We start from the raw sequence: 109,282 nt of genomic DNA, 5'->3' as shown, positions 1-109,282 counted from the left end.
TTGAGAGAGAGGAGGGCAGGGGGAGGCAAAAGGAAGAAGACTGTTCTGAAAGAAAGAGCGTTTCACACCAAGTTGGAAAGAAAGCTGGTGCCTGGAAAAACAGTATATGGGGGGAGGGGGGGGAGATCTGCAAATTTTGTGTGTGGAGGGGTTGGAAAGTCAGAGAATCAGAGTTGGAAGGGATCTCCAGGGTCATCTAGTCCAACCCTCTGCACAATGCAGGAATTCACAACTATCTGCCTATGGTGATCCCAACTTCATGCTCAAATGATCCCCACCGCCACCAGAAATCTCCAGAACCCAGCCTGGCCTGGAGAAAATTCACCTACCTTCCCACAGTGGCAATTAGGAATTCCCTGGGTATGCAAGGAAGGACCACAAGAGATGAACACTGGCACATCCCTTCCTGCCCACCCGCTCACAATCTGCCTAAGGTTATAAAATCAGCATTTCTGTCAGATGACCATCTTGCCTCTGGTTAAAAACTTCCAAAGGAGGAGAACCCACCACCTCCCGAGGAAGCCTGTTCCACTGAGGAACCACTCTAATTGTCAGGAACTTCTTCCGGATGTTGAGCCGAAAATTCTTTTGAATTAATTTCATCCCATTGGTTCTGGTCTGACCTTCTGGGGCAACAGAAAACAGCTCTGTTCCATCCTCTATATAAGAGCCCTTCAAGGACTTGAATACGATTATCATATAATCTCTGGGTCATCTAAGAGTCCAGTCACAGGTGACTTGTGGCCACCCCATTGTGATTTCAAAGCAAGATATGTTCAGATAGTCAGAGGGTCTTTGCTCTGGCCTACCCCTGTGTAGCAACCCAAGACTTCCCCAGTTTCTGAGATTTCCAGACCAGAGATTATCAGAGGCCTGCCTCTGTATCATGACCCTGGACTCTCTTGGCGGTCTCCCATCCAAACTCTAACCGGGGCTGACCCTGCTTAGCTTCTGAGACCTGACACGATCAGTCTACTTGGGCCATCAGGTCAGGGGTGTTCACACTTTTCCCATTGACGGTACACCAGCCCATCAGTAGCAAAGGTGAGAAATGCTGCCAAGTCTTCGCTTAATTGAGGCAGCCCCCCCCCCTAAAAAAAAAGGATTTTCAAGGTGACATTCAGAGGTGGTTTTGCAGCCCTGGATTTTCGGGGTGGTCTTCCATTCAAGAACCAGGTTGGCCCTGCTAACAGCCTGAGATCTGATTAGCCTGGACTGTCCTGTAAACCAGCGGTCCCCAACCTTCTTGTAGTCGGGGACCGCCTCCGAGGGTGGGAGAGAGCCAGCGGCCCGGCCACAGCAGCTGCACATAAACGCGCACGTGCAGTTACCGCACATGCACATTTTTGCCATTAGGTGGCGCTAACGCGCAAGCGCAGAACAGCCGCGCGTGCGCGTTTTCGCCAGCAGGGGGCGCAAACACGCATGTGTGCGGCTCCGCGCGTACGCGTTTGCGTCGCTGGTGTGCCAGCCGCCGCGCCTGCCTCTTCCCCCCCTCTCCCTGCGGGGGGAGGGAAAGGCAGGCGCGGCCGCTGGCGGCCCGCTACCATGGCCTCAACGGCCCGGTACTGGGCTGCGGACCAGGGGTTGGAGACCTCTGCTGTAAACGTTACGGTATCTCGAAGAGTAAAATAACCATGTTCCTAGTCCTCATGACAAGAGAGAAATTCTTTTTAGGAGCACAGCTCTTGTTTGGCTACTCCCTTCTCTACGGGAAAGGGGGAAGGGGTCCGCAGGGCCTTTCCCAGTGTTGTATTTTACCAATATTTGAGCATCGCGAAGCCTTGGTAGGAAGCATCGAGATGCGGCTGAATTCAAGCCCCACTCTCTGCCACACGCACATCAGCAGCCCTCAGGGCAGGAGCAGCAAAGGTCCTCCAGAGCGAAGCCTCATCATGAGACTCCAAGCCAGACTTGAGACCTTCGCGTTCTCCGGAGGGCGAGGGAGCCGTGGGCCAGGTCTCGTTTGAGCCAGAATAAAACACAAACATTAAAACGAGCGATGCAAATCGACTAATTGCGGGGTCATCGGGGAATAACTCAGGAATTCATGAGCACGCAGATGTGGCGAAGGCATTAATGTCAGGCATTAAAGGAAGCTGGAGCAGACTCTGGGAGGGGGAGTTTTAATGAGAACTTCGTTTTCTTTAAGAACAGCGCCGAGGGGGGGGGGGTTTAACCCGCTCTTGCCAACCCTAATTTCCAAAAAACGAATCCTCGCGCCACTGTATCATGCTTAGACACAACCAGGGCCGTTAACTGAAACCTTGTAACTGATCTCAGCTTCTCATATCCTGACCAACCATAGTTAGATTAATATCCCATGTTTGGAGTATTTTACTCGACCTGCTTAAGAGCAGCAGATCCCAATCTGGAAACTGCGTTCGATTCCCTGCTCCTTCATGCGCAGCCAGCTGGATGGCCTTGGGCCGGTCACAGTTCTGTTAGGGCTGCTCTTGCAGAGCATTTCTTTCAGAGCTCTCAGACTCACCGGGTGTCTATTGTGAGAAGTTTTTAAACCACTTAGGGACTCCTTTGTGTAATGAAAAGCAGGGGATAGAAAAAACCAGCTCCTCCTCTTCTCTTAAATTAGAATGGAGTAGTGCTTATAGGGGGTAGTCAAACTGCGGCCCTCCAGATGTCCATGGACTACAGTTCCCATGAGCCCCTGGCAGCATTTGCTCTGAAGCAGACAGAGCTCTGAAGCATTTGCTGGCAGGAGCTCATGGGGATTGTAGTCCATGGACATCTGGAGGGCCGCAGTTTAACTACCCCTATATGAAGGCAGCCTCATTTAGCCCTTTTTCTTCAGATTCCAGAAGTTAAGTAGGGTCTATATTTGGGAGAGAGACCACCAAGCCAGGCCCTGCAGAGTAAGATGATGACACACCACCTCTGCTTCTCCCTGGCCTGGGAGTCACTATTGTAAGTTGGTTGTGATTTTATGTCACACAGGTCTGTAGTGGTTCGAGTATCAATCAGCTCTAGAAGGCCCAGGTTCGAGTCCTGCTCTCCAGGGGCTCATGGGAATTGTAGTCCATGGACATCTGGAGAGCCACAGTTTGGCCACCCCTGCCATAAGTCAAGGCTACATTGATCTCCTAGTCATCGGCTACATATTAGGTATACCATTTTTTGATAGATATAGCAGTTACCGAAGCAGGTTCTGTTTAAATGACACCACAAGATGTCATAGTCCCATTGTATACAGCACTGGTCAGACCACACCTGGAATACTGTGTGCAGTTCTGGAGGCCTCACTTCAAGAAGGACGTAGATAAAATTGAAAGGGTACAAAGGAGAGCGACGAAGATGATCAGGGGCCAAGGGACCAAGCCCTATGAAGATAGGCTGAGGGGCTTGGGAATGTTCAGCCTGGAGAAAAGGAGGTTGAGAGGGGACATGATAGCCCTCTTTAAGTATTTGAAAGGTTGTCACTTGGAGGAGGGCAGGATGCTGTTCCCATTGGCTGCAGAGGAGAGGACACGCAGTAATGGGTTTAAACTACAACGATATAGGCTAGATATCAGGAAAAAAAATGTTCACAGTCAGAGTAGTTCAGCAGTGGAATAGGCTGCCTAAGGAGGTGGTGAGCTCCCCCTCACTGGCAGTCTTCCAGCAAAGGTTGGATACACACTTTTCTTGGATGCTTTAGGATGCTTTGGGCTGATCCTGCGTTGAGCAGGGGGTTGGACTAGATGGCCTGTATGGCCCCTTCCAACTCTAGGATTCTATGATTCTAAATGTCCACGACACAAAGATGCCAGAGATGAGTGGATTGAGCCACTTACGAACCAGTGAAATGGGCTTCCTTAGGTATTTCAATTTTTACCTTTGTAATTGATGAGCGGCCCACAAACATTCTTTTCTTTGCTCAACTCATGTTGAGTGTCCGGGAAGCTCGAGACAAGCCATTTTGTCTAACTTGGCATAGTCTGCCGCCTTTGGCTTTGAATTCTTCCTAGCAGGGATCGATGCAACTCAAGGCCTGCGGCTCAGAGGAGTAGCAAATGCCAAGTCCCAGGCTGAGACTTAAGGCACTTTATTGTAGAGATTTCTAAAAACAGGATCCTTGTCTTAAGAACATCACACCCTGGTCCATCTCCTCCAGCAAAGAGAAAGCAGCAGATGGTGCAAAAAGATCTTTAGTGGTTGAATGAGATACTCAATAAGTCTGTGGGTTCCCCCAGCACAGACCCAGAAGTTCTTCGAAAACACAGCTCTTGGATTCAATCCAACCCCAGCAAACAATGAACAAATAACTGGGAGAAACCGGGACTTACATAGAGTTTCAGGAGACCACCAAGAGCCCTGATGAGTCCAGAAAGTCCAGAACAATTGGCTCTTTGCATTAGCCTTCATTTCCATGTTGGTGAAGGCTGACACCGTGTTCACATACATGGCAATACTTCTCCAATTCCTTTCCAGCCTGGCATGGCAAGGAATTGCAATGGGATCTAAAAGTGAACTCCATCCCTGACAAAGCTGGATGCAAAATGCATAGGGCTCATTCTACCATTCTAGAGCCTTTTCATTTTGTGCCATTCATTTTCGGCTTCTGGAATCCAGCATCACATCTCCCACAATAGCTAAACGGCAACTGGGCCTTAAAAAGCTGAGGCCTTCCCCTGATGCTACCTCCTGGCACTGGGATGCATAGGTGGAGTGCCCCTGAACATGGGCGATTTCCCTTGAGCTTCTCAGCAAGAGGTGAAAGGCAGGCCAAGGCCAGCCAGCAGCACAGGCAGGAATACCCGATCTTTGTGCAAAGCCCAGCCAGCATGGTGCCATGTAACTGTACTCCAAGGACATCTGGGGAGCTGCAGCTTGGCCACTGGCTCCTCTTTGCTGGATTTCTGCCCTTTCCGACACTAAAAACCTTTTGATAAATTGCCTTCTTTCAACTGAAGAAGGGCTGGCTTTTGTACCCCGCTTTTCACTGCCCAAAGGAGTCTCAAAGCAGATTACAATTGCCTTCCCTTCCTCCCCATAATAGACACCCCATGAGGTAGGGGAGGCTGAGAAAGCTCTAATAGGACTGCTTTGTGAAAACAGCACTATCAGGACTTTGACTAGCCCAAGGTCGCCCAGCTGGCTGCATGTGGAAGAGCAGGGAGTCAACCCCAGATCACCAGATTAGAAGCCACTGCTCTTAACCACTACACCAAGTGGGTTCCCACAACGTGGTGGTAACACTGACCCTTATAGATTCGCTCTCTCGGTATCAGCGTTGGGGCCAATTCTAAAACAGGGCTGGGAAGGCGCTCTGTGCATGCCCAGATGCCCTCCAGTTTCACATCCTTCTATCACTCCTGGCCACAAACTTTCCAGACCTGGTTATCCAGGTAGTTTGAAGTTACACTAAATTAAGCCCTCAATCTGCCTGCTTGATCTGCCATCACAAATCCACATGCTCCACCCATCCCCTTCACAGTGACCACTTACAATAGTGGTTCTCAGCCTGGGGGGGCGGGACCCCTTTGGGAGTCGAACGACCCTTTCACAGGGCAAGCAGCTTGGCCAGGGGGGCATCTACACGACAGCCTTGCAGGGTAGATCGAGACAGAGCGTTCGTCTGTCTGGAGCAGCGGAAAAGAGCGAGATCGGCATGGTGGGACAAGAGGCAGAACTGAACTGAGAAACCCCAGGAAAAACCCAATTTATCTACCATCATGAACAACGGATCTTCACGCCATTGGTCAGTTTCGGTTTAATTTCTGTGAAAGAACCCTTGCCTAATTTTATGATTGGGGGTCACCACCACATGAGGAACTGGATTCAAGGGTCACGGCATTAGGAAGGTTGACAACCGCTGACTTCCAACATCTCCCTCACTCTGCCTGCTTATCTTAAAAACCTCTCCATTACGGAAACTTGATGGCAGATGAGCGTAAATTAAAGCCAGCGGCACAATCGTGAGATGCTGTGATTAGCGCTAACGGTTACATTGGCAGGGCTTTCTGGGCTCCGTTCATTCCCCAAGCATCTTGCCAAAAACATGAGCAGAATACCAAAAAGCCCAGCATGTGCGAGTGCGTTCCTGATGCGCAAACCCCTGGGGAATGCGAGCAGTTCTCTCTGCCCACCCAAGCTGCTGGTTTGTACCCAAATCAACTCCTTGCTACCCTACAAAACACGGGTTTTATTTTTATTCTTTAAACTTCGGAAACAGCCCTACGGATAGGACAAGCACGCAACCAGATTCGTGACCAGATAAGAGGTCTTGGAACGCTGATCGTGCAGTCATAACCCTGCCAATCGAGATAGGCCCGAAGGCACGAAGCAATTTTGGGATACGGATTTCTCAATCGTGCCCTCAGCTCTGTCGGGCTGGGTGGTTTTTAAACAGGAGGAGCTTATTGTCTCCGGAGAACTGAGTGGGCAGAACAAGAGGAGCGATTAACATGACAAAGATGTCTGGAGGAAACAACCAGGCTGGGCTCATTTTACTTGGAGAGGGTGCGGAGTCTTCCAAGAAAGAGGGTGAAGGATCTTTACTGCTCTACACTGGAAAAGAACTGCCTCAGCCTAGAATACTTTGGACCCACCTGTAGGCCCCAGGCTAGAGCTGGTACTTGGAAACTACCAAGAGTTGGTTGTTAAACCCCACTTTTCACTGCCTGAAGGAGTCTCAAAGCACCTTCTTTTCTCTCCTTCCTTTCCTCTCCTTTCCCCACAACAGACAGCCTTGTGAGGGAGGTGGGGCTGAGAGAGCTTCTGACAGGACTGCTCTGTGAGAACAGAACTATCAGGACTGGGATGAGCCCAAGGTCACCCAGCTGGATACATGTGGAAGAGAGGGGAATCAAACCACCACTCCACCCTGGAAGGCCAGAGCCGCTATACAGAGGCAGGCAACGGCGAACCACCTGCTTGACTCTGCCCTGACCTTGATGGCCAAGGCTAAACACACCTTCCCAGATTCTGGAACCTGAGCAGAGTCGGACTTGGTTAGTACCTGGATGGGAGGCAGCCAAGGTAGATGAGCACATGACAGAGGGGAAGGTGATAGCAGAGCCCTTGTTCATCTCTTGTCTGGAAAACTCCATGGCAAAGGAAGCCAAACTGTGGCTTTCCAGATGGCATACTGCTGGCAGGGGCTCATGGGAAATGTAGTCCATGGCCACCTGGAGAGCCAGTTTGGCCACCCCCACCCTATGGGGTGGATGTAATCCAGCTATTGTCGGCTGAAGGTGGCTTTGGGGGAATCACCCACTGAGAAGGCCTCCAATGCAAGCACTCTTGAAGTGACAGGACATTGTGTGGTGATCCTGACAGAAGAATTGGTTCATATATGCTGCTTTCTCTCAAAGCAGTTTACAGTCGCCTTCCCCTTCCTCTCCCCTCAACAGGTACCCTGTGAAGGTGGGTGAGGCCGAGAGAGCCCTGATATTCCTACTCGGTCAGAACAGCTTTCTCAGTGCTGTGGTGAGCCCAAGGTCACCTAGCTGGCTGCATGTGAGGGAGAAGCGGGGAATCCAACCAGTTTGCCAGATGAGCGGTGCTCCTAACCACTACACCAAGCTGGCTCTCGGCCTGGCAGAACGTACCCCACTGCACTTCATTCACTGGCCTACTTACCCCAAAGTTCTCCACTGTTCCTTCATACCACCCCTGGGAGGTAGACTGGAGCATGACTGGCCCAAGGTCGCCCAAGCACACTTCTTCAGCGGGAGGGGAGGGGACGGGACGGATTTGACCCCGATCTCCACCCACTACCCCTCGCTGGCTGATTGCCCCCAATCCATGATGAGCAGGACGCCGAAGAACGGTCGAGCATTTTATTAATTGTAGAGAGGGAAACAAAATCGGGGGTATATACACGCACACGCACAAAAAAAAAAAAAAAATCCAACATATGTAAAAGGACGTGCCACTAATGGAGGTCAGAAGGGGGTGGTGTGTGTTAGGAGGTGCGTGGTTAGGACACACCCTCTTGCCCCAGTGCAAGTAGCACAAAGGTGGGAGCAGCAAACTGAAACTGAGACCGGGGGGGGGGGTAGGAGAGGACTCATCAAATCTATTCTGTACGGTCACATGATAGAAACGGGGCGTTCTCACTGGCTCACGACCACCCGCAGGATCTGAGCACCCAGTCTGAATCCCCCTCATATTCCCAGTGACTGAAGACACCCTCCTAAAAAAGAATCATCCCTGTTAGAGGGAGGGTGAAGCTGGAGCCCTCGGCTAAACCGAAGACAATCACCTACCTGCTTCTCCCAAAAAATGGTTTGTGTCCGAAAACCTGAGGCCTGAGTGTGGGGCTTGGGCCCACTACCCGAACCTGGATTCTCTTACAGGAGTCAGAATTCATGGCAGAGCCTCTTTGGCAGGAGGGGGAGCGGAAGAGGCTTTGCGTTGGGAGATTCATGAATGGTGCGGCGGCTGTGATGCCAGAGAGTTTAGTCGGCAGGAGACAGAATTAACTCTGGGGAGTGGGGCCTGCTGGGTTAGAGTTCAGCCAGCCAACGCAGCTCCATGCGCCTTTTCTGCACTCTCTCCAATCGACTGGGGTTCAGACCCTGAATGGAGAAACAGGCGGGGGTGTATGTCTGTCTTTGTGTGTGTGAGGGGGTCCTTACTGAACTGAAGGCAAGAGAGGGAGGTGCAGAAGCGTGCCTATTTCCAGCACTGCGCTGAAGTCTCATGCAACCTGTGGCCGGGACGCCAGAGGCCTGCGGAATGGGCGGAGGAGCAAACGTTCAATCCCGAGCGTGGCTTTTCTGGGTCGCTCTGCCTCTCTTGAGCGCCCCGATCGGGGGAGTAGAAAAGGGGGTCATTTGCAGTTATCCTGGTGAACAAACCAACCAAAAATCCCAAACCTGTCTAGATGGGAAAACCTGAATCTGCCTAGATGGGGAACAGGGAGGGACGGAGATTATATCAGCTGCCCAGGAAGGCCAGAGACGAGGGAACTAAGAGCAAAAGAGAGAGGGAGGCGGCGGCTGGATGATACCACCATGCAGATCGGGGTGGGGGGTGGGGGAAAGTCAGTCATAAACATGCGAGGAAGACTGAAGGGGGGGGGTATTCGGTCCAACGGCATCCAAGTTGAGGAGACGGCAGCGCCAGTTCCCAGAGCTCAAGCCAATGACAGCACTGTAGAGGGAGAGAATGAGACGAGGCGGTCAAAGAAAAAGCCAGATTTCACAAGCTATGAATCCGATGGTCCGCTGCCTCCTCGAACCGTCTTTTCGGGAGGCCTGCATTTCCCCTCGCACACAAAAGAATCCCCATACAGATGGCTCCTCAAGCGTAATCTCAGCGTTCAAAGACGCCCAATGTTGTATCAGAGGAAGCCAACCAGGAAAAAATGCTTCCGTAGGGCTGCTGGACATCAAAAGGTACCAAGCAGACCTTTTAAAGACCCCCCCTCCTCCCCCAGTGGAAAGAGCCAGGCCTGGAGTTCCGACAGTCATGAGAACCAAGGGCTGGCTTGCCTCTTGCGTGCTCATCACGGGAGGTGGCTCGCGTGAACGGATGAGTCACGGCAAGACCCAGCAGCGAGAACTCCCCGCCTGGCTCAAACAGAATCTATTTCAGCGGACCGTGTACTGGTGCGGCGAGATTATCATGTTATGTACGAGCATCTACAAACCGGGCTTGTCAAGTGACCGTGAACTCTAGAGCAGGGGTAGTCAACCTGTGGTCCTCCAGATGTCCATGGACTACAATTCCCAGGAGCCCCTGCCAGCAAATGCTGGCAGGGGCTCATGGGAATTGTAGTCCATGGACATCTGGAGGACCACAGGTTGACTACCCCTGCTTTAGAGCACCAGGGGAGAGGGGGAGCAGGGAACCGTTCCCAAATTAAGTGTCAAACGCTGTCAAAACTCAGTGAGAGATCGACAAAGAAGCTGGTACGGAAAGGTCCGCGTGCGTAACTGAAAAAAATATACTCATTCAACAGTGCCGATAATGGACAAATGGATTAATAGGTCGAGTTTCTGTGGCCCAAACACCAATTACGGTGAGAGAGTTATTAGGAAGTGGCGCACAGGAATATATAAAAGAGGACCCAGAACCATTTTTTGAAATGCTGGACTCAGTCTGCACATGGGCTCACCGTACGGATTGGCGGCACCTCTTCCCTTCCATTGTTCTCCTCCCTAAAAGCAACTCCTGGGAATATTTCACTCCCATGAAAATGTGCTGCTGCCGTTCTTCAGAGACCAGGGTCCTCGAGTGTCCTGCCCATCCCTCTAATATTCCAAAAGATGACTCTTTCATTTCCATTTTTCAAAGGCCTACAAGGTTGCTGACCCTCAGGGCAACCAAAGAGCCGACTGACCAGGGTAGGAATCTGCCACACACACCCCCAACCCCCCATGCCAGAGCTTCTAGGTCCGGAGACAACCCTCCCTGCCTGCATCCATGTCTTTACATTCAGCCACTCCGGCACTAACACTGATGGGCATGGCTTCCCCGTTCACCGAACACTCTAGGGAAGCCTTTGGGGTCGGCTCCTCTACTCTCGCGGCTTTCCCCTCCCCACAGATGAACTGGGGCAGCCAAAGCCTGGTAAAGAGAGCAGGAGGGACAGACTGGGCTTGGAAGAGTCACCCCCCCCCCTCCCAAATAGCTGCCTTCTAGGTTGACTGCAAGGAGGGAAGCCGTACCCAACTCACCGGACAGTGCCTCCTGGGCAAAATACTTGACATCCACATCAGGGTCCTGTGTTAGCTTCTCCAGCACTGGCTTCACTTCGTTCTGAAGGGTGCTGTGGGGGGGATAAGGGATGAGCAGAAGGCATGGCCCGATTTCTACAGTTCTCTCCCAAAGGCTTCAAATGCTGCCCCCTCCCTTCCCCTCTTGGCAACTGCATCCCATCACCAAAACAAAACAAAACAAGATGCAGGGCTGCTGCCCACGCAGGCCAGCCTGGCCAAATCCAGCCGATCCCGGCAATACCTGTTGTCCAAGATTGGTCCTATTTTTTGCAGTGATTTGGCCACGTTGAAGCGGACGTTGGCCACGGCGTCGCCTGCCATCCGCAGCACGGTGGGAAGCATGTGCTTGGTGGTGATCTCCTGCCCGCACACCTCTGACAGCACCTGGCGGGGAAAGGGAAGGGGCTCTTAAAAGCTGCCTCCGGCCGATTTATCCCACTGCCTTTGTTACGGAGGGCCTGGGTGAGAGTTGGCCGGGGAGCCATCAGAAAAGCCCCGGGGGTTAGTTATCCAGCAAGATGCCTCCGGGATTCCTCAATGGGAGGGTACAGCCAAACCTTCTCAGAAGACTTAGGGGAAAACCATTCAGGAACAGGAGCCAGAGTGGCAATAGGTGAATTTGCTGCCAACAGATGCTTCCCTTGAGAGGTCTCAGGAAGGCCAATGGGGAGGGGCCATCCAGGAAAGGTGAAATCTGCACCCTGAACAGGATTTGCCAGCAGGGAGGAGGGCCAGTTTGGACGATGGGACTGCTCAGTGCAGGAGGCTTGGCCTGTACTCAGCATGGCTGGATGCCTCTCCAAACATTACCTTCCTCTCCTGGTGCCCCATTTCTCAACCAGGCTAGATCAAGAAGGGAAGCCACGTTAAACCTGTCCTTAACACTAGAAAAGAGCAAGAATTCAGGAGTGCCTGAAAGTCTAACACAATTTGAGGCAGGGTGAGAAGTTTGGGGGAATCGCTGGTCACAGGTATCTGGAAAAGTCAGAAGGATCTGAAGAAGCAAGCAGTGGCTGGTGGAACACACCTGGCCACGAATTTGGTTAGTCTTTTGAGGTGGGTCTGGACTCTAGTTCTTTTCTACGCAGTCAATGAGTGATTTTATTTCATGAGAGGTCACCAGTGGCCAATCAGGTACCTCCATCTGAGTTGAACCTGGACGCTCAGAGAAGTTAGCCCCATCCTCACAGAATAAATTTCAGAAGCACTCATGCCAAAAGTCTGATGGAATTGTGTTCAAAGTTGCTTTGCCATAAAGTATCCAGAAATGAGTGCCCAGAATTATTTAGAATTATTAGCAACTGGAGCCTTTCTTTAAAATTGGCAGACAAAAACTCTCTCTAGTAATTGAAATGGTTGAAAGTTTCTACAGCTGGCTATGAGGTCTCGCAATTGTGGAACAATTAACGCTTCATGATGCATCTTTTCTGCTTTCTTTTCTTCAAATGGCAATAGAGGTCTTCTGATTTATTTACTCAGCTGGTCTAACCAGAGAAATTTCTTTCCCAATAACTGGGAGGCGCCACAGCTTAAGTTAAGGCAGACGTCCAAAATTTGACACCTAATGTTCCCTAGAAGCTGCAGAAAGAAGCAATATGACACATAACCAACTGTCTCTTATTCCTTTCCATGGCATGAGGCTGCCTGCCCTTCCAGGATGCAGAATGGTGCATTCTTAGGCACGGTGTCGGATGCCACCCACCCCTCCCCTCCCACCAACTCACATTGATGCAGAAAAGGGTGGTCATGCGGTGCAGGTAGTTGGGGTCATTGGACATGGCCAGCACTTTGGGGATGATGGTGGCGTGGGCCCAATCCTTGCCAAACTTCTCCACGAGCTTCTTGAGGTTGCTGGTCGCTGCCTCTCGGATGGCATAGACTGGGGGGGGGGGGGGAAGAGACACACACATAAGCAATTAGCTGGCTGCACAAGTTAAAGTCGAGAATGTAAGTCTGTGCCCAATGGGAACTCCTAAGGAATTTCTGCTTCTTCTGCCCCTTTAACAAGTCAAACGAAATTCACGGCAGGGTAAGAACTTCTGTGAGTCACTGCTTCACTTCTTTAGATACGGCTAGAATGCCAGAAATTAGCAGCAACACTCAAAAGATCCAACCCTGCCACAAATTTTGTTAGTCTTTAAGGCAGGGGTAGCAAATGCTGGCAGGGGCTCATGGGAATTGTAGTCCATGGACATCTGGAGGGCCGCAGTTTGACTACCCCTGCTTTAAGGTATAACGGCATTCTTCCGGAGAGTGCCTTAGGAAAGCAAGGACTGCCGTTTATGGTGCGTTATCTTGGTTCCCACCCTCTTGTTTCCAGTTTCTTGCAATTCAACTTTTGCATCATCCATGTCACGGCTTTCGCTGCTTATCGCAAAGTTTCTGAACCCCAATGGCTTAGAGCCTCAGCAAGAAAGCTGGACCATAAATGGATACAATCTGACATGGGGCAACTCCATTTGATCCAACCCTAAGAAACGCTTTGGGACTGCGGCAACCTTTAACCTTCACCAGCCCCCCCCCCCCCCGCAGAACTCCCAAGAAGGCAACAAGGAAAAAAAAGAATCTGTCCAATGGCTTAATCAAAATTTAAGCCATTGTACAGATTCTTTTTTTCCTTGTTGTGTTTTTGGGATCACCCACTTTCTTCTTTCCAGAACGCCAAGAAGGCAGCAGACTCCTGTTGGAAACCTGCCTATGGAACTCTTAGGGCAGTTCAGAATGGCTTTGTAACCGATTAGAACAGGGGTAGTCAAACTGCGGCCCTCCATATATCCATGGACTACAATCCCCATGAGCCCCTGCCAGCAAATGCTGGCAGGGGTTCATGAGAATTGTAGTCCATGGACATCTGGAGGACCGCAGTTTGACTACCCTTGGATTAGAAGGTTGTATGGCTCTATAAATCCTGCCTTTGTTATAAGGCTGGGGTTTGACCTTTAGCTGTCCTGTGCTGTGTGAGGGACTCCTAAGAATGTCACAGAATACTCTTCTCTCTCTGGCTTGTTAGCAGCCTTTGTATAAGACACCTGATTAGTTTCTTCTCATCACTAGACGTCAGGTTCAAGATGACCTGGCTCATCCTAGGGCTTGGGGTAGCTTGACTAATGACTTTCTGACTCACAGCCAGCAATTAGGGTATAAGATGCTTAGTTTTAGCTTTGCATCTCGTTTCAAGGCCTGACTAAGGTTCACTGTCTTCAGTGGTTCTCAACCTGGGGGTCGGGACAAGCAGCTTGGCAAAGGGGGGTGCCGTCCACACAACAGCCTTGCGAGGTAGATTGAGATAGAGCAGAAAAGAGCGAGATCGGCATGGTGGGACAAGAGGCAGAACTGAACTGAGAAACTCCGGAAAAAAACCAATTGATACAATTATGAACAATGGATCTTCATGCCACTGGACAGTTTCGGTTTAATTTCTGTGAAAGAGCCCTTGCATCATTTTATGGTTGGGGGGGGGCAACCACAACAGGAGGAACAGTATTAAAAGGGCACGGCATTAGGAAGGTTGAGAACCACTGACTGTTCAAGGCCCAGCGAATGGGAGCTCAGCCTGCTATTTTGGCAAACTCGATCACTGCTTCTTGAAATCTTCCTGAGAGCAAACCTCAATCTTGCAGGTTGTTTCTTTGTGATTTCTGCACACCTTGGGGCTCCTGGCCAGAGCCCCAAGCAGAGGTCTATAACATAAATATCTGGCACTGTCAAAACTGCATGGTTTGCCAAGGGAGAAGGCTTCTGTCAATTCAATCAGTATGCCAGCTGACACTTTCCTCCCTAGAACAGAAGTAAGAGGCAGGTTCCAGTTACCGACAGCTTCCGACTCTCCTCCTTCCGACTGTCTTTGGATTATTTCAGTCAGCCAGGCGTGTGAGTTTTTAAATTTAGGAGAAAAAGAAGAGTTGGTTCTTATATGGTGCTTTTCCCTACCCAAAGGAGACTCAAAGCGGCTTACAGTCGCCTTCCCATTCCTCTCCCCGCAACAGACACCCGGTGGGGTGGGGTGAGGCTGAGAGCCCTGATATCACTGCTCGGTCAGAACAGTTTTATCAGTGCCGTGGCAAGCCCAAGGTCACCCAGCTGGTTGCATGTGGGGGAGCGCAGAATCGAACCTGGCATGCCAGATTAGAAGTCCGCACTCCTAACCATTACACCAAACTGGCTCGCAAAAAAAAAAAAAACTTTAAAAACTGGCCTTAGAATATGACTTGAACCTTACAGTAAGAGTGCTGCTGGATCTGACAGTATTTCGGTGCCACTTGGACCACTAATTTGTAATCTGCTTTCCCCTGTGTACTATATTTATACTTAGGTGTTGGTCTGGAGCAACAGAGCCAAGTTTGATTCCAGGGGCACCTTTGAGATCAAAGTTTTATTCCGGATATAAGCTTTTGTGTGCATGCACACGACATCAGATACATCAGGTAGCTGAAGAAGTGTGTGAGTACATGAAAACTTATACCAGCCTTTTCCCCAAACCTTTGACCATGGAGGCAACCCTGAGAAAATTTTCAGGCTTTGAGGCATGTTGGAAGAGATGTCACCTGACCATGCCACCTGGAAGGGCTACAACTCCTTGCCAGGCCCCTCAACCACACCCCCGAACCCTGGAGTTCATCAAGGGCCAGAGCTTGCAAGATGACCAGTCAGGTAGAGAGTGAGTCATTTGCATGCAATTTGAGCTGATTTGCTGAGTCCTCTGTCTCTATTGGTGGCACGCTCCCAGAGAGAGCGGATCAGGTAGCGAGTGACCTGTCCTTTTGGAATGTATATGGCTTACTGATGCAGCATTTCAATTTGTTCCCAGCCATCTAGAGAGGAAGTTGTTTATTTGGGGAGAATTTTTCAAGTCTTTCGGCTATGCCAAAGCTGAACAACACAATCAGTCCGCTAACCCCAAACAACTGAAGGACGCCTTTGATCAGCGGACATCGCTTTGCTGAAAAGGCACGTGGACTTAATGCTCTCAACAGCCATGGAAACAAACTAGCCTCCTCGTCACATCGTTCTAAAACACTGCCATTAACCCAGGCTTAATTGCCCCAGAGGCTGGAAAAAAGCATATCTTCTTTTACAGCACAAAAGTGCAGTCTTTTTTTTTTTTACTCCTGCGCTAAAAGCATTGAATGAGTCAATGCTCTCTGCTGGAAAAAAAGTTTGCAACAAAACCACCTGACAAAAGAAGCTTTTAAAACACACGTTCAAGCTGTGGCTTTGCTGATTAAGCCTAAAAAAACAGTGGATATCTTCAGGACTTGGGTCCGGAGCCCAGGAACTACTTTAATGTACCCACAACCACTGACGTCTGGCCTCTCCTACAGGTAATTGTGCCAAATTTGCAAAAGCCAAAGCATTAGCCTTGCTCTTGCCAGCTGTTACCAGCCCAGATCTTGGGACCCCCTCCCCCCATGTTCCCCTGCCGGTGAGTTACCTATCTGGAAACAGAACCCTGCAAGTACAGCAACTGCGAATGGACCAGGGGGCAGTGGAGGGGGGACACACACAGCAGCAGAGGAAGCCAATGTCGATTTGAACCGACGCTTTACTGAGATCCTTACCGTGATCCACCAGCCACGCCATGCAGAGGGAGTTCAGCTTTTCGTCAAAGAATTCCACACCCTGGAGAGGGGAAAATGGCGAGGACTTCAGCGTGAACATCCAAGAGTGCCCAATGCAGGCACTCCCAATTAACTCCGGCTCAAATGGGGCAGCTTAAGGAAAAACCAGTGCTGCCGACACCCCTGGGAGACTGATGGAGTGCCCAGCACTCCAGGATACAAATGAGGCTGCCTTATGACAGGTAAATCCGCTGGTCGATTGCGGCCAGTCTTGTCTGTTCAGACCAGAAGTACCTCTCCAGGGTCTCAAGTAATGGCCATGCGCTGCATATGTTGACTTTTTTGTTTTGAAGAGACTAAACCTGGGACTTTCTGCATGTAAAGTAGAGGTAAACAGAGAGCTGGAAGGGAGACCCTCCAAGGGTTACCTAGTCCAACTCCTTGCACAAGGCAGGAAATTCACAACTACTCCCTTCCCAAAGTTCCACAACAACTTCAGGATCCCCGAGCCAATCTGCCTTAGAGGAAAACCCCTTCCTGACCCTGAAGTGGCGATCGATATTGCCACGGGCATGTTAATAAAGGGCCACGAGAGCCAAGCACCAGCGCATCCCTCCCTCTCCCCATCTACCTAAACGGTCCGCCACATAGCCGCAGCCTTAGTAATATATTCGCCAGAAGCAGCACAAGCTGGCCAGTTGTCATGAACCTGGATTCGTGCCGGTTTTGTTTCTCACAGCCTGGCAAAGCCAGACATTGTAAAACTGTAAATCTGTCTGCTGGCTCCATGACTCCCCTGCTTTCCTAGCGGGGCATTGTTATCTGCTTCCCTTATTGACTGCTCCTATGACCTTGTGTAGACGGTGCAGTCTCAACAGAAATGTAACTGCTGGGATCAAAGCTGAGCCATCTGGCCCACCTGGGAATTCTTGCACCTTTGGTGCCCTGTGCTCTCCCGCCGATTTGCCTATGCCCCCCCTCCCCTATTGACTGTGTACTATAATAAGCCTGAGATGTTTACTGTATCTTCGTAACTGCCAAGATCTTTGATCCGGAGATCTTGGCTTTCCAGCAACTCTGCACTTTCCATTCAATAAAGCTCTCCTTTGGATTTTCAACTGCCTGTTGGGTCTGGGATGTCTCTTTACCTCGGACTCTGCTTGCTGGGCTCAGCTTGATTCCTGACATCAGTCCTGTCTGTGCTTAAAAAGGATGTTCAGTCGCTTTGGCCTTGGAGCTCTCTCCGGCCACTTGGGACTCCGGCTTCTCAAGCCTGGTTTTGGCCACAGCCTGAAGAGTGCTTACCAGCTGCCCAGCCAGCAAGGGCATGTACTCGATGATGGCCAGGCGCACCCGCCATTTGGCATCTTCTGCCAGCTCCACAATGGCCGGCAGCAGGGACTGGGAAAGTTGCCGGATGCCGATCACTTCGTTCACGCAGTCCAGGTTGGAGATGATGTTGAGCCGGACTTCGGGGCACTGTGGGAGACAGGGGAGGTGGCTGAAATGGGTCTTGCTCTGCTGCGACGTCACACCTCGCCCCTCCACTTTTATTGATTCAGCATAAAAACAAAGAACTTGGGATCTTTCTCCCATCTAACCTGCCCTCTCTTCACGTCAAGGCCCAATCAAGTTAATGCTGACTAGATTAAAAGCCCAAGAGCCCTGCTGGATCAGATCAAGATCTAGTCTACCATCCTGTCTCACTCAGTGACAGGGCAAAGAGGCCAAGGCCTTCATAAGAACCTCAGAAGAGCCCTGCTGGGTCAGACCAGGAAGGGTCCAGGCTAGTCCAGCATCCTATCTCACACAGAGGCCAACCAGTTCCTCTGAAGGGCCAACAACAGGGCACAGAGGCTGAGGCTTTCATAAGAACCCAAGAAGAGTACTGGATCAGACCAGGGGTTCAAGTAGTCCAGCATCCTGTCTCAAACATAGGCCAACCAGTTCCTTTGGAGCTCTCATGGCAGGACATAGAGGCTGAGGCCTTCCCTTGGTGTTGTCTCCTGGCACTGAAATTCAGAGGGTAGCTGCCTCTGGACACGGAGGTTCCCACATTCATGAACTCAAGCAAGTCGGCATGGACAGAATTTAATTAACGAGGCTGATGGGATCTTGAAAAATCTTGGGGCCACCTCTGTACTGCTGGAACCAAACAACCCTGCCAAACTGAACAGGGATGACTCTACAAACGAAGCTACCCTGTACATAATCAGATCACTGGATAGCCTTGATCCCATCAGATCTCAGAAGCTAAGCAGGGCCGATTCTGGCTCATATCTGGATGGGAGGTTTCCAAGGTTCTGGGTGCTAATTTCTCCAAAGAACACAAGAGTCATGACGTAAAGGCAGGGAAGGCCAAGCCACCTCTGAACATCCATGGCCTGGCTGCCAGACAATCCTCGGATCTTTTAACGATACTACAGATGGCCTATGAGAAATCACTGGGCAAGAACAAGGCTACAAGGAAGGTATCCAAATGCTGCAAAGGAACCATGGCCCCCAAGAATGGAAGAGTGGTGGTGGTGGGAGGAGAGAAAGGACTCACCTCATCTTTGAGCTGAGCTAGGAAGAGCGGCAGGAGGTGCTCAATCGTGTTGTCCTTGCCCAAAATGGGTGACAGCCCCATGATCACAGATGCCAGAGCGGACTTGACGTGCTGGTTGGCATCCGACACCAGTTCCTAGAGGACACAAAGGAAGTGTTTTCAAAGAAGCCACAGGAGCTGGCTGTTTAGCACCTCCCCAGCTGCACTTAGCATGCCCAGCCAGTTTCTTGGCCCTCCACACAGCAAGCAAGAGAGGAGGAAGGAAGCACACACAATGGCTTTTGTGCCCTGCCACAGAAAGTTACAGAAAACCGTGAATCACTTACTCCTTCACTCATATTCAACACATGAAGACAATTCATATTCTGCAAATAAACACCAAGATCCATTTCCAGAATGCCTTTCAGTCACTAAACTAGGATTGGCTTTTTGAAGCCCTTTAAGAGTGGAATGGAAATTAAGAAGGCAAGAGAAGCCATGTTGCATCAGGCCAATGGCCAATCCAGTCCGACACTGTGTGTGTCAAACAGTAGCCAAAGCCCAGGTGCCATAGGGAGATCCCACAGAAGGGCCAGATCCCCAGACACCGTCCCCCAAACCCCAGGAATATAGAACATCACGTCCCAGACAGAGCATTCCATCTATACCTTGGGGCTAAGATCTACTGACGGACGTCTTAACTCCATGTGTTCATTCAATACTCTCCGGAAGCTATCTATGCTTGAAGACACTACAATCACTTCCTGCAGCGGTGAATTCCATGTGTTAACTATTCTTTGGATGAAGAAGCGATTCTTTTTACCTTGTCAAGGCTGGAGGATACAGGAGTTTACATATATGCAAAGAAAGACTGGTGGAGTGCCAGGAAGTCAGCTAAGTTTTCTGAAAGCTTTTGCAGCCCTTGATGTGACCAGAAGCTGGACTAGAACGTTTTCCTTCCCCTACCTCCTTTCTTCTCTGCTTGTTATGAAAAGTTCCCAGATTCAGTGGTGTTGTAAGCCATTAACACCTTTGCAAGACTGTGATGCAGAGGGTGAGCCAGAGGCGATAGGGACAGGTAAATGAGCTCACAAAGAAAGCTGCTGGATTGACACACACCTTGATGCAGGGCAGGATCTGGGTCATGATGACATTCTCACGGCAGTCCGGAGACAAGTTCTCGCAGAATTCTAAAAAGGAGAGGAGGGGAATGAGTCATCATGCTGGCAGTGCACAGCTAGCTGAAAAGAACGCAGTGGTGGACAACCAGGATCGACTCCAGATTGGTGCAGTCATTCAAATCCATGACTGGGCTCGTTAACCCACAATATACAGAACACACATGAAGCCCCCTCAACCCGAGTCAGACCTCTAGGCCTATTATGCATGTATCAGTTATCAATGCAGTCAGTTAGCCAACCCTTTTAAATTGTCCTTTTAAAAAACATTCCCATTTATGTATGTGCTGTGATACTGTGTTGGTTTTTCTCCAGTGATTATGCACCTTAAAAAGTTCCTATGGTAACTCTGGGATGGGGGGAGAATGAGAGTTCGAGGAGGGAATTCCATTGCTAGGCAATGTCATTCAAATTCCAACTAGCTTTGTCTGCAATCAGCATTTGAATTGTAACCAGTATCTTTAAGACAGAGAGTCTTGGTCTCCGGAAATCAAGCTACAAAGGTCTGATTTCTTGGGGAAATTGCTCTAAATTGGCTGCCAGAAAGCAATCCAGAATTAAGGCAAAGCCCCTTCTTTCCTAAGAAAAAGCCGCGCAGAACATCCAGGCTGTCCTCGGGCTATTACGGGCAATGGGAGACTGTTCATGTGATCGCTAACACTGAGGAAGCAGAAATCAGCAGCAGGCGCCTCGAGCCCCCCTCCCACCCACCCCCCATGGTCACTGATCAGAGGTAGAATTTTGTAGACTCAGGAGCATTCACAGAAGGAGAAAATGCTATAATATCACAGGGTAATTTCTACTAATTTACATAGCAATACAGTTGGCTTATGAGCCTCTTGTGGTGCAGGATGGTAAGGCAGCCAAACATGCTGTCTGAAGTTCTGACCATGAGGCTGGGAGTTCGATCCCAGCAGCCAGGTTAAGGTTGACTCAGCCTTCCATCCTTCTGAGGTCAGTAAAATAAGTACCCAGCTTGCTGGGGGGTAAAACGGTAATGACTGGGGAAGGCAAACCCCCCCCTTATTGAGTCTGCCATGAAAACGCTAGAGGGCGTCACCCCAAGGGTCAGACATGACTCAGTGCTTGCACAGGGGATACCTTTACCTTTACAGTTGGCTCAGTTGCCAGGGCAAATGGCATGTTCACATGATCACTGGCAGAACATCAGTGTGTTTGTTGTGGGGAGAGGAAAGGAAAGGTGTTTGTAAGCCATTTTGGGACCCCTTCGGGTAGTGAAAAGCAGGGTATAAAAAACCCAGCTCTTCTACTTCTTTCATGTTATCTTAGCAGTTCTATTTCAGGTGCCTGCATGCTCTACTCAAGCATACAGGCACCTGACTTTATTATCTGACTTCATACCCAGGGCAAAGTGTTCGTATTTGCACCAAACACAAGCAACTGTCTCTGGGGCTCCAGGTTATGCCATGCACAAGGCCTGACCATGAGAGTCTATGAGACCTCTGGAAGACCCTTTTCTTCCAGTCACCTTAGCATGCGTAGCCCACTGCCATAACTACTTATCTCCCCCCCACACCCTTCAACTCAAAGTTCCACTCCTGTCTTATGTTCTTCCTAACATGGAGAACCTGCAGGGTCAACAGGGACAGACTCTGAGCCACAGCTGAGACAGACCTTTGACCTTATGGGAGGCTGCAGCGCGCACTTCAGCTTCACAGTCTTTCATGAGGTTCTGGAAGGCTGGCACTAAGTCGGTCTTGGTGATTTCTGGTCCGACTGCTTTCTGAAGCTGTGGGAAAAGGAAAGGGAAGCTGCTTGGGGACTGTGAAAAGAAACTCGGTGCTGACTGACGCGGAGGCAAACACCATCTCACCCTCTGGAGGGAGGCCAAGCCGTCTATGCAGCTGTCCTCAAGCGTTGCCAGGTTACCAAAGACAGCCAACGCTTACCTCTGTGAACTTGTCAGCCACCATGTAACGGACCCTCCATGACTTGTCTTCTGCCGCTTGCCGTAGCGTCGGCATCACCAAGGACTCCAGGTCCTCCTGGGGCAGGAGTTGCGCGATGTTAACGCAGGCCTCCACGGCCAACAAGCGAACGGAGTCCTAACGCCGGGGACAAGACAGGAAATTAGGATGTTTTAAGTCACATAAAGCAGGAAATGCGCCCCCGGCCCCTCTTATTCTATCTCAGCCCTCTCGATGCCTGCCACCAGGCCTAGCTGTGACACGGACCTGCTCATCGGAGGCCAAGTTAGAAAACATGGGGATGATCTCGCTCTTGACGTGTTCCAGCTCCAAGACCTTTGCAAATTCGCCCAGCTTGGAGGCTGCGGCTCGCCTCACCATGGGGGTGTCATCCGAGCACAAATTCCGGAAATACCTGTGGAAAGAGCAACAGTTGGGAAACGCAAGCCCATCCGAGCACTGTTTCTGGCCTGCAGTCCTCCAAGACGGGACCTCCCCTCCACCCCTCGTCTTAAGACCCCTCACGTACTGCCGGAGCTCAGCTTTGACGGAACTGGAGACCCGAGGGTAGCAGACGCTGAAGAGGCCGCAGGCCGAGGTGCGGGAGGTGAACCAGTCACCGCCAGCCAGGCGCTTCACCAAGGGCACAAAGTGGGCCTCGAGGTCCGATGGAGAGTGTTCGTGGGAGGTGGCCCGCAGGGACTCCACGGCCTTGTCCCGCACCACCGTCTCCTCAACCGTGGCGAGGCTCTCGAGGGGAGGCTGCGGGAGAAAAGACAGATTGAGCAGGCCAAGAATGGGCAGGCACACGTTCTGCTGCTTGCCATGCCAAATGCCGACATCTGGCAAGTGGTTAACAGACCTCCTTGTGACAATTTGGGGATGACACCAAATTGGGAGTAGTGAATGCAGGGAAGGGCGGTGGCCAGGGGAGGCTTCCGTGAGGCCCTTGGGGCAGGCCCACCCGGAAGCCGGGGAATCGCCGAGGAGGGGGGAGGCCAGCGGGTGCCCTGGCCCCTTCAAAGCCCATCATTATGGACGGGCTTTGAAGCCTAGTGTCTATAATAAATAACAACATAACTATTCTTATATGCCACCTTCTGCTTGGCCCAGGCTGGCTCACAACAATATTTAATACAATCCTATCCTATTTCTTTATGATTTGCACATACAACCTTCCCTAGGCCGAGACCTCTTGTTGTAGTTTGGTTACCTGTGTGAGTTCAGTGTTTTGGGAGGGGCTGTGTCTCTGTGGGAACCAGCATGAAGAAGGTCCCAAGTTCAATCCCCAGCAATGACAGCCAAAGATCTCAGCTGGCCAACGCTGGGAATGAGCCATCATCGCACCCGACCTGAGAGCTTCTGCCACTCATGTTAGACACTGCTAAGCGACATGGATCATTGGTCCAAGCTGGTTATGGCAGCCACCCTGGCGCTGGTTATGGTTGCCACCCTGGCGCACAAACAGAAGGGTCTCTTCTTATCAGAGGCCGATGGCTTACCAGCAAGCAGTGGACATATTCAGGGCCCCCGACCAGAGCAGTGAAGGTTCCCAGCTGTTCGGCCAAAGCGAGGAGCACTTCGTCTTCATCGTAGATGGTGTCTGCAGGGACACAAGAGAGATGGGGATTGAAGACGTTCGTGACCAGGAAGAACAGCGTCTGAGTTCACAGGAATCTCTGGGCCATGTAGCTTATGCCATGTCATGCCCTAGCTGGGGGGGGGGGTTGGAATGGAGTGAATGTTGAGTGACAGGAGACTTCTAAGTGGGGTGCAGGCAGAAGAATTGGGGGTGGAGAGGAGAGAGAAGACAGAGAAATAGAAACAAGCGAGAAGATGGCATCAGAGCACAACAATGGTTTCGAGAGGGAAAGTGCCTGTTTATCATGTTTTTACAGTATTAAGACTACATTAAACTATAAAGAGTATAACAGTTTCTTTATTCCCTGAAGGAGTCACAAAGCAGCTTACAAACACCTTTCCTTTCCTCTCCTAACAGACACCCTATGGCAGGGGTAGTCAAACTGCGGCCCTCCAGATGTCCATGGACTACAATTCCCAGGAGCCACCTGCCAGCGAACGCTGGCAGGGGGCTCCTGGGAATTGTAGTCCATGGACATCTGGAGGGCCGCAGTTTGACTATCCCTACCCTATGGGGTAGGGTGGGACTGAGAGAGCCCCAAGAGAACTGCTCTGCAGAACAGCTCTCTATGAGAATTGCTCTGTGAGTAAGTCCCCCAGCTGGCTGTACGGGGAGGAGTGGGGAATCAAACCCGGTTCTCCAGATCAGAGTCTGCCACTCTTTAACCGCTACACCGTGCTGGCTGCCAGTTGAGTAGGAAGTCTGATTTGCAGGCCATATTTGAGCTGCTAATCAAACATTATTTCCAGGTACTGGGAATGCTCATAAATAACCAGCACGTCTTCGTAGCATTTAGTACAAAGTGTTTTTTCCCCAAAAGTCTCGATGTCATCATCGTTAAACCAAAGACAGTAGCCCAACGGCGAGGTCCTTAGGGCCCAGGGTTCCAGCAAAAGTCCTGGAGGCGTTCCATAAATCTATCTAAGGGACCGCCTGTTTGAATACGTCCCCTGCAGGACGCTACAGCCAATCAACTGGTTATCCCCAGCCCCAAAGAGGTTTGGCTGGCCTCAACCAGGGTCAGGGCCTTTTCGTCCCTGGCCCCTGCATGTTGGAATGAGCTCCCAGAGAACATCAGGGCTCTGACGGAGCTAACACAGTTCCGCAGGGCCTGCAAGACAGCTCTTCTGCTAGGCTTATGGTTGAGGCTGGTCTGCCTGAGAGAGCAGAGCATCTCATGAGCCTCCCTGACCAGACAAGATTTCCTTCTGTATCTTGCCATTACGGCAAAGTCTCTGCAATTGTCTAATGCTAGCTTTAGTCATTCGGTAATGTTGAACTATTTATGTGTTTTATAGTTTTAGCAGGATAATATGATAATGTGCATTTTCCACAATGTTATATACCACCCCGAGGTGACAGGCTCACGAGGGGCAGCTTATACATTTAAGTAATAAATAAATCAGGTTGCCCTAAGCAAAAAGTTTTCTGTGTTGCTCTGCCCCCTGCCTGCAACCAGTCACATGCTTTGTCCCGTTCCCGCCTGCCCCAGGCCGTGGATGGATCTCTGGGCGGCACGCAAATGTGTTTCGCCTCTTCATAGATAGCTCAGGCTGTTTATTTTATGTTATTTTCAGTCTTTTCCAAGGAGAAACAATCGTTTCTCAGCGGCCCGGCGAGGGAAAGTCAGTTTGAGGCAGTGCAAATGGCACGGCACACCATGCGCCGCACCCTGCTGGCCCCAGCAAACGGGCTGAATATCAAAATGCCAGATTCCTCAGCTGGAGCACAAATTCTACGGATGACGGTTGTGCCATTAATTGGAGAAGCTGGCACACACGATTTGGGGTGGCTAATTGAACCGTGGGGATGCGGTGGGAATAACCAGGGCACGTACTGAACGTACGAAAGATCCACTAGCTTATCGGAGTCTGTCTCTCTTTGTTTATGTAATGGGAAAAGCCTATACTGGTAGCTGGGAGTTTGAGACCACGCCATCTTTTAAAGTGACAAATCTAGAGAGGTTTATTAGAGGCTCTCACTGCTGTTGGGGGTGTGAGTTACGAAAGGAATGATCATGGCACCTCCGGCAACTGGACTTCCTGCTGCTAGCTTATAGGGCAAATATGCCCTGTGTTTCTTTCTGTGCACCAGTCTCCTGCAGCGCACCTAGTAAATCCTTTACTGAAGCGGATGCTGAATAATTCCTATGTTTGTCTCTTTATTTCATCGATAACCCGCCCTTCTTCCCGTTGGGGGTCCAAAGTGGCTTCTGACGCTCTTGCCCCACTCCATTTTGTCTCGACAACAGCACTGTGTGAGGCAGGTTAGGCTCCGAGGTAGTGACTGGGCCAAGGTCACCCGGCAAGCCTCCGCGACATAGTCGGAATTCGAGCCTGGGTCTCCCAGGTTTTTGCCTGATGTTCTGACCACTACACCGACCTGCCTCTCTGATGTTGCCATGAGATCAAGAGAGAACTTCCTCCTGCAATCCTTTGGGGATTGTACACCTTCATTGCTAAACCGAAAAGGGAACGAAAACCCAACCTTAAACAAAGTCAGTGGTCAATAATATTAAATAATGCACTCTTATCTTAAACCAATTATGAAGTATAGCTGGGTGGCCAAGGGAAATCTGTTTGGTTGGGGGAGCTTGATCTGTTTAGCCTGGAGAGGAGACGACTGAGAGGGGTTCTGATAGCCATCTTCAAGTATTTAAAAGGCTTCCATGTAGAGGATGGAGCAGAGTTGTTCTCTCTTGCCCCAGAAAGACGGACTAGAACCAATGGATGAAATTAATTCAAAAGAAATTCCGTCTAAACATCCGGAAGAAGTTCCTGACAATTAGAGCGGTTTCTCAGTGGAACAGGCTTCCTCGGGAGGTGGTGGGCTCTCCGTCTTTGCCAATTTTAAAACAGAGGCTGGATAACCATCTGATGGAGGATGATTCTGTGAAGGCTCAAGGGGGTGGCAGGTTACAGTGGGTGAACAATAGGGTGGGGAGTGTCCTGCATAGTGGACTAGATGACCCATGAGGTCCCTTCCAACTCTATTATTCTCTGATTCTATGGTGTAGCCCGAACAAATACTGCCATAGTGTCTCTCTTTGGAGCCCTATCTTCTAAGAGATGTAATATCTAGGAACATGACTCTCAGCTATTGTTTCCCTCTGCATAGAGAGTGTATCTCATGTGTGTCAGAAAAAAGCTACACCAAACAGATTTCCCAAGAAAGACCCGGTTGGGTTGAAATGCGTTTGTGATCTGATCATGTGCAGTTAGATCTGTATTGTACCCATTCATAGCAAGGCTATGCTTATTTACACTCAGCACACACAACCTGTCAATCTGGACATCGCACCTGGACCCTTTACTATGATTTCATTTAATGTCGGAAGTGAGGATTCGGCACAGAGATTTAGGGTAAGGTACTGATGGCAAAACAAATTCAAATGGAGATTTTAGGATGAGAGACTTAATGTAAAACAGAAGAGTTGCAGACCCTAGACCAGCCTTTCTCAACTTTTTTACCACTGAAAACCCCCTGAAACACTGTTCAGGCTTCGAGAAAGTGCTGCAATCATGCAGAATACATTTTTGAAGCAAAGCTGTGAACACACCCAACTGGGGCCCCTCCCCTTCCCACCCCCTCCAGACCCATTACTGGCCATTTTGAGGGGAGTGGGTGGGTTTACATGCCCATATATAGTCGTATCACCTGGTAAATGGTTAACAAGTTTTTAAAATATATAAAACTAGCTGCAAAGCCCATTCCTAAGAACAGGCCTTCAAAGGGCCCCCTCACCTGGCCCCTAGCCAGGCAGCTTAAGGTGGCTTTGGACTGCAGTTCCAAGCCAGGGACAGGCAGGGGCTGGGAGGCCCTCGTTAGCACGCCTTCCACCACAACCTTTTGCCCAGGGCCCTCTCCTCTTACTTGCTGCTGGCTCCAGGCACTGAGGTGTCTGAGAGCAAAGAGGCTAGAGTCCAGGGACGGAGGGCGGGAGCTGCAGGGGCAGGGCCAATCAGGGCAAAGCTGGCTGCATCCTTATTGGCCCTATTCCAACTTGGACAGCTAGACATGTCCCACCCCCTAGGCTGTTTCATAAATATATAGAGGAATAACCATGGATAAGGATTAATCAACTCCCACTTGTTCAGGAAACCCTTCCAGGGCTGCCAAGAAACCCCAGGGTTTCAGCAAACTCTGGTTGACAAAGCCTGGCCTAGCCTCTACTCCTGCAGCACACAACAGTTCTAGATACTTTAAGTTACCTGTGAGGAAAGGTAAGAGCTCGCTGCGCGTTCGCTCCACCCCCAGGGCCAGTGCGATAGTGGAGAGTTTCTTGATGCTGTTTAGACGAAGCTGCGTAAAAGAAGAGACAATTTAAAAGATTTAGAAAGGGAGAGGAAGGGAAAGTGAACTTGCTTGCCTTGAGTCTAAAAGATGGAGCTTAACACATCAGATCACAAATCCCAGGTTTCTGAGCTCGACAGATTCGTTTTAGGTCCTCTCATGGACACTCTTAGCATCCCATCAGCCTTCATTCTCACGCTTAGGTATACAAGCTATGTCAAATGTGGCAGCCGTCTCCCCCTTTATGAAAACGACTTGCTACGAGAACCGCGGCTGGTTTATGCTGCCAGATTTATCTACACAACAACAGAGAGAAATTAAGTGATAGCATACGGACCGACTGCAGACAAGGTTGTATATATGAAATGCTGACAGCCACATCTGTCGCTGGAGATACTAAAAGGTGAAGCGTCACCCTTGGAAGTTATCTGCATACACAACAGCGTATCCAGCATTCACCAACTTCCACTGGAAAAGACCTGTCAGGAATGCAGCCTGCACCCTCCAGAAAATCAGACTTTATCTAAAGCTCCCCCGGTGACCTGCTCCGTTATTGCAAGAAGAGCACGTGCAGGAATGGCAGGATCTCAAATTACAGTATTTGCTGACATATAAGACTACTTTTCACCCCTGAAAAACATGCCTCCAAGTGGGGGGGGGGTCGTCCTATATGCCGGGTGCACTTCAGTTGGGATAGACATAGCTGCCCATAGTACTGTAATGTAATGTAACAAACTCTATATTCTGAGTGGAAATGTGGGGGGTCGTCTTATACGCCCAGTTGTCTTATACGCCGGCAAATACGGTAACTCTGGGGCATAACGAACAACCTGGACCAAAAACAGATAATGGCAAAGGCATTTCAGTCAGACATCAGTCCAAGCAGCAGGTTGTACAGGTGACAACCAAATCTGCGTGTTCCAGAACCAAATCTGTGTGTTCCAGAACCACTGCTGCAGCAGTGCAGATCCTTTACACTGATCTGGGCTATGGCTTCTAATAATCAAGGAGGCATTAGTTCTCCATTCAACAAACAACAGGCACAATCCATTCTGGTACCTTCAGCTACAATCCAATGGGGGCACTTACTTGGGAATAAACCCAGCTGAACACAGTGGGACACAAACACATAGAGAGATGGAGAGAGAGAGAGAAAGAGAAGGAAAGAGAGAAAGAGGAGAGAGACTCAGGAGAGAAAGAGAGAGGGAAAGAAAGAGAGAAGGAAAGAGAGAGATAAAATGAAAGAGAAAGAAAGAGATTAGGAGGGGGGAGAGAGAGAGGGAGGGAGAGAGAGAGAGAGAGAGAGAGAGAGAGAGAGAGGGAGGAGAGAGAAAGAGAGGAGAAAAAAAAGGAAAGCCAAACAGAAAGGGAGGTGTACAGTGTAAATATGTCAGACACAAAAGCAAAATGCAACACTGTTGTCAGGGAAAATCCAGATTCATTTTGTTGGGGAGCTATTAACATAAACATGCATTTTGAACAAGCTGAAATATAAAGTAACTGATGATGAAGATATCAGCTGTTATTTTATATTTATTTAAAACATAAGAATGGCTCATGATGCTTTGGAGATTCATCAGCTGATGTAGAAATTCAAAGCCTGAACCCCCACAAAGATAAAAGGATTTTGTTAGTACACTGCCAATCGTTCACAGCTTTGTGCCTCTGTTATTGGTGTCAATTTTATATTTCTTGCTGAAGCTGACGCTTGTTACTTAATGATAACAATGCTTGAAATGCTTCGTTTGAAGAAGAAAACTGGCAATTGGAACTTTTATGTTTGGGATGCCATTCTTTATGGACAATTTCAGCGCCCAAGTGTTACGTGATAGACACACTGCGGAGAAATGAAAATCATTATATGCATTATATTTCCAAATGAAATCATTATATGCAGTATGGGGAATGTTTTAACATCTCTACTCAATATATACCGAGCCTCTTGTGGCACAGAGCGGTAATGCAGCAGACATACAGTCTGAAGCTCTGCCCATGAGGCTGAGAGTTCGATCCCAGCAGCCGGCTCAAAGTTGACTCAGCCTTCCATCCTTCCGAGGTCGGTAAAATGAGTACTCAGTTTGCTGGGGGGTCAACGGTAATGACTGGGGAAGGCTGACTCCAGGCACTGGAGAACTAATGCTTCCTTGATTATTAGAAGCCATAGCCCAGATCAGTGTAAAGGATCTGCACCCCGTATTGAGTCTGCCATGAAAACACTAAAGCAGTGGTCCCCAACCTTTTTATCACCGGGGACCACTCAACGTCTTTTACTGAGGCCCGGTGGGGAGGCGTAGTTTACTCCTCTACTCTCAACCACTGCCCTAACGCTCTCTGATCGCTATGGTAATGCTTAAATGTCCCTTCAAAATAAGATACAGACACGCCACAACAATGAAGTGTGTTGTAAATGGCTGGGGGGGATGAAGTAAAGGGCCAGGGGGCGGGGGGGGGAGAGGGCGTCCTTCGGGGCCCACCTCCAATTAGTCGAAGGACCACATGTGGTCCACGGCCAACAGGTTGGGGATCGCTAAGCTAGAGGGCATCACCCCAAGGGTCAGACATGACTCGGTGCTTGCACAGGGGATACCTTTACCTTTACCTTACTCAATATATAATAGTGTGGCTGTCAGGTTCATTCTCTAGCTCCTAATGAGAGGAATTTGGATTTTGCCTAACACGGTGTTGCATTTTGCTTTTGTGTCTAATGCAGGTGGCCTAAGCATCAGAGGTGTCCCACAAATGTTTTGATGTCCAAGTGGGAGATTTTGCATCACCCAAATCACGGTACTAACAAGATTTACCAAGAAGACGGATCAAGAAGGAGAGCTGCGGCAGTTCTGCCTCCAGGAATACCTTAAAGACTATTGTTTGCAGCAGGGGAAGAGGGCAGCAACTCACAAGACCTCCTATTTTGCCACAAATTTTGTCAGCCTAAGGTGCTACCGAACGCTTGCTCTTTCCTAAGTCTCCCCAAAACACACTGGAACTAAATCTTCATTCAGCTGGGGCTCAAGACATGTGGCTTTAGAAGATAAATTCGCATAAGCCCATGGTTCTCTTAATGCACTTCTATGCCGAGGCAGCCAAATTGTGACTTTCCAGATTTCTATGGACTACATTTCCCATGTGCTTGCAGGGACTCGTGGGAATTGTAGTCCAGGGATATCCAGAGAACCACAGTTTGGCCACCCCTGATATATGCCCACATACTGCTAAAAAAATTATTGCTTTTGGCCCACGGAGAGTATTGTCTGTGGGCATTTGGCCACTGATGCAAATGAGGGCTTCCGCCAGCCAAGGAACTAACCAATCAAAGGAACATGTTAAGGTCCAACCAGATTGCTCTGCTTAGAGCCAATCCGATTGCTCTGCTTAGAGCCAATCAGAGGCAGCTGCGGGCTGCCTGAAAGGTATAAAAGTGCATGAGTTTGCCTGTATTTCTCTGTTCAGTGTTTGGAGTTTGTTGCTGGAGTTCCTAAATAAAAAGAGCTGTTCTGAAGAATTGGACTCTGTGTTCAATGAACCCGCAGACTTAATAGAGAGAATGAGAGACAAGAACATGTTAAAAGCTTTCTTCGGTGGGTTGCCCAAAGATGACTTGTGATTCGCCAAAGGTGTGCATGTACACAACCTTTTTAAAAATCAAGGTTTAAGCTTGATGCACCCGTCTCTTTTTCTCTCTCTTGCTCTCACAAGGTGACTAACCACCTTAAAACTCTTCAAACCAGGAATGCAACACACTGCGATGGGAGCAGCTATACAGGTGTATTCCAAGCTCAGACACACCAAGTCCCACCCTGTCCCGCTCCCCTTGCTGTGCCACTGGGCCGACCAGCCGAGCAAGTTCCAGTTTTACCCTGATTTGCCCTTATAGTGACAGGCTTGTGAACAGACCCCTAGGGCAGGGTTAGCGAAGCAGGGAATCAACAGGGGCTAACAAATAAGGTCCGGCAGATAGTTTGGCTTATTTCTGTAGAACAGTGGTTCTCAACCTGGGGGTCGGGACCCCTTTGGGGGTTGAACAACCTTTTCACAGGTGTTGCGGCAGGGCAAGCAGTTTGGCCGGGGAAGGGAGGCGCCATCCACACAACAGCCTTGTGGGGTAGATCGAGATAGAGCGTTCGTCTGTCTGGAGCAGTGGAAAAGAGTGAGATCGGCATGGTGGGACAAGAGGCAGAACTGAACTGAGAAACCCTGGGGGAAAAAACAATTTATCTACAATCACGCACAATGGATCTTCATGCCATTGATCAGTTTTGGTGTAACTTCTGTGAAAGAACGCTTCCATCATGTTATGGTTGGGGCTCACCACAACATGAGGAACTGGATTAAAGGGTCGCGGCATTAGGAAGGTTGAGAACCACTGCTGTAGAAGATCAGCTCGGCCCGGCATACTAATGCACAAGACTTGCTGCCTAAATCGCTTAAGGCGGCCACCCCCATGCTGTGAGAGGTTTAGCAGTGCTGAGATTCACATGCTATGAAATACTCTTCTGATAATCTCTTAGAAGCCTTTTTTAATATTACTTGTACAGTATGCGTAACGGACACAGGCGCCACTTCACAGGGCCTTCATCAAGAAAGGGAGAGGACTCTGCCTCCCAGGCACATGCAATTTAAATGCCACAACAGGGAAAAGACAGGACGGAAAAGCAAGGGGCAGACGTGACCAAATGCAGTGCTGCTGGGTTACAATCCAGACAAAGCCAGAAACGCATCACATTTTTAATTCAGAATTCTCAAGCGCCAAAACAGAGACCAAACACATTTGTGCATAAGCCTCATGGTCATCTGACAGAAATGCTGATTTTATGGACTTAGGCAGATTGGGAGTGGGTGGGCAGGAAGGGATGGGCCAGTGTTTGTCTCTTGTGGCCCTTCCTTGCAAACCCAGGGTAGCCAGTGCAGCTGTTGGAGTGTGGGTCCGCACTAGTTGAAGTTTCTGGATCAGGGATAAGGGTAGGCCCATGGAGAGCGAGTGGCAGAAATTAAGCCTAGAGGTGACTGTTGCCAGGATCACTGTGGATAGGTGTTTTGGGTCCAAAAAAGGCACCAGTGGCTAAGCTTGACAGAGGTGGAAGAACACTGGCCGAGCAATGCACGCCATCCAGGTAGGGCAGTCTAGAGCTCCTGTGGCAGCAAAAGTCAACACAAAATTTCCCACCAAGTCCTGAAGTGGGCTCTGTCTAGCAAAACCTTCCATTAGAATTAATTTGGCAGTTCTTTAAGGCAAACCTGGAGAAATGTTCTCTGGCTCTAGAGTTAGCCCTTAGATTTAGAAGCCATACTCATTGTTTAGCCTTCAGTTCCTGTGAATGATCAACTGTTTCTCATATTTGCATTAAAGCCATGACAGGGTTATTGTAGCATATTGATAAACACCAGGGGTTATCAAGGCGGCCATCACCACTGCAAAGCCAAGCCTAACTTCTTCCCAATTTCTCATAATTTCATTATTCCTTTTAAGAGTTCCATTTATTGCCATATTAAAAGGCAGTACAAGAAGCAACTGATCCCTCCATCCCTACTGAGTGGCATAAAAGTAGTGAGAAAAAACCTCTTGCACCTTTTTTATGCCACATACAACAGGAAATAATAAACTTGTTTCCACTACGGTGGATCAGTAAGAGACAAAGCACCAAAATCCCTGTAGTTTCCTGGTGCCACCATGACATTTCTAGGTGACCTGGGTCTTGTCTAGCTTTGCCTTGAGGCGTTCCTGGTCTATTCTGGGCTTACTATCAGTCAGGTTTCATTAAATCATGCTGCTGGATGCCATCCAGCCCCAAGCACAATCCCCTTGCAGGACTGATTCCACAATGCTATTTGCCACAAATTAGGAACACTAATATCAGGGCTCTCTCAGACTCACCCCCCCTCAACAGGGTGTCTGTTGCGGGGAGAGGAAAGGGAAGGCGAATGTAAGCCGCTTTGAAAATCCTTTGGGTAGAGATAAGCGGCATATAAGTACTCTTTTTCTTCTAAATCGTTTCACAATTTTAGACTACAGTAGAGGCAAAAACTAACACTGAGAAGATGCTGGCTTCCCTGTTCGATTGTCCACTAGCAACATCATATGACCCCTCCTTAGGCAGAAATCCATCTTAATAAGAGGTGCAAACATAAGGTTTTTGCAATTGGCCTAGTGGAATTTTAAAAATAAATTATCTTTAATTACTTCATATTTTAACCTTTGTTGTCAGCTGCCCTGAGCCCTGTTGGGAAATGGCAGTGTAAAAGGCTAAAAGTAAGCAATCCTCCATAGGGCAGGACATCTCGGAGGGTCATATCACCTGGCTCAGGGGTAGTCAAACTGCAGTCCTCCAGATGCCCATAGACTACAATTCCCATGAGCGAACGCTGGCAGGGGCTCATGGGAATTGTAGTCCATGGACATCTGGAGGACCGCAGTTTGACTACCCCTTGCAAGCATCACGAAGCCAAGCCCTGTGGAGCTCCCAACTGGCTCCGAAGCAGGACCATTATCCCTTCCGCCATGTAAACCCAAACGAACGGGGACTCGGCCCAAAGCATCCTAGCCAAGAAAGAACAAGAGGGGCCAGGACCCCCCCCCCGCCCACAAAAGGCTTTCCTTTGATTGGTCAGCTCGCTTCTGTGTAACAAATGGACTCGGCCCCGCCCAATCGGAAGCACCCTTTCACGAATGGGACAAAAGAGAAGAACGCGGCGACCACTCTAAGGTTCTGCAGGACCGAGGAAATAGGCCGCCCGGCCAATCACACGGCGTCTCTCTTAGCAAGAACGAGGTCAAAAAATACAGAGCCTTCCATTAGCCAACACCCTACTCCTCGTTTCCTCCGAATGAAAACCACTGCAACCAATCAAGTGCGGCCTCTCAGGGCTCAAGGGGGAACTGGCGCATGAGAGACCATCGCTGATTGGCCGCTATGCCGGGCAGCCGTATTTCGGGCCTTTACGACCCGCTTCGCCCACAGCCGCTATCCTTCAGTAGGCAGTGAAGGGCCCGCGGTCAGCGCCGGTACCTGAACGTCCTCGTTCCGCAGCTCGTCGATTAGCACAGCAATAGGGTACAGCGAGTCATCTCCGTCGGCGGCCGCCATTTTAGCTCCCGGCTCCGATTCTGAAGGGTGCGCGGGGTTCACGCTGAAGCCTTCCAGGGGCGGTCCGGATGCCATTGGATGACCGGAATGTGACTCCAGGCCGCTTGTGTAATTCATTGGTCCGTTTTGGGGTTTCTTACTAATCCCGCCTCTCTCGTACGCCTATTTGAGAACAAGTTCTATCAATGGACTCTTCGCCTGGTGATTGGAGGATCTTTTAAGTATGCGCTCTGACAGAAAAAAAATTGCGGAACGGAGAACCAAACTCCCGCCCCCTTTCTCTACCTCAATTGGCTGAATCCCCGGCCTTCGACGCCGCGATTGGCCACGTTCAATGCCTGCGAGCCTATCAAGTCCGCCAGACGGCTCTCAAAACTCCGCCTGAACGCCCCGCCCCGCTACTGAAGTGCGATTGGATACACCTTAATCCCGCCTCCTCCGTTCGAAAATGGATCAGAACGGTGAGAGACAAGTTCGCTTTCGAATCACAGGGCGGAAAAGGCTTCGTGGCATCCGGGGAGGCAGGGGAGAAAGAAGAGCGACGGGGAAGTGTTGCCGTAGCAACCGTACGTTACCCTCGCAACTATGGTAACGGATTTCTAATGACGTCACCGCGTGGTCGTGTCCTTGTAGGTTGGATGAGGAAAGCCGGTAGAGGAGATGACGAAAGGAGTTTTGTTGCTGCAAATGCATAAATAAAAGGTTGCTTTTCAGAAGCCTAATTTTATTCATATATTCTTGTGTGTGTGTGTGTGTATATATATATATATATATATATATATATATATATATACACACACACACACACACACACAAAAGAATATAAGAATAAAATTAGGCTTATACAAGGTTTAAATTATATATAATCTTGAAAAAATACATATTCATATATGTTATACAATGATTTTGCTTTCATTATTGGGTATATACAATTTATATACAATTATGTTATTAATAATACTTTTATTCTTACATTTTGCCCTTCCTTTGTTAGCTCAGGGAAGGAAAGATTAAATTAAAAATAGTTACACTAAATGTTGCAATATTCAATAAATGGCAATCCAATACAGTTAATTTAGGTATTAAAATTAAGTTAAACACTGCCTCTGCATTGTAATTAGATTCTTACTGAGGTGGGGGGAATTTTTTTTGCAGATAAATTGTTATATTTATTTTATTTATATTTGTATTTACTTTGAGTTTTATTTTTCCGTAAACAGTTTTACCTTTCAACAACTCTGAGTCCTAGATGCCTGGGGAAAAGGCACACTTTTACATACTTTAAATAACTAAGATTGTTTAATATTCACTAAATAGTATTTCTGCAACTTGCGCCTATGAATTCAGCAATCGGTCTCACCGAAGTCAATGGGACTTACTCCCAAGTAAGAGCCTGTACATTTACTAGCCATGGTTAGTTAAATTTAGAGGAAAATACCATTTGGTCCAGTGAGAGTGTGAGGCCATAGCATCAATCATTCCTATTAGGGGAGCAACCTTTTCACTAATTTTGCAGGGCCTGCAAAATGGAGCTCTTCCACTAGGCATTTGGTTGAGGCCAGTTGATTTGACAACAACTACTGGGCCCTCAAAGAGCCTCCCCAGATATGCCCACCAAGGCTGTCTAGCCACTGTTTAAAATTTTCCAAAGATGGAGAATCCACCACCTCCCAAGGAAGCCTGTTCCACTGAGAAACCACTCTAACTGTCAGGAACTTCTTCCTGAGGTTTAGACGGAATTTCTTTTGAATTAATTTGGTTAATTCATTGGTTACGGTCTGTCCCTCTGGGGCAAGAGAGAACAATTCTGCTCCATATGGCACCCTTTTAATAACCAAATGTTCTTGATCCAAATGACCAAATGTTCTTGATCCAAACCGTATTGCCCTATTTACTGGATGAGCCATCATGTTGATTTCATTTGACTTATGCTATGTAATCTGCTTTTCAGTCAGAAAGGTGGATGTAAATAAGGTCATCAATAAATAAAGCATTAACATGATCTATCAGGATTTACAACAGCCTTTCCCAAAGCTTTGCAACAAAGCAAGTGTGGGAAAGATAATAGAAAAGCCGCAGGGACCCTGATAGGTGTGTGAATGCACCACAGTGGCAAGAAAAAGACCCACTTCCCAAAAGCATAGCACCCTGGGGCAGGTAAATTGTGTCTCTATACCTTTTTGTCATGGAAGATCAACTCAAGAGAGCTTCTACTTAAATTAGCCATAGAAGAGCCAAAGCAAACATGATTGTGTCCTCGTGTACAACTCAAGGATGATGATGGCATTTTACAGACATTTTAAAATGCTGTGATTCAAATCAGCCACGTAGCAATTATAGCCTGTGTGCATTTTGAAGTCTGATCAACTCTACTAGCAGTTCAGAAGAATGAGCAATTTCTGATGGATGACATAAACCCCATGCCAGGTTTAACCTTAACAGTATACTTATATAGACGCAGGGATGCTGGCCTCCAGGTGGGGCTTGAGGATTCCTTGGAATTATAGCTCATCTCCAGATTAAAGAGATCAGTTACCTTGGAGAAAATGGCTGCTTTGCAGGGTAGACTCTATAGCATTATAGTCCTCTGAGGTCTCTCCCCTCCCAAAATCCTGGCCACTTTCAGCTCGATCCTCAAAGTCTCCAGCTATTTCCCAATTTAGAGCTGGCAACCCTACCTGGATGTACCCTAAGACGAAAGATGGTCACCCTCCTACATTCAACCAGTTTCTAAACAGATGTGAGATTGAACTGGGACTTCTTCACTTATTTTCTCCACTATAGTGTTTCTGCCCAAGAAAGAAACTTCTTGTGGTTTCAAGAAGATGCTTGGGAGCAGGAGAAGCCAGCTGCTCATAGATCCCCCCTGGAAGATACAGAATTCAGCCTCTTCCTCAGCAGCTCTGACAGTCTTGATCTTTGCCTGTCTTTTCAAAGGTAGGTGTGAGGTGCAGAGATGAGAAAATTCTGGGGGGAAATTATATAAAAACAGCAAGTTGTGGAGAGGGACATGATAGAGGTTTCTAAAATTGCACATGGTGCATAGAACACTTGTTCTCCTGTGATGTGAGAAATCAGAGGAACCCAATGAGGTATGTGGGTGATAAATTCAGGATAGACAAAAGGAAGTGCTTTTTCGTTTAGTGAATAATTCATTGGTGACATTCACTGTCAGTAGAGGTAGATGGGGTTTAAAAGGAGGCCCTCCATAATCAGAGACAGTAAAACCCTGAAAGCCAGTGCTTGAGACTAATGTCAGGGAAGGCCTTGGGCTCTGTATCTTGTTGGTTGATCAAGGAGTTTGAACCTGAACCCCTATGGGTTCTCAGAACCAGTACACACAAGAAAACAATCCTTGTAAAAATATATGAAGATTTTTGAATAATTTTCAGAAATAGATTTATTTCTAGGCGGCACACAACTCTAAAATCATACAGCAAAAGAAAAAAAAACCCTAGCTTAACTATCTAACACATTTGAAACCTGCATTAGATGGTGCACTATAAAGTCCCAAAGTCAAAGTCCGTAGCTTGCATCCTCTACGTTGCTGTCTGTTTCAATATAAGCATATCCAGGCTTTTAGTTCATGAGAATCCAATATGGCTTTTTTTCCCCCTCCAGGTCCTTAGTCCAATTATAGTTTTTTGGCCAGCTGGTATCAGGTGATGATGACAATCCAATCAGGACATGTTCTTACTGGAACCTTCTAGGAAGTTACCTCTCCTGATTCCCCACTCCCATCCCATGGACTGCAGTTTCTTATAAATACCGTATTTGCCGGCATATAAGACGACTGGGCGTATAAGACGATCCCCCAACATTTCCACTCAAAATATAGAGTTTGTTACATTACATTACAGTACTATGGGCCATTATGGGCAGCTAAGTCTATCCCAACTGAAGTGCACCCGGCATATAGGACGACCCCCCCATTTGGAGGCATGTTTTTCAGGGGAGAAAAGTAGTCTTATACGCCAGCAAATACTGTAAATGTTTATTTTTGTAGCCTGCCCTTACTAAAAAGCTCCTACTAGATGGGCTAAATGATAAATCCGACCAGGAAAAACTTGTGTTTTTGTTAAACGTAAAAGGTAAAGGTATCCCCTGTGCAAGCACCGAGTCATGTCTGACCCTTGGGGTGACGCCCTCCAGCGTTTTCATGGCAGACTCAATACGGGGTGGTTTGCCAGTGCCTTCCCCAGTCATTACCGTTTACCCCCCAGCAAGCTGGGTACTCATTTTACCGACCTCAGAAGGATGGAAGGCTGAGTCAACCTTGAGCCGGCTGCTGGGATCGAACTCCCAGCCTCATGGGCAGAGCTTTCAGACGGCTGCCTTACCACTCTGCACCACAAGAGGCTGTGTTTTTGTTAGCAGATACTAATTCATTTGTTTCTAACAAAATGTCATTATTTGCCCTTGCAGCAAAGAAGGGCCAGAGTGGTGCTGTAGAGAGCAAGTACCCAGAGGAGCTATAGGATAGGTGGACATATGTAGTCTGGAAATGTTTTTATGATGTTAAGTGATTGCTGTCTGAGATTGCACATTCTTTTTATTACTGATTTGAAATGTTTTAAATCCTTTTATATTTTCCTTTTGTATTGCAATGGCCTATGGCTACATGCAATAAAATCTGACTTGACTACTAAAAAGCTCCAGGCAGCTAACAGCACAAAATAGACAATCTATCAGTATAAAATGGTACAATAAAATCACAAACATACCTATAATATTATATAACAGCTGCAGTAAACTAATTTAAGCTGGGCAGAGGGCAGATCTTCACTCTAGCACAGCAGTGAGGTCAATATTCCTTGATCAGGGCCTCGACTATAGGTCTGGTGGGACAGCTGCATCTTGCAGGCCTGGTTAAACTGGTTAAGGTCTAATCAACTCTTGTGATTCTTCCAGAAGAAGAACTAGCAATATCAAAAGGACTCAACTAGCTATGCCTCAAACTCTGGAGAGGAGACTACTGAGAGGGGATCTGATAACCATCTTCAAGTATTTAAAAGGCTGCCATGTAGAGGATGGAGCAGAGTTGTTCTCTCTTGCCCCGGAGGGATGGAATACGCTGGCAGGCAAACGCTGGCAGGGGCTCATGGGACGTAGTCCATGAACATATGGAGGACCACTGGTTGACTACCTCTGCTCTAAAGTACAGTTCTACCTGTAGAAGGGCCAAAGCAAAACAGAGCTTCACCACCCCTCTGCCTCATGCCAGCTAACGCCTGTCTTCTCTCTCCGACAGGTTTGCTCAGCCAGGAGTCGGAATACAAACTGAAGGTTCCTTCCTCTGTCTCCGTTCAGCGTGGCCTCTGCGTTCACATTCCCTGCAGTTTCACTTCCAGCATGAAGGACTCCGAGGTACCCTACGGTTACTGGTTCAAGAAAAATGACAGATACCTTCAGTATTTTGTCACCCGCAAGACCTACTTCACCGTTCCGGGTTATCTTGTGACCACCAACGACAAGCGGGCAGTCATGCAGAAGTCCGTGAAGGGCCGTTTTCGATTAATGGGCGAGCTGAAAAAGGGCAATTGCTCCTTCAGCATCCTCGATGCCAAACCGGAGGACGAAGGAGAGTACTACTTTCGGTTTGAGACCAACGAGAGGATGTATGGCTACAATATGGAGAACAGCAGAACTAGGTGGCCCCTTAAAGTTCTTGTGAAAGGCAAGGCTTTTGCTGTTTATTTATTTCCTGAATATTTAGTGGTCTCTTGTGCTGATGAGATGGAAACCTTAGATTGGAACAGGAAGCTCAAGTGCTTCGTACTTCTTGTCCCTCCCACATCCTGGTCGTGTTTGAAATACCCGTTTCTCATCTCCTAATGCAGGAACAAAGCCTCCCTACTCAAGAACGTGTATCTTTTGGGAGGCTTTCAGAAACCAGATAGGCAAAGCACTTGTACTTCTTCTTCCCGCTGCATCATTCTTTGAGTGGGGGAAACGGGGCTCAGCCCATGGGGATTTGGCCAGAAATAGAAAGGGGCAGGTGCTGCATTTGAGCTCCATGATCATAGAAGATGTGTCTCTGAACAGAAAAAGAGCTAGTCAGGGCCCTCAGCTAAACAATGTCAAAGGGGATTCAGGGGTATTAGCCGTGTTTGCCTGAAGCAGCAGGACAAACCTTGAGCCCAGTGGCCCCTTTAAGAACAACGAAGTTTTATTCAAGGGATAAGCTTTTGTGTGCATGCATACTCCGTCAGATACAGATGGTGTGTATCTGAGGAGGTGTGCTTGCACGTGAAAGCTTTGGGAACAAACCAATGTGCAAACATATTTAAGCTGATCCTGCATGAAGCAATGGATTGGACTAGATGGCCTATAGCAGTGGTCCCCAACCTCTTTATCACCGGGGACCATTCACCGGGGACCACTCAACACATTTTACTGAGGCCCGGTGGGGGGGGGGGTAGTTTACTCCTCTACTCTCAACCACTGCCCTAACGCTCTCTGATCGCTATGGTAATGTTTAAACATCCCTTCAAAATAAGATACAGACACGCGACAACAATGAACATAAGGAACATTTTATTTTCCTGGAAATTTTAACTCATGACAATGACAAATCAATGGGAACCCTGAGCTTGTTTCTCTGCAACGAGATAGTCCCATCTGGGAGTGATGGGAGGCAATGACACCCGAAGTGTGTTTTAAAGGGCCAGGGGGGATGAAGTAAAGGGCCGGGGGGAGAAGACGTCCTTCGGGCAATTAGTCGAAGGACCACATGTGGTCCGCAGCCCACAGGTTGGGGTTCGCTAGCCTATAGGGCCCCTCTCAACTCTGTGATCAGGCATTCTAGAATCATAGAACCATAGAGTTGGAAGGGGCCAGATAGGCCATCTTGTCCAACCCCTTGCCCAATGCAGGATCAGCCTAAAGCATCCAGGACAAGGGTTTATCTGGCCACTGCTTGAAGACCGCCAGGGAGGGGGAGCTACCCACCTCCTTAGGCAACCCATTCCACTGTTGAACTAGATTCATAGACTGGTGACCTTGGAGTTCTTGGCTTCTTGTGGGTTGATCACATTCTCTGAGCCTGACCTACTTTAACAAAGATTCAAGTGGGTAGCCTTATTGGTCTGAATCAGCAGAACACATTTAGAGTCCAGGGACACCTTTAGAAGAAGATAATTGGTTCTTATGTGCCGCTTTTCTCTACCCAAAGGATTCTCAAAGCGGCTTACAGTTGCCTTCCCTTTCCTCTCCCCACAACAGACACCCTATGAAGTCGGTGAGGTTGAGAGAGCCCTGATATTCCTGAAGAAGAGTTGGTTCTTATATGTACCTTCCCTCTCCTCTTCCCACAAAAGACACCCGTGAGAGAGGTGGGGCTGAGATAGTCCTGATATTACTATTCGATCAGAACAGCTTTATCAGTGCTGTGGCAAGCCCCAGGTCACCCAGCTGGCTGCATATGGAGGAGTGGGGAATCAAACCCGACTCGCCAGAATAGAGTCTGCACTCTTAACCACTACACCAAGACCAACAAAGTTTTATTCAATGTCTGAGCTTCCATCACACACACTTCCTCAGAGACAATGTCATGGATTGGAAGTAATCAGTTCATACTTATAGGCAGAGTGTGAGGGTAAATTAATATACAGCACAATGAAAATGGTTGACAGATTCCAGAGATAAATAGGAAAAAACCCAGCAATGTGTTTGTATTCCCTTTGGATGTGTTTGTATTCCCTTGAGATTGAATGGCATGGGAAACATCTCGGGTTCAATAAATATGTCCATACTAGTAATCAAGCCCGCTGTACTTACAATACAGCGGGCGCTAGATCGTGGTCTCGCAGCCGGTGAGTCTGCAGGCCACCGGCACGCGGGACATGGCGGCCTGACGCGGCGAGAGGCCCTTACAGCTTTATTTAGTCCGCGGGGCCGCGGGCGGGGTTAGGATTAAGAGACTAATGGGCGAACTAGAGAATCCATGGCTGACAGCAGTAAGTGAGACCTTGTCCTCCTGCCCCCTTCTTGTCCCCTCAAGCATCTGGGGGCAAAGTAGAGCGTTGGGCTGTTGGTCTTAAAGGTGCCACTGGACTCTAAATTTGTTCTACTTTAATGAAGTTGTGGTTGTTAAGATAAAGTGGGAGAGAGGAGAACAGTGTTGTAATCCATGCTGGGTCTGTATTGAGGAGTAAAGTGGGGTTGAAACTCAAATAGAAAAGACTGACTGACTGACTGACTGACTGACTGACTGACTGACTGACTGACTGATTGTTGGACTTATTGCCCACCACTCCTAGCAAACCGGCTTGTGGCAGGTTACAAAACAGATTCCAATAAAAAAAATCAATAAAAGCCCCATTAAAACCCAATTGAAATACACAACATAATAGCAACATGGCGATAAAATAACTGAGAGCCAGTTTGGTGTCATGTTTAGGAGTGTGGACTTCTAATCTGGCGAGCCGGGTTTGATTCTGCGCTCCCCCACATGCAACCAGCTAGGTGACCTTGGGCTCGTCACAACACTGATAAAGCTCTTCTGACCAAGCAGGAATATCAGGGCTCTCTCAACTTCACCCAACTCACAGGGTGCCTGTTGCGGGGAGAGAAAAGGGAAGGAGATTGTAAGCCGTTTTTTGGGTAGAGAGAAGCGGCATATAAGAACCAACTCTTCTGCTGCTGCTGCTGCTGCTTCTTCTTCTGCATCTTCTTCTGCTTCTTCTTCTTCTGCTGCTGCTGCTTGTTCTTCTTCTTCTTACCTCATCCTATGGTGGTACTCCCATCTAGAGGGCATCAGTAATGCAATAACTGATCACCACATGTGATGTCACAGAATTGGTAATGAGTGTCTTCTGTGGGGTGGCCCACCAGATCTGTGCCCTAAACTAGCCTCATCCATAGATATATCACCCATAATACTTATCATATCCTGCTCCCAGTCAGTCCCCAGTGTACTTTCCTTTAATTCCCGTCTGGGGATTTTTTTTTCTTCTTTCCACTTTGCTCAGAATTGACGGAAAAACCACAGATTCGGAATAACTCTGCAGTGCTTCATGGGAAGGAAGTTGTTTTTACCTGCTTGGCACCAGGGCCCTGCTTTAAGATGAAGATGAAAATTTTGTGGACCACTGTTCTGTTGGACTATAGAACATTTCCGTGGAGTCAGCAGCACAGCAATGGGAGCTGGACCTATGGCTCCGACTTAGTCTTCACGCCGTCCACGGAAGACCAGGGCAAATGGCTCACCTGCCGGGTCTGGTACCCGAATATAAGAAAACGAGTTTCGAACACCATCTTTCTGGACGTTTCTGGTGAGTAGCTTCCTTCATTTTGTTGGGTGTCTTTTGTGTAAAAGTGCCAGAGTTAATGTAGAAACGATGAGAACAGACAAGGCAGTATTGAAGTATATAAAAATACTATTTTACTGGAATTATCATGGTAGGGAATGCTGGAAGGTAAAACAAGAAAAATACAGCTTGGTGTAGTGCAGGGGTAGTCAAACTGCGGCCCTCCAGATGTCCATGGATTACAATTCCCAGGAGCCCCTGCCAGCATTTGCTGGCAGGGGCTCCTGGGAATTGTAGTCCATGGACATCTGGAGGGCCGCAGTTTGACTACCCCTGGTGTAGTGGTTAGGAGTGTGGACTTCTAGTCTGGCAAGCCGGGTTCGATTCCCCACTCCTCCCCCACATGCAGCCAGCTGGGTGACCTTGGGCTGTCCACAGCACTGATAAAGCTGTTCTGACCGAGCAGTGATATCAGGGCTCTCCCAGCTCCACCTCCCTCATAGGGTGTCTGATGTGGGGAGAGGAAAGGGAAGGCAAACGTAAGCCGCTTTGAGACTCCTTCGGGTAGAGAAAAGCAGCATATCAGGACCAATTCTCTTCTTCTTTAGTAATATCAGGGCTCTCTCAGCCCCATCTCCCTCACAGGAGGTCTGTTGTGGGGAGAGGAAAGGGAAGGCAAATGTAAGCCGCTTTGAGACTCCTTCGGGTAGAGAAAAACGGCATGTAAGAACCAATCCTCTTCTTCAGTAACCCTCAGCGACCCTTAGGTAGGTCAGATTCAGTCGTGTAAGGAGGGTGTGTGTGGGGGGGGGGGCAGTGGATGTTGTTAGGTTGGTTAGCCTCAAGCAAATGCCTGCTGGAGGAGCTCTTGCTAAAAGACAGAAAGTCTGACATGTTTTATATTGCCTTTCGTATACATGTATCTGCTTATTGGATGTGGAGGTAGCCCAGGCTAGGCTGATGCACTCAGAGTTCGCATGATTTGTATTTGGATGGGAAACCTGCAAGGAATCCCAAGGGCGTGACACAGAAACACGCAGTGGCAAACCATCTCTGAACTTCTCTTACCTTGAAAATCCTGAGGTCACTCTCAATCACCAATGACTTAGCTGCATTTTCCACTACCAGCAATGAACGTAGACTCTGTGGATCTGAGGAAATGAGCTCTGATTCACAAATGCTCCTGGCAGAAATGAATTTTGTTGACGTTTGAGCTGTCTTGGAGCTCCCGTCTTATCTTTCTCCATGAAAGGTCACCATTTCTTTTCCCACCAGATCTGTATCTGTCTCCCCTCCTCTTATTCCTTCCAGCTCCCCTTCCCAGTGTCCTCAACATTCTCCTATTTCTGTTTCAGATCTGTCTGATTCAGGCAAGACGATGATGGCGAATGTACCACACTGGCATCTGGGTGAGATGTGTTGCTCTACATACTTCCGCAAACCCTTACCCACCCAAGCCCCCCCCCCAAGCTATGATTCCCCAATGTTTTTCACTGGGAACATTCATTCATTCATTCATTCAATTGTGGGATACATATAGAATGTTATACATTAACAGTGACAACAATATATCAACATTCCCAAAAATAAATTTCACAGGTTGCCACGATGAACTCATTAAACCATTTCAATAGAATGACTTTAACAAAGCCCCGAGGGAGGTCAGAAACATTCAAATCATGGAGGATATGATTTGAAGAGGGATTCACATTCACATTCAAAGGGCTGACACGGACGTCAGCAACAGTGCACAAATGTCACCGGGTCAATGTTTTCTCATTACAGCAGGCCCCAAGGAGTTTTTTTTTACTTCGGTGACCCTCTTCCTGATTGTCCTGTACCTTTTCAAGTAAGTACTCCCCTGCCCATCCTGTTGGGTCCTTTGGCTGAAAAGCTGAATAGCAATGAAAGACAAACCAACATTGCAATAAGAATTTCTCCAGATCTGCCATAAACCTTCAGGCATGTGCAGCCTTTGTGGCTAATGACTCTTTTTTTCTCTTAAAATTGCAGGCTTGTGTTTTGTTTCCTGCTGTTTCTCTCGATCTTTTGGCTGTTCAACTGGAGGGAGCTATCATTGAGAGGGGAGTAGGCGATGAGGATGATGCCGACCAGATGGGTCTAGCACTGTTCCTTTGTTCACGGAATGCAAGAACATCTCATAAGAGTTTTTAAAAAAATAAAGTGATATTAAAAACCATGTTAACAGGAAAGCAGAATGCCAACATCAGTGTACAATGTTCAGTCAAACGAATGAAGGGAGGCTGTGAGGCGGGAAAGAGGCGAGCACCTGAGGCGGCTGCCTTCTGGGCTGAAGAATGTTCACACACACACACACACCGACACAAACCCCTCTCCTGTGAGTTCTTCAAACCCCAAAATGGGATAAAGGAGAAAACTCGAGCTTCAGGCGAAGGACGGGTTGTAGATTACTTAGTACAGGGGTAGTCAACCTGCGGCCCTCCAGATGTCCATGGACTACAATTCCCATGAGCCCCTGCCAGCATTTGCTGGCAGGGGCTCATGAGAATTGTAGTCCATGGACATCTGGAGGGCCACAGGTTGACTACCCCTGACTTAGTATATCAAGCAAAACTGGATCTCCAACTTCACCCCCCAAATTTACAAGCTTTCCCCCAATGAGGTAAACCATTGCTGAGCCTCAGCTACCCTGAGGGGAGATTTGGTTCCCCTTGCTTCAGTCAGGTTACCTCAGCTGGAGAGAGCTGGAGACTACTGGAACCCATTTGCATAACAGACAGAATTCGTTTCAAGGCCAAGGTGGCTCTTTTAACACTGAGCTCTTGGCCATAAAAGCCAATAAGCTAATTACAGTATTTGCTGGCGTATCAGACTACTTTTCCCCCCTGAAAAACATGCCTCCAAGTGGGGGGGGGGGGCTTCCTATATGCCGGGTGCACTTCAGTTGGGATAGACAGAGCTGTCCATAGTGGCCCATAGTACTGTAATGTAATGTAACAAACTCTATATTTTGAGTGGAAATGTTGGGGGGTCGTCTTATACGCCCAGTCGTCTTATACGCCGGCAAATACGTTGGGGCCCTTAATGGGAAGTTTATTTGTCATCTTCCGCTCCCTAAATCCTGACTAAAAGCTAAATAAAACTGCAGGAGCCTCAAATTCCCCTTTTGAGAAGGAGTCCTGCCATTGCTTCAGCTGAGGCCGCCTTGCCCCTTCCCATCTGGTAGAAATCCTGTAGCTTTGGTTGACCGACAGTCAGTTGAATATGCACGAGGCCAGAATCACAAGGATTGGTTCCGAGTCCTGGAGGAAAGGCGGGACTTGGGTGAAGGAATGGCTGCCGCAAAAGTTATCTTTAAAAATATATATTTTTTAAATGGGCAGTGAAATCTTTATGAAGTATAAATGTGACCGTACTTAAAAAGACAGGACCAGAAAACAAAGAAGATGAAGAGTTAGTTTTTATATTACACTTTTCTCAAAGCAGCTTACAATCGCCTTCCCTTTCATCTCCCCACAACAGACACCCTGTGAGGGAGGTGAGGCTGAGAGAGCCCTGATATTATTGAAGAAGAGTTGGTTATATGCCGCTTTTCTCTACCCGAAGGAGTCTCAAAGCGGCTTACATCGCCTTCCGTTTCCTCTCCCCATAACAGACACCCTGTGAGGTAGGTGAGGCCAAGAGAGCCCTGATATTCCTGCTCAGTCAGAACAGCTTGATCAGTGCTGTGGCAAGCCCAAGGTCACCCATCTGCTTGCATGTCAGGGAGCAGGGAATCAATCCCGGCTCACCAGATTAGAAGTCCGCACTCGTAACCACTACAGCAAGCTGGCATCCCTACTGGAGATTCTTCTCAATCTCAATGAGGTGCCATAGGGCAGCTCATTCAGGTTGGGGGGGGGGGCTGATCAGCCATGAGTGAACACCCCAGGAGACAAATCAAGGACACAGTTGTATGGATGCTGGGGCAGAAGGGTATCAGCCTCGTGTGAGCTGAAAACACCCTGAAAATCAGCACAATATGTTGGGAGCTCTTTTGAGGATGGGAGTCTCAGTGGCCCAGGCATTTGAGTTTTGGAGGTAAGACCATAGACAGTACTCTGAATTAAAGACAAGTTCACGGGCTCCAGGAAATGATAGGGTCATGCTGCACAAGCCAGGGGAGACAATAGGGAAGTGAGGGGTCTTTAACAGGGCAAAGGCTAACTTTTCACGATGGCCCTGGGTCTGAACCCATAACTGTTCAATCTCTTGCAGGCCACATGCCAGAGGACACCCATGTAGGACTTCTACTGCTAGGGAGATAGGCTTTGATGTGGAAAGTGCGGGTGTGACGTTCTTTTGCCCACGTTGCTGTCAAGGTGTCCATGGAAGTTGCTGGAATGAAAGAGCTGGTCCAGCCCACTCAGATCTTCCCGGAGGGCCAGTTGGATGGAAACATAACATTTACCATTGTGCATGCTCATAGTTACACAAGGCTGCTTCTTTGTGCAGCTGTATGATGATACATTGTCAATGATACATGGTCAGCCACAAGTCCCTATTGTCTAATGTTTGAAGGTTAAGCATCAGGAGGTGATCACACAATGTTCTCATGCGCTGCGCTAGATATAGGTCAAGAGGGTGTGCCCAAGTCACTGAAACCTCCCCTCCAGGAGCTGGCTCATGGTGCGTAAAGGTGCTGAACCTGATTATACCAGCAAACACACAATGGGAATGAGGTAGAAGAGTTGTAAGGCTCCTAGGCCCAAGGCGTCTCCTACTCATTGAAGGGGATATCTGGAGATGTCCCAACTGCCTCCATCTGTGGGGCTGGTAAGTGCCCAGTTCCGATCTCTTCTGAGTCACCAGCCGGATAAAAGATGATTTCCTCCCTTTCTTCAGACAGCCAAGTTTAGATTTGCCAGTCTCATGGGAGCTTCCCTATCCTCACTGTTCAGCTTCTGTCTTTTTTGCATTTTCTTTCTCAAATGGAAGCAAAATCTCACTTGCACAATCTAACAGTGTGTAAAATGGCAGGGATCCCATGCAACTACGTGGTGTTTTTCAGCAGGTCTAGTGGAGGATCTGAAGCTGTGGGCATGTCACGTTTCTCTTTCTCATCCGATTTTTAGCTTGGATGGTTTCAGAGTGCAAGCAAAAGATCGAGGTATTCTGGGGGCAGCACCTCAGAGTGTTTGCTATGTTTACCACTAGACAGGGCAGCTGCCAGTGGTCAGGTGTTCGTGGCTAGTTCTTTCACGCCCAGTGGTCCACTGCCAATCCCTGGAAGAAAAGGGGGGAGAAAAACTGTTGTGTTATTGTGATGATGTCATTTCTGGGCAAAAAAACAACAACATCCCATGACACTCTAGGAATTCTAGAATTCTCTGTGAACATTATCATAGAGACTTGTGGAATTCCTAGACCATGACAGAGTGGCATCATTGCCATGGTCTTGCCCTGAAAGGATATTATGATACTGAAAACATTGTTTTCCAGGGCTCCTTTCCAGTTTCTATGTATCCCAAATGGTTTAGTTAGCATACTGGGAGTGATTGTTGTGCAGAATCACAAAAGAACCACACAGGAAACCCCTCAGGTATTTTCCATATGGGGTCAGGGTTGTATGGTTTATTGTCAGCTGCAGCAGCTTCCATTTAGCAGGTTGCCCCATATTTTCCCATTCCCAGTCCCTGACCATTTCTGTATTTATTTATTTATTTATTTATTATATTTATATTATATTATTATTATATTGAGACATATCTTGTTTTAGCATCGCTTTGGATTCTGACTGGATGGTGCAAGTTTATTTATTGATTGATTGATTGATTGATTGATTGATTGATTTGCGGCCACTCCCAAAGGCTTGTGGCGGTTTACATATGTCCAACTAAAAATCTATGGAGACATGTCATGGATAATGGCTGCCGTGTGGACAGGGAAACCCAAACTTTCCCACCCACCCAGGCTTTACAGTAATCCTTCCCCAAATTTTCACAACCAAGCAGGTCACAGATAAGCTGCAGAAACCCTGACAGGTACATGAATACCACGATGCTGTAGTGAAGCAGGAATAAGACCCACCTCTCAACAACACTGGCCCCTGGGACAGATAATTTGAGAATGAACAGCCTAAGTCTCTCGGCCTTTTTGTCAAGAACGAGCAGCTCAGAAAGGGTTATACTTAGAAAGGAGTGTAAGTGAAGGTGCTAATAAAATACTACATCGATAAGGGAAGATGACAAATATTTAAAAATTGTTCGTTATCTTTCATTTCCCTGCCCGACTTCCTGCAGAAGTTCATTGCTGACACTTCTGCTTTTGGGTTCTTCTTTCTTTTCATTTGTCTTGCAGCAAGATCCTTCCAAAGTTTCAAAAGACACCGACAACGCGGCAGCAGAACGTGACTGGCTCGTTTCTCTGGCTGCAGGAGAAGTAAGTCTACTCACCGTTGGGTTGCCAGCTGAGTATCCGTAGCCAGCAGGTAGTTGAGCAGGGCATGGACAGGGTAAAATGTGGGCCACTGTGATGACATCGCCTCTGGGTTCACCCCAGAAGTGGCATTGGGCCAATGCTTATTTCTCTCCCCTCCCATCCCATCTGCCATTCCACTGGTGTTGGTAGGCAAGGACAACCACTGATCAGGAGGTATCCCGCAAAAGTGGCCGGCCTAACTTGGAGGCCTGTTAAGAAGGGGAAAATCTTGGTCCGGAAAGGACAAGATAGTGTAAGAACAAAAAGCAATGGAAGCGAACAGTAGGGGAGACTAAATGTGCACACCTGCTGGTATACTCACTCCTTAAGAAGCTGATGAAGAGAGGTCCTAATCATATTTCTTTGCTGATTGGGCCTAGGGTTCTTTCTGGTTGTAACCGAGGACCTGAATTAAAACCGAAAATTTTATTCGAAAGCCTTAAAAAGAACAGGAAGTGAACCTGAACATATCGGTCTGTAACCTCGAACTTCAGCTAAACTTCCCAACCAAAACTATCATTGGTTCAGACGGTTGACTGAGAGACTACCAAAAATAGGCTCATGGCAGCTTACAATCGCCTTCCGTTCCTCTCCTCAGCACAGGAGCCTTGTGAGGCAGGTGGGGCTGGGAGAGCTCTGAGAGAGCAGGGTCTGGCCCAAGGTCAACAGGCTCCATGGGGACAAAGGAGAAGATAAGGTTTTTTCAGAGTCTCAAAGTGGCTGTCAAAAACCACTGGTTCTGCCATTAATCATCCTATGCTTTACAGAGGGGTTTTCTTTTGCCTTTTTTCTGTCATATGTAAGATGTCATATGTAAGAGCATGTTCTTTACCTGTGATCTATTGTTATTCCGGGCTGGGTGTTTGAATGCCTTGAGCTAGAGGGCAGTTTCCTAGGAAGCGAGAATTGAGCTCCTTCCATTTTGTTCTCCTTTCATTTCTTCCGGAAGGTTCTTTCCTGGAGGGATGTTATGTCTCTGATCCTGGCCCGGACTTTTTCACACACAAACTGGTACCTCAAGGGGGTTGAGTGGGCTGGAGGTTGCCATCTTCCCTTAATCTTGGCAAAGTGTTGTAGGATCTGCTCATAACTTCCAATAAATTGATCCTTGTACCAACTCAAGGTCTCTTATTGTGGTAGTCGTCTAGAAATCCCACACCTTCCCCTCTCCCCACAACAGGCACCTTGTGTGGTTGGTGGGGCTGAGAGAGCTCTGAAAGAAGTGGCCCAAGGTCATCCAGGAGGCTGCATGTGGAGGAGTAGGGAATCAAACCTGGATTTCCGGATCTGAGTCTGCTGCTCTTAACCACTACACCATCCTGGCTCTACTCTACACATACCTGAGAGCGGCAACCGAAGATAATCCATTTCCCAGATCATGCTTTTAACTATAAGCCGCATTGAACCACGAGGAAAGGTGAGACATAAATGTTTAAATTAATTAATGACACAAATTCCAGGAATACATGTAGTCAGCTGTTTTCCGTCTCCCTTTCCTCCTCTCTCACAGAAATTCTCTTGAAAAGAAGCTTGCCCTGGTTCTGAGGGGGTGTGAGGGAACCCAAGGGGCCAGCTGCTCATGGATCCCTGTCAGAAGGTAGAGAATCTGGCCTCTTTCTCTGCAACCCTGACAGTCCTGATCTTTGCCATTCTGTTCAAAGGTAGGTATGACATTATTGTTGTTGTTATTCAATTTATTTCCTGCCACTTCCGAAGCTGGCTCGTGGCGGGATACAATGTCCAATAAAAACCCATTAAAACTCCAATTAAAAGACATCAAAACACAGAACATGGCAGAAGCTCCCCACTACCACCACCCATGGACGAGGAAGGAGGTCAAGATGACTCAATTTCTTACTCACACCCGGGGGGTGGGGGGCGGGGGCATTGATCTTCCTCAGCAACCCCATGCCTCAACCATAGACCTGGTGGAAGAGCTCCATTTTGCAGGCCCTGCGGAACGCTGAAAGCTCCGGAAAGTAATTAATTAGGTCTCACCCATCTGGGAAACCATTTCAGGACCGTCAAGAAACCCCAGGGTTTGACGGAACCCTGGTTGAGAAAGCTTGGTGTAGAGAAACAGCAAAGAACATTATGCAATGTTAGGTGAATGTTAAGCCCAAAATACCCCACTGGGTTGAACCAAGCATGCTGGTTTTATAACAAAAAAACTTGTCCTGGGGCCTGGTTTGGAGGATTCGTTTCTAGGACAGGCTTTCTCAACCAGGGCTTTGTGAAACCCTGGGGTTTCTTGATGCCTCTGGAAGGTTTACCTTAATGGTTGGGAGTCAATTCTACCTGTCTGTCTGTCTGTCTAATTTGTTAAACATTTATTGGGTGTCAACCCACCCACCACTTCCAAAATGGCCTCCGATGGGCCTGGAGGGCCAAGAAGTGGAGACTTTGCTAATAAGTGAGCTGGTCTTTAACAAAGAAGCTTTAATTGGCTTACTGGGAAACCTCCAGTGCTGACATAACGAAATGGGAGATCCTCAGGAGTTCATTGTGTTACATTCTGGCTTGAATGGGTGCCTGAGGTCCATTAGAAGCTTGATGATCCAGCAATTAAGGGTGAGGAAAAATGGTGCAAAGGATGACTTCATCAGCAAAAGACTTTAAGGGGGAAAAGACTTCAGGTGGGGAGAGGCATTGGGGAGATTAGCCGATTGCCAGACACTATCTATTCCTTTATCCTCATTATTCCAGGGTGGGGAAAAGGAACTGATGACCCAGCCCTGTATATCTTTAGTTGTGTTACTCTGTGATAGCTAGATTACTTCGGAGGAAACATGGCAATCTTCACCGAGGCAAGCTTCACCTATTTCTGATGCTTAAAAAAAGATCTGAACAAGCTTTGTAGCCCAGCTATATTTTGCTAAGGTGTTTCAGGACCAGAGCCCTAACAAACTCAGCAGGGTATCAGTATCAGCGGCAGCAGCCAGTATAAACTTTATAAAATCCAAACTGACTACTCACCCACTACCTGATTGGCCCTCATCCAGGAATGGCCCTCCCAGGTAATTTAGACCCAGTCAGGAGGCAGCCGGGAAGGGCTTAATAAAGGAACAGCTCTCCACCACCAACTTCCTGCTAGTTTCAGAAGTTTGCTGGCTGGAAGAGGAGCCATTCTCAATGCATGCTCTGCTGCCAGTAAGATGCCCTGGCTTCCTGGCCTCTTTCAACTCAGAGAATGTGGGAAGGGAGCTGGGGCAGCCTCTGCATGCTTCTGGAGGCTGGGAGCTGCAGAAGGCCCAGAAATGACCCCCTGTCAGCCCACTAGGATCCAGGATGCCAAGGAAATGCCTGTACCCTGGGAATGTTCACTCATGAGTAAGTGATGGTCCTCATCCAGGAATGGTCCATCCTTGTAGCTTAGTCCCAGTTAGGAGGCAGTCCTCAGCCACACAGGGATTCAGCTCTCCACCTCCAACTTCCTGCCAGTTTCAGAAGTTTGCTGGCTGAAAAAGGAGCCAGTCTCAGAGCATGCCCTGTTACAAGTAAGTTCTCCTGGCCTCCTGGCCTCTTTTAACTTGGAGGACATGGGAGGGAAGCTGAGGAAGCCTCTGCATGCCTTCTGGAGGCAGGATGTTGCAGAAGGCCCAGAAAAAAAACCTCCTGCTGGCCCTGTGGAATCCAGGATGCCAAGAAAATGCCTCTGCCTTGGGGATGGTAAAAAAGTTGAGAAATGCTAACATCGAAGTAGTAATTGAGAAACCCACTGTAAGTTCTTTGCCAACCAATACTTTCATTTTCGTTTGAATCATACAATTGTTTTTATTTACTTTGATATTGAACTAAACTGAAGAATGTACAGACTGAAAGGTTTTCAGTTGTTAAAGCAAATTTTGCTATCAATTAAATATTTTATTGAAGAACTAGCAAGAAAGCCCATTGCAACCAGGAATGCAATGGGTGCTAGGGCCCAGGGGACAACATCAGGTGCAGATCTCTCTCTCTCTCCCCGTCGCAGCAGGAAACCATAGGAGGTAATCAGGGCTTTGCTGTACCCTGATTGGCTATATTCCAACTTGGACAGCCAGGACACTCTCCACCCCCAGTGCTGTTTCATAAATATTAAGTGGAACAATGGATAAGGATGAAACTGTGAATTATTAATTATTTGATGTTTATTGTTATTAGCAATTAACAATAGCACCTGGGCCTGGCATCCCTGCACCTCCATGGGATCCAAAGCCAGAGATTCCAACTTCTCAATTAGTCATTTTCTTCTGGAGGACTGATCTCTGCAGCCTGGAAATGACCTGCAATTCCAGCAGATCCCCAGGTCCCAACTGGAGATTTGCATCCTGCAGCCTCTCTGGAGTACAGTGCCACAGAGTTCCCCTTTCCCAAGCAGCCCTTTCATCTCCAAGATCCTGGAGATGACTTGTCATTGCAGAGTCCACTCTCCTAAACAGCCATTTTTTCCCTTGGGAGCTGATCTCGATAATCTGCAGATGCCTTTGAATTCCAGGAGATTTCTGGGCCACACATTGAGGTTAGGCAGGTTCCAGAAGGAAGGAAGGAAGGAAGGAAGGAAGGAAGGAAGGAAGGAAGGAAGGAAGGAAGGAAGGAAGGAAGGAAGGAAGGAAGGAAGGAAGGAAGGAAGGAAGGAAGGAAGGAAGGAAGGAAGGAAGGAAGGACAGATGCAGAGGCCAAGCTAGGTTGCATGGGGCTGGTGGGCAGCCCCTCTCATGTGCCCCTTTAAAAGGAATGCATATGGCCACAGACACCCCTTGTCTAGCACAGTCTGTTGCTTGGCTGGGGATGTCTGCCCTTCTGAATCCTGAGGCCTTCTGCTGGCAACTGCAGTCCCTGTTGTTGGCCAAGTTGTTGCCTAATAAAAGTGGATCACTTAGTTTCTCCCAAAGTCTCACTGTCTACTTTCCTGTAAAGCTAACTCTACTTGAAATTCTGGGCCTCAGGTTCCTTTGATTTCATAGGACCTCCCTGGAAAATACTGATTTTTATTTACCAGGCCAAGATTGAGAAAAGTCACATCCGTTCCTATGTCTCTCCAGCCATTTATTTGTTCACCAATTTCAGTAACTGGCTCTAAATATTCCTTACTTAGATCTTCCTGCACTTTCCAGACTCATAGGACCCTTGCTGAGCTGTCTATCTGTTTGTTCCCCAAAATACAAGCTGTTGCTGGTAAGGGTTGGCCAGAGCCCATAGCTCAGGCAGGACACACCCACACCACTCCCCCCAACCTAAGCCAGCGAGCCTCTACCATCATCACTATTATTTCCAACCAGGTGTTACCAACCTCCAGGTGGGGCCTAGAGAGCTCCTGGAATTATAGTTCATCACCAGATTATAAAGATCTGTTTCCCAGGCAAAAATAGCTGCTTTGGAGAACGTGCTCTGAAGCATTATACCATTTAAAAACCCCACCACCAAATCATAAGGAATATATCCAGGCCAGGGGTAGCCAACCTTTAGGTGGGCCTTGAAGATCTCCAGTCTATAAAGACAGGGTTGTTGTGCAGAAGAAACATTTAAGGCCTCCCACACAGCTTGTAGTGCAGATGAAACAGGAGGTAAAAAAAAAGCCCACAACCGCATCTAATTTCATCTGCACAACAATCCTGCACAGTAGGCTTCAAATGTTCATAGACTGGTGGAGAAGAGAGACAAATGGCTTGGCTGCATCTTCCCCACAGCAGCAAGGCCAGCCACAGCAGTATTGTAAGTGAGAAGGGGCTTTTCTGTGGCTTCTCTGTCAGCCAACCTTTAGGCAGCAGGGAAAAGGTGTCCCTCCCATGCATGCTTCCTCCACAGGAATGCATGCACACACCCACAGACTCCCCTGCATTTCTCTCTGAAATGCCTCCCTCCCCTCAGTCAGTGGCTGTTAGGGGCTTCCATCACAGCAGGCCCAAAGGGAAGGGAGGGGGTGCAGAATCCTGAGCAAGAGCAGCAATTGGCCCGGGGGACAGGGAAGAGTCCACCAATAAGAGGCTTTGGAACCTTCAGCACGTTAGAAGTACCTGACACTTTTTATTATTAGACTAGAAGTAAACCAGGTGCAGTCAGGATTGCACCAGGAACTAGGTAGGGGAGGATGTTATTCTGGGATAACACAGATCTGCACTTTAATACTGGGAGCCCTCAAAGCGGCTTAATCAATTGTACTGAGTTTTCTCCGCTCCTGGATATCGCGGGGGAAAGGGAGGATCACCACAGATCAATCAGATTGTTGCAGATGGCAAATTTAAATCGCCCAAAATCAAAAATGAAATTGCATTCAGTGTAGATGGCAGGGCTTGAATCAACCTGGGATTGGAATAAAAGCTCCGTGCAGATTTAGCCCCGGAGAAATAACTCAACATTTGTGCGGTTATGGACTGGACCACCCATTCCACCTCCTCTTTCTGGCTTCTGGGTGCAAGAAATGCAGCTTCTAGTTTGAGAGTTTGGGTCTTTCTCTCAGAACACCATCCCCATCAAGCTTTGAGCTCTGAACTTGTCTGGGTGCTTTCCAATGCTCAGAATGGCCCTGGAAGTCCTGGCTAGATCTATAGAAGAGCCAGGGAGAAACAGAACTTGATGGTCTCTCCGTTGATTTGCCCGTTAACTCCTGTCTTCTTTCTCCGGAAGGTTTGCAGGGCCAGAATTTGAGCTACAACTTGACAGTTCCTGCCTCCGTCTCTGTGCAACGCGGCCTCTGTGTTCACATTCCCTGCAGCTTCACTTATAATCAGAGAGACAGGAGCAACCCTGGGGAACTCTATGGCTATTGGTTTCAGAAGAAATATGACTATTGGCACACTTTTACTCATGACTCCTACCGCCATATTCCAGGTATTCTTGTGGCCACAAATGACAAGAGGCAGGAGCTCCGGGGCTCTGTGTTGAACCGTTTCCAGTTAACAGGAGAACCAGAAGAAGGCGACTGCTCCTTCAGCATCCTTGATGCCAGGTCAGAGGATGCAGGGGACTACTACTTTCGCATTGAGGTCAATTCCCTGAGATGGAACTACATCACTCAAAAGCCCCAAGTTCTCGTGACAGGCAAGACTTTCCTCCTGATCTATATCCTGGTGGCTTGATTGTCTCTTCTGTGCTGAGGTGGGAGAAAGAGGCTGGCGGCTGTGTTGGGGTTGCCATCTCTGGGTTGGGGAAAGCCTTGAGCCTTTGGGGGTGGAAACTGCAGAGGGTGGGAAGTGGGGAGGGGAGAGACTTCAGTGGGGTATAATGCCACGGAGCCCACCTTCCAAGGCATCCATGTTCTCCAGGGGAACTGATCTCTGTTGCCTGGAGGTAAGCTGTAATTCTGGGGGATCCCCAGGTCCTACCTGGAGGCTGGCATCCCTAGGCCATAAGCCTTGTGCAGAACTGAGAGGAACAGGAAGCCCAAGCGCCTCACACTTCCTGTTCCTCCACATCCTGGTCGTGTTTGAAATGCACCTTTCCTTCTCCTTACTGTAGAATCGGGGTAGTCAAACTGCGGCCCTCCAGATGTCCATGGACTACAATTCCCAGGAGCCCCTGCCATCTGGAGGGCCGCAGTTTGACTACCCCTGCTGTAGAAGCTGCATCTTGTTCCACAGTTTTGACAAACTATTCAGAGTCCAGTAGCAGCTTTAAGACCAACCGAGATTTATTCAGGGCGTGAGCTTTCCAGTGCAAGCACCCTTCGTCAGACTATGATCTTCTTACATGACAGGGAATATATAGCAAAAATCAATTCTGTTACATCAGTAGTCTGTGTCACAACCAAATACAGCCAATGATAATCCTTTGTCAAAACAGCCAATCAGTCCCTTAGAATTCAGTGGACCTTACAAAGAGAAACCAAAATGCCGCTATTAGAGATCAAGGGCTATCACCTATATGTTGCTTGCTCCATACAACTGTGAGACATTTCTCCCAGGGAATTGCTGGTCACTTCCTAAGGCCAGGGAATCAAACTTAAAATTCCATTACAATGCCGTATCTTACAGTCATATTATCACAAACTGTCAACAGCGTGGCTGCTGATTGGCCCCTTGCCCCAGGACTGACCAGTTGGGAGGCATGAAGCACCTCCCAGCCCCCCCCCCATGTGGCCCACCTTTGCCCCCCGACGGCCATTCTTGTGCTGGCCGCCGAGAGGTGAGGTAGGCCCACAGGCTCCAGGAAGCTGGCCCAGGGGGGGGACCTTCGTGGCCAGCCCAGAAGCTGGGCCAGCGTGTTGCAGATGTGCCGGCCCAGCTCCTTCCCCGGCCGCGAAGCCAGGCAGCTTACCCGGGAGGGGGGCGAAAGCCCTCCGAGCGCCCGCTCTATTTCAAGTACAGCGGGCTTAACTACTAGTTGTATATAAATGGGCTTTCCCCCACGGTTTCTCAGTTCATTTCTGCCTCTTGTTCCACCATGCCAATATTGTTCTTTTCCGCTGCTCCAGACAGACGAACGTTCTATCTCGATCTACCCCGCAAGGCTGTTGTGTGGATGGCGCCCCACCCCCAGCCAAGCTGCTTGTGAAAGGGTGATTCAACCCCCAAAGGGGTCCCAACTCCCAGGTTGAGAACCACTGGTTTAACAACAGGTTGTTGCTCTGACGGATGGGGGAATTCATTGTAACTTTATTGCATGATGTGATTTTTAGCTGTGCTGGAGATTTTGTTGGGAAGATGTAGTTTAAAAGAATGTAAAATGAAAACAACAGCACCCTTGAGGTGGGTGGTGGGTGGTGGATGCACAGAAGAAAAAGTGTTCATGGCTGGAGTTGCCAGGCTTCAATTTGTGAGACCCATTCATGGTCATGCATACTTCTTCAAATACATGGTGAGCAAGTACAAAAAAGTTTATACCCAGTGGTGGGATTCTGCAATGATCCCAAATATAAACAAAGTAAATGCAGAATCCGCCCAGGTAGGCCCATTGGAATTGGCTGCAGTTCTTTTCCTGCAGCCACTGGGTGTTTCTGCTGAGCACACAACCAGGACCTTGGCTGCATACAACAAACAGCCCTGCAAGGCAGGCCTTTTACAAATTACCTGCTGAATGCATTCCAACAACCAGAATTAAACATTGTTGACTTTCCGGATGCTACTGGACTCCAACTTGGTTCTGTCACTTCAGACCGACACAACTACCTTCTGAATCTCTTTTCCTAGGGGTAAGACCCATCGAATAGGCTTCCTTGGGCAGGCCTGCATAAGTGACTTTGGTGCTCTCTGGCTGACAACGTCTCTGAGACTGATCTACCTTATAGGATTGTTGCGGGGGGGGGGGGATGGAGGAGAAGAGAACAAAAGTGTAAGCTACTTTGGGTCCCCACTGAAGAGAAAAGTGAGGTCTAAAATGAAATATAAACCGCCTGTTTCTTTTCCTTTGCTTAGAGTTAGAGGAGCCACAGATCTGGGCCTCATCCGCAGTGCTTTCTGGGAAGGAGGCTCTTTACGCCTGTTTGGCACCAGGGCCCTGTGTTGAGATTCAGGCCAGGATTTCATGGACAACCTCTCTGTCAGGATATAAGACGACTGACTGGAGTCAGCAGCACATCAACGGCAGCTGGACTTACGGGTCCAACTTCACCTTCACACCCTCCCTAAATGATCAGGGTAGAGAGCTCACCTGCCGGGTTTGGTACCCTAATCTCCGGGAACAAGTTACGAAGAGCATCCGACTTGAAGTTGCTGGTGAGTATCTTCCTCCCCCTTTATTTTGACTTCCCTCCCCCTGGGACTGTCCCCAGCACCCCCTCTGTTTACCTTGGGTTCCCCTTCAGACGTCCTTATCATTCTCCTGGTTATTTCAGATCCACCCAAGACTGTAGACATCTCCACAAATGCCACAGATCATGAGCATCTTGGTGAGACACAATGTCTAAAACAGCTTGACTACCCTTCCTTATCACTCTCCCCTTCTGGCCAGAGACCTAACAATCCCCAGGCCTTGTCAAGAGCCCTTGAGGGACTCACGGGACAGCTGATCACTACACAAGTGGCTCAAAGCCACAAGCACGCTGCTGGAAAGCTAGATTGGAACTGACCCATGGAGAAGGGAAAGCAACTGTAAGCCGCTTTGAGACTCCTTCGGTTAGAGAAAAGTAGCATATAAGAACCAATTCTTCTTCTTCTTCTTCTTCTTCTTCTTCTTCTTCTTCTTCTTCTTCTTCTTCTTCTTCTTCTTCTTCTTCCCACATTGCACGGTTTCGCTCTGGGGCGGGGGGAAGTACGGAGTCAGGGGTTATATGTTACAATCCATGATTTTTGCCTCAGTTTTGACAATGCCTTGTTGAGTACTCTTGCTTGCTCAGTAAATGAAATCTTTTGCTTCAAGTCAAGGGTTTGCTTTTCTGAGCAGCTGAAGATCCTCGCAGTATCATGAACCTGGGACACTCTTCCAGAAGACACAAAATGAGCTGAGACATTGTCTTAAGAAAAGTCCAAAACTGTTTTATTAAAGTCCGTAGAGGGTCCAGCAGGGCACTTCGTGAAACCAAGGCATTGCTAAGAACAAGGTACTAAACCAAGACTGGGGTTCATATAAACAATCTCCATCCACACTGCGGAGAAACTCTACTTAGAGAACAGAGTTATCAATTGACAGCTAATGCACACAGTGCCTGGACAACTAGGGCAGATATTTGGTAGTGGCAATTTGGGCAGTGAGTTTTTAACTTCCAAATTAGGCCAAATTAGAAAGCACTGGCAAGGCCGCCCTGTATTGAGTCTGCCATGAAAACGCTGGAGGGCGTAACCCCAAGGGTCAGACATGACTCAGTGCTTGCACAGGGGATACCTTTACCTTTACCTTTTTAGTCCTTCTAAAGAGGGAAGGCAGATCGCTGCCTAGTTAGAAACAATAAATATGCTGTGTGCATTTCTGCAGACTCCTGTGTATGTGAAAGTTTCAGAATCCTCAATAGGCACTGGGATACAGCCTCATCTAGGAAGCGGGAAAGTGGAGGTACTAGGGGAAAGTGTACACTTTCTAGGAGTCAGAGAAGTTCTAGGGAAGAAGAAGAGTTGGTTCTTATATGCCGCTTTTCCCTACCCGAAGGAGGCTCAAAGCGGCTTACAGTCGCCTTCCCTTTCCTCTCCCCACAACAGACACCCTGTGGGGTAGGTGAGGCTGAGAGAGCGCTGATTTCACTGCTCGGTCAAAACAGTTTTATCAGTGCCGTGGCGAGCCCAAGGTCACCCAGCTGGCTGCATGTGGGGGAGCGCAGAACTGAACCTGGCATGCCAGAGTAGAAGCCCGCACTCCTAACCACTACACCAAGCTGGAGCTCAAAAAGACAAAGAGGAAAGACAAACAGAAGTGTTTTAGGATAAACACAATAAAGAAACCTCAGTTTTAAAAGAATCTTAACATTTGAATGAAAAACCTATGAACATCAATACAGAACTTGAAACTGGCAAATAACTGATTTGTATTAAAATGAGATTGCTCATTCCAACTACCCTTTCCCACTTTGTAAAATAAAACCTTTTATTGGTTTGATCCTAAAAATGCCTCACTGCCTTTCTGATAAAGGGTTATGAGAAAGAAGGTTCTAGACCTTCCCCAAAGGTGCCATGGCTGAGTTAAAGTCAAAAGATCTACCAATGACAGGGTAGGACAATGAGTTTCATTATACCACAAAGAAGAAGAGTTGGTTTTCATACCCCACTTTTCAGTACCCAAAGGAGTCACAAAGCGGCTTACAATTGTCTCTCCCTACAACACTCTGTGAGATAGATGGGGCTGAGAGAGCTCTGACAGAACGGCTTTGTGAGAACAGCTCTAAAAAGACTGTGACTAATCCAGGGTCTCCCAGCTGGCTGCATGTGGAGGGGTGGGGAATCAAACCCACCTCTTCAGATTAGAGACTATCACTCTTAACCACTAAACCATGGTAACTAGGCAAGCTCAGGCTGTGAGGGAACAACAACATTTCATTTTGGAGGGAAAATTTACCAACGAGTGGGGAAGTGTGTATAGGGGACTGTCAAAAGCCTCCGGGGAGGGTGGTATATAAGTATGATAGGTAGATAGGTAGATAGGTAGATAGGTAGATAGGTAGATAGGTAGATAGGTAGGTAGATAGATAGATAGATAGATAGATAGATAGATAGATAGATAGATAGATAGATAGATAGATAGATAGATAGATAGATAGATAGATAGATAGATAGATAGATAGATAGATAGATAAACAAACTGAACTTGATTAACCAAGGGTCTGATTCAGTGTAAGGCAGCTTCATATATATGTTTGTGTGTGTGTGTTTTTGGTTTTGTTCTATCTGAAGATGCTGGTCTTAATGGTAAATTAGGCTGTCCAGACCTCATGGTTGTCCTCTGTATTGTATAAGAATTGAGGATCTTGGGGTGCTCGCATTTTCTCAGTGGAGCAATAGAAAGGTTTGGAAGCGGCTGATAGATTTCCATGTTTTCTCATTTCAGCAACCCATAATAAGATTTTGGGGTCTTCGGTAATCATCTTGATAATCGTGTGCCCGACAGTCAAGTAAGTATTTCTTCTTCTTGGCTTGAAAGCAGAATAGCTCGGGGTGGGAGGGAACAAAAACTGAGCATTGCATTCAGAACTATTCTAGATCTTCCACAAACCTTATTGAGCCAGCTCACACAGCTCCATTCTTGGGCCAATGACTCTTTCCTCTTGAAATCTCCTTTTCAGGATTTTGTTTTGTATCCTGTTCTTCTTCTCAATCATTTGGGTTTCAAACCAGAGGAAAGCTCCATTGAGAGAAAAGGCAATGAGGATGACGTCACTTGGATGATCTACCTGCCTCACTTCCTTCACCTGTGGAAGTCAGTGGCATCTCACAAATGTTTAAAAAATAAATGAAAGGGAGTTTTTTAATGTATTTAAACAAGAAGGTAAGATTTCTGTTGAGAACATTTATGCAAACTAAAGAAGAGCAGTTATATCATCTTTTAAAGTTGGCAAGCAATATTAAAAAGTCAGGAAAGAGGACAAATCCAGTTATGAGAGAAGAGGAGAAACCGTCAAGGTCACTACAGTAACTGTCCAAAACGGAATGGATGAAGATGTCTGTGAATAAAAACAAAAAATGTGGCAATTTGGATGTTTTAAAAAGTCAACTGAAGAGGTCAAAATGGAAGGTATAGAAGGTAAAGATAGACGGCCACACAGGAACTTTATGCAACAGACTGAGATTAGCAAGGGCTGGTGTGATAATATAGTGGGGAAAGCCAGACAATGTTCATGGCCTTTACACGAAGTAAACAATAATAAATTCTAGTGACTATCACAGGGTATGTGGAACACATACCTGCTCTGGAGCTTCTTGGTCTTGGCTCACTCCCTCTCTGCTTTAGACCAATACACACACATGCACAGACTCCTTCTCCCCATTCTCTCTCCTCCTTACCTTTCGCTTCCCCAGTGTCCATCCTCGTCCCTTCCCCCATCTCTCTCTCTCTCTCACACACACACACACAGGCATAGACTTCTTGCCCCACCCACTTCCCCTTTCCTTCCCCCTTCTTATCTCTCACAGCAGAAGACCTGCCTTGTTCTACAATCCTCCGCTGCCTAAGGTGGCTGGCCAAAGCTGGCAGCTGCAGGTCTCCTTTGGGGCTCTGGCAGAGCACTAAGTGGAGCTCAGATCTGGACCTCGCTGCTCTGCTGCTGCCAGCTCTACCTCCTGTCTTCCAAGGCTGGTCCCGCTCTCCTGAGGGTGGGATCAGCCTTGGAAGATGGGCAGCAGTAGTACCAGACCACCAAGCAGGGCTCAGTGTTGGGCCTCACTGCTCTTTTACTACTGCCATCTACTGGTGCACTCTCTGAAGTTGGATAATGGACATCTCATCCGTTATCATTTCCGTTACAGAGAGCGCAACAGGAGATGTGTTCCACATCAATAAATTACATGGAAGATTTGTAAAAGGAATCAGATTTATTAAGGAAAATATGGTAATGAATAGAATAAATCAATGTTCCTCAAACAGAAATAAATAAACATGCAGAAAAGAGCAGTGTGATAGAACTTGTGTGGGGATGATCCCAGTGTACACGATATGCTAACATACTAGATCCAGATGGTTTCTGAAGTGCTCTGTAGAATCCGATTAGGGTTAGGGTTAGTCTCCAGTCCCACCTATATCAAGGAACTATGTGAGAGGAAACGGAAACTGAGAGGGCTAGAGCAGGTCTGGAGGAAGACTCACAATGAAGCTTCAAGAACGTCTTATATGAGAGCCTATGAGAAGGCAATGAAGGTTGCTAAATGCGTGTTTTATGCAATATCCATTGCATCTGCTAGCTCACATCTGGCACAGCTATTTAGGGTCGTTCGGTACCTTACTGCCCTTGAGGAACGTTGCTCAAATAATAGTAAACTGGACTCCAGCTGTGAGCTTTTTGTGAACTATTTTGTGGATAAGGTCTCAGTGCTGCCCCATGACCTTCCTTTCACACTTGAAATAGTAAGGGACTTGGAGGCCTCCTGGCCATCTTTGGGGTGAGTGTTTGATAGTTTCAGATGGTTCTCATTGGTTACTAAACTCAGTGAGCCTGGCCCCCTGTCTTCTAGACCCTTGTCCTTGTTGGACTCAGTATATTCAAAGAAGCAGGTAATCAAGATTCTGAGGACCTTTAGCTTTGTCAGCTGTTCTTCATAGAGTATCTCTGGGCCTTTCTGAAACTCTGCGTTCAGCTCCCTCAATTATGTGTTTGGGATAACCCCTGTCTGGGAATTGGCCCCTTAAAGTGCTCCCTGCAAGACTGAAATCAGCCATACTGGAGGCGTGATGTTTCAAACATCTGTCCCAAAGGAAGATTATTTCTGACATGTCCTGGATGGTGAGACCTATAATGGAGTCATGAATTCTTGGTTGCACTCTTCCTACAAGGCTTAACCTTGAGTGGCTCATGTTCATCATACTAAATGGACAAGTCCAGAAAATCAATAGGTTCATGGCTACCATTCCAAGTAAGAGGAAAAGGAATCCAAAGGCAACATCCATGTTCCTTTTGGGTTGAAAAGGAGAATTAATATCAGTGGCAAGACTAGACATGCAAATTCTTTGCCTTTAAATGCATAACATCATTGGAAACTGACCTCAACCATGTTCCTTTCACGTGAAACAAAAAATATCTCCTTGAAACTTGCCAGAAGAGGGAAAAATCCAGCCATGTCATAAACTGGTCAAATGGCCATCATATGTGCTAGTTCTGTGGGAGATGGTGAGGGTTGGAATTGCAATCAGCAAGTCATTTGCTGAAGTCAACTTTGAAGGGTTGTTGTTTAGCTATTAAGCTAGGCTCTCTCAATCAGGGTTTTGTGAAACCCTGGGGTTTCTTGATGGACCAGGAAGGGTTTCCCAAATGGGTGGTTATTGGGTAATATGATCCAATGTTGATTCCTCCTCCTCCCAAAATGGCCAATGATGGGCCTGGAAGGAGTAGGAAAAGGGGGGGGGGCACACTCTGGCACATGCTGCTGCTGCTGCTTATCTCTACCCTTAGGAATCTCAAAGCGGCTTACAGTCGCCTTCCCTTTCCTCTCCCCACAACAGACACCCTGTGAAGTGGGTGAGCCTGAGAGAGCCCTGATATTCCTGCTCCGTCAGAACAGCTTTATCAGTGCCGTGGCGAGCCCAAGGTCACCCAGCTGGCTGCATGTGGGGGAGCGCAGTATCGAACCTGGCATGCCGGATTAGAAGTCTGCACTCCTAACCACTACACCAAACTGGCTCTCGAGAGGCTCTTGAGAAGCAGCGGCTGAAGCCACCACTGATCTATGTGTCAGGAACGAGTGTTATAGATGAGGGAACCCCAGGAACACCTGGAGCTTCCACTTGGACAGGTGCCTCCTGGATGGCACGAAACTTGTCAGGGGTTGAATGTATTTCATCTGCATAAACTAGGAATCCCAAGACTTCAACTGCAGCTGCTGGGGTCCTCACCGGCACATGTTGGAGGGCCCACATCCAGCCTGTGCTGAGGCAGCTGCATTGGTTGCCTATGCTGGCCCAGATCAAGTTCAAGGTCTTGGTGTTAACCTTTAAGGCCATTTGCAGCTTGGGCCTTGCCTATCTGAGGGACTGCTTGTCTCCTTATGCCCCCCATAGGGCACTTCGCTCTGCAGGTGCTAATCTACTGGAGATACCTGATCCCAAAGATGCACGCCTGGCCTCAGTCAGATCCAGGGCCTTTTCAGTCCTGGCCCCGGGCTGGTGGAATGAGCACCCAGGAGAGCTGAGGACTCTGACAGAGAAATCACAGTTCAACAGGGCTGAAATATGGAGCTCTTCCACTAGGTCTTTGGTTGAGGTCAGAGCCAGAAACAATGGGGGGCCCTCCTCAGGTTACGCAATAACATCGCGCATACCCCACCCTGGGAGGTGGATGGCTGCAGGATGGGGGGAGGGATTCTACCGCCAATCTTGTTTGACCTTGATGTTTTGTTGTTTTGTGATGGGATGGGGTTTTGTCAAGTTTATATTGTACCCCATCACGAGTCCCCAGAGTGTGTCAGCTACAAAACTATGGAATGGATGGATGGATAAATAAATAAATAGACCTTTTTGTTGCCCCCATCACCATGTCATCATTAAAAGAGGGCTCTACCCCCAGCATGCCCTTTGGAAGGTCTTCCATCAGCAGCCGGAATATGCCAGGAGCCACACTGACCCCAAATTGTACTCAGTTCACCTGGAAGGCCCCCTTTTGTGTAGCGATCCCCTGAGCCTCACCTGAGGCAGCCTCAACTGACAGTCGCTGGTAAGTCAGAAGTTTAGTCTTGCAGCCTTAATCCATAACAACCGTAATGAAAAAAGTAAAACAAACAAGTGTGTGCAGAAACAGTAATTCAATTTAAATTCAGACTAAACACTAATAAACAGAAAAGCTTAGAACATTAATAAAAAACCTTAGAACATTAATAAAAAACCTTAGAACATTATTAAACAACCTTAGAACATTAATACAACGCAATATTGAATCTATTTACGGGGCTATTGACGAAAAACATTTTGAGAGAGTTCTGTACAAATCGGATCTTCAGTCTGGGCTGTCGCTGGGCTGCCGCTTGAGCGCGCAGGGCATGCACTTCCCCTCTTAATGCACACCAGCCCTGCCTGTTTCTGGCCATGCGGTTCTCCATGGCTGAGACTGCAAAGGAAGGGAAAACAGGAATGCTTGAGACTCCTCTGGGCCAATCAAATGGCCCCATGGAACACAGAGAGCGGGATGGGGAGCCACTTACCTCTGCTCAGCGCACGCTGCTCCACTGAGCCCAGCGTGGAGATCAGCTGCAGGAGGTCCTCTTTCGTTGCTGTGTCCCTCTCAGGCCCTGCAGGGGAGGACACTGAAATGAGGACACTGGGCCCATCTGTGCACGGAGCACTTTGCTTGCTCACACATGCTGGGTGCTTTTCATGGGAGTGGAGATGGAGTCACTTACTAAAGCCTCCGGCCTGGTCCTGAGGTCCTGCTGGCTCCTCTGCAGCTGGGACAGGAATCCCTGTGGTGGATGAAAGTGGCCAGAGTCAGTTGGACAATCCACAACCCACTGCAAAGAGCCCCTGGGGAGTTGGGAGGGAGCAGGGAAGGGGCTAAATCTGCGGGTGACACGAGGTTGTTCGGTGAGGTGCTCCAGAGATCTCTCTCACAGGTGGGAGAGGGAGCAACAGTGGCCAAGGAGGTTCAAGGTGGGCCAGGGCAAAGTCCTGCACACTCTTGCCAAAAAGCCTAACTTAGAACTATACGTTGAGGGAGTCCGAAGTGGGACGGAAGGATCTCGGAGTCTTGATAGAGAACTCCCTGAAAAGGTGGGAAGGCAACTAAAGAAAGGCCAATGTGGACCAGGGGATTATTTGGAAGGGGACTGAAACAAATTTCCCCCCTGTCCTAATCTGTGGCTCTAAGCATTGGAAACCTCAAGAGAGATTGGAGCAGAAGCCCAGGAGTGGCTCTTCCCCCCAAGGTATACGTGGAAGGCTTTATCTGGGGAAGGGATGCTCTGCCTCCTTGGTGGACCACAGTGGGAGGGCTTCTGGAGGTCCTGCCCCACTGGAGGACCTACTGATAGCACCTGGGGTTTGCCCACTGCCACCATGAGCTTTGGATCTAAGGAGCCATGGGCTTGATCCAACATGCCTTCTCTGATGTTCTCTTCTTCAAAAGCTCTGTCCAATGTACCTTTGAAAGTGGATCATTTTGTGGCTCGTATCCCTCTAAGATAGCGATCCCCAACCTGTGGGCCGCGCACCACATGTGGTCCATCGACTAATTGAAGGCGGGCCGCGAAGGATGCCTCCCCCCCCCCCGGGCCTTTACTTCATCCCCCCCTGGCCCTTTACAACACACTTTGGGTGTCATTGTCTCCCATCACTCCCAGATGGGACTATCTCGTTGCAGAGAAACAAGCTCAGGGTTCCCATTGATTTGTCATTGTCATGAGTTAAAATGTCCATGAAAATAAAATGTTCCTTATGTTCATTGTTGTGGCGTGTCTGTGTCTTATTTTGAAGGGATGTTTAAACATTACCATAGTGATCAGAGAGCGTTAGGGCAGTGGTTGAGAGTAGAGGAGTAAACTACCCCCCCCCCACCGGGCCTCAGTAAAATTGTCAAGCATTGAGTGGTCCCCGGTGATAAAAAGGTTGGGGATCACTGCTCTAAGGCACAGGTGCATTTCACTGGAGGGTTGTTCTGTTGGAGACTAAAAAGAGCTTCCTTTTTGCTCTTGGGTCAGTCTCCAACCTAAAGAGTGCATCTTTCCTGGGTTGTTATAAAGCAGAATGTGCCTTGGGGCAGGGGTAGTCAACCTGTGGTCCTCCAGTTGTTCATGATGTTTGCTGGCAGGGGCTCATGGGAATTGTAGTCCATGAACATCTGGAGGACCACAGGTTGACTACCCCTGCCTTGGGGTGCATGAACTCTCAGACTTCCTCCTCTCCTCTCCCCTTCCCTGAAATTACAACATATCATAAGGTGTCTGTCCGCCTGATGTGCATGGTGTTGGTTTAAATTCTGGGCTTGCTTAGGGGCTGGCTTCATAAAGGAAGGCGAGTTCTTTGGAGGGTGGGCAGTGGGTTGGCCTTCCTGGTTGGCTGCATCTCTTACCAGCATCCTCGGCTGCAGGGCCTCCTTGACTGCTCTCCAGGGGAAGTTGCTCCGTTTGGTCTGTACTGTCTGCAGCCCCCGTGCTCTGGCCACAGCCCTCCACACTGAGTGGCTGCGAGGGAGAAGCAAAGAGGGCAAACTTTTCAGTGCCACGAACCTCATAGCACTACAAGCCCCAATGGGACCCTGGTGAATCAGAACCCCACAGAGCTCCAAGAGACGGCAGAGGGCCATCCGTATCAGCCCCCCACATTCTGGGGGAATTAAATTCACCCAAGCCCAGTCTCCCCCTAAACAGTCTGCCAACCTCCGAGGCAGCCCCCTCCGTCCACGAACAGGCCTCCCCGTCAGAAAATGATTCCTGATACTGAAGTGAAACCTCCTTTCCTGTTATTTGAAGCCCCCGTTCCCAGTGCAGAACTCCTAGTCCGCATGGCCCCCATGCCGGGGACCCTTCAGGACAAGTGCACGGCCTTAAACTGAAGGAGCTACAACCAGACGTCTCTGCCAAGGTGAGTGGGGTCGTGGCTGCCGGTGTGGTCTGGCTGCCCTTCCTCTCATCCACTCTTCCTCCACATGCAGCCAGCTGGGTGTCCTTGGGCTAGTCACAGTACTGTCAGAGCTGTTCTCACAGGGCTCGCTCAGCCCCACCTACCTCACAAGGTTTCTGTTTTGGGGAGAGGATGGGAAGGGGATGGCAAGCTCCCAGCAGTCTGTGGAAATGTCAGCCCTAGTTTGGCCCTTATATTTGGCTTGAATAGGTGAGGTGACATTCAGGGGAAAACACTGCCTAGTAGTATCCCTTCAACCAAAATAGCCATCCATTATAGATGCTGTTTCCCTTTGAACCTGGGTCTACCTGTTGTCCTTCGTTTCTTTCTCTAAGGAATGGGGGATCTTTCGAGGTGTTACTCACACCCACATGTTGGCTGCTTGGCCCTGCAGTGTCCTCCAATGGTGATGGAGTCCTTCCATCGGCTTCTAATCTGGGCCTGGGTGGAACGGGACACAGCTGATCAATCTGTGAAAGAAAGTTTCCACTAGTGGTCAGGAAAAGAGACTTTGGACTACTCCAAACACAAATTCAACCCGTCTGCTCCCAATTCTTCCCCCGCCTTTCAAAGGAATGTAATAATTTCAGAAGATCTATGTGTGTGGAATGGAGGATCTTTCGAGGTGTTACCCACATCCACATGTTGGCTGCTCGGCCCTGGAGTGTCCTCCGCTGGTGATGGAGTCCTTCCATCTGCTTCTAATCTGGGCCTGGGTGGAACGGGACACAGCTGATCAATCTGTGAAAGAAAGTTTCCACTAGTGGTCAGGAAAAGAGTCTTTGGACTACTCAAATTCAACCCGTCTTCTCCCAAGTCTTCCCCCGCCTTTCAAAGGAATGTTATAATTTCAGAAGATCTACTTGTGTGGAATGGGGGATCTTTCGAGGTGTTACCCACATCCACATGTTGGCTGCTCGGCCCTGGAGTGTCCTCCGCTGGTGATGGAGTCCTTCTATCTGCTTCTAATCTGGGCCTGGGTGGATCGGGCCACAGTTGATCAATCTGTGAAAGAAAGTTTCCACTAGTGGTCAGGAAAAGAGTCTTTGGACTACTCAAATTCAACCCGTCTTCTCCCAAGTCTTCCCCCGCCTTTCAAAGGAATGTAATAATTTCAGAAGATCTACTTGTGTGGAATGGGGAATCTTTCGAGGTGTTACCCACATCCACATGTTGGCTGCTCGGCCCTGGAGTGTCCTCCGCTGGTGATGGAGTCCTTCTATCTGCTTCTAAACTGGGCCTGGGTGGATCGGGACACAGCTGATCAATCTGTGAAAGAAAGTTTCCACTTGTGGTCGGGAACAGAGGCTTTGGACTACTCCAAACACAAATTCAACCCGTCTGCTCCCAATTCTTCCCCCGGCTTTCATAGGAACGTAATAATTTCAAAAGATTTAGGATGCTTTGGGCTGATCCTGCGTTGAGCAGGGGGTTGGACTAGATGGCCTGTATGGCCCCTTCCAACTCTATGATTCTATGATTCTATGATTCTAAGATCTACTTGTGTGGAATTGGGGATCTTTCGAGGTGTTACCACATCCACATGTTGGCTGCTCGGCCCTGGAGTGTCCTCCGATGGTGATGGAGTCCTTCCATCTGCGTCTAATCTGGGCCTGGGTGGATCGGGACACAGCTGATCAATCTGTGAAAGAAAGTTTCCACTTGTGGTCGGGAACAGAGTCTGTGGACTACTCCAAACACAAATTCAACCCGTCTGCTCCCAATTCTTCCCCCGGCTTTCAAAGGAACGTAATAATTTCAGAAGATCTACTTGTGTGGAATGGGGGATCTTTCGAGGTGTTACTCACATCCACATGTTGGCTGCTTGGCCCTGCAGTGTCCTCCGATGGTGATGGAGTCCTTCCATCTGCTTCTAATCTGGGCCTGGGTGGATCGGGACACAGCTGATCAATCTGTGAAAGAAAGTTTCCACTTGTGGTTGGGAACAGAGTCTTTGGACTACTCCAAACACAAATTCAACCCGTTTCCCCCCAATTCTTCCCCCGGCTTTCAAAGGAATGTAATAATTTCAGAAGATCTACTTGTGTGGAATTGGGGATCTTTTGAGGTGTTACCACATCCACATGTTGGCTGCTTGGCCCTGGAGTGTCCTCTGATGGTGATGGAGTCCTTCCATCTGCTTCTAATCTGGGCCTGGGTGGATCGGGACACAGCTGATCAATCTGTGAAAGAAAGTTTCCACTTGTGGTCAGGAACGGAGTCTTTGGACTACTCCAAACACAAATTCAACCCGTCTGCTCCCAGTTCTTCCCCCGGCTCTCAAAGGAACATAATAATTTCAGAAGATCTATTTGTGTGGAATGGGGGATCTTTCGAGGTGTTACCCACATCCACATGTTGGCCGTTTGGCCCTGCAGTGTCCTCCGCTGGTGTTGGAATCCCATAATTTTCTCCTAATGTCAGCCTCGCTGGATCGGGAGTCCTTTCATTTCCTGCTAATATGGGCTTGGGTGGATCGGGCCACTGTTTTTTTTTTTTTTTTTATAATGATTTTTTTTATTTTCATAAAGATAGAAATATAGTCATCATTTGAGAATATACGACCCCACATTGACTCCACAGTGATATAAACTTTTGCCCAAAACTCTAAGAGCCATGAGTCTAAGAGCCATCCACATTTCCACTACATTAAAAAAAAAAAAAAAAGCCTGTTTAGATATACAAAAGAAAAGTTATTATTAATCAACTTACTTGAGAGATCGTAGACCTCACATTAACTGCTTGATACAATCTGAGAGCTATCCTAGCAGATATTTCTAGGTTTGAGTTAGATGCTTAACATTAAACATTTCTTATAGCACAGTATTAGTTTTGGCCCTGTATCAATACCCTGATAAAGGGAGAGGAAAGTAGGGCTTTGCCTTAAAGATGTACAAAGAAAAAAAATTACAAAAGGATTTCATAATTTCTCCTTATCCTTAATACAGATACATCTACAAACCATTTATACTTGGCCCATTCTAAGAGCCATCCTGACAGGTATAAGTTGAGAGCTTTGCATTTTCTACAGATCAATATGAGCTTTGGCCCTATAACAATACACCAATAAAAAAAATAATAAGAGGGGAAAGCCCCATTTTATATTTCCAACGCTAACGATTATATTACCTATATGCCTACTAAGAAAAAGAAACAAGAGAGAAAAAAGGCACTGCTTCCCCTTTTTCATAAAAATAGCAATATAGGATACAGTATATGTTGTTAATACAGAGAATAATAAGATTTCCAGGTTTAGATTAAATGCTTAACATTAAACATAGAACAATATAAGCTTTCAGTCTTCTATAGCTTCTCCTTATCCTTGGTTCTAATACATCTACAAAACAATTTTTGCTTGACCCATTCTAAGAACCATCCTCAGTGTAGGCTTTAGTCCTAGGACAATTCACTAATAGAAGAAAGAAAAAATAAGGGGGGAGAACCCCATTTTACATTTTCAGCACTAATGATTATATTACCTATATGCCTATAAAAGAAAAGAGACAAAAAAAAAAAACAAGAGCGAAAGAGACACTGCTTCCCCTTTTTCATAAAAATGGAAATATAGAATACGGTATAACATTAAACATAAAACAATATGAGCTTTCGGTCTTCTTAAGGGGGTCTCATCTCGAGGCTTGCTACATCTTGTCGTTCCCGTAAAATTATATTCTGTCCCATTGGCCTTTGGCGTAGAAAGTGCAGTTGTACTCTTTCCCGCAAAATATGCATCGATAAATCTTGAGGCCGTTGCACCTCCTGGACTCCAGTATCAATACAATTTTTTCCCCAGAGAGATCCTTTAAATCGGTTACTTTCACTGCAGATCCATATTTCTTTTGATTGATTTTTGTACACTCTTGCTTTGAGATGGCTGTATGTCTTTTTAAAAAGGGTGTCCTTATCTGGGCTGCAGAACTCCGGCATCCCATTTTCCGTCTCCAGAATTTCAGATTTCTCTTCTACTGTTGGTTTTCCACCTTGTTTAGAGCTGTCATCAGCCACTGTTATTGATCCATTATTCCTGTTAAAGACGTCTTCCTTGGCATCTTGGATCTCCTTGAAGATATGAATTTCAGATTTCTCTTCTGCTGTTGGTTTTCCACCTTGTTTAAAGCTGTCATCAGTCACTGTTATTGATCCATCATTCCTATTGAAGACTTCTTCCTTGCCATCTTGGATCTCCTTGGAGATATTTTTGATCAATCCATCTAAGAATACTTTGTAATCTTGGGTTTGTATCTCTATTAGATGAGCCAATCTTTTTAACATAGACATGATTTTGACTTTAAAAAAACCCGGCCCCAAACAATTTTACAAGTGGCCAGTAGAGGTCCTCTGTTTTATCCTCTAATGTTCCGGCACAGGCATGTGACGTATTGAAGCCGGTTAAGGCAGGGATTCTCGTACTGGCACAAAGTTCTCGTGAGATTTTCACATTCACTGCTCTTATCTCTATCTCCGAAAACCAAAACAATTACAATAAGAGCTTTTGCCAATTAATTCGAGTTGATTTGAATCCTTCTTCTGCTTAGTTAGGAGAATTAGCCTGCCTCTTAACGAGGTGGCTTCAGGCAGAGCAGAGTAAGAGGAGGGGGGAAACAAAGGGCTTTGATGCAGGAAGAGAGACGGAGAAAAAAAAAGCGAGAGATACTTGCAGTAAATGATGTTTTGGAACTCAGCCGAAGTCCTCCCCTCAGTTCAAAGCGTTCATTTGTGGTAAATCATCATGTAGGGTTGAAGCAGATACTTTAAGATTAAAGAAAGAAAAGAAAGTCCGAGGTAGAAAATGGCAGTCGTCCTCTGGACCTGGAACGCTGACAGCCTATAATCCAGGGAGATATACTCCCTAAAGGATTGGAGACGGCCCCAAGAACTTCCTGGGTAGAAAGGTGAGGTGAGGTTTGCGTACCCCTCCTCTTTTCTGCCAATTGCTTGCACAATTGACCCCTGTCAGGCTTCAGAGATAGCAGAGCAGATGCCCTGCCACCCTCTCAGGACGACATCTTTAGCCACACCCCAAGGAACCGATCGGGCCACTGTTGATCAATCTGTGAAAGGAAGTTTCCACTTGTGGTCGGGAGCAGAGTCTTTGGACTACTCCAAACACAAATTCAACCCGTCTGCTCCCAATTCTTCCCCCGGCTTTCAAAGGGACATAATAATTTCAGAAGATCTACTTGTGTAGAATGGAGGATGTTTCGAGGTGTTACCCACATCCACATGTTGGCCCCTTGGCCCTGCAGTGTCCTCCAATGGTGATGGAATCCCGTAATTTTCTCCTAATGTCAGCCTCGCTGGATCGGGAGTCCTTTCATTTTCTGCAAATCTGGACTTGGGTGGATCGGGCCACAGTTGATCAATCTGTGAAAGAAAGTTTCCATTTGTGGTTGGGAACAGAGTCTTTGGACTACTCCAAACACAAATTCAACCCGTCTGCTCCCAATTCTTCCCCCGGCTTTCAAAGGAACATAATAATTTCAGAAGATCTACTTGTGTGGAATGGAGGATCTTTCGAGGTGTTACCCACATCCATATGTTGGCCGCTTGGCCCTGCAGTGTCCTCCGATGGTGATGGATTCCCATAATTTTCTCCTAATGTCAGCCTCGCTGGATCGGGAGTCCTTTCATTTCCTGCAAATATGGGCTTGGGTGGATCCTCCCACAGCTGATCAATCTGAGAAGGAAAGTTTCCACTTGTGGTCGGAAACGGAGTCTTTGGACTCTTGTTCCCTCAGTGTGATTCCTTCAATGAACAGCCTCTGGACCATTTCAGCTGTCTTGCCAATGGCCAAATTCTGGAACTCTGCCCCCCCCCCCACTCATTCGGGAATTCCTCCCAGGGCTGTCACGAGACCCCAGAGTTTCCTGAAACCTGGCTAAGAAAGCTTGCTCTCCTTCAGAGCCATCAAGTGGAGGCAGAAGGGTCTTAGGGGACTGGCCTGTCTATCCCTAGAACTCTCTGATAGGCCCCCTTTCAAGTTTGAGACTAGGAGAACCCACAAAGCCCTTTTCTCCCAACAGTCAAGACATAATTCATTCCCCGGGGGGTGGGGGTGTCAACCTCTCTGGTTGTCCATGGAGTACATGGCAAGGGCTCATGGTAATTGTAGTCCATAGACACCTGGAGATCCTCAGCTTAGCCACCCCCTGCAGGATGCCGCTGCCTGCCTCTGTGCAGAGACCCTGGCCTTCTTAGGAAGTCTCCCATCCGGGTCCTAATCAGGGCTGTGCTTCTGAGGTCAGATGAGGTCAGGCTAGCCTGCCCCTCCAAAACAGAGTCTGGTCACCCTACTAAAAAAAGCATCTTACCCACTCTGACAATTCCTACCTCTCTAGTCCCAGGTTATAGGGTTTTTTAAAGTTAACCGTGGTCTGTATTTCATGCTGAATAAACTATTGCCATGATGAACTTCTAGCCTGACTGCCTTTGACGGTCTAGTCCTTCCCATCCCCAGTCCCTTGAGAGGTCTGATCCTTGATAACAGAGTGACTTCTTTGCAGCAGGAAGACGCTCAGATAACGGGAGGCACCAGCCCCTGTTCAGTTGGCCATTTCCACACCCGGGAGCTCCTCAAGTTCCCTGAGGATCCCTGTTTAATCTATCTCCGCACTACTGGTCTTCAACCACGGCCACCCCCCAGGGGTTATGGGAAAACAGTGGCCAGATTGGCAGTTTCTGTAGGCTTTGATTCCTGCTTTTCATATCTCTGTGCCCAAAAGCAATTTTGTAGGGATTACCAATAAATCAGTTTCCCTGAGTATTTCCAGGAGTTTCTGGCCCTCTTTCAGCCTCTTTCGACGCTCGAGCATCTCTATTCTCTGTCGCTCCTGAATCTGAAAGAGTTATCATGGGTCAGGAATTAGAGCGTTCAGATCCTGACTTCTATACTTATTTGTAACAGTTTTATCACTTTTTAGCAAGAGTCTAAAAACTCTTGAGAAGTGGCGCTCAGGGAAAGTTCTGAAACCTTGGTCCTTGGATCTCTACTTCCCAGAATGTGTAACGCTTCTTCCGTCACCCCACACCAAACCGCAGAGTGCTCTTCGTTCTTTTATTGTCTTCATGCATAGTTTGCCTTCCTCACAGGGATGCAAGGCGGATCTTGCATGTCCTCTTTCGCCACTGGTGACCCATGCGCTTCAGTTGTTCCATTGAGAAGTCTCAATTTTCTGGATCCTGGTTGCCCCCCTGGCCCCTTCTCCATCCCTTGCCCTGTTTTCTACTGATTGAAATTGTGTCTCTCGGAAGGCCTAGCTTGGTGATCCTCCCTGGTTCTTGTCATTCCTCAGACTGTCCTGGTCTCTGAATGGGCACATCTTTGCTCTCCTAATTTTGCTGACTCATCCTCCTCTTTACCAAGAAACATAATAATAGTTTTAGAAAGATCTACCTGTCCATAGATGGTGTACTTTCTTTCATTCCCTTTGTTTCTATCAAATTGTGGTGCAATCCACGGTTCCTGGTACAGGGAGATAAAATTCTTGGTCACTCCAGGTATGGAATTCACAAACACCAATTCCCATCATGAACATGTCAAGGTGCCCTCAGCCGGGTCAGAACATGGATCTGTCTTCTAGCTGTGTATTGTCGTTGCTGCCCAGCAGCCAGACTCCAGCCCTGAAGACAGACAAACATCTTTCCCGCACCAGATTTCTGGGAACCTTTAACTAAGGAATGGCTGACCAGCCGACTGGCAGCCAGCCGGAACTGTGTGGTCTGCCTGTATTTTGGATCCTAGCAGTGGTCAGCAGTGGGAGGCCACAGCCAGAGAGGAACAAAGGATCTCTTCCAAGCAGCCATTGGGCTTTTAACACCCCCAGCCAGCACCAAGCTCAGCACCTCTTGGATTGTGCCTGATCTGTGAAAGAAGACTGCGACCCAACTAGGGGAAATGATTGGAAGTCCCGAACCAGAGAGGTCAGAGAACCTGCATTGCAGAGGGAAAAGGGCCTGAATCCCAGAATGTATAATGTGTTGCACGGCATCAGTGGAGCTGCCAGTTTGAATGGAACATAATGATTATTTAATACACACATGGATAAACCTGGTGTTTCCTCTTTGGAAGAAATCTTCCTCGGTCTTCTTATTTTCAAGTTGTGGGAGGCTCCAAGTCTTCTGCTAATGAGAAAAAGCATTGGTCGCTCTAGGGGTGGCTTTCCCAAGCATCCCACCCGAGCAGGAGCAGGCCAGGGTGCCCTCGGCCAGGTTGGAATAGGGCTCTGTCTTCTAGCTCAGGATTGTCCTCTCTGTCTGGCAGCTGGGCTCTCAGGGGAGAACGGAGAACATACACTGCAGAAGGGAAAGGGCCTGAATCCCAGAATGTATAATGCGTTGCAAGGCAAGCTGCACCCAGCATAAAGGAGGGAGGCAGGACATGCAGAGCCTATAATGTGCTATGCACGTGAGTCGTGGTCCCTTTGCCCAGCACGCCGCAGAGCAGCTTCCCTCCTTCCCACCCTATGTGATACATAAACAGCCCTGAGGCTGTGTCTGAGGTAGATGTTGCATGGCTAATATTTCATCGTAATTTTGGGCTCCACATGGGATGGAGCCTGTTGCTGTGTGATGGGACTCCTTGGGGTTCGGGGCCTCCATAAGAGACAGCCTATGAACAAGCGTGGCTGGCCCTGCTGGGAGACACAGACTCGTTGCCAGCCTGCCATGGGGCAGCCAAATAAAGTGGGTGCCTGCTGGCTTCCCTACATAGGTCACTTCCCATAAGGGAGAATTCAGTAGTAAGAGGCTCTGCTCTCCCATCTGGGAATGGGGTGTGTCCCCTGGTGCCTCTGGACTCCGTGGGTTTGGTGCAGTCCGATAAGTGCTAGGTCAGGCTCCCTCTCCCATGCGGTGCCAACACTCCCATGGGGAGGTAAGAAAGCTGTGGCCTTGTTTATACCCTTGTTATGTCTTATTCCAGCCCCTAATGCTCTCCTGCAAGTCCAAGCTTCTCGCAGTAACCCCACATCAAAACATGGATTGTGCTTTTATTTTCCTTCCTAGAGAGATTGCCTTCTTCAGATCTTGCTTGCCCTCCTTCCCCAGGGATGTTCTGGACACTTCAGATGGTGCCACCGACAGTCTGAGTTTTCTGGTTCCCAATATCCCCCACCCCACCCTAATTATCATCTTAATTATCTATTGTCAGATCTGCATGCAACCCTTCTGGGAGGGCTCAGGGCAGCTTACAACATATCCTGTGAGAAAACAACAATCTAAACATTTTACACATTTTAAAAGAATCAGGTTTACATTAAAAAGAAGCAGAACTCTTCAGCTTCTCTCCACTAGGGAGGGAGGGGACGGGGGGTGCTTTCATGGGAACATTGAGTGGTCGCTCTCGTTATATTTATGTAGGGAGGCCAAGTCCCTGGTGGTCTTTATAAGCCTCACCCCAGGCCTCGTGGCCTCTCTCAGTCCCTCTCCCTGTTTTCTGCACATAAAAATGGTGTCTGTCTGGATGCCTGGCTTTGTCCTTCTCCTGAGCCTTTGTCATTCCCCAGGGGAACTTCTGCTCCTGGTAGGTCAATAGAGGTCTCTTTCTCCTCCCGTGAAGGAGTGTAAATGCATCCACATGGAGACGGAGGCACCAGGAGATGCCGATTGTGAGGATTCAATATTCCTTTGGAACACTTAATAATGGTATCCGTTCTCCGTAAAGCACCTTCTTCTGTTCTCTTTCTTCCGGGTTGTGGTACGGCCCAGGAGTTCTGCTACACAGAAAAGAATTCTGGACTCCTTGTACAGAACTCCCAAACACTCCATGCAGTCCTGATCAGGGCCAGATGCCCTCGCCAGTTGAGAACACGGATCTGTCATTTAGTTGGGCACTGTCTACTCTGGCTGGCAGCAGATGTTTTTCCCAGGAGGCAGACAGAGGTTTCATTTTATTCATTTCTATCCATGATCCCTGATTTGCCAGAGACGGCAGTGGACTATGAAAGCTGCACATACCTCAGTCCTGATTTTGCTGCAGAATACAAGTTTGTGAGTGTGTGTGTGTGAATCTTGGCAATTCAGGAATCATTGCCCAGCTAAATGTCAGTGGAAACAAGGTTCTACTATGCACACAAATCTGACTCTACAACTGCTGATTCTTCCTCCTGCTTTTTAGGAAACATCATGATTTGAGAAGACCTACCTCAGCAGAGAGGGCATCCCTCTTTTTTAAAAGGTCTGCCGCTGTTGTCCTTCCAGTTTTCGGAACAAACCAAGGGTCCTGGTACATGGGAAAAAATGGTTGGCCACTCCAGACATGGCACTCCCAACAGCCATACCCAGTCAACAACATGTCAAGGTCCCTTAACTGGGTGGGAACATGGATTTCTCATCCAATTCTGTATTGTCAGCTCCACTTCTGCAGCCATTCTTCCACACAGAAGGCTGACGGGGACCTTTCGTAAGCCAGAGGTCTAGAGATTCCCAGCACTGGCCCCAATCCCTTCGTGTGGCTGACCCTGTCCTATAGGATGACTTATCTGATTACATCCCAGAAGAGCCTTGTGCTCAGCTAATACTAACAGGCTAGTGGTCCCTTTCCCCAGAGATATTTGGCTGGCCTCAACAAGAGCTAGAGTCTTTTTGGCCCAGTAGTTTTAATCCCTGACATTTTGGTAGTAACTGTGTCTGGCATCGTCAGAGGTAGGGCACCTCCAGATGGGGATTTCTCTGTGGGAACAGTGAGAAAACATCAAAGACCAAACCTACCAGGCCATGGCTACAGAGCCTGGAAAACCCACAACACCCAGCGGACTCTGACTGTGAAAACCTTTGACAATTTCTCTAGTTTATTTCTACAGTATCTCTAACCAATTGCCAACAACTATTTGGGGCTGGAGGAAAACAATTCCTGGCCTTGGGGCATTTGTACATGGCTATTCATGCAAGTTGTGTCTCTGTATCAAAAGGAAATTCAGAAATATTACCACTGATTTGAATTCTTTAAGTTTTTCCTGAATTCGCTGGCCCCGCCTTCTTTTATCTTCAGCTGATGTAATCACCTTTGGGCGATTCTGAAAGATTATACATGGGATCAGTTACTCGAGTGTTCAGATCTCGTCGTTTATAGCAGTTGTAGAACTGTTTGGTTCTGTCCAAGAAAATCCTGAGAATGGGAAATTTCAGGGGACATTCTGAGACCTTGGTTCCTGGGCATCAGGAGGAAAAGGGCCTTCACAGACTCCAGAGTGTCTAGGGTGGGGTTGACCCACATGAGTGGCTCTGAGCCACTGGGTATGGGGAGAGAACTAAGTCTGCAGCAGTCAGTTCCTGAGAAATTGCAACAGGATGTCAGGATGTTCCCCTGAACGGTGAGAAATGCTCCAGGGCTGCATATTGACTGGGATGGAGGCCACTGTTGCATGATGCTTTGCATGGGCCAGGTGTGCCCCCAATATCTATTCATGTATGTTTACGTTTTAATGTCGTCGTCCACCTAAGTCTCCAGGCATTCTCTCCTTCATTCTGCATATCAATTAACTTCTAATTTCCTAAAGTCATATTAGGAAGCTCCAACTGCGTCAGAAATATTTGAAGTGGGGGCCGTCTTCATTTTAGGTTACGCAAGCTCAGATTCTTGGAGCAGTCCAGAGGGCTCGCTAGCTTCTTCATTTTCTTTGCTGAATGACGTGATTGCTGTATTGAACCTAATTACTGTATTCCTAAATTGCTTTTTAAAAATTGAATGAAACTTTTCTTGAATGACAATAAGTGTCTGGTTTTGGGCACACAAAGACTCTGAGGATCTTTAGGGATCGACTCTGAAAGCCCCCTGGCTAGTTTGGACGCTCTTGGAAGTTCAGCTCCCTCCTGAGGATGCTGCCTCCCTGTTGTGCTCCTCGTGTCTGGAATGGACAGGAACGCACACACGCAAGTGCTCTGGCACCCAGCATGCAGATCCTGCTTGGCCAAAGTCCCTGCTGAACTGTTGACTATGCTCAGCAGGATCACTCCTTTGTCCCAGGGTGTCTCTGAGGAGAAGATTCACCGGCCTCCTGGCCACCATCAGGAACGCCTCCCACTACTCGGAAATGCCTCAGACCATCTCGACAGGACCCCTCCTCCTGCTTTCCAGAGGCAATAAGAAGTCTGGAAGAAGTACCTGTTGACACCCGGTGGCACTTACTTTTTTCGCTCTGAAATTTGGAGGAGGTCCATAAATGACTCTGCAGCCTATGATTGGGCCCTGTTTGCAAGGACAACAACAACAACAAAAAGTTTTGGCAACTCCAAGCATAGATCTTCCAACACCACATTGAGTTTCTGCCTAGTCAGACCATGAAGGAATCTGCTATTGGGCCTCGTTGACTCTGCTGTTGGCAGCTGGACTCCAGAGCCCCAGGAAATGCTTTCCCAAGTCAGCATTCTGAGAGCCTTCAAGAGAAGCTCCAGGGACTGCCTTCTTGGGTGTGAAGCACATGCTTGTACCAGCTGAGTTCAAATGCAGCTCACCAAACATTTTCCTCTCTGGCTGAGTGAGTGGGAGGGAGCAGGAAGAGATCATATTTTGAATCTGGCCAGATCATTTATGGAACCAGAGAACTGGCCCAATGTGGAGAAAAGGTGCCTGCTAATACCTTTCTTGATGCCCCCCAAGTGGTTCAGAAAGGGAAGGGCTTTTGTCCAGCTAGCAAGACCTCTGATTGGCCATTCAAGAACTGATCAATGGCGTATATTTAAGAATGGCAACAGCTGCCAGCACAGCATAATCACCCTCACTGTGTGACTGCCGGTAAGCCATTCATTCATTCATTCATTCATTCATTCATTCATTCATTCATTCATTCATTCATTCATTCATTCATTCATTCATTCATTCATTCATATTTTCGACCGCAGCTCCCAGACCCCGCCGGCTTGTGGTGGTTTACAATAAAATTTTGAAACCCCACATAAAATATTCAGTACAATATAAAACAATACTGGTGGCAAAAAAGACCCAATCTATAAACCTCCCCCCACCCGTCCATCCCTAGCCTGTAATAGCACCCCCTAGGGGGAGCATCTTCTGGTGATGTCAGGCCTATGGGGCTCTGTCTCCCAGGCCCTGTGGAACTGTGATAGGGCCCTCAGCTCTTCCAGGTGCTCATTCCACCTGGTCGGGGCCAGGACTGAAAGAGCCCTGGCCCTGGTCAAGGCCAGACGTACCGACTGGAGACAACAACAGATTCAAACTCAGACAGCAAAGAGTCCTGCGGGGGGCGTAAGGAGACAAGTGGTCCCTCAGAAATGTGGCGTCCTGGCCACAGATGACCTTAAAGGTGAGAACCAAAACCTTAAACATGATCCAGAAGCTAACTGGCCACCTATGCAGCTGCCTCAGGACAGGCTGGATGTGGGTCCTCCAGAATGACCTCGTGAGGACCCTAGCAGCCGCATTTTGAACCAGTTGCAATTTCAGAGACAAGGGTAGACCCATGTAGAGCAAATTAGAGAAGTCTAATTTGGAAGTGACCATTGCGTGGATCACTGTGTCCAAGTGTTCTGCAGACAGTAGCTTCGCCTGACGCAGATGGTAAAACACCAATTGGGCTAATCTTGTGATCTGAGCCACCATAGATAGGGAGGCATCAAAGATCACTCTCGAATTCCTGGCTGTAGGTACAGCGGTAAGCTGTACCCCATCCAGGGAGGGAAGGAAGGCTTCCTGAACCTGCCCTCTTCTACCCAGTCACAGGGCCTCCATCTTGGAGGGGTTGAGTTTCAGGCATCTCTGCCTCAGCCAACCAGACTGCCTTTTTGTGCTGGCTCCTATGGCAGCCATTTTTGGCAGCCATGTTTTAGCTCCGCCAACCGTACTGCATCAGAGGGACCAGAGGACCTCCCGAGCTCAAAACGATTGGGCATTCCTGGTTTAGAGGGTTGGAGTGGGATCTAGTGGACCTTGATGGAACAATCCCCACACTATGGAGCTGGTATGCATCTTTCGTCCATTCTGTCTAACCCGGATCATAAACTCGAGAAGTGAAAACTACACACTCCACCTTGAGCTCTTCTGACATACAGCAGGACTTAAAAGTGCACCCAATGGGGTTGCCTCAAAGTACTTCTCTAATTTACTCTTCTACAGCACCATCTCCCATCCCTCCCTTTCCCCTTACCTCCGAGGGCTGAATCGTTTCCTCCTTCTCGGTCTCCTTGGGGAACAGATTCTGTGGAAAAGGAGATGAGTTTGATGTACGTTCTAAACTGCCCTGAGCTTAAGGGTAGGACAATATACAAATGCAATAAGCAAATACCTTGCACAAAGCCTCCTTCCTTTCTTCGTATTTCCATAAAGGTCTCTCCGGGAGCTCATGGTTGTTTTGGGCCACCTGTGCCGGGGTGAAATGTCAAAAGGCAAGCGAGAGAACATCCCTTGTCCAGAATCATAGAATTCACAGAGGCGGAAAGGATTTGGGAGGCTTTTGCTCTTCTCCATTGGACCCATCTTCAATTTTGATAAGGATGTTTTCCATCCTTCCACGCAAAGCATTGATGGTTATGTCAAAACATTGGGTGGGGGAGCTCTCCGACAACCTCCTCAAGAAGATCTCCCTCCAGGTCAGGGGTAGTCAAACTGCGGCCCTCCAGATGTCCATGGACTACAATTCCCATGAGCCCCTGCCAGCAAACGCTGGCAGGGGTTCATGGGAATTGTAGTCCATGGACATCTGGAGGGCCGCAGTTTGACTACCCCTGCTCCAGGTTAACAAAAGTCCCCTTGGGAGTCTGCAGGTCTTGACCTGGCTGTGAGTCCACCCAAGGTGCTCTCATCTCTTCCGCACTTTGGTAGCTACAGTCTCACCAAGGCCCGGTGGTCCTTGTCCCTCCACAGGAGCGACTGGCCTCGACCAGGGCCAGGGCCCAGTGAACTCCACTCCCAGCAGAGAGGAGGGCCCTGACAGCGCTGGGCCTGCAAGGCAGCCCTATTCCCTTCAGGCATACGTTTGAGGCCAGGATGTAACGATGAGCGTTCCCCACCCTAACCCACCCCGGGCACCCTATGCCAAATGTGATGAACAGCTTCCCGAGCCTGGTAACAGAGAGGATGGATCAATCAATCAATAAATGTATGCACCTCTATAAAGCCCCATGTGCTTTTATTGCCGCTTGCAGATGATTCTCCTGACTGTGATTCCTGGATTCCCCTGTCAGCAGAAGGACCTTGAGGACCTCGAACACCCCAATTCGTACTCACATCAAATCCTTTTTCATGTCTCATGTACTCACCGGCTCTTCAACAGAAATCTGCTCTTCAGGCCTTTGTTCTTCCGGACCTGTGGAAAAGTTAGACCATACTGAACATCCAGTCCGTCACCACTTAAGAAGTCCTGTAAGAAGCCAAAGTGAGCCTTGTGGTTGTCAGAATCTGCAAGCTCTGCGGTGTGCCAGATGGAGTAGAACATGAATGCTGTCCTCCAAGGGGCATCGGAGGAGACGTCTATTTAGAAAACTAAATAGGAACTTCTTGATGTTTTTCCAAATTATCTCCTCCTGTGTCCTGATTGGCTCAAGAGGGGACTTCCTGCTCTTTTGAGCGTACTTCCTCCCTGCTTGCCTCCAGAACAGCAGTTGAACAACTTCAGACCTCCCTGTTAATGAGGTCTATTATCTCCTCTTTCTATGCACAGTTGTTTCTCTTCATAATAAGGCCACTTTATTCCTTTAAGCAACCAGGGGCTGTGCTTCTCCTGCCTATTCCAACTCTATCAACAATAGTGATAAGCAAGATCGGACCCACTGAGCTTTGCCATCCACTATCTCTGTGGGGAACCCTGTATGACCCCCACTCCCCCACCCCCTGTCAAGATCTCGATGATTTGACTGGGCAAGAGGAAGACCCTCTAGATCACCACTGCAATGAAAAGAACATTCGTAGGACAGCCGAGGAAACTGGGATGGTCTGATGGGGGGATGGAGAGGGTTGTCATCAGTGGGTCCCAAGAGAGAGACTTCTTCTTCTTCTGGCTTCTTGGACCTGCTCACAGAAGAGCCCCATGGCTCCTCCACTCAACGGATGGTCCTTCTTCCTATAAATTCACACTTACTTACCCTGCACCTCTTCAGTTCTTTGTGATAGTGTGATCTTCACCACTTGTATGATAAAAAACATTATGGTAATGACGTCAAAAAGGCCAATCAACAGAAATTCCTGTTTGGATAGGAAACATGAAGAAGACGGAACTGTGACTCAAACCAAACCAAAGTCACCTGCGGGAAGTCCCTCTCTATTGCCTGGATCCCATCAGCCAGACATTCCTGGGAGCTCCTGACTGCCATTCCCTTCCTCAGATCAGGAAACAGATGCCTAAACTCCTCAGTTCCTCGCTGAACTCCACCATACCCCCTTTCACTACTCTCCTCTGCATGGAGACCTTGGATGGGAAGCCCCATATTCCAGTGGCTATAGCAGGCTATCTCAACCTTTTTACCTTTGAGAACCCACTGGGTCATTTTTAGGCTTCTAGAAACCCCATAAGTGGTGCAATCATGCAGAATACGGTTGGGAAGCAGAGCTGTGTCCATGCCCAACTAAGGCTTCTGCCTTTCCCACCCCTTCCAAGCCTATCACTGGCCATTTTGGGAGGCGGGGGGGGCAGGTCAACATGACCATATGTTGTCTTATCACCTGCCTTGTGCAGGGTTTTGGACTAGATGACCCTGGAGGCCCCTTCCAATTCTCTGATTCTGTGACCTCCGGAGAGCCACATTCTGACCATCCCTGGCCGAAATGCCTGGACGGTATTGCAGAAAATGCCACCCTGAATCTGCTCCGATTGGCTCTTGAGTCAGAGACCCAACAGTTTGAGGACCAGAAGAGATGGTGGCTCCTGGTGGGTGGGTAGCTGATGACTGGTGGCCAAGAGACAGTTGGGCTTGGGCTTGATTAGGTGGATCTGAATCACATCTTGCCACCCATCTCATGCTCTTCAGGCCCAGCTCAGGGCAGCAGCCCTCATGGCAGCAGACTTCTACCTTCCCCCTGCCCCAGATTCCTCCCTGAAGAGGGTCCCACACCCAACCCAAGGCCACCTCCTCCTGCCCAAACTCTCCAGTTCCCACCCATCCTCCATCTCCTTCCAGAAGAGCGTCCTTTCTTACATTTAAAATACATTCGGTACACAATATTTCATTTCCCTCTCCACCCATCTTCAGTTTTGCTCCTGAACTCTTCAGCTACAGAGAGCCAAATGAGCCCGAGGGCTGTTGGAAGCATCTTTTGCCTCCTCCGTTGCCACGGATGCCGGAACCCCGGGATAGTGACATCAGCAGAGGGGGTTCCGTGGGCACCGGCTGCTCAGGGAGGCTGATCTTGTGAACTGGGCAGGGAGGGGGCTGGAAAGTGGGGCAAGAAAGCAGGGGCTGAGCTGCCTTCCCTCGTGCCCATCCAAGGAATTTGTGCCTCTTAGAGCAGGGGTCTCCAGCCCTTGGGAGCCTGCAGGATGCTTGCGATTCCTGACCCAATCTGGTGGGTGCAGCCATAAAATGGAGAAAAAGCCAGACAGACACAGCCAATCACATCACCAGGGGCCTATCCGAAGTCTTGTTGGGCACAACGCCTACTTGGTCCTGCCCAATTTCTGGCAATGCATGATGGGTGGCAGGAAAGGTGGGGGCACCATGTTATAGACCATATGGACGACTTCCTTGGTGTCCTTCAGTTTGGGAAAGCATTCGGTGATATTTCAGCATTTAATCAATGGTTTGACTATTAATAAATCACAGGCATAAGCTTTCTAGAGGTACTACTTCAGCCTCCAGAAGCTAAGCCAGAAAGTAGCAGCTGCAGCAGGGCTGGAGCAGGAAACCTGGGCTGCCTCCGTCCTTCTGTCTTAAAGTCGCTCTTCAGGATTTTATTGACAAAGGAGTGTCAATGCCAGCTGAGATGTTCCTGGTTTTGATATACCTAGATATAATAAAACAGAAATGACACTGTGACAATATAACTTATTGGTAGATCGCAACCATGTACGTTTCCCCACATTTCATTTTTAGCATTCTAGCCCTTTTTATTGTAGAGTTATAATTGGAAAGCTGTGGCTGCACATTACTCCTTTCGAAAATGAAAGCTGGGATCTAACACAATCTAAAAGTTTTTGGAATCAACCCATTTATTCCTCTAAGGCAATGGTTCTCGGCCTTCCCAATGCCGCGACCCTTTAATACAGTTCCTCATGTGCCCCAGCCATAAAATTATGGATTCCACAGTTAGCCAAGTAATACTTGAAAATTTTAAATTTAAAAAAAGGAAAGTCATATTTAACTCTCTGGTCTTTCTGGTTCATATTCAACTCTCTGGCTGTTTTGACAAAGGATTATCATTGGCTGTATCTGGTTGTGACACAGATGTAACAGAACTGATTTTTGCTATATATTTCCTGTCATGTAAGAAGATCATAGTCTGACGAAGGGTGCTTGCACTGGAAAGCTCACGCCCTGAATAAATCTTTGTCGGTCTTAAAGGTGCTACTAGACTCTGATTTTATTATTCTCTGGTCTCAGGACAAGATGTTTGCCAGCTCAGCTTCTAATTGCAGGAATGTTTCACACTTGGGTAGAGAGATGGGGAAAGCGAAAATTTTTAAGTGACAGCCATTAGCCACTAACATAGACAGTTTTATTTCTCCTGTGTTTTTGTGAACTACAACTGAATTCGAGGGGACTGTTTGGCTGTTTTAGCAAAGAATTATTATATGGCTGTATTTGGATGTTGTGACACAGTTTGTTAATTTAACAGAATTAACTTTATATTCCCACTGTCATGATGGTCATGACAGTTCCACTGGACGGTGTGCAGCTCCCAGCGACTCACTCCGCCAGGAACCTGGGTGTGATCCTGGATGCTTCCTTTACAATGGAAGCCCAGGTCACAAAGGTAGCACGGCTGGCATTTTACCACCTCCGCCAAGCTAAAATACGAGCTCCCTACCTGGAACTAGAGCACCTAGCCACAGTGATCCATGCGATGGTCACCTCCAGACTGGACTTCTGTAACTCGCTCTACCCTTATCCTTGATGCGGAAACTACAACTGGTGCAGAATGCCTCTGCCAGGATTCTCACTAAGACATCATGGAGATCTCATATCCGGACGGTACTCCAAGATCTCGATTGGCTCCCAGTTCAATTCCGGATTAAGCTTAAGGTTTTGGTAATCACCTTTAAGGCCATATGTGGTCTGGGCCCAGTGTATCTGAGAGACCGCCTCCCTGCCTATACCCCCAGAAGAGCGCTACGCTCTGCCACCTCCAAATGGCTACGGATCCCTGGCCCTAAAGAGGCCTTTTCAGTGCTGGCCCCCACCTGGTGGAATGAGCTCCCTGAAGAGATCAGGGCCCTGCTGGAACTTCCACAATTCCGCAGGGCCTGCAAAAAGGAGCTCTTCCACCAGGCATTTGGTGGGGCCGATTGACCCATAACAGCTACTGGTCCCCCCCCCCCAGACTGAGAGATCAAACCTGCTGAGGGAGTGGCAAAGTTATTGTTGAAGTGCTGTTCTAATTGTTCTAGTTGGTGTGTTGTTGTTATTGTTATACTGTTATATTGAGAGTGTTCTGTGTAAATGTTCCAAAATGTTTTATGTAAACCGCCCAGAGCAGTAGGGAAGGGTGGTATAAAAATATAAATAAATAAATGAATAAATGAATAAATGGTCTGTTCTTAGTCTGACGAAGAGTGCTTGCACTCAGAAGCTCACACCTTGAATAAATCTTTGTAGGTCTTAAAGGTGCCACTGGACTCTGATTTGGTTTTGTTGTGCTGCTCAGACCAATACGGATATCTACTTGAATCTAATATCTCGAGAGCCGCACTTTGACCACCCCAGCTCTAGGGGATTTCTGTCTTTCTCCCAGAATTACAGGCTTCCCAATAAGAAAATGGCAGCATCAGAGGGTGGGCTCTATGACATCACATCCTGGCTGAGCTTCCTCCCCAGGCTACACCTGTTCCAAAACTCTCGAAATTTCCCAAGCCAGGGGTCTTCCGCACTCATTCAAAATAGCACAATGCTTACAAATTGAAATCCCTACTGTTTTGCTGTTATGCACAATGTCGTTGACAATCTGCAACACTCCTGAAACCGATCTGCAGAAAGAGCTTCGTTCAGGGAAATCCCAAAAAGTGGATTCACCACTCTTGCAACCAATTTGCAACACTAGCGGGAAAGTTCTGTGCGTTACCATTGTTGTGGTTTCTGCAAAGTCCCTCCCCCTAGGTCTCTGCTCTCACCTTCCAGCGAAGCGATTGCCATTTTTTTTTCTCGGAGTGAGAGGAGATCAACGCACCGGCGAGCCTTCGTTTACCCAGTGAGGCTTCCCTGGCTGCAGTCCCTCCCCAGAGCTGTTTTAAGTCACCAAGCACGAAGCAACACACAGCCCCGTTTGCTGGTTTATTTTCCCTTTATTTTTCACTGTATTTTCGGCCGAAAATTGCGCCCGTGCGGGGGGGGGGGTATTTTTTTTCACTTGGGGGGAGCGTGGCAACGATGAAACGGCAGCTCAAACACCACCTGCTAGCTAGATGGGTCTCTCCATTGTAACGAATCAATGCAGATTCGTTGCAACGTTTGTGTGTGTGTGTGTGTGTGTTTTTAAACCTTCCTTAAAGGGAAAGGGTTTTTTTTGGGAGCATGATAACGGCCGCCCATTGGCTGCTTGACGGCCAGGGGCGGGACAAAGCTTGGCAATCTTGCTTCCTGGGTAGCGATTTTTGCTGAGACCGGAAACCTGTGGGAAACGATAGAAACACGACTGGATTCCACTACAAAGCCAGGTATGCATAATGACGAATTCCACTATTTAAAATGGCGTTTTTTCGTTCCGTGACCAATTTGCTATATAGATCCTGGTGCGGAATGGCCCCCAGAGTTGGCAACCAGTACGTCCTACAGGAATAAAAGACAGGTAGAGAAAGGGGACTGGGAAAGGAAGGGGTCGAAAGAGAGAACCAAAATGAGAGAGAACCAGAGGTTAATGGGTGGACGTTTTCTTCCCCCCCCCCCCCCCATTGGCAGAAGGCCACTGTATACTCGGTATCAAATTCTGCTCGTCTGCAGATTTATGATACAAGCCAGTCAACGAGCAAAGGAATGAGGAGGGCTCCTGGGTGTCTGCTGCAGATTTATGGAAATAGGAGCATTTTGGGACCTCCTTTTGCAAGAAGCCAGGCTCCAGGGTTCAGCTACCCAGGCGTGATTCTGTACCTCTTTTGGGAGTCAAGTAAATGCCCTTCTGCTCTAAGCAAACAGAATACAAGATACATTGTGCCTTTGTGTCCTTTACAAGCATTCGTTACAACAACACACCCCCACCACCACCACCACACACACAAACACACACATTCTGACTAGTATAAAAAGACCCGGGAGATCTCCATTTCTTGTGTCTGATTAAACGAGCTTGAACTCTGGAAAATTCCTGTCCTGAAATTCTTCTTTGTCTCTAAAGACTTGAATCTGTCTGTTCAACTGCAGGCCAACACGGCTACCCTCTGAAAGCACATTATGACAATGTGCCAGTGTTATAACCCAACGTTTGTAACAGAGCGACTCCTGTCTCAACCCGTCTCCAGCAGGGTTACTCAGCGTAGGATTGTACCCTTAGAATGTCCAACACAAATGACTGCCAAATCCTTCCTGGCCACTGGTGGGACTTAGTGGGGGCTTACCCAGAGAGAAAGGCCCAGGCCTCATAGCTGGCATCATGCAGGAAATGATATAATCACGCCAGCAATGTCCTGGCGATGCTCTGGTATTTGAGCAAAACATTAGTGTGCAATGTGAGATGGTGACCATATTTCCTTCCTTCATTATGACTAGATTTAGGACAACATGTAACATTTTCACAGGAAGTATCAACTTTTTAAACAGTTTAAACAGTTTTGAGAATGGTTCTGGGTTCTGAAAGACCTGGAGACTTTTGAGGGTGGTGTCAGGAACAGGTGAGATTTGGGATGGGGCCAGACCTCAGTGGAGTACAATGCTATGGAATCCACCTTCCAAATGAGCCATTTTCTCCAGAGAAACTAATCTCTGTCACCTGGAGATGAGGTGTAATTCCAGAGGAACCCCAATTTGTGTAGTTTACATTAGCCAATGAATTAAGGAGACCTACCCTAAGAGCCTGTTGTGGCGCAGCGTGGTAAGGCAGCAGAAATGCAGTCTGAAAGGTCTGCTCATGAGACTGGGAGCTCAATCCCAGCAGCTGGCTCAAGTTTGACTCAGCCTTCCATCCTTCCAAGGTCGGTAAAATGAGTACCCAGCTTGCTGGGGGGTAAAAGGTAATGACCGGGGAAGGGAATAGCAAACCACCCCTTATTGAGTCTGCCATGAAAATGCTGGAAGGCGTCACCCCAATGGTCAGACATGACCCGGTGCTTGCACAGGGGATACCTTTACCTTTACCTTTTACCCCAAGCACTTTGGAGGGCTGGAAAGGTAAAAATATGACCCACTCTGAGAAGTTGAGGAGCATGGGTATTTCAGTCCACGTCCACGTGTCCTGGGTCAAGGCTCACACCTGACCAAGTAAGCTTTGATTCATGTCCGCTTAAACCCTGGAAAATTGTTCTTTAAGGTGCTACACAACTCTCATGTTGTTCTACTCCTTCAGACTAGCACAGTTATCCCCCTGCGTCTTCCCACATGGTAAAGGTTACCTCCCAGAATTCCCAGGCAGGTATGATTGGTGCAATCCCTTCGGACTCCTCGCTGCAGGGAACATGAGCTTTACTTCCTGTTCTGTTAGGGGTCCATTAGGAAGTGAGAGCAGCCTAAATAGCCCTGCCTGGCCATTCTTCTCAGAGCTTAGAAGCTAAGCAGAGTTGACCACTATTAGTGCTTGGATGGGAAGCCACCAAGGAAGGCCAGGGTTGCTATGCAGAGGAAGACATGCTCTGAAAGTTTGCTGACTGACCTTGGGTCAGTTGTATGTTCCCAGCTTACCCAACCTCGCAGGGTTGCTGTTACACAATGCAGGTAGGGTTGCCATCCTCCAGGTGATGGCTGGAGTCCTCCTAATGTTACAGTTGTTCTCTTGGTGATGGAGATCAGCTCATCTAGAGAATGTGGCCAATTTGGAAGGTGTTCGTAAGGGCATTTAACTGAATGAAGAAGAACGTATTTGTGTGCGTGGCTGTGTGTGTGTATTTGTGTGTGCGTGCCAACTGGAAAGTCACAGTCAAATTCTTGAGGGAAAAATCTTTTTAATGCCAAGGCAAAGGAAAAAAAAAGAAGATACAAAGTGAAACACTGAAGAAATAATTCAGGAGGCATCAAGGGAAGAGGAGGACAGCTCTGTGGGCCATGTGGGGGGTCTGGGGTTCGTGTGTGGGGCTGGAATGGGGGGCTGTCAGAAACTGCAGCAGACTCCGCATCCTCCGTTGAAGCAACACAATCTGCATTCCATGGAGCGCTTGGACCTCTGCAGCAAGCCCTGTAGTGGGAAGAGGAAAGCTTTGAACACCTCGGAGACTGCTGGTCCCAGATAAAGAGGTTCCACTTCCAACCTCATCCAAACACACGGAGTCACGTTTGGAAATTGGTGGGATGTAAAATATAATGAAGTCATGAACAATCCCCATTTTTACATCAGCAGGGTGGCTAGGTTTTTCTGGCTCAAATGCCAGCCTCCAGGTAGGACCTGGAGATCCCCCGGATATACAGCTCATCTCCAGGCTAGAGAGATGGTTTGGAGGGGATTTCATAGAGAACGGGGCTACCCTTGGTCATTCTTGCAGCACTCTAAACCAGGGGTAGTCAACCTGTGGTCCTCCAGATGTTCATGGACTACAATTCCCATGAGCCCTTGCCAGCAAATGCTGGCAAGGGCTCATGGGAATTGAAGTCCATGAACATCTGGAGGACCACAGGTTGACTACCCCTGGTCTAAACCTTGCAGTGCCCAGACCCTGCCAAGGACTACTTGATGCTACATCTCTGGCTATAGGGTGGCCATATTCCATCTTGGCAAACAGAAAACAAAAGGCCTGTGTAAAACCTGGCTACCTAACATAAAGATGCAGAACATATGATATGTTTTTTCAACAATGTTTTCAACTAAAGGTAAAAAGGTAAAGGTATCCCCTGTGCAAGCCCCGAGTCATGTCTGACCCTTGGGGTGACACCTCTAGCGTTTTCATGGCAGACTCAATACGGGGTGGTTTGCCAGTGCCTTCCCCAGTCATTACCGTTTACCCCCCAGCAAGCTGGGTACTCATTTTACCGACCTCGGAAGGATGGAAGGCTGAGTCAACCTTGAGCCGGCTGCTGGGATTGAACTCCCAGCCTCATGGGCAGAGCTTTCAGACTGCATGTGTGCTGCCTTACCACTCAGCGCCACAAGAGGCTCTTTTTTTCAACTAGAATATATTAAATATATTCTAATTGAAACATATTCTTGTTGAAAAAAAAACATTGTTGAAAAAGACATATTGCCTGTTCTGCATCATTAAATTAGGTTGCCAGGATTTACACGGAATGTTCAGATTCTGTTTGCTCGGTGCATGGTCCATTTTCCCTTTGTTGTTTGTTTGGTTATATTCCATCTCTATAACTATTCCCCCCCTTGCAGTTTTAGTGCCATCAAACAAAGTCTGACTGTCACAGGGCATGTAGAAATACATACCTGGCCCCTCTCTCTCTCTGTCACAGACACACACAGATTCCTGCCCCGTACACACACATATCCCCCTCTCTTTTCCTTCCTTCTCTCTTTCTTCCCTGACCTCTTCCTGGGTTCCTGCCCCCTCCGTCTCTGTCATACACACAGACACACTCACATGCACAGACACAGGGACACCCTCCCCCTCCCCCTCTCCCCCTCCTGCCACAAGACTGGGAGATGAATGAACATAGATTCTTCTTGTATCTATTTCTCTCAGGCCAATTCTGCACAGGCAGAAAAGGCTGGGACAGTGTCAGTATGGGCCCAGGGCTAAACCCCATATCTATATGATGTAGCCACCAGGCTGCTGTCCTCCTGGGCCTGGCACAGATTGGGCTCCAGAGACCCCAAGCTAAGGGAAAATAGGATCCTTTTGTGTTCCCTTTTGGTGCTGCAGGGGCCAATGGGGCCTGCTTTATGGCAGACCCTTCTGGATAGGAAGAGCCTGCCTCCTTCCCACCCACAGAAACCTGCAGGGGACAAAAAATGCCCTGTACAGCTTTGTGGTGCTTTATGGCGTAGCGGGATGGACCAGGACTTCTGTTTTAATTTTGCAGAAAGGTAAACCTTTGCTTCTTCTTTCAAAATAACACCCCCTCCACCCCCACCCCCTATGTAGCACAACATTTATGCCACCATTGTGTTTCCTGGATGGACACATATCAGCAATGCAACAGATCTGGTGCTAAAATGTGTCCCCCATAGGGACACAGTATCCTGCGGAGCATGCAGGTCCAAAGCAATGCACCAGTGACAGCCCAGAGTCGCTTTGCTGGTGTGGAATTGACCTCAGTACCACATTGCCCCCTTGCTTCCACAGGGGAATATTTCAACCCTAGGATGGATCTTACCTGCAGGCCAGTAGTCTCAGCCACGCCCTCTTCTGCATTGTAGGTTTCTGAGCTCACCAGGTCTTTGTTGACTTGTGTCTGCAAACAGAATGCAACACAGAGATCGGTTTTAGCTGCTCTAGGTACTGGATCCAGTACTCTTCAATTTTCCCCCCCAGTTATCTGGATGAGGGACTCCTCATCATATCAGCAGATGACACCAAATTGGGAGGAGTAGCGAACACCCCAGAAGATAGAGTTCAATGAGTTCTGAACATGCAGGAAAATTGGGCAAATGAGAACAAGATTCAAATCAATAAGAAGTGCCGAAGAAATTCTACATCTGGGTCACAAAAATGAGAAGCATGCATACTGGATGGGAGATATACTTCTGGGGAGCAGAATGTGTGTGAACAAGATCTTAGGGTACTTGTGGACTCTAAACAAAATATGAGCAGCCACTGTGATTTGGTGGTAAAGAATGCGCATGGAGTCTTGCACCACATCAACAGAGACATCACATCAAAATCACACAATGTCATAGTACCCGGAATCCTGTGTGCCGTTCTTAAGGCCTTACTTCAAAAAAGATGTGGTCAAAATGGAAAGGATTCAGAGGAGAATGACAAGGAGGATCCAGATTAGATGATCCAGAGGTTGAGAGGGGATGTGATTTCAATTAGAGGAGGGCAGGGAAAGGTTCCTGCTGGTAGCAGAGGATAGGACCCATTGTAATGGGTTTAAATTATGTGCAGGGAAATACCAGCTAGATATTGGGGGGGGGGGGATTTTCCAGCCAGAGTAGTTCATCACTGGAATCAGCCACTTAAGGAGGTGGTGATCTCCCCCTCCCGCGCAGGCTTCAGCGGTCTGAGGGACAGTGAACTGGCCCCCTGTTTAAAAAGTTTGAGGACTCCTGGCCTAGATGGTCTGTATGACCCCTTCTAACTCTATGGTTCTATGATTCTATCATTTTATGATTCTATATGTAAATTGCTGGTCTGTGCCCCAAGACTCCCTCCTGGTACTTTATATTAATTAATCTCAAACGGTGACCAGACTGCACTTCCTCATTCACAGTAACAAATACTGATTACAACCCCGTCTCCCTTTACAGGCCTAAATAATACTGATATCAGTAATACAATTAATTCTGTTAATAGTAATAACGTCTTGTGCTGTTGACCCCCATGCTCACTGATGAAGGGTAACTGACCTGTGTGAGGTAGGGTGACCAAAACAGAACAATGGGGAATAAGGGACAAAAAGTACAAAAAAAAATTGCACATGCTAATTATACTGTAGTTTAGATAGAAGCACAGCTCTCTGCAGCTTCAGTTCCATGAGCTATCCAAGTGCTAACCAGGGTTGCCAACTCTGGGTCCAGAAATACCTGGAGATTTGGGGGTGGAGTCTGGGAATTTGAGATTTATGGAAAGGAGGGATCTTGTAGGGTTTAATGCTATGCAGTCTACCTTCCAAAGCAGTCATTTTCCAGGGATAATGGAATCAATGTTTTAAATAAATAAATAATAAACCAGCAATGAATGTTCTGTAGAGATCATTTGTCTTGCCAGGAGATCGCCAGGATCTACCTTAGCCCCGATGCCGAACAGGGAGGAAATGACAAGGTCCAGATTTTCCCTTCCATATTTTAATTCAACCCCCCACCCCCCCCAAGCCTTGTTCGCTTGACCGGTCCTTCTTCCAACAGTAGGGAGCTCTGCACTGAAGCAGAAATAGAGACCTATCTATAATACAGAGGGGAGCAATGAGAATGATCTGGGACCGGGGGAACAAGCCCTATGAGGAAGGGGTGAGGGACATGGGAATGTTCAGCCTGAAGAAGAAGAGGTTGGCAGGGGACAAAGAATCATAAAATCTTAGAGTTGGAAGGGGCCATGAAGGCCACCTAATCCAACCCCCTGTTCAATGTCTGTTGTGGGGAGAGGAAAGGGAAGGTGACTGGAAGCCACTTTGAGACTCCTTCGGGTAGACAAAAGCAGCATATAAGAACCAACTCTTCTTCAGTAATATCAGGGCTCTCTCAGCCTCCCCTGCCTCACAGGATGTCTGTTGTGGGGAGAGGAAAGGGAAGGTGACTGGAAGCCGCTCTGAGACTCCTTTGGGTAGAGAAAAGCAGCATATAAGAACCAACTTCTTGTTCTTCTTCCCTCTTATCTCCCTCCCCCCCCCCCCCCGAGGCAGCCCATCCAAATGCAGAACTAGACTCATAGAATCCCAGAGTGGGAAGGGGCCATCCAGGTCATCTAGTCCCACCCCCTGTTCAATGCAGCATCAGCCTAAACATCCATGATCAGGATCTGTCCAGGTGCTGTTTGAAGACTGCCAGTGAGAGGAAACTCACCACCTCCTTAGGCAGCCCATCCCACTGCTGAAGTACTCGGACTGTGAAATTTTTTCCCTGATATCTAGCTGATATTATTCTAAGGTAAAGGTAAAGGTATCCCCTGTGCAAGCACCGAGTCATGTCTGACCCTTGGGGTGACGCCCTCTAGCGTTTTCATGGCAGACTCAATACGGGGTGGTTTTCCAGTGCCTTCCCCAGTCATTACCGTTTACCCCCCCAGCAAGCTGGGTACTCATTTTACCGACCTCGGAAGGATGGAAGGCTGAGTCGACCTTGAGCCGGCTGCTGGGATCGAACTCCCAACCTCATGGGCAGACAGCTCCAGACAGCATATCGCTGCCTTACCACTCTGCGCCACAAGAGGCTCATTATTCTACACATAGTTTAAACCAATTACTGCAAGACCTAACCTCTGCTGCCAAAAAGAACCTTTCCCTGACCTCCTCCAAGTGACAACGTTTCAAATACTTAAAGAGAGCACTCAGGTCCCCTCTCGACCTCCTCTTCTCCAGGCTGGACATTTCCAAGTCCCTCAGCCTTTCCTCATAGGGTTTGGTCCCCTGGACATGATTGCTGTCTTTAAGTATTTGTAACTTAGAGGGCCTGGAGTGGTGCCTACAGGCAACAGAAGACAGGACGCATTGGAATCAGTTTAAACCAGGGGGAGTCAACCTGTGGTCCTCCAGATGTCCATGGACTACAATTCCCATGAGCCCCTGCCAGCGTTTGCTGGCAGGGGCTCATGGGAATTGTAGTCCATGAACATCTGGAGGGCCACAGGTTGACTTCCCCTGGTTTAAACTACACAAACAGTTCAGCAGTGGGATGGGCTGCCTAGGGAGGTGGTGAGCTCCCCCTCACTGGCCATCTTCAAGCAGTGGCTGAACAGATACTTATATTTAGTCTGATCCTGCACTGAGCAGGAGGTTGGGCAAAATGAACGATGATACCTTCCAACTCTATAATTAATGAGATCTCCTGCCACTTCTTGGCAACCCTATCTGTAATTGCTAATTTCTTCTCACCGTAATTCTGAAGGCATGGAGGCTTTGGGTGGTCATGCTGAGAAGAACGAAGATCAGGCAGACAAGTTGCAGCTTCATGGTCCTTCCTGTAGTCGGCCTTGACTTGGGTTTTACGTCCCGTTTGGGATCTATCCTGTTCTCAGTTTTGCTCTGGGGAAGTTCTGTGATGTTCAAGTGAAAAAGACACGGACCTTTATAGGTCACAGAGCCCCTCCCTAGGGTGGAACTGGCCAATCTGCTGTGATCCAAGAAAAAAAAAAAACCAATTGGGAAAGATAACCCTTAAACAAACAGGTCAATTAGCTGATGGTGTTTGTTGGACTCATATTCTTCAAATATACACAGAAAAACTGTAGAGATTTCCCAATAGGTGTAGATTCCACTTCCTTAGTTACATTTGAATGTTTACTGTAATGTTCTTAGATATTAAAAACAAACCTGCAAGAAAAGAAAAGAAATCATTTGGAATAGAAATTTCCTAAGTTACTTAACAAGGTTGACTCAGCCTTCCATCCTTCCGAGGTCGGTAAAATGAGTACCCAGCTTGCTGGGGGGTAAACGGTAACGACTGGGGAAGGGAATGGCAAACCACCCCGTATTGAGTCTGCCATGAAAACGCTAGAGGGCGTCACCCCAAGGGTCAGACATGACTCGGTGCTTGCACAGGGGATACCTTTACCTTTACCTTTAAGTTACTTAATCTATCTATTTATATATTTTTTAAAATTTCTATACTGCCCTGCAAATCTTCTCCCAACTTTTTGAAACTGACTGGTTCTTGGGGTCCAAACATGCCTCTTGCACATAAGACCAATTACTGAAACTGCAGTAACTACTGAATATAATTAAAGCCCATTGTAGCTGATACAATGGACACTAGAAGGAGGGGGGAGGGGGAAATAGCACAGAGAGAGGGAGGTAGAAAGGAAGAGGGTGATTAATATATAGAGAGAGCTGGGTATTGGGAAGAGGAAGGGGAGGGGTGGTCCAGTGTGTAAGGGCATGAGGTTAAATATGTGTGTTGTGTGTTGTGTGGGAGGTTGTGGTGGCGTGGTGGCAAATGAGAGCATGGGTGTGGAGAGATGGGTGTCAAGAACCTGTGGTGTGGAATGTTCGTTCAGTGTGGGAGAGGACCAACCTTTGAGAATTGTGGCATAGTGGTTACAGATGAGCTTTCCAGAGCCATGTCCTCAGATATGTGAAGGGAAAATCAGACTGGAGACTCTTCTTAGGAGGAGATTACATGGCAACAAATTCCACCCAGTTCTGCGTTCAACCTCATTCCCCTTCTTGTGTGAATTAGCCTACAGACACCGAAATGACCCCCCTGCCCTAATATACATGGGGCCGTCACAGTACACAGGTGTCCAACCTGCTCCTTCTGTCTCCATTTTTTTTACTGTTGATATAATGTTATATTGCAAACTTAAATGGACTCCGGGGAATGGTAGAGGACAGGAAGGCCTGGAGGATCATTGTCCATGGGGTCGCGATGCGTTGGACATGACTTCACCCCTAAAAACAACAACGTTATGTGCCCACATGTTTCTTTCACTGTTGCCCTTTAGAAGAAGAGCGGGATTATTGTAACCTGCTGTTTACTACCAAAAGGAATCTCAAAGCAGTTTACAAACACGTTTTCCCTTCATCTCCCCATAATAGACAACTTGTGAGGGATGTGGGGCTGTGAGAGGTCTGAGAGAACTGGAAATGGGCCACGGTGACCCAGCAGGCCTCAGGTGTCTCAAAGCAGTTTAAAATTGCCTTCTCTCCCCATAACAGACACCCTGTGAGTGAGGTGGAGCTGAGAGAGCTCTGGGAGAACTGGGAATGGCCTAGTCATCCAGCAGGCTTCAGGTGTCTCAAAGCAGTTTAAAATTGCCTTCCCTTCCTCTCCCCAGAGCAGACTCCCATTGAGGGAGGTGGGGTAGAGAGAGCTCTGAGAGAACTGGGAGTGGACCGCAGTCACCCAGCAGGCCTCAGGTGTCTCTAAGCAGTTTATAATTGCCTTCCTGTTATGGGAACAAGTTCTTTCAGAGTCTGAATCAGGGCTTCTTGGACTGAATATTCTAGTAGCCTATCCCAGAGGTCTCCAACCCCCAGTCCGCAGCCTGGTACCGGGCCGTTAAGGCCATGGTACCGGGCCGCCAGTGGCCGCGCCTACCTTCCCCTCCCCCCGCAGCGAAAGGGGGGGAAGAGGCAGGCGCGGCTGCTGGCACGCCAGCAACGCAAACGCGCACATGCGGAGCCACTGCGCATGCGTGTTTGTGCCACCTGCTGGCGAAAACACGCAAGTGCGGCTGTTCTGCGCATGCGTGTTAGCGCCATCTAGTGGCGAAAACGCACATGTGCGGCAACTGTGCATGCGCGTTTACATGCAGCTGCTGTGGCCGGGCTGCCGACTCTCTCCCACCCTCGGAGGCGGTCCCCGACTACAAGAAGGTTGGGGACCGCTAGCCTAACCTATTAAAAAAAAAGATTTTTCATCCAAGCTGGGGGGCATGATGTGTTTCTCACAATTCAAAACCTAGATGTATTGGGGGCAGGGCTGTTCCTGGATTTTCCTCCTGTTTTGGAAGGAAAATATGTCTTTGAGTCCAGATCACTAGCTTTGGTCCAGATCCCTGATAAGGGTCCAATTCTTAGATGAGCCGGTGTCAGATTCTGGGAGGGCAGGTTTCCCTGCTGCTCCATTAGAAAACAAAACACTTTAATGATGAAGAGTGTGACACCTTTTCATTGGAGCCAAGCAAACGTCTGGATGCAGCTAGCCAGTTTCAGAGTTCCACATAATTATTCATCATGTTGGATGTCCAACAGACTCACATTGGGGAGCGGAAACGATGTCTCAGGCCACGGAAGAACAGGTCACTTTAAAGCAGTCATCGTTGGGTCAGTTAGAGGGACATAAACAGAAACAGCACGAAAAGCTACTTAATTCTGAAAAAGAAACCCAGCTTTCCTTTAAAGCTGGGAATAAATCTCTGCCAGAAGATACGTATTCCACACCTTTTCAAATACACCTTGAATGCCACTTGAAATCTGTGTTGTGTCTGGTGCTCTCTAATCTGACTAAATCCCACAACACTGCCTGCTCTTGTTCCACTCTGGTATTTCTTGCTTGAATCACTGAGATCCAGTCTTCCAGGAAAGACTCTGCATCACTAGAAACACAGGGCAGGAAGGGTGCCCCAAGGGCCATCTAGTCCAACTCCCTTCCCAAAGCAGGAAACCCAATCCACAGTTACTTCCCCTCTCTCCCATGCTCCCTCTGGCCCCTCCTCTCTGGCCAGGGGCATCCAGACTGGATCCTTCAGGCACTCCAGCTACAGAGATTCTGCAGAGTGAGCTGCCCTCAGAAAGACCATCTAATCTTCCCCCCTCACTGTGAGCCTGCTTGGTGTAGTGGTCAGGAGTGCTAATCAGGCTCGATTCCCCAGTCAGCCACTTGCAGCCAGCTCTCCACAGCACTGATACAGCTATTCTGACCGAGCAGTGATATCAGGGCTCTCTCAGCCTCACCTCCCTCACAGGGTGTCTGTGGCGGGGAGAGGAAAGGGAAGGTGACTGGAAGCCACTTTGAGCCTCCTTTGGGGAGAGAAAAGCAGCATAAAGAGCCAATTCTCTTCTTCAGTAATCTCAGGGATCTCTCAGCCTCACCCACCTCACAGGGTGTCTGTTGTGGGGAGAGGAAAGGGAAGGTGACTGTAAGCCGCTTTGAGACTCCTTCAGGTAGAGAAAAGCGGCATATAAGAACCAACTCTTCTTCTTCTAATAGGTAAACCTTATGCAAAACAATCAGAGCACCACCATGGGTCTTACAGGAAAAAATACCTCTTGTTTTGCAACCATGGGCATTCACATTAGGATACTATTGGGGCTTACTGGCAAAAATCCCCTCCCTCTGGTCCCGCTTCTATGAGTTCGGAGACAGGCATTCCCCTTCCAGGCAGCAAGTGAGGCTTCCCGGAGTTAACATGTGGTCACTGCCGAGAACCACTCGGTGGAGGTGTTTGCTCAGAGTCCAGGGCACACAGTCTGTTTGGCGTTCCTCCACTTGGTCCCACATCTTCAATGGCATTTGGCCAACCGACCAGGCTCTTCCTGGTTGCCTAAATGGGACCGGGCAAAAAAAGCCCCTTCCATGCACTCTGCCAAACCATTATTTACTTAAAATATGCATTACATAGCTTTGTTCAAGTTGGCTTGCTAAAATGATGGCTTGCATTGTGCACAACTGACCACAGGCATGGAAAATCACCTGGCAACCAGGGTTCCCGAGTCTCAGGGGTGTGTGTGAGGGGCCGCCTATTAACCCAGGAAGCCCCCTCAGCAGCAACCTGGAGCTACTCAGAAGGGTCTTGCACTGCCCCTTGCCCATCTCAAGGGGACAGGAGTTCTATTCTGCTCTGGCTGTGAACGGCTCTGCTCTTGGGGGGGGGGGGAGATAAGAGGAAAGAAGAAGAAGAAGTTGGTTCTTATATGCTGCTTTTCTCTTCCCGAAGGAGTCTCAAAATGGCTTACAGTCACCTTCTCCTTTCCTCTCCTCACAACAGACACCCTGTGAGGGAGGTGAGGCTGAGAGAGCCCTGATATTACTGAAGAGGATGAGTTGGTTCTTATATGCTGCTTTTGTCTACCCGAAGGAGTCTCAAAGCGGCTTCCAGTCACCTTCCCTTTCCTCTCCCCACAACAGACACCCTGTGAGGGACGTGAGGCAGAGAGAGCCCTGAGATTACTGAAGAAGAAGAAGAGTTGGTTCTTATATGCCATTTTTCTCTTCCCGAAGGAGTCTCAAAGCGGCTTACAGTCGCCTTCTCCTTTCCTCTCCCCACAACAGACACCCTGTGAGGTGGGTGAGGCTGAGAGAGCCCTGATATCACTGCTCGGTCAGAACAGCTTTCTCAGTGCTGTGGAGAGCCCAAGGTCACCCAGCTGGCTGCATGTGAAGGAGGAGCGGGGAATCAAGCCTGGCTTGCAAGATTAGAAGTCTGCACTCCTAACCACTACCCCAAGCTGGCTCACCGTGAGGGGAAAAGTTCAGATGGTCCGCAGCCACTGGAGCTGACTAGCAAACAGTCATTTATTTAAAACAGTGGTTCGAAAACTGTTTCAGGCTGCCGCTTCCTCAGCACCCACGATACACTCCTAGCGCCTCCCACACCCACACATATAAAAAGGCACCTCTTTTCAGGGGTTAGCTCCGCTGCAAATTCAAAATGCACTGTATTGCCGACAGTTCTCTTTTGCACAGGCTGTGAACCCCTCTGCCCAGTGCATGCTGGCGGAGACGAATTAGAGAAAACAGTGAGGGGGCAAAGATTAAATGGTCCCCAGCCACTAGAGCTACCTAATGAGCAATTATTTACTTTAAATATGTATTAGCTTGCCTTGTTCATGCTGGCATGCCAAAATGATGAAATACATTTTTTAAAACGTGAAGCCAAAATTGAAAATTGGCTCCCTGCCTGCAGTGGGGGCATGGGATGCAAGAGGAATGTACCATTGACGGAGCACTTCTAATCCAAATGCCCCCCAACAGTGCGAAATGCATGGAGGTAAAACAAGAACAACCAAGTCGGGCGCCAACGAGGTGTCACGGTTAAAGAGTGGTGAACTCCAACTTGGAGAACCGGGTTTGGTCTCCCGGTCCTCCACATGCAGCCAGCTAGGTGACTGTGAGATAGTCTCAGTTCTTTTAGGGCTCATCTCACAGAGCACTTCTGCTAGGGCTCTCTCAGCCCTACCTACCCTCACAGGGAGTCTGTTGTGGGGAGAGGAACGGGAGGGTGTTTGTTAGCTGCTCTGGGACTCCTTTGAGTAGTGAAAAGCAGGGCACAAAAGGAACAACACTTCTTCTGCAATATTTAATGGCCTGCTGTCTACCAAGAACACTGCCCACAGCTGCTGCCACCAGATTCATCGCCTGAATCCAGTGGCCTTCCCCGCCTAACGTGTTTCACTGCCCTTCAATGGTGGCACCTCTACCCTCTCCTTTGCTCAGAGGGCTCGCTGGGCCTGATGCTGCCAAGGTCCAGGGCAGAGTGCGTGGAAGGGATGGGTTTTTGCCTGGCCCCATTTAGGCAACCAGGAAGAGCCAGGTCGGTTTGCCAAATCCTATTGAGGATGCAGGGCCAAGTGGAGGAACGCCAAACAGACTGTGTGCCCTGGACTCTGAGCAAACACCTCCACCGAGTGGTTCTCGGCAGTGACCACACGTTAACTCCGGGGAGCCTCACCCGCTGCCTGGAAGGGGAATGCCTGTCTCCGAACTCATTGAAGTGGGGCCAGAGGGAGGGGATTTTTGCCAGTAAGTCCCAATGGCATCACAGTATGAATGCCCATGGTTGCAAAACATGAGTGTTTTTTTCCCCCCATAAGACCCAATGAAAATGCCCATGGTTACAAAACATGTCCTTGCATGCCACAGTGCAAATGGTAAGGAGCAACCAGTTTTAGCCCACAGGAGCCCCCTCCCCAGTTCGGTTCTCAGTGCTGCAGGGTTTAGGGGCATTGCTGACCAGAATCTATAGCAGAGAGGAGGCCAAATGTCTCCCTCCCCTGCAGTGCAGCATCGCCCTGACCTGGGTGGGCCAGACTATTCAGATCATGGAAACTAAGCAGATACGGCCTGGGTAGAAGAAAAGTAATCTTCTATCTTTTTTTGCTTGCAAGCAGGAGTAGTCAAATCTCCCATTCCTTCTGTTCTCTCTAAATCCTGGATCCTCCTTTTTTGACCCATCTCTTGCAGGCTTATAGGGTAATTAGCACGGCTCAGCGGTATACAGTAAACAATCCACAAGACCAGGATAAACTTTCAATCTTTTCCAATAAAGTTTAAAAGATGAGAAATTAGTACCAGTAATCCTTCTCAGTGTGCTTACCCGAGTTGCACATTTAGCAGATAAGAGAATTCAGTTGTAGGCAGTCCGCTTTAAAAATCCTCCTTAATCAGCAGAGATAACCGTTCCAAGGACATGTGAGAAGGAATTCCAGTTGTTATTAATAAATAAAAGAACTTGAAACAACTTAATTAGCTGTTGAGAGATTAAAAGAGGAAGTTTAAGACTCCCAGCTCGCAGTGTCAGAATCTCGCTGCCGCCATCTTGTCCTCCGCAGTCAGAAAGAGCTGGAATGGACACCCCCAAGGAAGTCCAGGGTTGTTACACAGAGGCAAGCAAACTAAGTCGGAGATGCCTGCTCGACTTCATGTGAAGCCATCTAATCATACGACAGGCCAGGCACGTGTTAGCAGGGCAGGCCCTGGTTTAGTAGTTTCATCGACAAGGAGCTTGCGGGTTCAGTTCCCAGTGTAGCAGGGGTTAGAGGGCATAGGAGGTGTTAGCCAAGTACAGCTACAAGTGCCTTTCCTGATCCCAGAAGGGGCTCATCTGCACACAATAGAGAATGCACTTTCAATGCACTTTAAAAGTAGATTTTCCTGTTCTGCACAGGAAAATCCAGCTGCCAAAGCACATTGAAAGTACATTATCCGATGTGTGCAGAATGGGTCACAGTGATTCATGTGACAGTCGTTTCCGGAGTAGAATTCTGTAATTCGCAATACATGGGCCTTCCCTTGTCCTTGACCCGGAAACTGCAGCTGGTGCAAGATGCACCTGCTAGGGTCCTCACCAGAACACCATGAACAGCCCATATTCAGCCTGCACTGAGGCATCAGTACTGGTTGCCAGTTGCATTCTGGATCAAGTTCAATGTTCTGGTATTGGCCTTTAAGGCCCAGCGTACCTTAGGGACCGTTTAACTCCCTCTTCCCCTTGCAGGGCCTTAGACTTTGCAAGTACTAACATTTTGGCGATCCCCAGCCTGGCCGTGACCAGGACCAGGGCCTTCTTGGTCTTGGTCCCTCTCTGGTGGAATACACTCCTAGAAGAGCTATGCGCCCTGTTAGAGCTAATGCAGTTTCGCAGGACCTGTAAGACAGAACTGACTAACCAACAGAGCGCTGAGAACAAGTGGTGGGAATATACCGAAGAACTGTACACATCCAGAATGGAAGCTCGCTCTCTTCAAAACAGAAACTGGACTTGAACCATCCATTCTTGAGGAGAAAGTGGAGTGAGCCTTGAGTCAATTGCCAAACAACAAGGCCAAAGGCATTATCTATCTATCTATCTATCTATCTATCTGTCTGTCTGTCTGTCTGTCTGTCTGTCTGTCTGTCTGTCTGTCTGTCTGTCTATCTATCTATCTATCTATCTATCCATCCATCCATCCATCCATCCATCCATCCATCCATCCATCCATCCATCCATCCATCCATCCATCCATCCATCCAGGGGGCACAATTGAGGGCCTAATGGGAAAGCTCACCATCTGTTGCACATAGAGCAGGGGGGGACACACCAAACTCTGGCTCTCCGGATGCCCATGGACTACAATTAAAATTAATATCATACCTGTGGAAATGCTGAGATGTGTACCAAACAAAACCATTACATCTTTGTGCCAGAAAAATCTGGGAAACTAATAACTGGCTGGAGGAGTAGAAATGATCTGTGTTCATCCCACTACCAAAAAAAAGGGTGACTCAAAAAACCAGGGGTAGTCAAACTGCGGCCCTCCAGATGTCCTTGGACTACAATTCCCAGGAGCCCCCTGCCAGCATTCGCTGTCCATGGACATCTGGAGGGCCGCAGTTTTGATTACCCCTGCAAAAAACTATTCCAGCTACTGTACAATAGCCCTCCTTTCAGATGCTAGTAAGATTAGGCTCAAAATCATGCAACAATGCATAGCAATAATCATCGAAACAGCATTAACAGATGTTCCAGTGGGTTTTTGACAGGGGTGTGGCCCTTGTGATCACACAGCAATCCTGTGCTGGATTTTGGAAAAGTCACGCGACTATCAAAAGGATGTCTACGCCTGCTTTATTCACTACGACAAAGCTTTCGATTGTGTGGATCACAACACATTGTCGGAAGCAGCGCAAAAATTGGGGCTGCCGGTGCACTTGATCAAACGGATGGAGTCCACGCAAATCAAGAAGCCACTTTACGTGCAACATTTCGTGACGCTGACTGGTTGAAATAAGAGAAAGGAGTATGCCAAGGTGGTGTTCTTTCCCCCTTCCTGTTTAACTTGTACATTGAGATCATTATCAAAGAAACACGTGGTCTGGGCCCAGCATACCTAAGAGACCGTCTCTCCGCCAATACCCCCAAAAGAGCATTATGCTCTGCCACTGCCAACTGGCTAGTGATCCCTGGCCCCAAAGAAGCACGGAAGTCCTCAACAAGGGCCAGAGATTTTTCTGTCCTGGCCCCCACCTGGTGGAACAAGCTCCCTGAAGAGATCAGGGCCCTGTTCAAATTCTCAAAATTCTTCAGGGCCTGCAAAAGGGAGCTCCTCCACCAGGCATTTGCCTGAGACTGACAACAGCCCCCCCCCCCCAGACATCCCGTCCATGGCCTGAACCAGTCTGTCCTCTCTAAGGGTCTTAGTTAAGTTCCTGTTCCTGTTATATTGTTGTTTAAGATAACTGGAATTGTGTTATTTAGATTAATGTTGTTGTTGTATTGGTTTATGTTATATATTAATTTGTTCCACAGGGGTCTAGTGGGTAAAGAATGGGATTAGTATGCATGAGACCCAGGTTCAAATCCCTACTTGGGGTGAAACTCACTCGGGCCGGTCAGCCTTTCTCTTGCATCGCTTTCTATTGAAGATAGGTTGAGGGACTTGGGAATGTTCAGCCTGGAGAAAAGGAGGTTGAGAGGGGACATGATAGCCCTCTTTAAGTATTTGAAAGGTTGTCACTTGGAGGAGGGCAGGATGCTGTTTCTGCTGGCTGCAGAGGAGAGGACACGCAGTAATGGGTTTAAACTTCAAGTACAACGATATAGGCTAGATGTCAGGAAAAATATTTTCACAGTCAGAGTAGTTCAGCAGTGGAATAGGCTGCCGAAGGAGGTGGTGAGCTCTCCCTCACTGGCAGTCTTCAAGCAAAGGTTGGATACACACATTTCTTGGATGCTTTAGAATGCTTAGGGCTAATCCTGCGTTGAGCAGGGGGTTGGACTAGATGGCCTGTATGGCCCCTTCCAACTCTATGATTCTATGATTCTACTATACAGGTGTGCTGTTTGGTTCACCATAAACCTGTATGCTTATTTTCATATTTCAGTAATTCAGGATCCAGTAGTTACTGCAATTTCAGTAATTGGTCATAGGTGCAAGAGGCTTGCTTGGACCCCAAGAACCAGCCAGTTGCAGAAAGTTGGGAGGA

At 48.1% G+C, this 109,282-nt stretch overlaps 4 protein-coding genes and 4 long non-coding RNA genes across 14 annotated transcripts; 2 read left to right on the top strand and 6 right to left on the bottom strand.

Annotated features, from left to right (window-relative positions):
• Positions 1 to 7,767: 7,767 nt before the first annotated feature.
• LOC143837011 (uncharacterized) lies at positions 7,768 to 35,009 on the bottom strand. The gene is made up of 15 exons (XM_077336405.1): positions 34,801 to 35,009; positions 27,715 to 27,805; positions 23,364 to 23,464; positions 22,391 to 22,623; positions 22,129 to 22,276; positions 21,844 to 21,999; positions 21,569 to 21,683; positions 19,875 to 19,945; positions 18,777 to 18,911; positions 17,534 to 17,707; positions 16,229 to 16,289; positions 12,395 to 12,549; positions 10,912 to 11,054; positions 10,629 to 10,720; positions 7,768 to 9,099 (listed from the first exon to the last, which is right to left on the bottom strand). Exons 1-15 carry the CDS (start codon positions 34,993 to 34,995, stop codon positions 9,083 to 9,085), a joined length of 1,887 nt encoding a protein of 628 aa, XP_077192520.1. The 5' UTR covers positions 34,996 to 35,009; the 3' UTR covers positions 7,768 to 9,082.
• A 198-nt stretch (positions 35,010 to 35,207) lies between these two features.
• LOC143837012 (sialic acid-binding Ig-like lectin 13) lies at positions 35,208 to 46,331 on the top strand. 5 transcript variants are annotated; one of them, XM_077336409.1, is made up of 8 exons: positions 35,491 to 35,580; positions 36,196 to 36,263; positions 37,663 to 37,815; positions 40,130 to 40,555; positions 43,851 to 44,153; positions 45,485 to 45,538; positions 45,915 to 45,978; positions 46,143 to 46,330. In XM_077336409.1, coding segments are annotated over exons 2-8 (1,080 nt in total). In that variant the 5' UTR covers positions 35,491 to 35,580; positions 36,196 to 36,262; the 3' UTR covers positions 46,222 to 46,330. The 5 variants fall into 5 exon arrangements, with proteins under 5 accessions (XP_077192522.1, XP_077192525.1, XP_077192523.1 ...); XM_077336406.1 differs by lacking the exon at positions 35,491 to 35,580 and adding an exon at positions 35,729 to 35,800 and having other exon boundaries at positions 46,143 to 46,331; XM_077336407.1 differs by lacking the exons at positions 35,491 to 35,580; positions 36,196 to 36,263 and adding an exon at positions 35,208 to 35,339 and having other exon boundaries at positions 46,143 to 46,331.
• Positions 46,332 to 50,444: 4,113 nt separating this feature from the next.
• LOC143838939 (sialic acid-binding Ig-like lectin 8) lies at positions 50,445 to 64,505 on the top strand. Of its 3 annotated transcripts, XM_077340833.1 has the most exons (8): positions 50,445 to 50,531; positions 51,751 to 51,987; positions 52,081 to 52,231; positions 57,174 to 57,587; positions 59,900 to 60,199; positions 60,319 to 60,372; positions 62,955 to 63,018; positions 63,190 to 64,505. In XM_077340833.1, exons 3-8 carry the CDS (start codon positions 52,150 to 52,152, stop codon positions 63,290 to 63,292), a joined length of 1,017 nt encoding a protein of 338 aa, XP_077196948.1. In that variant the 5' UTR covers positions 50,445 to 50,531; positions 51,751 to 51,987; positions 52,081 to 52,149; the 3' UTR covers positions 63,293 to 64,505. The 3 variants fall into 3 exon arrangements, with proteins under 3 accessions (XP_077196948.1, XP_077196949.1, XP_077196950.1); XM_077340834.1 differs by lacking the exon at positions 60,319 to 60,372; XM_077340835.1 differs by lacking the exons at positions 62,955 to 63,018; positions 63,190 to 64,505 and adding an exon at positions 60,843 to 60,929.
• A 2,926-nt stretch (positions 64,506 to 67,431) lies between these two features.
• Positions 67,432 to 75,385, bottom strand: LOC143838829 (uncharacterized). Its single transcript, XM_077340737.1, has 13 exons — positions 75,374 to 75,385; positions 72,510 to 72,644; positions 72,236 to 72,343; positions 71,969 to 72,073; positions 71,695 to 71,802; positions 71,325 to 71,429; positions 71,061 to 71,165; positions 70,797 to 70,901; positions 70,526 to 70,630; positions 69,610 to 69,721; positions 67,946 to 68,005; positions 67,748 to 67,834; positions 67,432 to 67,653 (listed from the first exon to the last, which is right to left on the bottom strand). The coding sequence occupies exons 1-13, from the start codon at positions 75,383 to 75,385 to the stop codon at positions 67,463 to 67,465; spliced, it is 1,338 nt and encodes a 445-aa protein (XP_077196852.1). The 3' UTR covers positions 67,432 to 67,462.
• Position 75,386: 1 nt separating this feature from the next.
• Positions 75,387 to 77,000, bottom strand: LOC143838938 (uncharacterized). The gene is made up of 3 exons (XR_013231485.1): positions 76,902 to 77,000; positions 75,691 to 75,837; positions 75,387 to 75,524 (listed from the first exon to the last, which is right to left on the bottom strand). It is a non-coding gene; the product is annotated as an uncharacterized LOC143838938 (long non-coding RNA).
• Positions 77,001 to 78,212: 1,212 nt separating this feature from the next.
• LOC143838937 (uncharacterized) lies at positions 78,213 to 84,474 on the bottom strand. The gene is made up of 6 exons (XR_013231484.1): positions 84,399 to 84,474; positions 84,261 to 84,311; positions 82,286 to 82,345; positions 81,087 to 81,173; positions 80,303 to 80,380; positions 78,213 to 78,282 (listed from the first exon to the last, which is right to left on the bottom strand). It is a non-coding gene; the product is annotated as an uncharacterized LOC143838937 (long non-coding RNA).
• Positions 84,475 to 85,334: 860 nt separating this feature from the next.
• LOC143838936 (uncharacterized) lies at positions 85,335 to 87,283 on the bottom strand. Its single transcript, XR_013231483.1, has 3 exons — positions 87,244 to 87,283; positions 86,194 to 86,293; positions 85,335 to 85,418 (listed from the first exon to the last, which is right to left on the bottom strand). It is a non-coding gene; the product is annotated as an uncharacterized LOC143838936 (long non-coding RNA).
• A 6,041-nt stretch (positions 87,284 to 93,324) lies between these two features.
• Positions 93,325 to 99,213, bottom strand: LOC143838935 (uncharacterized). Its single transcript, XR_013231482.1, has 3 exons — positions 99,031 to 99,213; positions 95,656 to 95,733; positions 93,325 to 93,574 (listed from the first exon to the last, which is right to left on the bottom strand). It is a non-coding gene; the product is annotated as an uncharacterized LOC143838935 (long non-coding RNA).
• Positions 99,214 to 109,282: the final 10,069 nt, after the last annotated feature.

This window comes from Paroedura picta, chromosome 5 (genome assembly GCF_049243985.1).
Source record: "Paroedura picta isolate Pp20150507F chromosome 5, Ppicta_v3.0, whole genome shotgun sequence".
In the NCBI taxonomy this organism is placed as follows: Eukaryota; Metazoa; Chordata; class Lepidosauria; order Squamata; family Gekkonidae; genus Paroedura; species Paroedura picta.
Note: the sequence above shows the minus strand (reverse complement) of the source record. Positions and strands in the feature narration are given on the sequence as shown.

Bases quoted from the DNA above. Each gene is read 5' to 3' on its own strand.
- LOC143838829 (XM_077340737.1), bottom strand. The intron at 71,166-71,324 runs GTGGGTAACACC...TTTCTTTCACAG, and splicing joins CGAGCAGCCAACATGTGGAT to ATTGATCAACTGTGGCCCGA. The intron at 70,902-71,060 runs GTGGGTAACACC...TTTCTTTCACAG, and splicing joins CGAGCAGCCAACATGTGGAT to ATTGATCAGCTGTGTCCCGT.
- LOC143837012 (XM_077336406.1), top strand. From the start codon at position 35,769: ATGTTATACAATGATTTTGCTTTCATTATTGG. The intron at 40,556-43,850 runs GCAAGGCTTTTG...CACTTTGCTCAG, and splicing joins CCTTAAAGTTCTTGTGAAAG to AATTGACGGAAAAACCACAG. The intron at 45,979-46,142 runs GTAAGTACTCCC...TTAAAATTGCAG, and splicing joins ATTGTCCTGTACCTTTTCAA to GCTTGTGTTTTGTTTCCTGC.
- LOC143837011 (XM_077336405.1), bottom strand. From the start codon at position 34,995: ATGAATTACACAAGCGGCCTGGAGTCACATTCCGGTCATCCAATGGCA. The intron at 21,684-21,843 runs GTAAGCGTTGGC...CTTTTCCCACAG, and splicing joins TGGCTGACAAGTTCACAGAG to CTTCAGAAAGCAGTCGGACC. The intron at 10,721-10,911 runs GTATTGCCGGGA...TCCCCCCCACAG, and splicing joins GGACCAATCTTGGACAACAG to CACCCTTCAGAACGAAGTGA.
- LOC143838939 (XM_077340833.1), top strand. From the start codon at position 52,150: ATGGATCCCTGTCAGAAGGTAGAGAATCTGGCCTCTTTCTCTGCAACC. The intron at 52,232-57,173 runs GTAGGTATGACA...TTTCTCCGGAAG, and splicing joins CTTTGCCATTCTGTTCAAAG to GTTTGCAGGGCCAGAATTTG. The intron at 63,019-63,189 runs GTAAGTATTTCT...TCTCCTTTTCAG, and splicing joins ATCGTGTGCCCGACAGTCAA to GATTTTGTTTTGTATCCTGT.